Source organism: Pongo pygmaeus, chromosome 11 (assembly GCF_028885625.2).
Source record: "Pongo pygmaeus isolate AG05252 chromosome 11, NHGRI_mPonPyg2-v2.0_pri, whole genome shotgun sequence".
NCBI lineage: Eukaryota > Metazoa > Chordata > Mammalia > Primates > Hominidae > Pongo > Pongo pygmaeus.
In genome coordinates this window covers 137,761,451-137,905,629 of record NC_072384.2, presented here as the reverse complement: position 1 = coordinate 137,905,629, position 144,179 = coordinate 137,761,451, and the positions used below count along the sequence as shown (strand labels likewise).

Below are 144,179 nucleotides of genomic sequence, written 5' to 3'. Positions count from 1 at the left end.
TAAGTTTTCAGGGTTAGAAGCATCAACTGCTACTCAACCCAACCAACAAAATACAAAACCGAGAACACTTTTGAGTGGTAAATGTTGATTGAAATGTGACTGTGAATCAAGGACCAAGGATAACGCCATCACCCTCATTGTACCTTCACATATATGCAGATAAATGTGTATTAAAAGCAGGAAAGAAGAACTTATCACAGTAGTGCCCCCCACCACCTTATAGAAAAGTAGGTGATATTTTCTTCTTCCGTGTATCTTTTTGTTGCCAGATCCTGTTTTATTTTAATATTTTCAGATTTTGTTGTATTTACCTTGATTTTTAAAATATTGCATTAAAATATTACTCATCTTGATTGCTAAGTTTTTTTATGTCCCCTTAAATTTTATGCCTAAGGTGAGTAATTCACTTGCCTTACCCTAGTCCCACTGTCCCTCTGCCCATCACTGATATCCTCTCACAGCGTATACACCTTTGTGATGGCGTCGGTTCTTCACTCACTCTCATATAAGCTACCTAGCATGGCCCCTGGCATCTTGTAGGAACTCAAAGCATCCTGGTTGATAAATGGACATACAATTATTTAATAGTAATGATAACAGAACACAGGGGACGTGTCAGTGTCCTTGCCCATTGGCTTCTGGGCCCTGACTTGTACCTCTGCCAGATGTCCAGTTCCTGCCTCACCAACATCCAGTATGACCTACTCGATGTGACAGAGCACTTTTTGCCTGGTGCTGCCGTTCAACCTGAGACTCCAGCTCAGCCTGATCCCTAGTCTCCTGGCTGAGCCCTGATCCCTGCCTGACTCCTGCTCCCACTGGGAGTGCTGGGTCTGGTTCTTCTGCTGCTCCCGTCCCTGTCTGCAGATCTCCTGAGCCACATCATCTGAGGACATCAGCTCCTCCCATCCTGAGTGTGAGCTGATCTACTTCCAAGCTGACCCGATAGCTCTTCCTCAAGAGCTCATTTGTCTGGACCTGTCTGAATGTGATTTCCCCATTTGGACGCTTGGCTTGGGTCTTCCTGGCTTCCTTCAGTCTTGTCTGATTTCTCCCTGTAGCCTGTGTGATTTAGATCCTAGCCATGCTAGCCTAGTGTGCCTTGTGCCCAAGTCCTCTTGATAGTAACCAAAAAGGAAAACAGCAGTGGCGTGGGCCCAGAGAGGCATTTTCAGTAATACGGAAGAAAATGGCAAGAGATGAGTTTAGAAATTGGCAGCAACTTGGTGTGCTGCAAAAAGTCTGAATTTAGTGGGAAAAGGCAGGGGATTTTGAGTCAGACAGATTGGGTTTGAATCTCAACTTGGGCATTGAAAATCTGTGTAGCGCCGGGGAAACTGCTTAACCTAAGTTTCAGTTTTCTCATTTGAAAAGGGGTTCATTGAGCCAATGTATGAGAAATGTTCTTCATAAACTACATAGTTCAATATAAAATTTTAAATTTTAAATATCTACTGAATATTTACTTTTACTGCTGAAGAACACTATATTTCCTCATTATCAAAAGGTATTATATATATTAACATTAAAGCTAGAAGCTACTGTGGTTTTGTTATTTATAACTTCAGTTAAATGTGAGTGTTCTCACTGCACTCTGCTTTTTAATGACTTCTTATCTTAGGTTTGGGAACTTTGTTATTGCAAATCCAGATACAGTCAGTTCATTTTCATGGATATATATTATGTAAGTGCATATACATCATAAAGGGTTTTATTTTAAGAAGTAGATCTACTAGGGATTTAATGACTGGGATATCTGACCCATGACAAACGTTAAACTCAAGATCAAAGGCAGCTCCATCCATCCGCAGAAGCCGGTCTTGCATGAATTAGCCATGATTCATCTCAAGAACAACATCTGTTGCTGTAGTGTATCCTAGCAATTTCATATGTACATCCTGCGGTGTATCCTAGCAATTTCATATGTATTATTTCACTTAACTTTCTTAGGATACCTATGAAGAAAGTACAATGGTGAAGAGGGCACAATGGTGAACTGGTGAACTGGTACGACAAACCCACTTTACAGTTAAGGAAATTAAGCTCTGAGGCTTGGCGTGGCTAAGTCATTGGTGCGTGAGGAGTACTGGTCTTCTCCCATCACCATATTTTCAATATGTCCTATGACCTGTGTGTGTTCAGGTGGGAGGCTGAGAAGCGCAACCTCATCCTCTGTGTTGGTCATCTCTTTGGTTATAGGGTAGCACTGAGTAGTGGTGTGACTGGACATGTAGAAGTTCTCCTGACAGATCTTTCTGGGATCAGGGATGATGCTTTAGTGTATCCCTAGCCCTGAGAACAGGCACATGCAGGAGTTAAGTGATAAAAGCAGTCCCCACAGGCACACACAGGAATTAAGTGATAAAAGCCAGAAAAGAGCTGGCTAACTCTTTTCTTTGGAGGACCATTCCAAAGATGGTAGGGCTATGGCTTAAGCACTTTCATAAGTACAAATTGGCTTGTGGAGTATGAAACTTATTTTATTAAAATAAAGCAGGATTAACATTTTCTTGGGATTAGTATTGTTATTGTTTTTGGTCCTATGACTTGTCCTTAACCTCAAAACTGTCCATATGTGGTAGGTGCGTGGTGGTTTTTTTTGTTTGTTTTTTTTGATGGAGTTTCACTTTTGTTACCCAGGCTGCAGTGCAGTGGCAAAATCTTGGCTCACTGCAACCTCTGCCTCCTGGGTTCAAGCAATCCTCCTGCCTCAGCCTCTTGAATAACTGGGATTACAGGCACCTGCCACCACACCCAGCTAATTTTTTGCACTTTTGGTAAAGACGGGGTTTCACCGTGTTGGCCAGGCTGGTCTCGAACTCCTGACCTCAGGTAGGTGATTGACCTGCCTTGGCCTCCCAAAGTGCTGGGATTACAGACCTGAGCCACCATGCCCGGAGAGGTGGGTTTTTAAGGAATTTTTTGCAGCTAGAATTTCCCTGAGGTTTTCACCCAGATGCATGGAATTCCTGAGCCGGTTGAGGATTCTGAAGTGCCATAAAAAGTATTACTGGACCATGCCACGATTGCCTCACATTCATAGCACTGGAGGGTGTGTGTGTGTGGTTTTCAAGCACATGTGCATGACCTCAGCTAAACTGATACTCATCATGAGTCAGAGAGGCAGGTAGAGACAGGTTCATTTCATTGACAGGAAACCGAGGCAGCTTGAGGCCATATCCAAAAGCATATGAAGTGGACATGTTGCAGGACTCTACGCTTCTGGTTCTGTATTTCCCCCAGCACTGCGGGAGGACATTGTTGTTTGGGGTAAGATGCCTACTTTGAGATCATTCCTATCACTGTGTTCCGCTCAGCGGAGGATCTGAGGAAAATAAGTAGAGCTAAGTCTAGCTGCCACTACCCACCCATCTCACTCCTTTCTTTCACAGCAGAAGCCCTGGGAAATGCGGTGGACACAGCGCGTCTGTTCTTCATCAAGGCACTTGACAAGCTTTTTATGATCTACTTGTGGACACATTGCAGAAATGTGGGGTAGAGGCTGGGATAATTAGGAGGATTACTAACTGGCTAATGATGTCCAAAGGAATCATTGACTCAGTAACCCAAAGGCTTTTGATCTTGTTTTCTAGGACTCTGTCCCTAATTCTAGACTGTTCAGCATTTTTATTAGTGCCGTGAGCGGAAATACAGAAGTTGCCATTTCCTCAATTACAACAGTCATAGTAGTGGTAGGGGGAGTGGAGAGACCTTGACTGAAGAACTCTGAATCAATAAAAGTACCTTTTAATACGCGTAAGTATAAATGCTTTTATTTGCATCCACCCACCCCAAATCTCACAAACTACTTCTCAATATAGGACAAAGTAATAGGTCTTTAGTGGTAGCATGTTGCAAATATCTTAACAGTTTCAACCCATGTCAAATCAGTTAAATCTGAAATTAACTTGCACTATGATGCACCCACTGAGAAGCTAGTGTGATCCCACACGAGTTTATACAAATATGGTACTTAAGGCGAGGTTTTATTCGAGCATAACTGGGGAATTTCCACTCTTTAGGAGCCTGTGGGTAAACCGTAGGATGCACAGGGCGGTGTGCCGAGAGTGTGGAGGAAGTGCCAGTCCCTGGCCTGTGAAGATGGCTGAAGAACAAAGTTTTTCCTACCGGCAAAGAGAAGATGTGAGGGTGAGAGGTCACTGGTCATTTCCTTCGTATTTGTGAAAAGCTTTCCTAGAGAAGCAAGATGATTCTTGCTGAAAACCAGGTGGGTAGATGATAGAAAATGAGGTGGCTCTGTAGCACTGGGGGTGGTTCTCCATTCCAGATGCATTTGAGTCCAGACTGTGTAAGCACTGGGGAGGGAAGGCTCCACAGGGGCTGTTGACCACATGACTTTGATGTTCACGGGAGAGTTTACTCAGGAAATGCTCCATGGCAGAGATGAAAGTCACGCTGAGCTTTGAAGAATGAGGAGGCTTGGATGCAGGGATGCTTGAAGTGTCTCTAGAAGTCATTCAAGCGACAGAAAAAGCAGCCTGGTAATGACTTGAGAGGCAGGAGAATGTGAGGGCTATGCGTATGAATGTTCTAGTTAAAATTGTATTTGAATCCAAACTCTGCCACTGGCTAACTTGGCAACCTTGGTGCTGTAGCTAGAATAATGTCCCCATGAAGACATCCGTGTGCGGATCCCTGGAATCTGTGAATATGGTACATTACATAGCAAAAAGGAATTGAGGTTTAATGAAATCAAATTTGCTAAACAGCAGAGAGATTTTCTTGGATTATCTGGCAGTCCCCATGTAATAACATGGGCCCTTAAAGGTGGGAGAGGAGACAGATGAGAACAAGAGGGGCTCAGGGAGCAAGGTGTGAGGCTCAGAGAGAAGCAAACACAGAGAGAGGCTCTGTTGCTGGCTCTGAAGGTGGAGGAAGGGGCAGTGAGGGAAGGAATGTGTCAGCCTCTAGAAGGAAAAGACACGGAGGAAACTCTCTCCTAGAGTTTCCAGGAAGAAGAGCAGTCCTGCTCCACCCTGATCCCCACTCATTGAGGCCATTCCAGACTTCTGACTTCCAAAACTGTAAAGTAGTAAATCTGTGCTATTTTAAGCCACTAAGTTTGTGAGATTTGTTAACCGTCAAGAAAAAAAAAACTAATGCATTTGGGTTAGTTTGACCTTTGTGAGTCAGTTTTTTCATGTGTAAAGTAGAGATAGAAATAGTATTTACTTCCTAGGATTCTTGAAAGTAAAGAACCTAATACCCTATTTGACATATTATATATATTCAGTAAAAAGATAGTCATCATTATTACTATCAAGACAGTTTTATTTGTGAGGTTCCCCTCAGCATCATTTAGCTGCCATAAAAAAAACTGCAACAGCAATTAATAGATTCCTCCCCTACCTTGTGGGACCTCCTAATACTTTCCTTCCTTTCCTTGAATAAGGAAACATCACCACTAGGATAGAGATCCGCAGCTACCTGACTCCTTCATTCCAATTTCTGGGGAAACACTGATTAGCCTGGCTGCCCAGTGTGGGTCAAGTCCCGACTCACCCTAACCAGATTACTGCATGGATAACAGGAAAGGACAATTTCTAGAGAGGCGGTGCTGGTCAAGCTGTCTGGTCTAGTTTAGAGTCCACTGCTGGGCTGCCTAGTACACACATAGGTGTACACACTCGTACACACACACACATGCACATATAGACAGACACACACACATACTCGGAAACACACAAACACATACCAGTCATTGCATCTGGAGATAATATCACGGAAACACACACACACCCCAATCATTGCATCTGGAGGTAATATCACGGAGCGGCTGCAGCTGTCTACATACAGGATGGTACGTAGTACCAAAATGTGAAAACCAAAATGGTAAAAACCATTTCTCCCCAGACACAGTCTTGATACAGCCCAGATGTAGCTCCTTACAGTCTGCAACCTGGGCATAACTGTCCATCACATCTGGTGTGAACTGGTAGAGAAAAGCAAGGTGGAAATGTTACCCGCACTGTACATCGGTCGAAGGTCCCGAGCACAGGCTGTTTTCTTCTGGACAGAAAAAGTGACACACGCGTCCTTGTTGACATGTTGCCCTGGATGTGAACTGAACTCCTTAATAAGTCTGTCTGGTGGGCACAGCTTCTGCCTGATTGAATGACTTCTGTGTTCCAGTGTGCTTCTGGGCCAGGCTTAAGAGAGAAAAAGAAGTGTATGTATTTGTGCACTACTCATCTTGGAGAGTGATGGAAAAATCTCAAGACCCTCTTAGCTAAGCTTGGGAGTTTTCTGGTGACATAACTACCTTTAATATTACTAAAATTCTTTTCTCTTTTATGTGTGAGGCATACGTTTATAAGTTTTCAATGCCAGAATTGTTGGATAACTATGATTTTTATTCACCATGGCCCACTAAAGTAAACTGTCCAGAGCTTTGGGGCATTTTAATTTCTTTAGTTCTAAATTTAATAATCTGCAGGAGGTTTGTGTGGTAAAAAATAAACAGAAGTGAGAGTACAGTTGAATTTGTCCCTAATGTGCCCTGGACTGTAGTCCCAGCCTTCTCAGGCTACATTCAAATCAAATTTTCTTACGTCCATTTTTTCAACTTCATTTAACGTGAACTTATTGAATGTCTACTATGTTTCAGGCATTGCTGTAGGCATTGTAAATATAACAGAACAGACAAGTTTCTGCTTTCAAGTAGCTTACCTTTTAGTGGAAGGACACTGAATAGAGAGGGCAAGCTGTTCAGCAAAATCCAGTCTCCTCTACTTTGGACACACACCAAAACTCTATTTCCCAATATTTCTTAAAGTTATGTATGATCAAATTACCAAGCCCTTTCCAACCAAACGAGCAAAAATGATATGTTCTGGACCTGGACAATGAACACCTCCATGTATATCCCTTCATGACTATTAACTTCTGCTTACTGGATTCAGAAATGATGTAGCCACATAACGGAAGGAGCGTGGATCCCTGAATGACTGCATGGAGGAGAACCAACCTGCCAACTTCAGTATCTACCTAGGACTACTAGGTGAGCAGGAAACAAAGCTTACTGTATTGAGACATTACATGCTTGAATCTATTTGGTATAACATCAGTTTAACCTACTCTGATAATATACAGAGATGGGCAAAGAAATATATTCTATGTTAAGTGGTGATAAGTCTAAGAATAAAAATATAGCAGAGCAGGAGAAGTGAGAGTAATGTGCATGTTCATGTGTGTTTGTGTTTTATAAATGGTGCTGAGGAAGACCTTCCTGGAAATAAATCATTTGAACAGACAATTGAAGGAAGTGAAGATGTGAGTCAGCCCTGAATATCTTAGGCAGAGGGGAGAGGTGCTGAAGATGAAGAAAGAACCCAGGTAGGAGCCCCACAAACACTAAGGCTCTGAGATAGCTGTGTTTGATTGGGGCCCAGTGGAGCTATTAACAGCATCCTGAATTCCTCTGACTCTTCCTAGACAGCCTCATTCTAATGACAAGGATCTCTTATTTTACTTGTTGGTACTTCAACTTTAGCTTTAGAAATGGTTAAGTTTTGCAAATGGCCTATTTATCTGAAACTTAGCAGTATTATATTGCTGGAAATCAGGAGAAAGGACTTCCCTTAATAAATAATAAACTTGCCCTGCTGTTATTTCTCTCCTCCTCTCTCTTTTTCTTTCATTTTTGCTTCCAGGCAGTAACCTTGGATCAAAGCTTGTATTCTCATTTAGATTCTTACTAAAGGCAGTAAGAGGCAGTCAACACATCTTGATTCTATGACATTTGCCAAAAAATATTCTAAAGCATTGGCCTCAGTAGGCTCTTGGTTTAACAGGAATTACCAGCTTTCTTCCCAGGATGGAGGAATCTTGAGAACTATCATCACCCTCCTCCCTGCAAATTCAGCCAATTCCATATGTTTGGGTCAGCTACTTGCAATTAATTTCTGATTTTTCTTAGTTATAAATATTTTGCCTACAAGTAATAGAAACCACTAAGCAATAGAGGAATGTTTTTGACAATGACTGAGTTGGCTTATGAATTTAAACATGAGATGCATAGACTAAACACCATCTGGGGCTGTTTTCCTGTATAAATAGATAAATAGGTAAGTTTCTGTTTATTCTTCATGCACTTGCTTCACCATGATATATGCATCCACCTGGGACACAGTAAATGTGGCATAAATTATATTAAGGAAATCAAATCAATGAAAAGGATATTTGCAAACTAAGAGAAAGACTGAGGAAAGGAAGAGCAGGGTAGCAGGAACAACCAAGTTTTGAGGCATGTGTTGGAGATAAGGAGGGGGTAACATTGATGTCAATGATATATAAAAAACGCACAAAACCTTTTGCATCACTGTTTTCACACTGCATGGGTTAATCGTTGAGAGTATTGCATACAAGTTAATGCCACTGGCTTTGGGGTCCAATTGGCTAGTGTTCTAGTGCCAGATTTGCCACTTATGAGCTGTGCATCACTGAGCAAATCACTTCACTTCATAGGGTTGTTGTAAGGATTCAAAGTGCTTTAAAATACATGCCAAGGACTAGAATTTAGTAAGCTTCTGATAAGTAATATATTTTAATTACAATATAGTTCAGAATCAATATCTCTATCCAATTATCCCTCACTGAATATCTGACTTTTAACTGTCACTGTTCCTAAAGGCTTTGTATTCTCTTACTTCAACTCTAGGGAGTGGAGAGTTGATGAGGCTAGGAAGTAAGCTTGATATTTCCCTTTTTCTGAGCCTTAGTTTCATTTCTGTGAACCCACAGTGGGATTCACCAGCTCCCATGCATATTCCATTCATATTGCAGGTAGTGGGTCTGGACAATGAATTCTGGCCAAGGACAAAAGATGAGTGTTCTTTCCTGTTGAGTTCATAAAAAGCCATGCTATTTTCTTCAGTCTCTCTATGCAGGCCCCATGTTTTTGATGGTTTAGGTATAAAACTGTAGAGGCATAATCACCTTGATCCTTGAGTGACTGTGTGGAGTAGAGGCCTCTGCTGTCCTATATAGGACTGGTAATGTGAGTGAAAAAATAAATTTGGCTAGATTAACCTACTGAGATTTTGGAATTTTTGGTTACTGCAGCACAACCTAGCCCCCTTCTCCAACCCACCCTACTAACATACCAGTTGGAAAATGATGGTGACAGATCAGCTGATCCTTCACATTCAAAGAAACTGCATTTCTACAAAATGCTGTAATTGACAAGAATCTCATTCTAACCCTTAGGTACTACCACTGCAGTGTCACTCTTTGCAGGAAGATAAATTACCTAATGTGTCTCTTTTCTCCCAGCAGCTGGCATGGTGTTTAGCACTGAATAAACATGGAAAATGGTCACTGAGTATTCTTTATATTAATTATTTCCCAAAAATATGACTCATAAATTAGAACAGCACTCAGTGCCCTTTACCTTATTTTACATTTCCATTTTCATCTTTAAATTCCTCTGAAGTCATTGGCGTTATGACCATAGGAAAAATATCTGATTTACTCTGTTCTTAGGTAAAAACATTTTGACATTCATTTTATTTCTCTTATAAATCATTTAAGAGAAATCTATGCAAGTCACATGCTTCTGTGAAAAATGGAAAAATTAAAGTAGTTTTTGGAAACCTTAATGCCACATAGAGGAATTTTAAAACTTCTTGGGAGTTTACTGTAAACACATGCAGTACAGCACTAAAACACATTGGAAGTACTAAGGAAAGAGACAGTTTGGAAATATTTGAAAATAGCTGTTACGGCTTCATTTGCTTAACTTCTTGGTGCCTCAGTTTCCCCATCTGTGAAAGGGAAATGATTTTACAGTTGAAGAAACTAAGAAGCAGTTGAATCAGCTGCTTGAGAGAGCAGAAACTCTGGTGCCAGACTGGGTCCTTGTCACAGGATTGTCATTTACTAGCAGATGGGCAAGTTATTAGTAGTTATGTTTTCTGTGCCTCAGTTTTCTCATCTGTAAAATAAGGTTAATAGCACCTACAGTGTAGAGTTGCTGTGAGGATTCAATTAACATTTCCAGTGCTACCTAGCACATAGCTATGATTATGTGTTAACTCCCTCTACTTCTGCAAAGTTTACTTAAAATATCAAATATCATATGTTCTTACTACAATATGTATGTACTTCCGATTTTCTCGCCACTTTTATTGGAATAAACTCTTAGGTTTGACCCAGCTGTACGTTTGATACAGTTCATTTAAATGCCTTATCACAGTGAATTCCTCTCTTGTCTGCTTTTCAAAGATAAAAATGGGGAAAATTATCAACGTAGAAGATGGCAGCCAGACTTGAAACGACACAGAAGGGAAGCAGTTCTTCTGAAAAAGGAGACATGCTGAGTAAACAGTCCCTGAAGTGCTCCTGGCTGGGCTCCAGATGAGTAATGATTTATGAACGGGAAATCTGGGTCGGCCGGGCTTCAGTCCCGCGGCGCAGGGAGATGGAAACCAGATGCGGAGGCTTCATCCAGAGGCCCAGGAGCGGCAGCATGGAGGGGGTGAGGGTGCAGAGAGGGACGCAGACCCACGAAGGACGCATGTGGCGCGGGGAACACACAGAGAGGGGAGGAGGAGAAGACAGAAAAGAGGAGGGAGGGGAGAGAATCAACCAAGCCGTCACTCATGGAAATAAAGCACCCTTCAGAGTTAACTCAGAAAACGTTTCCTCAGCCGGAAAGCCTGGTGCTTCCTCAGAATATACGTTTTGTCTTCATCTATGTTCCCATGGAAACCAGCTAAAAAAGTTCAGACACATTTGTTGACTTCAGCTACTTGGAGTACAGAGACCGTGTCTGTGTGTGTGTCTCAATATACACAACGTGTTTCCAAATATGTTTCAATGAAATGCTGGTTCTCTTCCAATTAAATCTCTGCGAGAGTTCAGTTTCCTAAAAGCTAAAAAGAAGATTGATTTTTAATGCAATTCTGGCAAAGAGAAGAAAATTTAAGTGTGTATTCTTCCTATTGCCAAACTGTCCAATACAAAGCAAATCAGACATCTAGAACAGGGGTCAGCAAACTATGGCCAGTGGGCAAATTTTGGCCCACAAACTCTTTCTGTATAGTCCACAGGTTAAGAGTGGGGGTTTTTTTTGGGTAGTTGTTGCTTTGCATTTTTTAAAAGTTGTAACAAAAAACGAGAAGATTATAAAACAGGGTTGTGTGTAGCCCACAAAGCTGAAAATATTCACTCTCTGGTCCTTTACAAAAAAGTTTGCTAAGCCCCGATCTAGAATATGATGCTCTTGCCGGTGAAGCTGTTGTACATGATAACAGGTCAGCTGGGTAATAATTTCTATAAATGAAACGATTCTTAGAAATATTGATATAGACCCATAGAGTGCTTTGGTGTAAACACTCATTTGATCACTTCACGCTAAGCCACTGTGCTCCGCCCTCGAAGTGCGGAAAGCTGGCGAGTAGCACGCGGGGGTAGACGAACTCTCCCTGGCCGCGCCGAGGGGAAAGCACATGATGTTCTGGGTCTGTGCAGAGCTGCAGCGGCTCCCAAATACAGAGCTGGCACTCATCTCTCAAACCTCGTAAAGGAGCATGAGCAATGGATAGTGAAAAGTCACAGAAGAATGTATCTTGGGCTTTGGAGAGACCCAAAGGATAAGGCACTCATAGAGAAGCAACAGATTGTACCCTGGCTTTGATCAAGCAACAGATTGACCCTGACCAAATAATGATGAGAATAATAAACAAAAACAATAACTCAGCTAATGGTGGCTAAAATTTACCGGGTGTTTATGGTGTGCCAGGCATCATGCTGAGCACTTTCCTTGGATTACCTTATTTAATCCCCATAATGACCTTCTGAAAACGAAGGAACAGACTCAGAGGTAAAGCAACGCTTTAGGAGTGAAATGGCTATTAAGAGGCAGAGCCATGGTCTGAGAACAGATTCTTTTTTTTAATAAAAATCTTTTATTAAACTCCCATAATCTAGAAAAATATAGAATTCTTCTTCTTTTTTTATAATTAATAGACTTTATTCAGAACTCAGCATGTCCTTTTCCTATCTTATCATCAAATGCACTGTACCACAATATATTTAATCTTTGTCTCTTTATTTAATCCCTATGGCAATTCCCCCCCCCACACTCATTTGTTTATTTATTTATTTATTGTATTATTATTATACTTCTTAAGCACTGCCTTGATGGCTTCTTAAGTGTAGAAAGACTCAGGGGGAAGTGTTATCAATATAAATATGTAGGGTACAAATGGAATTGAAAAACAGGTCGTTACGACCCATATTTATCTCCTCTTTACTTTCAAACCCCACAATAATAAAACTCCACGCACTGAGGTATCACAACATTTCATTCTCAATGTTATTTTCCGTAGAGTCTGAACTGTGTGGTATGAGGCTGACCTCGGCATTTGGAGCTCTTTGGAGGCCTAGTCTTCCTGGGTGCTCTGATTTTGATATTTTCTGGCTTGTTCCTTGGTCCCTAGGTCAGCTGACTCTATAATATATCTTCACTTGACTCAGCTTGGAAATCAAATTGATGTATCAATATGTGCATTTTTCTTCTGAAACGGCTTCAGCACGATCAATGGTTCCTTATCAAATAAGGGTAACAAAGTCCAAATGTGCAGAGGCACCGCAGGGGAGATTCACACTGTGCTTGAGTTGGGGGAGGTGTGGTCCCTTGGCCACAGCTATGAGACAGCTTGACATGCCAAGCTTTGCTCAAACAAGGAGGATGGTAGTCAGCTGGGGCAGTCAGGAGTCACGCTCTCTCTCTCTGAAATTTAGTTTGCACAGTTATTCATAAGGAGTCTCCTATAAATTCTTACCGTTGTGCTTATCTTGGTAATGTGCTGGGGTACTTTCAGGATCTTTGTCTTTGTTTTTAAGAAGTTCGTGCATAACGTATTGAGGGGTGTTTTTCTTCCCCTCAGTGTTCATCTGTCTCATTTCTGGTTCTGCAAGTTTCACAGATCTGTGATCTAACATCTTTCACTGTTTTGATAAACTCTTGTCCATTATCTCTTCAAATATTTCTGTTTCTTCTCTCTCTCTCTTTCCTTTCGGGGACCTCGATTACACTTATGTTTGACTTTTTGCTAATGTCCCATGGCTTTTCATTTCCTGCTCTATTTTTCCCTCTCTTTTATTCTCTTTGTGTTTTATTTTGGTGATTTCCATTGAGTCACCTGTAAGTTCAATGATTCATTGCCTGTGTTGAGTCTAGTGATAAGCCTGATAAAGGCTTTCTAATTTTTAATTTAAATTTTATTTATTTACTCCAATAAGTAAATAAATATTTGTGGGTACAAGTGGTTTTTGGTTACATGGATGAATTGCATAGTGGTGAAGTCTGGGCTTTTAACATACCCATCACCCAAATAGTGTACATTGTACCCTACAGGTGACTTTTCACCTCTTGCCTCCCTCCCATCCTCTCCCTTCTGAGTCTTCAATGTCCATTTCACCACTCTGCCTGCCTTTGTGTGCCCATAGCTTAGCCCTGCCTTATGAATGAAAGCATGCAGCATTTGGCTTTCTGTTCCTGAGTTACTTCAGTTAAGATAATGGCCTCCAGTTCTATTCAAGTTGATGCAAAAGACATTCTTTCATTCTTTTTTATGGTTAAGTAGTATTCCGTGGTGCATATATATATACCACATTTGTTTTCTTCATAATTATTTTATTTCCAGCATTTCCATTGGATGCTTTTTTATAGTTTCCCTCTCTCTGCTGAAAGTTGTCATCGGCTCATGCATGTTGTCCACCTTTTCCACTAGTCTTTAATATATTAATCACTATTATTTTTAATTTTTTGTCTGATAGTATGGACATCTGGCTATCTGTGAGTCTGGTTCTATTTCTGCCTCTTGGCAGTGGGTTATTTTTGTCTTGGTTTTTTTTTTCCTGCCTCATAATTTTTGATCTAATGCCAGACATCATGTATAGAACAGAAAAGTCTGAGGTCAATAGAATTTATTCCTGGAAATGAAAAGGCTTTTTCTTTTGATAAACTGTTAGTGTGAAGGTTGAGTCAGTCTTGTCAGGAGTTAACCTACAAACTGATGTTGCTGTTGCTAGGGTTACCACCACCAGCTGTGCACTACCAACTTCAAATTCTTCTAATGTCCCCCTGTGCTTTGACTGGGTTCTAGAGGGTGTTTCTCAATATTCTGCTCTGCTTTTACCTTCTCTGTAAGATTGATCCTTAGACGGGCTCTCTAACCATGGTTTTGGCCCTCTCTAAACTGCAATTGCTTATTTCTCAGTGCTTTCTAGCTTAATGGAGGAGGGGATGGGGGGGGGTTCTCTGTCCTCTGTTGTGCCTCACTCTTAGGCAGACCCTGTGTGCTTGGGTCTGGAGGAAGGGTCTCTTTCAGTGATCCTTCCCCTCCTCCTCATGGCAGCCAAGCCACCTTGTACCCTTTTCCAGCAGCAGGCAGCACCAACCAACATTGCTATAGAATCCTGGGCCCAGGACTCTTTTTTTTGTTTGTTTTTGCAATGGAGTCTCACTCTGTCACCCAGGCTGGAGTGCCATGGTGCAATCTCGGCTCACTGCAAGCTCTGCCTCCCAGGTTCAAGAGATTGTCCTGCCTTAGCCTCCTGAGTAGCTGGGATTACAGGCACCTGCCATCATGCCCAGCTAATTTTTTGTATTTTTAGTAGAGATGGGGTTTCACCATGTTTGCCAGGCTGATCTTGAACTCCCAACCTCAGGTGATCCACCTGCCTCGGCCTCCCAAAGTGCTGGGATTACACCAGGTGTGGACTCTTTCTTGACCTTCCCCCATGGATAGATGAGTTTTCCTCTCACTCTTCCCAGATGTACAATGTGGTTTCACTTATGCCCTGGGGGAGTGACAGGGCTTTCTGCCCTTCCCAAAGGAGCCTGAGGCTTTTGTTCCATATGCCAGACCTTCCTGTGTCCCCACCCAAATCTCATCTTGAATTGTAGTCCCCATGTGTCATGGGAGGGACCCAGTGGGAAGTGATTGGATCATAGATTGGTTTCCCTCATGCTGTTCTCATGATAGTGAGTGAGTTCTTATGAGATATGATGGTTTTATAAGTGTCTAGCATTTTCCCTGCTCTCACTCACTCTCTCTCCTGCTGCCTTGTGAAGAAGGTGCGCCTGCTTCACTTTCCACCGTGATTGTAAGTTTCCTGAGGCCTCCCCAGCCATGCAGAACTGTGAGTCAATTAAACCTTTTTTCTTTATAAATTACCCAGTCTCAGGTATTTCTTTATAGCAGTGTGAGAACAGACTAATACAGTCCTGTACTATCCACGAAGCTCTCTCTCTGATCTTCAACCCCACCCCCAATCCACTAATGAGCACCAGATGGGGGTCCATGGAGAAGAGTTCTCAAGTGGGTGCAACCTCCCTTTGTATCTGGGAATCCAGGTACTGCCATGCTAGCCAACACTAGGCCCTCAGAAGGTTATTACAAGATTTAGCTTAATTTCTCTCAACTGCTTGTATGATGTCTGGAATGTCTTTCTCCTGTGTTCACATTATCTCTCAAGAGGATTTATAGCAAGAGAACCTCTCATTAATTGCTGGTGGGAATACAAAATGGCACAGCTACATTGAAGACAGTTGGTCAGTTTCTTAAAAAAACGAAACATGGGTACCATATTGTACCAGTCAGGGTTCTCCAGAGGGACAGAACCAACAGGATATATGTATATATAAAAGGGAGTTTATTAGGGAGAACTGGCTCACACGGTTACAAGGTTAAGTTCCACGATAGGCCATCAGCAAGCTGGGGATAGAGAGAAGCCGGTAGTGGCTCAGTCCAAGTCTGAAAGCATTAAAACCAGGGAAGCCAACAGTGCAGCCTTCAGTCTAAAGCCAAAGGCTCAAGAGTTCTCGGAAAGCTGCTGGTGCAAGTCCCAGAGTCCAAAGGCCGAAAAACTTGGAGTCAGATGTCCAAGAGCAGGAGGAATGGAAGCAAGTGTCCAACACAGGAAGAAGAAAAAGACCCAGGACTCAGCAACCCACTTATCCCACCTTTTTCCACCAGCTTCGTTCTAGCTGCGCTGGCAGCAGATTGAATGGTGCCCACCCACATTGAGGGTGGGTCTTCCTTTCCTAGTCCACCAATTCACATGCCAGTCTTCTCTGGCAACAACCTCACAGACACTCCTAGAAATAATTCTTTACCAGCCATTTAGGCATCCTGCAATCCAATTCAGCTGACACCTAATATTAACCATCACACTTATGATTGCATAATGGGCTCCTTGTTTTTTACCCAAAAGAGTTAAAAACTTATGACCACACAAAAACCTACACACAAATGTTTATAGCAGCTTTATTCAAAATTGCCAAAATTTGGAACCCACCAAGATGTCCTTCAGTAGGTGAGTGGATAAATAAATGCAGTATATCTACACAAACGAATATTAGTCAGCAATAAAAATAAATTCATTTTCAAGCCATTGAAAAGACATGGAGGGAACCTAAATGTATATTACTACGCATTATAAGATTGAAAGAAGCCAATCTGAAAAGGCTACATGTTACATAATTTCAACTATATGACAGTCTGGAAATAGCAGAACCATAGAGACGGGAACAAGATCAGTGGTTGCCAAGGGTGAGGGGGATGGAGGGATGGATAAGTGGAGCACAGAGAACCTTTACAGCAGTAAGACTACTCTCTGTATGACACTGTAGTAGTGGATACGTGTCCTTATACATTTGTCTAAATCCTTAGAATGCACAACACCAAGAGTGAACCCTAAAGTAAACTATGGACTTCAGAAGATAATGATGTATCCATCTAGGTTCATCAATTGTAATACATATGCTTTCTGTTGGAGGATGTTGATAATGAGGAGGACTATGTGGAGAAAGGAGGTATATGACAAATCTCTGTATCTTCTGTTCCATTTTGCTGTGAACCTAAAACTAATATAAAAAAGTCAATAAAAAAGGATTGAGAGCAACCTAGAATGTCTGGAGTGGAGAGAGTGGTGGTGGGAGCTGATGGAGAAAGCTGGGCCTGGGGGTGAACTTATGTACCATACTGAGAATTTTGGTCTCTATCCTGAGAGTGGAGTAGAACCCACTGAGATTTCATGTTGGAAAGTGACGTGGATTGATTTGCATTTCATAAAGATGATTATGGATGTGATGGGTAGAATGGATTGACAAGGGGACAAACATAGCTGCATGGGGACCAGTGAGGAGGCAATCAGAGAAGTTTCACAGCACAGACAATGATGAGTATAGGGGAGAGAATGCGCAATATTGAAGAAATTCATAAAAGTGATGCTATATTGGACATGGAGAGAAAAGTCACAGATACCTTCAGATTTGAGTCTTAAGCAAGAGGCTGTATGATGATCGCATTCACCAACATGGTGCCACAGGAGAGAAGCAGGGTTTCTCTGGGAACTGGGGTGGAAGATGAGCTCATGCTTTAAGCACATTGAGTTTGAGGTACCACTTCTTTACCTATGTGGAGCTGTCAATAAGATAGTGGGATTTTATGTGTCTGGCTCTCAGAAAGAGGTGTGGACTAGCGATGGAGATTTTAGGATATTCAGTTCATAGATGGTCTCTAAAGTCATGACACAGATGGGATTGCACAGGCAGAGTTTAGTGTGAAGAACAGGGTGAGGTGGTCCTCAGGGACCACATTTAGGGTTAGGAGAGGTGGAGGTGGAAAAGGAGACAGGGGCTATCGAGGAGCTGAGAAGACAATGTTGGGAGTGTGTGTCCTGCAAGCTGAGGTGTCTTGAGAGAGCAGACGGGGGCTCTGTTAACCTGTCTTGTGGGTGGGGAGAAGAAATCGGCTTAAAGGAAATGAGGGAGTTGCACCAGCGAAGAAGCATGACCGAGGCAGGGGCAATAGCAGGTATGACGCAAAGACATAAGAATGAGCAGGGATTGATACTGGCAATTGCAGATTAGTAAGAACCATGGGGGAGTAGGGTGCTGCATGAGGAGAGGCAAGAGTTGAGGCTACAAAATAGGGGTGCAGGGCAGATCCTAAACAGCTCTCTGCTCTATTTTGGTTAAGTGTGGATTCTGCTGAAATCTGCTGTGCCACATTTGCGTAGGGACACAGCAGATCCCATTTGCAGGGACAGGAATTACAGAGATGTTTAAGAAACAGCACTGACAGTAATTGCAGTTAGATATCTAGTACCTTAAAAAGTTTAAAATTTTAAATTTCCATCAGGAAAGCATTATTCTTAGAGAAATAGATTATTAAAACTCATTGGTGATAGTCCAGATATGATTCATCAAAGTGGAAATGTCATTCCTTTAAAGATGTGAGTCATAGATATTGTTATAAGTTGGTGCCACTGTAGCTGTTTTTGGAAACCACCATGTGTCTATATCCATTTTATGCATTTCACATACTAAAGTATATCCAAAATTATTGGATGTTTTTCCTCAGCCACTGGGCACACACTACCTTATCTGTCATAATACCATTAGAAGTGGGTCATCATTGAATACAAATGCCTTTGTGATATAAAAATTTACTAAAAAAAAATTGTCTTTCCAAATGGAAAACACCAATCATAATTACAAAAAAAAAAAGGAAAAAAGAAAAAAGTACAAGCCATCAATGCATCTAGATGGGTCATCTTAATACAGCCCAATTCCATTTCAAAAATGTAAATATCCAGCCTGATTGCACAAGTAGCTCACTGCTTGGCTATAATGAAGTTGTTCCCACTGCATGGTGGAATTTGCTAAGGTAGTATAGCAAAAATGTGATCACCTGCCAGCATTTGCTACAATTAATTCTGAAATTTCCTGATATAAGAGCAAATACTATTGGATTAGTTCAAACACTAAACAGGATCACTTTTAGGTTGAGTAAAAAAAAGTGAAATGAGAATGGTGGGGCGTTGGTTGTGACTGTCAATCTCATCCCAGCCTGGATCGTTATAAAAGGGCCAGACAGAAAGCCTTTCCTTTCTGAGGCCTTCACCTAGGATCCAGACAGACAGGGGAGGCTTTGGGCTGAAACTAAAAACCTAGGAACACCCAGTCATCATCAGAGGCTCTACCACTCATCCCAACTCTGCTCCGGGGTAGACAGACAGACACTGTCTCCTCCACCTACACAACTCAGTCACAGCTGTGGAGTTAATGCAGTGCTTCCCAAATGAATAAAGCTCTTGGCATTTCTGCTCCTCCATATAGATGCACATGAGTAAATGGGACATTTCCCTCCTTCCCTTCCCCTCCCCTCCCCTCCCTTCCCTTCCCTTCCCACCCCTCCCCTCACCTCCTCTCCCTTCCCCTCCTCTCCCCTTCCCTTTCTCTTCTCCTTCCCCTTCCCCTTCCCCTTCCCCTTCTCCTTCCCCTTCCCTCCCCTCCCTCTCCCCCTCCCCTCCCCCTTCTCCCCCCTCCTCTCCCCTCCCCTCCCTCCCCTCTCCTTCCTTTCTTCTTCCCTTCCTTCCTTTTTTTCTTCCTCCTTATCTCCCTCCCTCTCTACCTCCCTCTCCTATCCTTCCTTCATCTTCTTTCTTCTCTCCTTTCCTTTTTTCCTGCTACAAATATTTGAACATCCTATTGTGTCCCAAGTGCTGGGGATACACCAGTAAGCAAATGGACAAAAATCCCTATCCTCATGGAATTCATCTTCTAGTATGGGAGGTAATTTAACATGATTATCAGGCAGATTACATTTGCTCTGAAGTAAAGCCTGAAGACTTGAGTTGTAATCTTTTCCGTGGTCACTTGCCGTAGGATTTAAGTCATTTCATGTGTCCAAGCCTTCGTTTACAAAATACCTAGGAGGATTAAGTGTTTGTCAGTTACTCAGTGCTCCATAAGTGCTCCATAAGTCAGTGTGATGAAACGTGCAGACATAACTGAAGCTGCAGATCTAGTAAGCTTTATGGCATTTAAACAATGGTTGGATTTATAAATCCTATAATCCAATATTCTGTGTGTGGGGTCCTTTATCCTTAAGATGAGACATGATTTCCAAATTGAGGTTGAAGAACTTTGAAATTCATTTCCTGGGATTATGCCCAAACCAGCCTGTCTTTGAGAAATCCTACCATCTAGAAGTGGCCGAGTTTCTGACTAGGCTGTGGTCACTGCGGCCTCCAGTTCTGTTCAATTTGCCCTCTTGGGAAATGTGCCAAAGACTCCATCAGAGGCTCATCATTTCCATTATTGCTGATGTTCTCAATGCCACAGATCATTTTGGACACAAAATGACACTGCATTTTACAGCAAATCCTTATTAGCAAAAAGGAATAAAGTACGAAGCTAAGGCAGGACTCATTTTACGTGCACATTAGGGCAAGGGTTTTGTCCTTTGTTTCCGGTTGCTTCCAAGTTACAATAATTTCCCTAATTTGACAGTATGTTAGAAGATGCAGATAATTTCCTTTAGGCCTCTAAAATTTGCTCACCTAGGAATCCCTCCCTGTCCTGAACTTTTCTGTACTTCATCCTAAACCCGACCTTTCTCTTGCCTAGACAAACCTTGGTGTCCAGTCCCCTGCCCAATCTTGCCAACAGCACCCAAGTCCTGCTGAAAGCCAGTGAGAGCCTCTGAGTTTTCCCACTGTGGTGTGGGATGTTTGGATTTGTCAATTTTAAAATATTTTAATTCACTTTGTGCTTTGATTTTATGTAGACAGGGAGATGGTCATTCTCTGAATGTTCTGATTTTCCATTTGAATATAATTACTATTGTGCAAAGATGGTAAAGCTAAATTATTTCAACCAACCAATTGGAATATCCATTTTATGAACTGTTCTCTATTTTGGAAGAAAAATGAAATAAAACAAGACTAACATCAGGAAATTTTTCACATAACACATATTTATTACACACCCTCTGAACAAAGATGTTGTATTGGGCCCTAAGGCTCCTGGCCACTGAGCCCATCGTGGCCTGTGGGGGCTGATTTGTCACCCAAGCCAAGACAGATATGGCTCCTGTCATCATGGAGCTTGTCTCAGAGGAGAGGCATTGATCAGAAATGAAGTGGATTCATTAAGGGGGCCAATATTCGTTCAGGGTTAGCTCCACTCATTCCTGCCTGACCCCTGAGCCAGAAGGGGCTGAGAGATGCCCCAGATGGTGTTACCGAAGTGAAAAGGTGAACAAACATTTTAGGAAGCTTTTAACATGGGTTGAAACAAATTCAGTTAACCAGAAACCCATTCCCAATTTAATCCAGTTAATTGAGGTGTTATATGAATCCAAATATGCTTTTTGGCGAACGTCCGTATTTGCGAAGATGTCAGTGGTATATTTTCTTTGACCTGAAAACCTGGTGAGGTTGGTAACACAAGAATTGTTGGTCCTTATTTTACCATTAAGTAGAAACATGGCTTTTGAGTATTTCCTGTGTGCAGAGCCCTGTTCTCCCTGAGATGGGGTTTTTAAAAAATTGACATGAAAATGATTGGCCTTGATTATGAAGTTAAAATGAAGAAGTTTCAGTAAATTCAAGTGCACAGGATGTAGATTTTCCAGAGGGAGGTCCTCAGAGCCGAGGCAGATCTAAGCAGCCTCAACTGGCCATTGGGCTCTGTGTGGCCTGTGGGGGCTGATTTGTCATCCAAGCCATTGGTGTGGGTGGCTGAAGAAATTCCCACAAGCTACAGACCACGGTTGACTCTCATGGTTTGTATTCGGTACTATGGAAGGCATTTCCTCCAAGATGATTCACTGGGGGAATTTGATATACTGTGGGGTGACGGGGCTGGTCTCTGACATTTTCATTACTGTATTAATTTTGTGTCTTCCCGACTCCTATCAGCTCCCACACATACACAGCTGGCTATCGTTTCCCTTCATTCCAAACATGTATAACATTTATTTAAAAAAAAACTCCAGAGCAGAAATTTACATCAATCCCTTTAAAAATCCATTCCATTAGTTTTGGCCCACTCTTCCAGTTTCCCACTCTGTGAATGAGTGACTTTGAGGGTGAAGGCCTTTGCAGTCCAGACTCTGCAGCTCTGTATCGCTGGGGTCCCACCATGTCAGGAGCTTCTTTGCAGATGCCCACGCGAAATGCAGACAAGACTCTGCCCAAGGTTCCCACAGACCGTCAATGAGTGGGGACAGCAGAAATCACAGGGACAAAGTTCACTTCTTATTTTTTACTGCAATGCGTAGTGAAGTTTTTGTCTCAGAACAAATGACCGTGTGGACAGCCGGCCCTGTACGGACTCCAAAGCTGGTGTTTGGAATGAGGGGCTTTGGCTTGCTGGCTTCCATTGTGTCCTCTGTCCCCACCAAGCCACAGATCTTTTGTCTCTTTCCATGGATCCCCTTTCACCTGGCAGTGGCGTCCCTGCTGCCACCAAATGCAGACCCCCAACCTGTGTTCTGCGTCTCCCTCTCTCTCCTAAGCACCTTGACTCTACAAGTGTCTCCATCTTTTGTAGCATCAGCATCTGTCTTCTGCGTCCTTCCCATCAGCCACATACTCCTTCATAGCTTTCGTCCTAAAACAAACAACACCACCAGCAAGCTTCTTGAACTCCACAGATTACCCAGCTCCCTCTCGTTTCTCAGCTCTATGTCTCAGCCAAACCCCTCCTTCTAGCTTCTCTTTAAACTGCGCTCATCAGGCTCTGACTCCATGGAAATGTCCTTTTGTCCCACCATCAGTACGCTCCATGCCGTGACTCTGTCCTCATCTTACCTAAGCTACCGGTGGACTTTAGTACCCTTGGCTTCCTCTAAAACCTTTCTTCTCCCAGCTTCCATGACTCCACGCTCTCCGGGTTTTCCCCAGAGTGGGAAGCCTTCCATCCCATTCACAGCAAAGCCCTACCAGCTCTAGCCCAGGTCCATCTCTGCTCTCACCTCCCTCTCCCCATCCTGCCTGGTGTCCCCTGACTTGGAGGGAGCATTTGTGCTTGTTGCTGTGGTGCAGGGTGGACTGCGGGGGGAGGTAATGGTGGAGCCCAAACAGCCTTCACATCTGAGATGCAGCAGGAGATAAAATGAGTGTTCCCCAGCTCCAATCTAAAGTAAAAATGTTCCAGCAAAGGGCCTGGGACTTAGGTATGCAAATACAGGTTACAAATGTAATATGTGCTATGAAGCGAAGGCTCCTTCCATATTTAAATACACTACAAAACAATTCTGAAACAATGTGACTGGTTATATTCAAAACGATAGTGCAGGAGGCATCCCTCTTTCTTTAAAATTGCTTGCTTGAAGGTAGGTCATCAAATGAATCACTGGTCAGCATTTTGGCAGCCATGCTGGGGCTATGCTCCCGGGCACTGGCCTCATTTGCCTCCTTTGGAAACGAGTTGCAACTTAACTCAAGCCGAGCCAGGCAGCCTGTTAGCAATTACAATGCAATACTACAAGATTAATATCCTGTTAAGGGACTTTAAAAATCAGATCATCACTCAGAAAGCCTAGTAGTCAAATGAGAGTTGTTAGAGCAAAATGGAATGATCAAAAACCCAGAGTGAAGCTTTGTAATTTGGTAGTAGGACAAACTGCAGACAAATCTCCTCAGACACCGCATTAAAGAAGGAAGGGGTTCATTCGGCCGGGAGCTTCGGCAAAACTCACGTCTCCAAAAACCGGGCTCCCCAAGTGAGCAATTCCTGTCCCTTTTAAGGGCTTACAACTCTAAGGGGGTCCACGTGAGAGGGTTGTGATTGATTGAGCAAGCAATGGGTATGTGACTGGGGGCTGCATGCACCAGTAATCAGAACGGAACAGAACAGGACAGGGATTTTCACAGTGCTTTTCCATACAATGTCTGGAATCTATAGATAACATAACCGGTTAGGTCAGGGGTCGATCTTTAACCAGGCCCAGGGCGCGGCGCCGGGCTGTCTGCCTGTGGATCATTTCTGCCTTTTAGTTTTTACTTCTTCTTTCTTTGGAGGCAGAAATTGGGCATAAGATAATATGAGGGATGGTCTCCTCCCTTAATTTAGTTCACTGAACAAACTGGAAAAAGTGAGCCCATTTCAACAGATACGATAAATTTGTAAAGTTTGTATTACTGTCACCTTTAACAATAAAAATCTTCAGCTTTTTACTAAAAATGTATGGAGAGAATATTCTAGATTCTATCACATGTTAGGACTGACAGATGAGAGATCTACAGCACCACACGGTTATTAAAATGATGAATGTGAGTAGAAAGCCACCATTACCCTAAACACAGCACAATAGTGGCAGTTTTCCTCTTGCTTAGGCATTTGGTAGCTGGAGAAAATGAGAAGCTGGGTCAAAGTGTACATTTTTTTTTTCTGTCAACATACATGCTTTTTATTGTGGCAAAGAATGTTATACATAGCATAAAATTTACCACTTTAACCACTTTTGAGTGTACAATTCAATGCATTAAGTATTCATATATTTTCTTGAAATTTTTATTTTAGGTTCAGGGGTACATGTGCAGGTTTTTTATATAGGTAAACTCATGTAATGGGAGTTGTTGTAGAGATTATTTGGATACCCTGGTACTAAGCCTAATACCCAAATTTTTAAAAATTCTCTCCCTCTTCCCACTCTCCACCCTCAAGTAGGCTCCAGTGTCTGTTGTTCCCCTCTTTGTGTCCATGTGTTCTCATCATCCCACTTATAAGTGAGAACATGCAGTATTTGGTCTTCTGTTCCTGTGGTATAGTTTGCTACAGATAATGGCCTCCAAAAGACATGATCTCATTCTTTTTTATGGCTGCATAGCATTCCGTGGTGTGTATGTACCACATTTTCTTTATTCAGTCTGTCACTGGTGGGCGTTTAGGTTGATTCCATGCCTTTGCTATTGTGAACAGTGCTGCATTGAACATTTGTGTGCATGTGTCTTTGTGGTAGAATGATTTATAATCCTTTGGATATATACCTAGTGATGGAATTGCTGGGTTGAATGGTAGTTCTGTTTTTGGCAATTTGAGGAATTGCCACATTGCTTTCCACAATGGCTGAACTAATTTACACCCCCACCAACAGTGTATAACTGTTCCCTTTTCTCTGTAACCTTGCAAGCATCTGTTATTTTTCGACATTTTATTAATAGCCATTCTGACTGGTGTCATATGGTATCTCATTGTGGTTTTGATTTGCATTTCTTTAATGATCAGTGATATGGTTTTAATTTGGGTTCCCACCCAAATCTCATGTTCAATTGTAATCCCCCATGTTGGAGATACGGCCTGGTGGGAGATGACTGGATCATGGGGGTGGATCCTTCATAAACGGTTTAGCACCATCCCCTTGGTGCTATTCTTGTAATGGTGAGTGAGTTCTCATGAGATCTGGTTGTTTAAAAGTGTGTTGCACTATCCCTCTCTTTCTCTTGCTCCTACTCTGGCTGTTTGATGTGCTCACTCCCCCTGTACCTTCCACCATGATTATAAGTTTCCTGAGGCCTCCCCAGAAACTGAGCAGATGCCAGTATCATGTTTCCTGCACAAACTTCAGGACCATGAGCCAATTAAACCTCTATTCTTTACAGATTACTCAGTCTTAGATATTTCTTTATAGCTATGCAAGAATGGACTAATACAATCTGTGATATTGAGATTTTTTTCATATGCTTGTTGGCTGAATGTATTTTTTCTTTTGAAAAGTGGCTGTTCATGTCCTTTGCTCACTTTTTAATGGTTTTTTTTTTCTTGTAAATCTGTTTAAGTACCTTATAGATGCTGGATATTAGACCTTTGTCAGTTGCATCATTTGCAAATATTTTCTCCCATTCTGTAGGTTGTCTGTTTACTCTCTTGATAGTTTCTTTTGCCGTGCAGAAGCTCTTAAATTTAATTAGATCCCATTTGCCAACTTTTGCTTTTGTTGTGATTGCTTTTGGTGTCTTCATCATGAAATCTTTACCTGCTCCTATGTCCAGGATGGTATTGCCTAGGTTGTCTTCCAGGGCTTTTATAGCTTTGGGTTTTACATTTAAGCCTTTAATTCATCTTGAGTTGATCTCCGTATATAATGTAAGGAAGGGATCCAGTTTTAATTTTCTGCATTTGGCTAGCCTGTTATCCAATCACCATTTATTAAATAGGGAGTTCTTTCCCCATCACTTGTTTTTGTCAGCTTTGTCAAAGGTCAGATGGTTGTAGGTCTGTGGCCTTATTTCTGGGCTTTCTACTCTGTTCCATTTGTCTGTATGTCTGTTCTTGTGTCAGTGCCATGCTGTCTTGGTTATGGTAGCCCTGTAGTATAGTCTGAAGTTGGCTAGTGTGATGCCTCCAGCTTTGTTCTTTTTATTTAGGATTGCCTTGACTATTCACGCTCTTTTTTGGTTCCATATGATTTTAAAGTAGTTTTTTTCTAGTTCTGTGAAGTATGTCATTGGTAGTTTCATAGCAATAGCATTGAATCTGTAAATAGCTTTTGGCAGTATGGCTATTTTAATGATATTGATTATTTCTATCCATGAGCATGGGATGTTTTCCATTTGTTTGTGTCATCTCTGATTTCTTTGAGCAGTGTTTTGTAAGTCTCATTGTAGAGATCTTTCACCTCCCTAGTTAGCTGTATTTCTAGGTATTTTATTCTTTTTGTGGCAATTGTGAATGGATTGCATTTCTGATTTGGCTCTCAACTTGGCTATTGTTGGTATATAGGAATGCTAGTGATTTTTGTACATTGATTTTTGTACCCTGAAACTCTGCTGAAGTTGTTTATCAGTTGAAGGAGCTTTTGGGCTGAGATTGTGGGGTTTTCTAGATATAGAATCATGTGATCTGCAAATAGGGATTTTTAAATAGGAGTGGTAAGAGAGGGCATCCTTGCCTTGTGCTGGTTTTTAAGGGAAATGCTTCCAGCTTTTCCCCATTCAGTATGATGTTGGCTGTGGGTTTGTCATAGATAGGCTCTTATTATTTTGAGGTGTGTTCCTTCAATCCCTAGTTTATTGAGAATTTTTAACATGAAGGGATGTTGATTTTTATCAAAAGCCTTTTCTGCATCTATTGAGATTATCATGTGGTTTTTGTCATTAGTTCTGTTTATGTGCTCAATCACATATCTTGATTTGCACATGTTGAACCAACCTTGCATCCCAGGATGAGGCCTTGTTTGATTACGGTGGATTACCTTTTTTTATGTGCTGCTGGATTCAGTTTGCAAGTATTTTATTGAGGACTTTTGCATCAATCTTCTTCAAGCATACTGGACTGAAGTATTCCTTTTTTGTTGTGTCTCTGCCAGGTTTTGGTATCAGGATGACGCTGGTCTCACAGAATGAGTTGAAGAGGAGTCCTCAATTTTTTGGAATAGTTTCAGTAGGAATGGTACCAGCTTTTCTTTGTACGTCTGGTAGAATTTGGCTGTGAATCCATCTGGTCCTGGACTTTCTTGTTTGGTAGGCTATTTATTACCAATTCAATTTCAGAGCTCATTATTGGTCTGTTCAGGGAATCAATTTCTTCCTGTTTCAGTCTTGGGATGGTGTATGTGTCCAGGAATTTATCCATCTCTTCTAGATTTTCTAGTTTGTGTGCACAGAGGTGTTCATCATAGCTTCTGATGGTTATTTTTAATTATTTGGGGTCAGTGGTAATATCCCCTTTGTCATTTCTAATGGTGTTTATTTGGATTGCCTCTCTTTTCTTCTTCATTAGTCTAATTAGTGGCCTATCTTATTAATTTTTTCAAAAAACCAACTCCTGTATTTATTCTCTTTTGAGTGGTTTTTCATGTCTCAATTTCCTTTAGTTCAGCTCTGATTTTGGTTATTTCTTGCCTTCTGTTGGCTTTGAGGTGGTTTGCTTTTGCTTCTCTAATTCTTTCAGTTGTGATGTTAGGTTGTTAATTTGAGATCTTTCTAACTTTTTAATGTGGGTGTTTAGTACTATAAATTTCCCACTTAACACTGCCTTAGCTTTGTCCCAGAGATTCTGGTATGTTGTATTTTTGTTCTCATTAGTTTCAAAGAACTTCTTGATTTCTGCCTTTATTTTATTATTTTTGCAAAAGTCATTCAGGACCAGGTTGTTTAATTTCCATGTAACTGCATGGTTTTGAGAGATTTTTTTTTTAGTATTGACTTCTATTTTTATTGCACTGTGGTCTGAGAGTGTGTTTAGTATGATTTCAGTCCTTTTGCATTTGCTGAGGATTGTTTTCTGTCTGATTGTGTGGTTGATTTTAGAGTATGTGTGCTATGTGGCGATGAGAAGAATGTATATTCTGTTGTTTTTGAGTGGAGAGTTCTGTAGAGGGCTATCACATCCATTAGGTACAATGTTGAGTTCAGGTCCCGAATATCTTTGTTAATTTTCTGCCTCAGTGATCTGTCTAATATTGTCAATGGAGTGTTGAAGTTTCCCACTATTATTGTGTGAGAAGCTAAGCCTCTTTGAAGTGAGAGGCTAAGTCTAAGTCTACACTGTGAGAGGCTAAGTCTCTAAGAACTTGCTTTATAAATCTGAGTGCTCCTGTGTTGGGTAAATATATATTTAGGATACTTAGATTTTCTTGTTAAATTGAAACTTTTACCATTACGTAATGCCCTTCTTTGTCTTTTTTGATCCTTGTTGGTTTAAAGTCTGTTTTGTCTGAAATTAAAGTTGCAACCCCTGCTTTTTTTCTGATTTCCATTTGCTTGGTATATTTTCCTCAATCCTTTTATTTTGAGCCTATGGGTGTCACTGCATGTGAGATGGGTCTCTGGAAGATAGAATACCATTGAGCCTTACTTTTTTATCCAGACTGTCTCTCTGTGCCTTTTAAATGGGGGTATTTGGCTCATTTACCTTCAGGGTTAGTATTGATATGTGTGGATTTGATCCTGTTATTGTGTTGTTAACTGGTTGTTATGCTGGCTTGTTTGTGCGGTTGCTTTATAGTGTCACTGGTCTGTGTACTTAAGTGTGTTTTTGCATTGGCTGGTAATGGTCTTTGCTTTCCATATTTAGTACTCCTTTCAAGATTTCTTGTAAGGCAGGTCTGGCGGTAATGAAATTGCTCAGCATTTGTTTATCTGAAAAGGATCTTATTTCTTCTTTTCAGAGGAAGCTTAGTTTGATTGGATGTAAAGTTATTGGTTGAAGATTTCTTTTCTTTAAGAATGTTGAGGCTGGGCGCGGTGGCTCACGCCTGTAATCCCAGCATTTTGGGAGGCCAAGGCAGGCGGATCACGAGGTCAGGAGTTCGAGACCAGCCTGACCAACGTGATAAAACCCCATCTCTACTAAAAATACAAAAAAAATTAATCGGGCATGGTGGCACGTGCCTTTAATCCCAGCTACTCAGGAGGTTGAGGCAGGAGAATCGCTTCAACCCCAGAGGTGGAGGTTGCAGTGAGCCGAGATCGTGCCACTGCACTCCAGCCTGGGAAACAAAGCAAGACTCCATCTCAGAAAAAAAAAAAAAAAAAAAAAAAAGGAATGTTGAATATAGATCCACAATCTCTTCTGGCTTATAGGGTTTCTGCTGAGAGGTCCACTGTTAGCCTGATGGGGTTCCCTTTGTAGGTGACCTGCCCTTTCTCTCTAGCTGCCTTTAACATTCTTTCTTTCATCCTGACCTTGGAAAATCTGATGATTTTGTGTCTTGGGGATGATCTTCTTGGGTAGAATCTTACAATGGTTCTCTGTATTTCCTGAATTTGACTGTTGGGCTCTCTGGCAAGGTTGAGGAAGTTTTCATGGACGATATTTTGAAATATGATTTCTAAGTTGTTTGCTTTCTCCCCGTTCCTTTCAGGGATCCCAGTGATTTGTAGATTTGGCTTCTTTTCATAATCCTATATTCCTTAGAGGTTTTGTTCATTCCTTTTAATTTTTTTTTCTTTATTTTTGTCTGACTCTCTTATTTCAGAGATCCAGTCTTCAACTTGTGAGATTCTTTCCTCAGCTTGGCAAAGTGTACATTTTCACATATTTATCTAACCTATGGAATTCTTGTGGGCATTTTTATACTGCAACACAAGTTCTTGAAACAAAATAGGTCATTATTTTATGTATTCAGTTTAACTTAAATATAAGGATTTATAACCGTAAACTAATCACTCTATCTGAACAATTTTAAAACCATATAATTTTGAGCTGTAATTTAAGAAAACACGCGTGCATGCAGTCCTGTCTTCTAAACAAATACAGGTTCCCTCCCTTAAGTCCTGTCGTGTTTGAGTCTAAAGCCATAGATACAGGTTACTATCATCATTCCTGCGGTAGAGGGTTGAGCTGGTATTTTTGTGCTCCAGGTCACAGCTCTGTTCACAGCTATTAAATTTCGCAACTTGAAAGTATGTTAAGTGTAGGAGTTTCTGGATATTAAATATGATCCAACATCTCCTGTGAAAATAGAGTATGATAGATGGATAATCAGGAGATCTACATAGATAGATGATAGATCCATAGACAGATGATTAATGGATGGATATATGGAGGGATGAAAAGATAGACAGATAGAGATAGATAGATAGACAGATAGATAGATAGATAGATAGACAGATGGATAACTTAGGACTAACTGCAGGAGGAAAACCAGGTATACTTGCATTTCTGTGAAAGTGACTTGTTTGTTTATTTTCTCCTGAGGGATCTTCTAATTCGTGCACCTGATCAAGTATCTCCCTTCTGCTAATAGAAAGCACAGAACCATATCTAATCTCATTTCTATCAAGTGTAAGCTTATAGGCTGCATTTTGGGTGCTGACTTCACTCCTGGATGACATTATTTTATTATTTGTTCACATCTTATATGTGATTTTTCATTTTATTTAGCCCGGTGTTTATGTTTGTAAACTGTAATTTTAAAAAAGGGAAAGGGATTGGGAGGAGAAAGCAGAAAAGCTGGAAAATGAAGGGAGGCCACCACCAGCCAGACACAGGACTTCTCTGGGTCCTCGTCCTTCTTTCCCAAGGCCTCCATTTTGCAAATGAGGTAACCAAGGCATGCAGAGGATGACGAACTGCCCAAGGGCATGCAGCCTACTATATGTTGAATTTGGATTTCACCCAGGCTGGCTGACACTAGTATACGTTGAATTTGGATTTCGCCCAGGCTGGCTAACACTAGCAGTCACGATCAGGTTGCAGTCACCATGTCTTTGTCTCTCCCCAGACATCAGGGTCATCTCAGGACCCTGCTCAGGCAGCTGCCTCATTCTCAGTATCATCTCTCACCATGCCCTTTGTACCTGTTGGCTGTGGTGAGACATGCCGGGCCCACTGGCCGTTTCTGGACCTCCTTACCTTCATTCAGTCACTTCCTCTCTGCAAATGCTCTTCCTTTGACAAACTTTTTCACCCTTCAAACCCCAGCTGAAGAACTGCCTTCTCAAGTCTTCTCTGGGACTTGGTAGGTTTTCTCGTCTTTGCTGAGTCAGTGAGTGGGAGGACAGATGTTTTCAACAGGAGGCTGCGTGCTGTGTTCTGGGAACAACCTCTCCCAGGCTGCAAAGCTCTAAAGATGCACCGAAGACAAAGTGCTCAGCTCCCAGGGCACCCGGGAAGCTGGGGTACGGGGTCCCTTGGGGTGTATGAGAAGCTGCATTCACATGTCAGGAGACCTTTCACTGTCAGCAAGTAGCAGGTCCCGGGTGTTGAAGTTTGCACGGAGACAGGGTCCAGTGGACTTGTATTTCCCTGTGTCTCAGAGGCGTTTTCTCCCTGGTTGGCCGGCATAGCAGGGGCCCACCCTGGAATGGCTGCAGGAGCTGGCCCTTGTGCTGCACCTTCATCTGCTCTGCTGCTTCAGCCGTATGCCATTTTTCATGGCGAAAAAGTCCCATTTCCCCTCTATCTACAGAACTGCTGGGCTTAGGGGTAGATCCCCCAGTTGTGATAATTCTCTGCCCCAGAGGCCTGAACAGACACAGACTTCCCCATCCTTTCTGCTGCTCAGTTTCTGCTGAAGATGGGCTCAGACCCTCCCCTCCAATGCCGCCGAGGGCTGAACAGAATCTCCTCAGCTCTCCTAGACAATAAGGTTCAGGTCTCACTTGCTAGAGAGCAGGGGAGGTGGGTGGGGGGCACAGGTGGGACCCACCTACTCTGCACAATACAGCACTAAGCACAGACCCCGCTGACCACTGGAGCTGGCGGCAGTATTTGCCATTGGAGGAATAATGGTAGATGGCAGGCTGGGTGAGGAATGGATATGCAGTTGTCAACTCTGCAGAGCACATGCACTGAAAGTCTTAATAGGACATTGGAATAGTTACGGACATCCATGAAGATAGGATGGCAGCTACTTTGCAGGTGAGTTGTTGAGGTGAGAAGAGGTGGAGAGGAGAGGAGAAGAGGTGGAGGGGCCCAGGGTCAAACGCAAGTCAGGGAGAGTCGGAGCCTGCTCCTGGGAGTGACAAGATACCTGTGCCTTCACCCTTAGGACACGTTTGCAGGCATGTCCCCATCTTTCCAGAGAAGGCAATGGTGAGACAGAAGAATGACCTTTTCTGGGATAGGGGCTGTGGAGCCCTAGCCTCCTCTCCCCAGGCAGAATGCACGACTACAAAGGATTCTGCCAGTAGGCGCCACAACAGAGACTTCCAGGCCAGTTTCTTTCCCACTTGTCAGGGAACCACCCAGAATGGAAAAAGAATTCAAACTTCAATTTAGAGTGTTGTGACTAGCATTTTACAGATGAAAGCGCAATGAAAAAGTCCTAGGAAACTGAGTAGCCCCTTTGCCTATGTTTGTAGGGAAAAACGCTAATATTTACTAAATCCTTTCAAACATAGGACTGTGGTGTTTGTCTTCAGTGGCTTCATTTACATATTCATTAATTGGGATTTCTTTTCACAGAACTGAGATTATTTATTACCCAAGTGAATAAACATTACAGCTCAAAGCATTTAATCACATAGTAATTGCATCTGGCTGACTGATGGTTGTTTTCTTTGTGTAAACCCAATGCTGTGCTTGGGGCAGGCGTTATGTTTAGGAAGCCTCTTTATTGTTTGAATTGAAGGACATGGAAAGCAGGGAAAAGAGCAGAGGTGTGGGGCGAGGCATGCCTGGGATCCATGAGCTCCTGCCTTTGGGAATGCCGACACACCAGAGAACTTTTCTCGGCCTCACATCACACATAATACATCAGTAATCTCAGTCTCAGAGGGTTGTTGTAAGAGCTACCTCAGGATGCATACAGAATGTCAGGGTAGGGCCCAGTGGCTCACGCCTGTAATCCCAGCACTTTGGGAGGCCAAGGTGGGTGGATCACCTGAGGCCAGGAGTTCCAGACCAGCCTGGCCAACATGGTGAAACCCCATCTCTTTTAAAAATACAAAAATTAGCCGGGTGTGGTGGCGGGTGCCTGTTGTCCCAGCTACTCAGGAGGCTGAGGCAGGAGAATCACTTGAATCCAGGAGGCGGAGGTTGCAGTGAGCTGATATCACACCACGGCACTCCAGCCTGGGCAACAGAGTGAGAGTCCATCTCAAAAAAAAAAAAAAAAGTCAGTAGCTACCCTGCAAATGAGGATGCTTAGCTTTTCTAACTAGGGTAGGATTCCGCATATGCAGGTTGTGGGCTCAGTGTGTTCGTGGCCTAGCTCTGTTATTCCCAACACTGCTATTGTGGAGCAGGGTCCAGTCACGATCCCCTTTTACCGAGACGGCGACTGACTTTCCCTAAGATCCCACAACCAGCTTTGGGCTCAGCTGGGAGTTGAACCTGGCAATGTGGACCCAGAGTCTGAGCTCTTTGCCTCTCCAGGATCACATGCAAATAAGGGGTCTGGACAAGTGTGAGGCTGTCCCCTGCAGCCTGCCCAAGAGGACACAGTAGGAGGCAGGGTCAGAGAACGAGGGTGGACCCAAGTCTCTGGGCACCGGGGAAAGAGGGTCCCAGAGGGGTAGAGGAAAGTGAGGAGGGGGAAGCAGAGGTGAGGGAGGGAAGGCAGGGTCTTCTCAGGGTCCCCCAAGACCCCACTGAAGGAGCTTCTGGGATCTCCTTGGGCTCTGTGAAGAGGCCCCTCCTTCCAAATCCCTGCTCACCAGCACTGACTGCTCGGCCAACGCTGGATCCAGGGTGTCCAATTGGAAGCTATTTCAAGAGTTGTCCTTGATACATTAGAGACGAGGTCTGGAAACTTCCAGAAGAGGCAAAGGCCTTACCCAACGTGACAGGTTCTGAGATATTTTCTTTGGCATACAGTACTTAGTAGTTGATCCAAACTTATCATCATTCATTCCTAACAATTCCAAAAAGTCCACCAAGTATAGAGATGACATTGAACCTGGGCAGCCAGAGGGCTCTATGAAAACACTATTTCCATAGAAATAGGCTCTTTACTGTAGAAACTGCATGAGGTCACTTGGAACAGAAATAGACTGTTTTCACCTTATTTGTTCCAGAATAAAGTGTCTTTTAGGCATTTCTGTCAATTTTTAGATGAATAAAAAAAGCTGTGCTGTTATGTATAAAGATAAAAAGCATAGACAGTCCTAACTATGCTTATGTACCTTACTGGTCTTCCCAAAGAAAATTGTTCATCATTTTTTTTTTGCAGATGAAGTATAATTGACTAAATATCAAGGAAAAATAAGATTCATGATTTACAGCCTGAAAAACAATATATTTGGTGAAAAGAAAATCTATAAACCTATAAGCCAAATAATTGTTTCACATGATTATGGATATCTTGTCTGTGTCTTTTCCCAAGGATATTTCATTTTTTCATAAAGAATTGGAGAGAAAAACTATTTTTAACAATATGTTTATCATAAAAGTAATAACTATTCCTTTAAGGAAGACTGGAGGAATAGAGTATAAAAGACAAATTAAGGGCCAGGTGCAGTGGCTCATACCTGGGAGGCCGAGACGGGCGGATCACCTGAGGTTGGGAGTTCAAGACCAACATGGAGAAACCCCATCTCTACTAAAAAATACAAAATTAGCTGGGTGTGGTGGCACTCGCCTGTAATCCCAGCTATTCAGGAGGCTGAGGCAGGAGAATCACTTGAACCCGGGAGGTGGAGGTTGCAGTGAGCTGAGATTGCATCACTGCACTCCAGCCTGGGTGACAGAGTGAGACTCTGTCTCAAAAAAAAAAAAAAAGAAAGAAAAGACAAATTAAAAACCAGCCCAAACTCTACAATGTATTGTTGACTCCAGGTGTGATTTTGATATCTTCTACTCTTCATTCTATGTTTCTAACAAAGTGTAACAATGTAGCTAATATTTTGCTTTTTTTCTTAAGTTTATATTCTCAATATTGATATTCTCTTTATTCTGTTTTTAAGCAAAATTATAATAATTGTATGCAAAACAAAATTAAAATATTATTATATTGAAATAATTTGTAAATTTTGTGCTTTTCTCCACATAACATTAACATATATATTCATTTCCATGTCATCAAATTGGCTGTAACTCATCACTTCCATCATTAATATTTGGTGTAAAATCTTCAAGTGTCTGTCCATATATGGATGTACCACTTGACTCTTGAACATCACAGGGGTTAGGGGTGCTGATTCTGTGCAGTTGAACATTTGAGTATAACTTTTGACCCCCCAAAAAGCCTAATTACTAATAGTCTATTGCTAACTAGAATTCTTACCAATAACATACAAGGTCAATTAACACATATTTTGTATGTTTTATATATTATATAGTGTATTCTTAAAGTAAGCTAGAGAAAAGAAAATGTGATTAAGACAATCATAAGGAAGAGAAAATACACTTACAATTTATTAAGTGGAAGCGGATCATCCTAAATGTCTTCATTCTCATCGTCTGCACGTGGAGTAGGCTGGGGAGGAGGAGATGGAGGAGGGGTAGTTCTTGCTTTCTCAGGGTGGCAGAGACAGAAGAAAATCCATGCATGAACCTACCTGCACAGTTCAAACCCTTGTTGTTCAAGGGTCAGCTGCACAGGGAAATGCATTGCTATTTTACTTAATGTTGGAGGGGAACTGTTTCCTCAACTGACTCCCCATCAGCACAATTCCTGTAACGTTTGCACGGAATCCCATTACTGGGACTTCTTTCAGTTTTTCGCTATTTTAATAGTGAGGTGGTAACCAGTTTCATCTCCATGACTGACTTTCTTTTAGAATAATTTTCTAGAAGCCTTTCAGCTGGGCCAGAGGACATGTGGCCATATTGCTCTCTAAAAGGCTTAAACCAAATTGCCTTCTCCCAGTTAGAGAATAGTGAAGTCCACTTCTCTGTTTTGCCAACCAAAAGATTCATTCATCTTTTTTCATTTTTTACCTAGTATTTTGGAAATGATTATCTTAATTGCTTTAAATTTCAATTGTTTGATAAATGAAACATTTTTCATGTGTTTATTTTTCCCTCGTATTTCACCTTTGTCATCAAATAGTTTGCCTTTTAAAGAATTTGTATACGGGGGAGGAGCCAAGATGGCCGAATAGGAACAGCTCCAGTCTACAGCTCCCAGCGTGAGCAACGCAGAAGACGGGTGATTTCTGCATTTCCATCTGAGGTACCGTGTTCATCTCACTAGGGAGTGCCAGACAGTGGGCCCAGGTCAGTGGATGAGTGCACCGTGCGCCAGCCGAAGCAGGGGCGAGGCATTGCCTCACTCGGGAAGCGCAAGGGGTCAGGGAGTTCCCTTTCCAGGGGTGACAGATGGCACCTGGAAAATTGGGCCACTCCCACCCGAATACTGTGCTTTTCCGACGGGCTTAGGAAACGGTGCCCCAGGAGATTATAGCCCACACCTGGCTCAGAGGGTCCTACGCCCACGGAGTCTCACTGATTGCTAGCACAGCAGTCTGAGATCAAACAGCAAGTCGGCAGTGAGGCTGGGGGAAGGGCGCCGGCCATTGCCCAGGCTCGCTTAGGTAAACAAAGCTGCCGGGAAGCTTGGACTGGGTGGAGCCCACCACAGCTCAAGGAGGCCTGCCTGCCTCTGTAGGCTCCACCTCTGGGGGCAGGGCGCAGACAAACAAAAAGACAGCAGTAACCTCTGTAGACTTAAATGTCCCTGTCTGACAGCTTTGAGGAGAGCAGTGGTTCTCCCAGCACGCAGCTGGAGATCTGAGAACGGGCAGACTGCCTCCTCAAATGGGTCCCTGACCACTGACCCCTGAGCAGCCTAACTGGGAGGCACCCCCCAGCAGAGGCAGACTGACACCTCACACGGCTGGCCAGGTACTCCAACAGACCTGCAGCTGAGGGTCCTGTCTGTTAGAAGGAAAACTAACAGAAAGGACATCCACACCAAAAACCCATCTGTACATCACCATCATCAAAGACCAAAAGTAGATAAAACCACAAAGACGGGGAAAAAACAGAGCAGAAAAACTGGAAACTCTAAAAAGCAGAGTACCTCTCCTCCTCCAAAGGAACGCAGTTCCTCACCAGCAACAGAACAAAGCTGGACGGAGAATGACTTTGACGAGCTGAGAGAAGAAGGGTTCAGATGATCAAATTACTCTGAGCTACGGGAGGATATTCAAACCAAAGGCAAAGAAGTTGAAAACTTTGAAAAAAATTTAGAAGAATGTATAACTAGAATAACCAATACAGAGAAGTGCTTAAAGGAGCTGATGGAGCTGAAAACCAAGGCTCGAGAACTACGTGAAGAATGCAGAAGCCTCAGGAGCCGATGCGATCAAATGGAAGAAAGGGTATCAGCCCTGGAAGATGAAATGAATGAAATGAAGTGAGAAGGGAAGTTTAGAGAAAAAAGAATAAAAAGAAACGAGCAAAGCCTCCAAGAAATGTGGGACTATGTGAAAAGACCAAATCTACATCTGATTGGTGTACCTGAAAGTGATGGGGAGAATGGAAACAAGTTGGAAAACACTCTGCAGGATATTATCCAGGAGAACTTCCCCAATCTAGCAAGGCAGGCCAACATTCAGATTCAGGAAATACAGAGAATGCCACAAAGATACTCCTCGAGAAGAGCAACTCCAAGACACATAATTGTCAGATTCACCAAAGTTGAAATGAAGGAAAAAATGTTAAGGGCAGCCAGAGAGAAAGGTCGGGTTACCATCAAAGGGAAGCCCATCAGACTAACAGCGGATCTCTCGGCAGAAACCCTACAAGCCAGAAGAGAGTGGGGGCCAATATTCAACATTCTTAAAGAAAAGAATTTTCAACCCAGAATTTCATATCCAGCCAAACTAAGCTTCATAAGTGAAGGAGAAATAAAATACTTTACAGACAAGCAAATGCTGAGAGATTTTGTCACCACCAGGCCTGCCCTAAAAGAGCTCCTGAAGGAAGTGCTAAACATGGAAAGGCACAACCGGTACCAGCCACTGCAAAATCATGCCAAAATGTAAAGACCATTGAGACTAGGAAGAGACTGCATCAACTAACGAGCAAAATAACCAGCTAACATCATAATGACAGGACCAAATTCACACATAACAATATTAACTTTAAATGTAAATGGACTAAATGCTCCAATTAAAAGACACAGACTGGCAAATTGGATAAAGACTCAAGACCCATCAGTGTGCTGTATTCAGGAAACCCATCTCACATGCAGAGACACACATAGGCTCAAAATAAAAGGATGGAGGAAGATCTACCAAGCAAATGGAAAACAAAAAAAGGCAGGGGTTGCAATCCTAGTTTCTGATAAAACAGACTTTAAACCAACAAAGATCAAAAGAGACAAAGAAGGCCATTACATAATGGTAAAGGGATTAATTCAACAAGAAGAGCTAACTATCCTAAATATATATGCACCCAATACAGGAGCACCCAGATTCATAAAGCAAGTCCTGAGTGACCTACAAAGAGACTTAGACTCCCACACATTAATAATGGGAGACTTTAACACCCCACTGTCAACATTAGACAGATCAACGAGACAGAAAGTCAACAAGGATACCCAGGAATTGAACTCAGCTCTGCACCAAGCAGACCTAATAGACATCTACAGAACTCTCCACCCCAAATCAACAGAATATACATTTTTTTCAGCACCACACCACACCTATTCCAAAATTGACCACATACTTGGAAGTAAAGCTCTCCTCAATGAATGTAAAAGAACAGAAATTATAACAAACTATCTCTCAGATCACAGTGCAATCAAGCTAGAACTCAGCATTAAGAATCTCACTCAAACCCGCTCAACTACATGGAAACTGAACAACTTGCTCCTGAATGACTACTGGGTACATAACGAAATGAAGGCAGAAATAAAGATGTTCTTTGAAACCAGCGAGAACCAAGACACAACATGCCAGAATCTCTGGGATGCATTCAAAGCAGTGTGTAGAGGGAAATTTATAGCACTAAATGCCCACAAGAGAAAGCAGGAAAGATCCAAAATTGACACCCTAACATCACAATTAAAAGAACTAGAAAAGCAAGAGCAAACACATTCAAAAGCTAGCAGAAGGCAAGAAATAACTAAAATCAGAGCAGAATTGAAGGAAATAGAGACACAAAAAACCCTTCAAAAAATTAATGAATCCAGGAGCTGGTTTTTTGAAAGGATCAACAAAATTGATAGACCGCTAGCAAGATTAATAAAGAAAAAAAGAGAGAAGAATCAAATAGATGCAATAAAAAATGATAAAGGGGATATCACCACCGATCCCACAGAAATACAAACTACCATCAGAGAATATTACAAACACCTGTACGCAAATAAACTAGAAAATCTAGAAGAAATGGATAAATTCCTCAACACATACACCCTCCCAAGACTAAACCAGGAAGAAGTTGAATCTCTGAATAGACCAATAACAGGAGCTGAAATTGTGGCAATAATCAATAGCTTACCAACCAAAAAAAGTCCAGGACCAGATGGGTTCACAGCCGAATTCTACCAGAGGTACAAGGAGAAGCTGGTACCATTCCTTCTGAAACTATTCCAATCAATAGAAAAAGAGGGAATCCTCCCTAACTCATTTTATGAGGCCAGCATCATCCTGATACCAAAGCCTGGCAGAGACACAACAAAAAAAGAGAATTTTAGACCAATATCCTTGATGAACATTGATGCAAAAATCCTCAATAAAATACTGGCAAACAGAATCCAGCAGCACATCAAAAAGCTTATCTACCATGATCAAGTGGGCTTCATCCCTGGGATGCAAGGCTGGTTCAATATAGGCAAATCAATAAATGTAATCCAACATATAAACAGAACCAAAGACAAAAACCACATGATTATCTCAATAGATGCAGAAAAGGCCTTTGACAAAATTCAACAACCCTTCATGCTAAAAACTCTCAATAAATTAGGTATTGATGGGACGTATCTCAAAATAATAAGAGCTATCTATGACAAACCCACAGCCAATATCATACTGAATGGGCAAAAACTGGAAGCATTCCCTTTGAAAACTGGCACAAGACAGGGATGCCCTCTCTCACCACTTCCATTCAACATAGTGTTGGAAGTTCTGGCCAGGGCAATTAGGCAGGAGAAGGAAATAAAGGGTATTCAATTAGGAAAAGAGGAAGTCAAATTGTCCCTGTTTGCAGATGACATGATTGTATATCTAGAAAACCCCATTGTCTCAGCCCAAAATCTCCTTAAGCTGATAAGCAACTTCAGCAAAGTCTCAGGATACAAAATCAATGTACAAAAATCACAAGCATTCTTATACATCAATAACAGACAAACAGAGAGCCAAATCATGAGTGAACTCCCATTCACAATTGCTTCAAAGAGAATAAAATACCTAGGAATCCAACTTACAAGGGATGTGAAGGACCTCTTCAAGGAGAACTACAAACCACTGCTCAAGGAAATAAAAGAGGATACAAACAAATGGAAGAACATTCCATGCTCATGGGTAGGAAGAATCAATATCGTGAAAATGGCCATCCTTCCCAAGGTAATTTACAGATTCAATGCCATCCCCATCAAGCTACCAATGACTTTCTTCACAGAATTGGAAAAAACTACTTTAAAGTTCATATGGAACCAAAAAAGAGCCCGCATCGCCAAGTCAATCCTAAGCCAAAAGAACAAAGCTGGAGGCACCACACTACCTGACTTCAAACTATACTACAAGGCTACAGTAACCAAAACAGCATGGTACTGGTACCAAAACAGAGATATAGATCAATGGAACTGAACAGAGCCGTCAGAAGTAATGCCACATATCTACAACTATCTGATCTTTGACAAACCTGAGAAAAACAAGAAATGGGGAAATGATTCCCTATTTAATAAATGGTGCTGGGAAAACTGGCTAGCCATATGTAGAAAGCTGAAACTGGATCCCTTCCTTACACCTTATACAAAAATCAATTCAAGATGGATTAAAGACTTAAATGTTAGACCTAAAACCATAAAAACCCTAGAAGAAAACCTAGGCATTACCATTCAGGACATAGGCATGGGCAAGGACTTCATGTCTAAAACACCAAAAGCAATGGCAACAAAAGCCAAAATTGACAAATGAGATCTAATTAAACTAAAGAGCTTCTGCACAGTGAAGGAAACTACCATCAGAGTGAACAGGCAACCTACAAAATGGGAGAAAATTTTCGCAACCTACTCATCTGACAAAGGGCTAATATCCAGAATCTACAATGAACTCCAACAAATTTACAAGAAAAAAACAAACAACCCCATCAAAAAGTGGGCGAAGGACATGAACAGACACTTCTCAAAAGAAGACATTTATGCAGCCAAAAAACACAGGAAAAAATGCTCATCATCACTGGCCATCAGAGAAATGCAAATCAAAACCACAATGAGATACCATCTCACACCAGTTAGAATGGCAATCATTAAAAAGTCAGGAAACAACAGGTGCTGGAGAGGATGTGGAGAAATAGGAACACTTTTACACTGTTGGTGGGACTGTAAACTAGTTCAACCCTTGTGGAAGTCAGTGTGGCGATTCCTCAGGGATCTAGAACTAGAAATTCCATTCGACCCAGCCATCCCATTACTGGGTATATACCTAAAGGACTATAAATCATGCTGCTATAAAGACACATGCACACGTATGTTTATTGCAGCATTATTCACAATAGCAAAGACTTGGAACCAACCCAAATGTCCAACAATGATAGACTGGATTAAGAAAATGTGGCACATATACACCATGGAATACTATGCAGCCATAAAAAATGATGAGTTCACGTCCTTTGTAGGGACATGGATGAAATTGGAAATCATCATTCTCAGTAAACTATCGCAAGAACAAAAAACCAAACACCGCATATTCTCACTCATAGGTGGGAATTGAACAATGAGAACACATGGACACAGGAAGGGGAACATCACACTTCCGGGAGTGTTGTGGGGTGGGGGGAGGGGGGAGGGATAGCATTGGGAGATATACCTAATGCTAGATGACGAGTTAGTGGGTGCAGTGCACCAGCATGGCACATGTATACATATGTAACTTACCCGCACATTGCGCACATGTACCATAAAACCTAAAGTATAATAATAATAATAATAAAAAATAAATAAAAAAAATAATTTGTATATATATATCTTTGCCTTCATGATTCATAAATGATTTTGATATAAGAATATCAAACCTTTGCCATTTATTTTTGTGCAATTCTTCCTACTTAGTTATTTGCCTTTAAACTTGATTATAGTGTTTCTAGATATGCAAAAAATTTATAATTTATGTAGAAAATCATTTTTTCTACGGTTTTTGCCTGAGGTTTTGTTTTGAGAGGTTTTTGTCACCCTTGGATATCATAAAGTCAGCTAAGTCTTCTGTAGTTTTGTATTAATACCTTTAATTATTTAAGATCTATTTAATGTATTTTAAGTTGGAGAAACAAAGACATAGTTTGTAGGTCTAGTGTGACACTAGAACATTTTTTGGGAAATAGTTTTCCTGGTAGCCTCCTTTACCTGTTCATTTCAAGTATCACATTTCTCCACTATTTATGTGGGAAATGAATTCCTGAAAGTGTCACAAAGCTGATGTGAACCCATGGGCACTGAGACATGCTTTCTGGTCACGTGTGACCCTGCACGCTCCTCTTTTCTAGGAGAGGAGTTAAAGAAGGTCAGGGAATCTGGGCAGATCTGATTTTTCCTTTGCCCCTGATATGCTGGGTGGCTGTGAGTGAGTGCTCTAGCTTTTCTTAGGTCCAGTCTCCTCATCTACAACAATGAGAGGCAGGACATGAGATAGTTCTGTTACCTTTGGCTTGAAAGACCCAGGATGCTGGACCCAAGAGGCGAGAGGAGCCCAGGAGCGGGCTGGAGGCCTTGGAGAGCTGGTGGAGGGATCGTCAGCTCCGTGAGTCAGTGCTGTGGCGGGTACCCAAACCAGTAGCTGCAAAGGCTGGTGTGAACTTCTGTTCAGAGGATGCGTTGACGGAGGAGCCTGGGTGACTCACTGTGCGCAGCTTGCACCCACCTGAGTGTTTGCATGCTTCCCGCCATCGTTTTTCTATGAAAGGGTCTCAAACACAGGGTCTGCTGGCCACATTCTGCCAGCACATTCTTGGGGCACATTCTGCCCCAAGAAGTTTTATTTGTTCTGCAGATAAAAAAGTTGGTCCACATGGTGGGGATTTTTTGGGTTCAGTTTATCATGAAATTTGTTGCAAGGTTAAAAATCACAAAAATCTCGATTTTGTGTTTCTCTTTAAAACTGGCAAAGTTCAGTAGACACAGAGCCACATTCCCCCACAGCCACAGTTGTTGATGAGCGAGACATGAGCTGTTCGTTCCCTGCAGTCCCCACCACCCTCTACTGTTTCCTAGCATTGCGTGTTCAGTTGCCAAGGATCATCATTTATGGGCCGTTTCTCTTGCAGTAAAGGGGGAAGAAAATATTTCTTGTATCCTTCTTGTGCCCTATAAAAATGCAAACATAAAAAGCTAGAAGACTATAGGTTCCAAGAAGAACAGTAAGAGTAAACCAATTGATGTGTAAAAGTGAAAAAGAATTTGGTATGTTTACTTTACAAACAAAGCATATCTTTGTAGAAGGAATTCAGTTAAGACATTGTCATTAATAGAACACAAATACAGCAATAAGGTCTATGATCCATATAAGGAAGAGATGCATGGTGGAAAATTTAACAAACTATAAAAAAGAACACTTCCATAGATTTTGTTTTTTAAAAAGAAAATTCAATAACTAATGTGACTGAGAAATACACTTATGATTGAAATGTAAAACAATTGCCCAGACATAAGGGCAAGTTCATAAAAGAGAGTCTTATGAGTGCAGTAGAAATAGTGTGCTCTGAATAGAGAGAAGTATTTGGAAATGTAAACCTAACTAGAAACCCTGCTGTTCCGTCTGTGTAGACACAGCTAAGAATGCATAGGACAAGTTATAAGAAAAAGTGAATCATTTGTAGCATTATTTTTTGTAATGATGAGAGTCCAGATGTAAATAATGCCCTATGTGTTCAGGTGTCAGTGAGAATATTTGTAAATACTTTTGAATCTGTTGTGCAAGGAAGACCAGATCTTCAAGCAGTGACTTAGTTTGAAATATTGGGATAAGGCTCAAAGTTTAACACAGACTAGTCAAAATTTACATATGTGACCACACGTTAGGCTCCTCCAATAGTTGCTTTAAACGCTGGGTAACTAGCCAATCCAACAAGTTCAATACAAAATGACAATACTTTCTCCAACAAGGGACTTGGGTTGTCCATCGTGGCATGTCCTAGAAAATGCTTTGTGCTAAACAGAGAAAGCAGACATGTGCCATGGACATGTAGTTAACTCGGCAAATTTCACACATGCCTGTGCTGAGCCCACTGGCCACTCGACATCAGGATTGTGGAATTAGATGTGCAATGTCCCTGTTGGCTGTGCTACAGCGAAGTCAGGTGCTTTCGCCTTGGCATGGTGCCAAAAAGATGTTTTAAATTTAAAAGGTAACATTTTTCAGTGAAAAATTTCTGTCCTTAATAGATAATTTGGGATCAAGACTTAGCTTTTTCATAAATCCAACAATCCATCTCACACTTGGAATCTTTTTCCTCTGCTCAGGCATTAGCCACTTGTTACAAAATTTTGTGATTCAGTTCATGTCTTGCAAAATTGTCTTTGAAAAACTCACTTAGAATAATATGGCTCATGTATTAGTCCATTCTTGCACTGCTATAAAAAAATACCTAAGACTGGGTAATTTACAAAGAAAAGAGGTTTAATTGGCTCACGATTCTGCAGGCTGTACAGGGAGAGTGGCTGGGGAGGCCTCAGGAAACTTACAATCATGGAAGAAGGTGAAGAGGAAGCAGGTATGTCCTCACATGGCCAAAACAAGAGGAAAAAGTGAGAGGCGGGAGGTGCCACACACTTTTAAACAACCAAATCTTACAAGCACTCACTCACTATCATAAGAGCAGCACTGAGGGAAAAATCCGCCCCATGATCTAATCACCTCTGAGCAGGCTCCACCTCCAACACTGGGAAGTACAACTGGACATGAGATTTGGGAACTCTGTCCACCCGTTTTCCTTTGCTCTGCCTGAATGATAGCCTCCAAATTGTAGCATCAAAAGCTGAAGTCCAAAAAAGATTTTCTGATTTAAAACTTTATGAAAACAATCTGACATTGTTCAGTTTGGCTTCTTCTTTATACGGCAGTGGGAATGAAAAGCTATGAATAGAAGTGATTGAAATATTAGTCCATTTTAGCATAGAAAACTAAAGGATACCTTAGAGTCCTAAAGGATGACCTTGAAATACCAGAGTTCTGCCATTATATTGGCAGAAAGCCATCCTGCAAAGGTTACCCCTGTGTTCGGAAGGCCCACATTTGTGATCAGCAGTGCTGAACACAAGGCCTGTTGTTGATAATTCAGAATAGTAGATACCCTGCACCCCATTTCCCCTAATGGTAAAATCTCACCTTAGAATAGTACAATTGTTAAAATTAATGAACCACATTATTATTAACTAAAGTTCACACTTTATTCAGAGTTCCCCAGTCTTTGCCTAATGTCCTTTTTCTGTTCTAGGATCCTGCATGACATTGAGTTATCATGCTTCCATGAGATCTTCTGAGCTATGGCAACACCTCACCTTCCTTGTCTGTTTTCTTTTTATTCCTTTTGATGGCTTTGCCAGTTTTGAGGAGTATTGGTTAGGTATTTTGTAGAGTGTCCTTTAATTGGGGTTTGTCTGGAGTTTTTCTCTTGATTAGATTGGGATTATGTGTTTTTGGGAGGAAGGCCACAGACATAAGGGGCCATCCTCATCACATCATGTCAAAGGTACATACTATCCACATGACTTACCACTGCTGACCTTGATCATCTGGCTGAGGTCGTGTTTGTCTACTGTAAAGTGACTCTTCCCCATCCCTGACCCCCCTGCCATTCTGTCCCCTTTGGAAAGAAGTCACTATCTGCAGCCAGCACTTTTAGAGTGGGGATGTAGGCTTCACCTTCCGGAGGATGAAGCATCTACTGAAATTGTTTGGAATTCTTTATATAGGAGATTTGCCTCTCCTGTCTCATTTATTTTGATTCAATGATTTATTTGCGTCAGTATGGACACATGATATTTATTTTGCACTTTGGGTTATAATCCCATATTATGTGATTTTTGTTGCTCAGATTCTTCAGCTTGTACAGTTGGGAGCTCTTACAGTTGGCTCTTGTTCTTTTTGACAGAACCCCATTTTTCATTTGTTTTTACTTTTTAAAATTTTTTGAGCACTACCTTACTTTAGGCCACTACAAGATGTTCCAGGCTTATTTTGTGTGTTTTTGTCAAATTGGCCGGACATGGTTAGGCTTTGTGTCCCCAACCAAATCTCATCTTGAATTTTAATCCCCAGGCGTTGAAGTAGAGACCTGGTGGGAGGTGATTGGATCATAGAGGTGGTTTCTCCCATGCTGTTCTTGTGATAGTGAATGAGTTCTTATGAGAGCTGATGGTTTTATAAGGCAGTTTACCCTGCTTTTGCTAGCTGTCTCTTTCCTGCCGCCATGTGAAGAAGATCTTTGCTTCCCCTTTGCCTTCTGCCATGAATGTAAGTTTCCTGAGGCCTGCTCAGCCATGTAGAACTGCAAGTCAACTAAACCTCTTTCCTTTATAAATTACCCAGTCTTGGGTATTTCTTTATAGCAATGTGAGAATGGACTAATACACAGCCATTTCTCTAAGGAGTCCTAGTTCCTTTTATTGGAAAGTGATATTAGAAACCAAGATTTGGGCACTAGGTGTATGGGTTACACTTTAAAATTATGATTTTAAATTTCTATCTAATGTTCTTTACCAGGTATCATAATTATTTAAACATGTTGAGTCTTTTCCATTTTTTACTATTATGAACTATGACCAATGCATCCCATAAGCAGGTGTAATGGAGAAATTTTAGAAGGATCGACTCTAATCCTTTATTTCACAATAATAACCTCTAAAAGGTGTTGTTTAGTTCACCTTCAGTCATAGAAATCAGTGTGTGAAAATGGACATTGGATCCTCCTGGCTATAAATGAGCTCTGCAGCTCCACCCGTTGCTCTCCACCATAAGCAGAATGGCCACCCACTATGGGGTGGGAGGGAGATTACAAGCAGGCTATCAGCTGTGCTCTGGTCTGCAGCTCCTGCAGGGCACCTCACCACCTTTGTGTTTTCTCCCTTGATCATAGGATAGAGTCGTATTTCCTCATTTGGAAGCAAGGAACTCATTAGTTATCCTCGAGGTCTCTGGGCACCCAGAGCTTTCCTCCCAACTTTGCCTCACGTTCACTTTTAAGTATTTTATTTAAAGCTGTCCTGAAAGATCCAACTATGTAGACCTCCATTTATAGAGTCCCATGTATGGTACCAGTGGCAGGATTGTGGGGTGGGAAAACCAACCAACAAACCAACCAACCAACCGGCAACCAAACAACCATCAGATTAAACTGAGTTTTGGTCTCTGACAGACTTGAGGTGGAAGTTACAGTTTTATAGCTCTATCTTTCTTGGAAGTGATCCATTCTTGCAGAGCTGGGAATATTTAGTAATGCATATGAAAATAATTTATATGTTACAAACATGACTTTTTTTGCTTTCCTTTTTACTTTTACTCCTTTTTTTTTTTTTTTTTTTAACTTTCTCTTCCTTAGCTTATCAGAGGACATAGAATGAGAAGCATGTTTCTCTAGGGAATTCTCAGGCTTTGGAGATAAGATGTCTCAAAGGTCTGTTATGGCTGTGGCAAGTATGGCTCAAGTCTCTTCTATCTAAATCCCTGCAAATAAAATCACCCCTAGCAGAGGCAACTCTGAGACCTGGTTATAAGGAATACCTGCAAGAATCATTAAAAAAAAGCTTCTAGAAATCTGGAGTTATTATACCAGACATTAAAATTTGACCCCATTTTTCCTTTTTTCTTTCTTTCTTTTCAGGTTGTGACATTAATGATGCTTATAGAAATAATAAGTTAATCTTTTAACCTTTTGGTTTTCTACAAGATATGGAGATTCACAGTTGTCTGCTAGGTGGGCTTATGATGATAAACAAGACAATAAATGCAGTGCCAACACATGGCCTGGCATATAGATTTTTTCAACTTTTCTTTTTATAGGCAATAGTGTTTTTAAAAGAATTTTAAAATTTTAATTTCTTAGTACCCCCATGAATAATTGTGCATATTCATGGGGGTACATCATGATTTTTAGGTGCATGTAATGTGTAGTGATCAAATCAGGGTAATTAGCATATACATCATATCAAACATTTGTAAACTCATTGTGTTGATAACATTTGATATCTTCCTTCTAGCTATTTGAAACTGTATATTTTATTGTTAACTATAGCCATCCTATAGTGGTATAGAACACTAGAACTTATTCCTCCTGTCTAGCTTTACTTTTTCATCCTTTAACAACTCAAAAAATACAAGTTGGAAAGTTTGAAAAATCAACATTGAGTAGACAACATTCTGCTTGCATGATTACAATCTGAAACATTCTTCGTTGATTTACATATTTGGTTGCTGGGTGTCTTTTGCTCTGCTTGCATTCCTAAAATAGCCTCATAAAATAGTACTCCAAAGCAAGACTCCGTCTTACAGGATGCATTACATACTTTGAATCAGAGACCATGATAGCCAGAGTCCATGGGTCCAAGAATTAATCGCCATCCTAGCAACCTGGGATTCTGAGGGCTTGGGGATCTTAGACAGCTGCGCAGGAGCACTTGCCCCCCCATCAAGGGACACAGCAATGACTCTACTGAACTAGCAGCAGAGACTCCACAAGGCCATTATGGGGTCCTAGAGGCCACTGGACAAAGAGTCACAAAAGGAATGAGTCTATACCTAGGGTGGTTGATCCTGGTGACCAAGGGGAAACTTGGTTTCTGCTGCACAGCAGAGGGAGAGAGGAGCCTGTCAGGAGCAATGAGTGCCCCTTAGTACTTGCATGTAAGAACTAACCAACAGTGAAGTTTAGTAGAAAACTAGAGAAACTAAAGAAAAGGCAGGATGATCAAGGACGTAACCTCCTTGTAAAGAATTGGAGCAGCCAAGGTCTGGCTTAGGGCAAGGGGAATATGGAAGAGCAAGAGAAGGAAGCCATAGATCCTAACATGGCTCCACGCCAAATTACAGAAACAAGGATTATAGAAGCTCTGCAAATGTTCTATTTGCTTATGACAGATAACTATTTTTTTCTATATGGTAACCATGTTCATCACTTTTCCTATTTTTATTTCATGTACATGTTGTTAGAAATTCATTTTATAATGTATGCAAAAAACATGAGTGAGACTACAATTGAATTTGAGGAGTGATTAATACAGCCCATCACCAGTATAATGACCTTGAGAACTATGTGGCTTCTCATTTGAGGGAAAGGCTAAGAATTTCTTCATTTTTGTCCTCTTCAGTTTGGGGAAATGTCTCTCCTTCAATTTGAAGAAAAGAGGTCCATTTCTAGCAAGTTCTGCTGTTGTAACACCACAGCACTTGCAGAAATTCCCTGCCACCCACTGAGCTATGGCTCTGCCCTCTCAGCATGTCTGAATCTTCTCAGCCCTGGAAGCAAGGGCCCTTCCATGAGCATCCATCTCAGCTCCAGGGACGGAGAGTGGCGGTTCCCTCTATCTGCTGCTCTGTATTCTTTAGAGTCCACTTCTCACTAGCAATTCCTTGTTACTCCATTTCTACATTTTACTTATTAATTCTTTATACTCAACTTTCCCTGTTTAAGTTACTGTGTGGTTTCTGCTTCCTGCTTGAACTGCAACTGATACAGACCACAATCATCTGAGGAGAAAAACATACATACAAGCTTAAAAATTATAAAAATTAACACTGCCTTGAATAAACAACACTACTCACAATATTGCAAGTTGAAACACAATCTTCACTGCTTTATACACTTGATTCCTGGGTGTATTTTGTTCTGCTGCTAATTCTAAAAGAGCTTCATAAGATATTACTTAAAGGCAGTTAGGGTGCCCCATTCTCCCCAGTGTTGATCAGCTTAATGCGTAAAATACCTCTGTTTCAGGAAAACGTAGTCAACCAGATCCCTGAAATGCTTGCCAGCCCAAGCTGGCTCAAGCTGTAAACCATCTGGGCCACAGGACAGTTTAAAATGGGGATGTGGAGGGTGGAATATTTCTGAATCGAATGCGTGCATGTTTGTGAATTCCTTATGTCTCATTTTCTGACCTCAAAGTGTAATCTTAAATGAAAAAAACAAAAAACAAAAAAACCCCAGAACTTCAAAAGAAAATTGCTTTTTAATTTCATGGTGGAATGGCAGGAAGAGCAGAGTCCGCACAGCTGTACCGGATGCAGGATCGGAAAATCACTTCTCTTCATGATATCAGACTGGTCAGCACAGCAGCTGGCCCTGCCAAGGTTCGGGTCTTCCCGCTCCGGGGCAGCCAGACCGGGTATAGCTGTCCAATTTTGATTTCTGAGGGTTGTTGTTGTTTTTTTTTTCTCAGTAAGCCTGGCTTCACTTTCCTCAATCTGTTGAATAAAATATTATCTGGATTACTTAAAAAAATTTTTTTAAGGTAACTGCATTTCTTGTTGAAGAAACAGATTTTGAATTTATGTGCCTGAATCACCCTCAAGACCTTTCCACACCCTCGTGATCAGCTGAAAGCCCCTTCTACATCAGCGCATGTGGATCTGGGGCCAGAAAGCACTTAGATGTGTGCATCCTGTGTCTGTTCAGGAGTTTGTGTACCTGGGGAACTCACTGAGAGTAAAGAGCTGTCACCCTCACAGGTGATGTCCATGAAGCTGCAAATCCATGTGCTTTTCTGTAGCATTGTCATTCTTCCAAAGGAGCCTGGAATTTGCCTGGAAAAAAAAGAGGGTGTGGTGTGCAAGGAGGAAAATATTATTTTCACTGGTGACTAACTCACCGTGTGATCTTGGGACGCTGCCTCCCTGCTCTGGGCCCAGCTTCCCAACAGTGAAGGGCTGGAGTTCCTTCCAGCTAAAGAATGGTACTGCCTGAAGCTTCCTCCTACATTTCTCTTGAAGAACCCACTCTAGAGAGGCTGTGGTAGCAGCAAGCTGTGGGTTTCCCCTGCCTAGCATTTGCATAGCTACTCCGTATATAAAAACACTGCTTTCCATCTGGCCGTTAGAATAACGATAACCAAGTTTTTCAAAGGATGATCCACAGAATGCAAGTCCCACAAAACAGGCTGAAAAAAATGGAGGGTTTTGTGATCAAGGCTTGGGAGGTGAAGCTGGCAGGAGGTACCAGCCGGTCTGGGAAAGGAGGGCAGTTGGCTGCTCAGAAGTGAATCTAGCCTGGGCTGGGAGGAAGAATGGTGGAAGTGGGTCACTGCCATCCCCACGTGTCCACTGGGCACTCAGGGTGTTTGCCAGAAGACCCTCCTGTGCTTCATCCCTCAGCCTCTAAGTGGACATCTTGGAAGGGCACCAGCCTTGTAAGGAGATGGCAAGACCAAACCCCTGGGGAACCCCTCACAATCTGGCTTGATCCTGCCATTTTCCAAAAAAGAAACAGGTTACACAAGGTTGTTGAGGGAGTTGTGTCCTGATTCCTGGTCACGTGGGGCAAGGCTTCCTCTCCAACCCCTCACCTTAGTCTTACTCCCACTTGCTCTGCCTCTGGTCACAGCTTCTTGCAAGCTCTAGATCCAAACAAATGGGGAAAACCAAAGGTGCTTGGAGACGTGTGGTCCAGTGGGGATGGTTTGGTTCATGTCATCAAAGCACCTGTCACGTGGAGGCTCCATGCCTGGGCTTTGGGCTTGTTAGCTGAGTGATCAGGGGCCATCACTTGCCTTCTCAAATCTTAGCCTTGCCTTGTAAAATGGTGATCATACTCCCTTTCTCATTGTCTTATGAAGATTAACGAAGACAATGCACATGGGACTGAATGAATGACCTTAAAAAGCTGTTTTATAACTGATAATAACACTTGAACGTTGATTGATAGACTTAACCACTGTGTACTGAGCACTCACTTAAGACAAGGGGGACAGAGCAGTGAACAAGGAGGATGGAAAACTCACCCATAAAACTCGCACATCCTAGTGACACAAGTCACAAAATGAAGATATTCAAGATCCATGAACGATGGGCATGATTTCTAAAGGTTTTTCAGAGGCTACAAATTTAGAACTGGCTCTAGAACTAAAATTGAGGATCACAGGATGCTGGAACCCTCACTATCCATTTGTGACTGTATGGGCATCTTTCCTAGTGGGTTATATGCTTACCTCTTAAAATTCATAAGGATGGGTAGAGAGGTTTTTTTAGATGGAAAAACATTCTGAACTCCTTTGTGTGCAGTCTACTCAGTATTATATTTTATCATACAAGAACCTGCTGGGTTTTTTGTTTGGACATTTAGAAACATAAACCGACATTTAAGGCCAATTTAGATTTAAACTAAATCTAAGAATTTTATTCTTATACTCTCTGGTGCTCCTGGTCTAATGAAGAGTTTTGGATGTGGGAGGAAAAGACATCCCTGCATTGTTAACAAAAGGGACACAACAGACAAATACCAAAGTGACTCACCAGCACACCGCAAATGTGAGTGGCCAGCTTCCCCCACTCCATCTGGGATTGTCAGGGGCTTTGACAACATTCAGCACTTTATGATAACTTCATATATGGGCTAATCTTTCCATTAAAAAAATGGACTCAAGAATGCAATTGGTTTGAAATTTCTTTGGGAGAAAAAAGCCTACGCATCTTGTTTGGTGTTTGGACCTTAGAACTAAGAGCTATTTTCTGGCCTTAGTGATTCCTGGAAATCTTTTTGTAAAAATGACATGGCAACTCCTGCTTAAACACATAACATTTATACATTATTCATCCCGAACCAAGTCATAGCTGAGTTGCTTTAAAAAAATAATAAATGTAATGGTGGATACCTTGGAAACAAATAAACAAGATATCTATCCATTAAAAAAAACTAAATTAGGATAACAGAATAAATTGTTTCCAGTACATTTAGTTCTTGAGAAGCAGAGTACTAGCACTTGACATTTGATTGTTAACCATCAATGAGCTGTTGAAATGACTATTTAAGACAGTATATTCCCGAAGATTACCTTTCATTCAAGGGAGTCTATTTTTGGTGTGAGTTTCCAGTGTAGTAGGCTCAAGGATTGTTTACTCTCTTCTGGTGGTTTGTGCCCAGTGAGAACTTCGGTAATGTCTGTGGGTTTCATTTCCTAGAAGGAACACCCCTAAGGAATTCTGCCTAGTCCCACGTAGATTTTTTTTTTCTTGAACAATTTAATCATCCCAGTCAATTTGTAATTTGGAGAAAAATAAAGGAATTTGAGCTATTATTCAGAATTGTGTTGCTTAATTTTTGGTTTGCTGGTAATTTAAATGTGATTTAGATAAACAGAATTCCATGATGAAACTTATCCAGAGGACAGGGAAATAATGATTACAGCTAACATCTGTGGATCACTTAACAAGTAGCAAGCTTGTTCTGTACTTTCCCACTAAATTCTCATGACAACCCTATGACTTGGAGACCCAACTTTTCTCTGGTTACAGTGCCCTTAGGATCTCAGGAAATTTTCCCTGTGGCCCCAGGTCAAAAGAAATGCCAGTTTTCAGTAGTTAGGTCCAACCAACCCAAGAGTTGCAGTATTGCAATAGACATCATGATTATGTCAAAGCTTCATGCAGTATCTGATAGACATCTCCACGTTTCCTCCTGGAGATTTAAAATGTGCATTGGTGCCCTTGTGAGTTTGTTGTGGCATCCTGGGGTGCCTTGGCACACAGCTTGGGAACCATGGCCTCATGAGGTAAGTCTTATCAATATCCCAGTTTGACATTTAGGAAAACTGAGTATAAGAAGGTCTAGGTACTCAGTCAAGATTACCTAGCTGGTAAGAAGGGGTGGAGCAGGGAGTCAAACCTCCAGTGGGTGACTCCAGAATGCACCCTTCAGCCTCTGTGCTCCTCACTCCCCAAGCCTGTTACTATGGGGAGAATTTCAGGATTCCAAAGCCTGAATGGCATAAGTAGAAAGAAGAATTTGGGATGCATATCAAGGGGGTCTGATGCAAAAAGATGATCTAGATCTAATTCATTCATTTTTCTTTCTCTTTTTCTACTCATTTATTCATTTCATTCATTCAAAAAGCACATGTTGCCAGGCACTGAGCCATGCCCCATGGAGCTCAGTCTACTGGGGAAGATGGAGAGAGATGACGGATCAGAGCTGGGATGGAGTGTTCCCCAGGTGTGCAGAACACAAAGCAGCCTCTGTCTTGGGGCAGGGGGCAGAGGGGCATGCAGGTTTATGAGCAGCAAGGACAGAACCAGTCATACCAGGCAAAGCCAGAAGGGAACAGACTATCTGCCTGGAAACTGTGACGCAGCCCTGCGAAGGCTGTACTTGTATTTCACGACCAAACTACCCGTGCCCTGCTGACTCATTCACATTGTCTCACCTTCATCAGACGGCTACAATTACACACTCATTAAATTCAAACTTGCATGATATGCACAGTCTGCAAGAGATACAATTCCTTTAATACGATGGTGATGGAATTCATACTTGACTTCATATGATATTTAAAAATAGAAATTCAATGCCTTAGCAACTTTTACTTATGTTTATATATGTGTATTTTTCCCTTTTAAAACCAGTAAGTCACGTACAGCTCCACCCTTTGATCAAATAATGCATGACTTTTCCTTGTTGCCAGAATCACATTTTCCTCCTCCAAGGCTATATTTCACAAATGCAGCATTCAGCTGGCATTCATTGAGCACCTACTTGTAAGGTGACTCAGAAACTCATTTCTCCACTGAAGTCTCAGTCTGGTGAAGGAGAACGAAAAAGACCTACAGATTCAGGGCACCTGCTGGAGGGTATGGACCTGAGCAGCGTCTTTAGGAATAAATTAGGGCAGGAAGCAGAAGAGGGAGCAGGATCCAGCCAAGAGGAGCACCGCGTGCAAGTTCTAGGGCCTGAGATAGCACAATCCTCAAGCAAGCCATAGCCACCAGGTCATGGAGCAGCAAGCAGCTGGGGATGGCTGGACTGGAGGAGCCAGCTAGGGAGTGTTTGGAGATGAGGCTGAGGCAGGCAGGGATGCAATTATCAGGAGCTGGGTTCCTTTGGTGGGAAACTGGCATTTTTTTGAAGCCACTGAAGGATTTCAGCAAACGAGGGTGGTAATCTTGGTGACCGAGTCCATCAAATGAGCCAGATATGCAAAGTCAGACCTGAGTATAAATTGTACCATTTAAACTAATTTTTTATACCCCTTGCTATTCTCCATTTTCAATAAGCAAATATTGACTAGGCTTTGATTGTATGTCAGGTGCCATGTTGGGAGCTATGTCTGAGGACAGCCTTCTTTCTGGTCAGCAAGGCTCGAGGGTCGCTAATGATAATCAAAAGAGTCCCATTTGTCCTGCTCTCCCTCTGCATCCACTTCTACCACACTGACAAGTAGAAAGAAAGAAAAGTCAACAACTTCAGGATACTGGCGACGTCATGCAACCCCTTGATGAGTTTTTCCAAGCTGAAGACAGTGAGTTCTGTTTACCTCAGTTGACAGGAATGGAGCCGTCATCTCACATAACTACACGTCCCCGTCCTTTGGCTTAAAAGAAAGTTAGTCTGTTGTGTGTATTTTCAAACATTTAACAGGGCATAAGAAGGTTTTCCTGTTTCCTAAGAAAGGCCCAGAGACTATCTCTTCATGCTGCCAGACTCAGGTGGATATGCACTTCTGCTCTCTGACACAGTGCTGACCTGCCCTTTTTCCTTGATATTATCCCATTCAAAGTCCAGGTGAGATAGGTAACTGTGTGCGTGTGTGTACGTGTGTGTGTGTGTTTGTGTGCATTAGAGAGTCTGTGTTAGAGAGAAAAAACATTCTAGGGATATTTATTTCCTACTTTCGGTATACACCACACTGCTTCATTTCTTGCTCTAATTGCTCCGGTTCTGGGCATTGGGAATTCTTTAGGTTGACTCCCGTGCTCTTTTGACATATTCCCATCAATATGATTCTTCCTTATTTTTGAGCATTTTCTTATTTCTGGCACTACAAGATGCTCCAGGCTTGTCTTGTATATTTTCTTGCCAGTCCTGGAATTATCCACTTCTCTAAGGAGTCTTAGTACCTTTCACTAGAGAATGGTATTATACAGAAAGATCTGAGTAATAGGTGTGCTGATTGCTACCCTAGGTGTCATTTCTTTTAGGTCCTCTCAGCTGACACTGCAAGGACATATATGTGTGCCTGCTAATCTATGTAAGTATACCTATCAATAAATAGTTCTATATGTAAATATCTATACTAAGATAACATGTGTTCATATTGATGTCTCCAACTCTAGTCTGCTACCACAGGCATCACTGTTGCCTCTCTCCCTTGCTTAACTGTGCATTCCCACTCCAACAGTGAGATACCTTGTTCCTGCCATTTGCCATCCATTTACTTAATTGTTCAGTTTTAATATACATGTATTGCAGTATTAGAATTGTTAACTTGTGTTTCTTGGGAAACAACTTTATCAACTACAGCAGTGGTCCCCAACCTTTTTGGCACCTGGGACCAGTTTAATGGAAGATAACTTTTCCACGAACCAGGGGAGAGGGGATCATTTCAGGATCATTCGAGTGCATTACATGTATTTTTATTATTATTACAGCGTAATATGTAATGAAATAATTATACAACACACCGTAACGTGGAATTAATGGAAGGCCTGAGCTTGTTTTCCTGCAACTAACGGTCCCATCTGGGGGAGAAAGTGACAGATAATCAGGCATTAGATTCTCATAGAGTGCACAACCTAGAACTCTTGCATGGACAGTTCGTGGTAGGGTTCCTGTTTCTACAAGAATCTAATGCACTGCTGATCTGACCAGAGGCAGAGCTTAGGCAGTAATGTGAGCAATGGAGAGCAGCTGTAAATACAGATGAAACTTCACTTGCTCACCTGCTGCTCACCTTCTGCTGTGAATTCCGGTTCCTAACAGGCCATGGACCATTACTGGTCCGGGGCCTGGGGTTTGGGGACCCTTGAAGTAGAGTACAGTCTTATATAAGGTTACTTTTACCTTTAGTCTTATGTACTCTACTCATTTCCAGAGTTACTTAGGTCAGCACCTTTCGACCTACCACCTTCAATGAGGTTGTTTCATACATTAGCAATGCATTTAGATTTTTTGGTCTGTCAGCATTTCTTTCTGAGATTTCTCAACCTCCTAAATACTTTTTAAAAATTTATGTTCATTAAGACTCACTTTTTGTGCTGTAAAATTTATGGATTTTTACAAATGCATCATACTGTAAAATCACCACTACTGTATTATACATAATAGTATTACTGCCCTAAACATTCCCTGTGCTTCACTTATTCATTCTTTCCTCCTCCTCCTTCTCCTCCCTTGGAAATTACTAATCATTTTACTGTGTTGTAGTTTTGTCTTTTCCATAATGTCCATCATGATGGTTAATGTTATGTGTCAACTTAACTGGACCACAGAGTTCCCAGACATTTAGTCCAACATTATTCTCGGTGTGTCTTTGAGGGTGTTTCAGGATGAGATTATCTTCTTTTTTATTTTTTGGGTGGTGGGGGAACGGAGTCTCACTCTGTCACCCAGGCTGGAGTGCAGTAGTGCAATCTCAGCTCACTGCAACCTCTGCTGCCAGGGTTCAAGTGATTTTCCTGCCTCAGCCTCCCAAGTAGCTGGGATTACAGGCGCCTGCCACCGTAGCTGGCTAGTTTTTGTAGTTTTAGTAGAGACAGTTTGACCATCTTGGCCAGGCTGGTCTTGAACTCCTGACTTCATGATCCATCCACCTCAGCCTCTCAAAGTGCTGGGATTACAGGCGTGAGCCACCGCACCCAGCCGAGATTATCTTTTGAATCTCTAGACAGTAAAGCAGATTGCCCTCCCTATTGTGGGCCTCATCCAATCAATGAATCCTAAGTAGAACAACAGGATGTGTGAGAAAAAGACTCCTTCTGCCTGACTGTTGAGCTGAGACATCAGTCTTCTCAGGTCTTTGGACTAGGATTGGAACCACACCACTGGCTCTCCTGGGTCTCCAGTTTACCTAATGCAGATCTTGGGACTTCTCAGCCTCCATAATCACATGAGTCAGTTCCTTACAATAAATCTACTCTAATGTCTACATACCCATGCATCCTGGATAATACAGATCTTTGTCCTGAGAGTGATTCTAGAGAAACAGAACTTTAAGGATGAGTTTTCTAAAGCTGTAAATAACTTTTTTTTTTTTTACAGTAGTAAAGAGAACATTGACTGTCCATGGTAAAATCTGGCAACACAGATACACAAAATATCACTATAGCATACTCCTAATCAACTACTTATATAAAGCAAGGATACTGATGACCAAGAATATGATACACTGGAAACTTTTTGGCAAACTGACAAAAATAATGAGATTAGCTGGTTGCTTCTAATGTCATTGGACTCAAGGTGGGAAAAAAGAAAGAGATCAGATCAGGTATTTGAATTCCCAGAAAAATGGTCTAAAATCTTCTGTGTGTGCCCTAAAGGAGACCCTTATCTCCTGTAGCTGCAGGGCTGATATTGCTGAAAATTAAACCCAGAACCTCATATTGTGATGGGCTGAATTATTTAATACAATGCAAGTTGAACTCCCAGTCTTGTAGATGTCCACTGTCAAAGTGAAGGTATTGATTGGGAAGGAATAGTGCTCTGAAAGTTGGAATGGGGATGTGTAGGAGGACCGTGATAAGGCTGGAGACATTGTGCCTCTAAGTTCAGATGAGTTTTTTTTTTTTTTGCCCGTGGAAGAGGCCTCCCCCCACCTAGTGGGAGCAGCTTTTCCACTCCCATCTGAGAGGCTTAACATTGCTTTGCCTGAGGAAACTGTAATGACCTCCCCTGAGGCAATTGCCATACAAGACTGAGTCCCCTCAGGACCCACCCCCACCACCCCTCTTTGCTCCTAGACTTCTAACTAGACTCAAGTCCCAGCAAGCCCCTGAAGGTGGGAACAAAGTATGCACACTTTGTAGCATAGGTGTGCTACATTAAAAACAAAACAAAACAAAACAAAACAACAACAACAAAAAACCCTTGAATTTTCTAATTTATACAGACAGAAATCCAAAAAAATATGTATAGGAAAGAATACTAAGAGTGTGAGATAATGGTGGAAGGAACATAAGGTTTGACAAGGCCTAATATATTGATGTGGGGTCACTACACACAGATTCTGCATTTAATGTTGGAGCTATGGGAGCTAGAGTTCAAACAGTTTGCTTTCAGCAGGCAAGGCTAGCAATATACGTTTACTGTTTTATCTCAGGGGTCTATCAACTCTTTAGCCCTATGTCATAGTTCACAGGGATCCTGATTGTCTTTCCCTTCCACAAGATGAGTCACACTGGTCCATTACATAGATGACATTATGCTGATTGGACCTAGTGAGAGAGAAGCACCAATAACTCTATGACGTTTGTGTGTCAGAGGTTGGGAAACGTGTCTGACAAAAGTTCAGGGGCCTTCCACCTCAGTGAAATTTCTAGGAGTTCAGTGGTGTGGAACATGTGACAATATCTCCTCTAAAGCGAAAGACAAGTTGTTGCATCTGGCCCCCCTTACAACAAAGAAAGAGACACAACACCTGGTAGACCATTTTGGATTTTGGAGGTAATGTAGACCTCATTTGGGTGGGTTACTGTAGCCCATTTACCAAGTCACTGAAAAAGGCCCAGAACAAGAGAAAGCTCTGCAACAAGTCCAGGCTGCCATGCAAGTTGCTGTGCCATTTGGGCCTTATGATCCAGCAGATCCAATGGTGCTTGAAGTGTCAGTGGCAGATAGGGATGCTGTGTGGAGGCTTTGGCAACCTCTAGAGGTGAATCACAGCACAGGACCTTAGGGTTTAGAGCAAAACCTTGCCATCCTCCATGGATAACTCTTCTCCTTTTAAGAAATAGTTCTTCGCTGCTACTGGGCCTTTGTAGAGACTAAATGCTTAACCATAGGCTACCAAGTTACCGTAAGACCTGAGCTGCCCATCATGAATTGGGTGTTATCTGAGCCACCAAGCAATAAAATTGAATGTTCACAGAAGCAGTCATCAAATGGAAGTGTTATACACAAGACCAGACCTGAGAAGGCTCTGAAGGCATAAGTAAGTTGCATGAAGAAGTGGTCCAAATGCTCATAGTCCCTCTCTTATTTCACCATCTTCTGTTTCCTAGCCAACACCTATAGCCTCATGGGGAATTTTCTACACTCAGTTGATAGAGGAAGAGAAGACTACAGCCTGGTTTACAGATGGTTCTTCATCTGAAAGTGGACAACTCCAAGACTACAGCCCCTTTCTGGAGAATTCTTAAAGAACAATGGTGAAGGGAAATCCTCCCAGGGGGCAGAACTATGAGCAGTGGACTGGTCTATCAGTTTGCTTGGAAGGAGAAGTGGCCAGATGTGCAATTATATATCAATTAATGGGCTACAGCCAATTGTTTGGCTGTATGGTTAAGGACTTAGTAGGAAGATGATTGAAAAATTGAGGGCAAGAAAATTTGGGAACAGTGGTATGGATAGAACTCTCTGAATTGACAAGGAAGATATTTGTGTTTTATATGAAAACTCACCATAGGGTAACCTCAGCAGGGGGGAATTTTAATAATCAAATGGGTATGATAACCCATTCTGTGGATGCCAGTCTGCCTCTTTCCCCAACCGCTCTTGTCATCACCCAATGGGCTCATGAACAAACTGGCCATGGTGGCAGGGATGGAGGGGATGCATGGGCTCAGTGACATGGACTTCCGTTCACCAAGACCGACCTTGCTATGGCCACTGCTGAGTGCCCAACCTTCCAGCAGTAAGGACCAATACTGAGTTCCTTATATGGCACCATCCTTCAGGATGATCAGCAGCTACCTGGTGGCAGGTTGCTTACATTCCAGCATGTAAGGGACAGAATTTTGCTCTTACTGGAATAGATAATTACTATGGATATGGATTTGTTTTTCCTGCATGCAGTGCTTCTGCCAAAACTACCATCTGTGTTCTTACATAATTCCTTACCCACAATGATGATATTCCACACAGCATTGATTTGATTAGGAAATTCACTTTACAGCAAATGAAGTGCAGAAATGGGACCATGCTTATGAAATTCACTGGTCTTACAATGTTCCCCACCACCCTGAAGAAGCTGGCTTGATATAATGATAGAATGGCATTTTGAAGACTCAATTACAACACCAGCTAGGTGGCAATATGTCATGGGGCTGGGGGAAGGTTCCTCAGAAGGCTTTATATGCTCTGAATTCATGGCCAATATATGGTGCTATTTCTTCCACAGCTGGAATTCATGGGTCCAGGAATCAAACAGTGGAAATGGGAGTGGTGGCACTCACTATTATCCATCACTACTCACCAGCAAAATTTTTCCTTCCTGTTCTCATGACCTTATTCTTTGCTAGCCCAGAGATCTTAGCTCCAAAAGGAGTATGCTTCCACCAGGAGTCACAACAATGAATCCACTGAACTGGAAGTTAAGACAGCTGCCCCACCGCTTTGGGCTCCTGGCGTCTCTGAATCAGCAGGCAAAGAAAGGAGATACTGTGCTGGCTGGGGTAATTGATCTTGAATGCTAAGGGGAAATCAGACTCCTCTACAACAGAGGTTAAGGAAGAGTATGTCTGGAATACAGGAGATCTGTTAGGGCATCTCTTAGTATTACCATGCCCCAAGATTAGGATCAATGGAAAACGACAACAACCCAATCTAGGCAGGTCTACTAATGGCCCAGACCCTTCAGAAGAGAACGTTTATATTATCCCACCAGGCAAAGAACCAAAACCAGCTGAGGTGCTTGCTGAAAGCAAAGGGAATACAGAACAGTTAGTAGAAGAAGGTGTTTAAAAAAGCCAGCTGTGACTATATGACCAGTTACAGAAACAAAGACTGAAATTGTCATGAGTATTTCCTTATTTTGTTATAAATATGTTTCTCTGTATGTGTATATAACAAATAGCCTGGTTTTCTTTTTCTCTCTTATTCTGTTATCATGTAACATAAATTGTATTGACTTTATATCATAGTATTCAAGCATTATTAAGTATGCATCATATGAGATATCAAGGAGAAAAGTAAACATCACTCAAGGACTTAACCTCCTCTTCTGGGGAAGAGGTTAGTGTGATTTTAGTTGAATGCAGGATAATTGTACCATGTCAGGCAGAATTATGACCTTGTTATTGTCTTTATTTGGAGATTAAGTATGATTTAGGAAGATGTGTATGGGTGTCAAGTTGACAACAGTGGACCTGTGATGGTTCATTTTATGTGTCAACTTGACTGGATCACTGGGTGCCCAGATATTTGGACAAACATTATTTTGTTATATCTGTGAGGGTGTTTCCAGATGAGAATAATATTTGAATTGATAGACTGAGTAATACATAATGCTTCCCTAATGTGGGTACTCCTTATCCTATCAAGTGAAGACTTGAATAAGAACAAAAAGGTACAGAAAGAGGTAACTCTTGCCTGACTTCTGGACTGGTATATCAAATTTGTCTTTTCAGCTCAAAATGAAACCTCAGCTTTTTTTGTTTTCAGATCTTGCCAGCTCTTGGACTGGAACTTACACCATCAATTCTCCTGTTTCTCTAGTTTGTCAACTGCAGATCTTGGCACTTAGCATCCACGATTGCATAAGCCAATTCATTATAATAAATATCTGTCTCTGTTGGTCTGTCTTTGCCTCTCTCTCTCTCTCTCATACATGTACATTTACACACACACACACATATCCATACATATCCATCCATCCTGTTGATTCTGTTTCTCTGGAGAACCCTGACTGATACAGCCATATAATTGGAATAATACAGTATGTAGTATTTTCAGGCTGGCTTCTTTTAATTAGCAATATGCATTTAAGTTTTCTCCATGTGTTTTCATGGCTTAACAGCTTGATTCTTTTTACCATTGAATAATATTTTATGTGTGCATGCACAATGTTTGTTTATAGATGCACCATTTTTAGTAATCAGAATTCTTTGGAATGTTCTATGTAGGCCAGCACATCATCTGTGAATAAACTAGAAAACTAAAGATGTTTTTATACCTTCCTTTTTGACCAGATGCGTTTTGTTTCTTTTACCTGTCATAGTTCACTGGCTAGAACCTCTAGAATGATGTTGATTCCAGAGGGGAAGACTTGATAGAAAATTATAGGATATAACTGTAGCCATGATGTAGGCTCTTTCCCATGTTATGACACCTCCTCTTCAATTAAAGACCTTCAGTTTTAGAACTGGTGAGAAGTGAGGACTTCCCATTAGATAACTCAGTCATATTTTTCTCACTGGCTGCAGAATTTTTCTAGTTGCAGATACCATCTATTTTATCCACAGGAAACACTTGATAACTTAGCCATGGCTGTTAATTCTCTGCTGTACAAAACATATCACCACCCTGATCCTACAGCCTATTATGGTAATTATTATGGTAACTGCTGCCCTTGATCTTGAGGGTTTAGTGTTGCTATCTGGCCTCAGTCATGCTGGGATTCTCTCATTCCTATGGAAATCAGGTCAGGGAGTCTATTATGTCAATGGAAGGCTCACCTTTCATCGTCTCTTGCAGAGGATGCTGTGACAGAGGCTTCAAGGATGCTGATGCTCAATTCCTTGTTGAGTGTCCTTTGAGTCCAAGAGGAAATAGTTAATATGGGTGGCTTCTACATAACACCACCTACTTGTTTACCCCCATCTCTCTAAGCATTTGGATCCCTTCACACTAAGCTGCAGAAGTTCTGACATTCTGACCTCATTGAATGTAGGTCACCATTAAAACCAAGTTTCAGTCAGTGAACAAAGCCAACTAATAAAGCCATTCTTGTAAAAGTGTTCCCATATTGGCAAGTTCAGCTTGATCCAGTCATATTTCATCCTTGTTCTGATACCCTTTAAATCTTCATGTTCCTTGGGGTTCTGCCAATACAAATTATTGCGATGATTTTGGTGCCCAAGTCATTTTCTCCTACTGAAGACCTTGTAATTGTCCCTGGGCTATGCTGGTTATGAGTCATAGGCCTGAAGGCAATGAGAGGTAATGAGGATGGGCCCTGAGGAGCGTGGGTGTTTCAACAACCGCCACAAGTGACACGATCACAGATTCTTTAAATAAGGGAAGGATAATCTTCTCAGACATGAGGAAAGGTCTCATTCTCGTGAGAAGGAAAACTCAAGGGCATTTGGGAGTTCAAGGCCCCATATTAATCTAAGTCTATCCAGTAGCCCCATGCCCAACTTCTTTCAAATATTAGTAAGTGCCTTTTCCTTAATACAGGAAACTTACCACTTCTGTGCTACCAGCTTGGTTGGAATTCTGCAACTGGATTATATTTTACAACTAAATTTCAGCTCTATCTGTCATATGGACACATAAGAATAAGTACTTCTCTTAAGTCTACCAGAGAATACTGACTCTCTGTACCTGCTTGAGCTGAGAGTTGAAAGCCCTGAGCATATCATTTTCTTCTTCAAAGATCTTTAGCTCAGTGAGAAGCACCATTCTATCTCCTCATCGAAGGCTGCAAGTACCTGGAGAACCTAGAGCCTCTACGTTTCTAGAATTGGAAATATGTCCTCTGGCATTTCAGGGAGTTAGTAATCCATGCCTTACACCCAACTACAGCAGGCATCAGGGCGACCACTTAAATGGAGAGGCAACCTCATTATCCCCTCAGAATATTGTCAAGGCAATGCTGATAGATTAGCTTGCAAATATCGGGGAAACCCACCCCCAATATTTCAACGTAGGTTGTTCTATTTTCCAAAAGTGTCGACCAGCTGAGAAATAAAGAGAAAGAGTACAAAGAGAGGAATTTTACACCTGGGCCGCCGGGGGTGACATCACATATCAGTAGGACTGTGATGCCCACCTGAGCCTCAAACCAGCAAGTTTTTTATTAAGGGTTTTAAAAGGGGAGGGGGCGTAAGAACAGGGAGTAGATCATAGGCTTCAAAGGACAAAAAGGAGTACTACTGATAAGGGTCTATGTTCAGCGGTGCACTTATTGTCTTGATAAACATCTTAAACAGAAAACAGGGTTCAAGAGCAGAGAACCGGTCTGACCACAAATTTACCAGGGAGGAGTTTTTCGCCACCCTAATAAGCCTGAGGGTACTGCAGGAAACCAGGGCATATCTCAGTCCTTATTTCAACTGCATAAGACAGACACTCCCAAAGTGGCCATTCCTTTCCCAGGGTATTAATATTAATATTCTTTGCTAGGAAGAGAATTTAGTGATATCTTCCCTACTTGCACATCCATTTATAGGCTCTCTGCAAGAAGAAAAATATGGCTCTTTTTGCCCGACCCTGCAGGCAGTCAGACCTTATGGTTGTCTTCCCTTGTTCCCTAAAAATCGCTGCTATTCTGTTCTTTTTCAAGGTGCACTGATGTCATATTGTTCAAACGCACGTGTTTGACAATCAATTTGTACAGTTAACACAATTATCACAGTGGTCCTGAGGTGACGTACATCCTCAGCTTGCAAAGGTAACAGGATTAAGAGATTAAAGTAAAGACAGCCATAAGAAATTATAAAAGTATTATTTGGGAACTGATAAATGTCCATATTAAAATGAAATCTTCACAATTTATGTTCCTCTGCTGCAGCTCCAGCCAGTTCCTCCATTTGGGGTCCCTGACTTCCCGCAACAGGTAAAGAAACAATGAGACATTTTAGGTTCAGATAGTTTATTGCTTACATAGACAGAAAAAAAAAAAAAGCCAGAGTAGCAAAGACTAGCCACCTTTCTGGTCTCACAGGATGACACCAAAATGTCGGAGAGTCATTGGCGCCCTGTTGCTGAGGGCCTTATTCCTCACTGCAGCTAAGTGTTTTATAGGCTATGACTGTTCCCTAAAGGTGGGGGTTGGGAATGGAGTGGGGCAGGGGGTAGAGGCAGACAGCCTCAAACTTCATCAGAACAAGAGAGGCAATGAGAGGCCATCTCATGAGTCAGGAATGGTCTGGTAGCAGCTCCTCCTCAGCCTCCCATAGTTGTGCTCTAGTAGGATCACAGGATGCTCTGCTAAGCCTCATGTCAACTCTGAAGTCTTGCCTTCACGGCTGATGTGGAGATGTCCAAGGTCACCAGGACCACACTGGAGCCATTGGCCTGTACATATTTGTCAATCCATTTCTGCTGAAAGCTTTTCTACTGATTGCCCTTTGGAACCAAATATGTCCATTCGTATAATTCTACAATCTTCTGCCTTCTAGCCCAGCAACAGGCTCCTTTATTGCTGCATCCAGGACAATTTGAAGCAACCAAACCCAGGACACTGAGTGCATGGTGGAAGAATTGCTGGGCTCCTCTTGCTATGAGAAATACTTGTATGCTTTTCCAGTCAGGCTTCTTATATTATAGAAACTCATACTTAGTCATCTAGGTGGCTACTTTTAGAGCTAAGCTTGCCTGTTACGAACAAGCTTTCTTGCTAAGGATGTAGAACCCCTCCTGAACTCTCTCATCCATCCTTGGCTACTGGCTTGGTAGCGGCCTTACCTGTGGGGACGTTTTGCTAAACTATGAGTTCCCATATAGCTACCCCATCTTTTAGGTAGGGAACAGTTCTCCCATCTTTTCAGAGGATAGTGGCAAGGAGTGCTGTAAATTATCTGTATGACATTACCAATTCACCCACCGTACACACTCGTGACAGCTCACGGAAGTGAGTAGTGAGCATGAAAGTTATTACAGGCTATTGCCTTGACTTCTGCTGTATTACTCAGAGTTCTGCCGCGTGTGATGTTTCATCCTGGTCCTAGGCTCCTGGCTCTACACTTGAAAGCTGGTGCCCAATTCTTGAAGATTCCCTGTGTCTTTCCAGATCTCCTATTTCCTGCATAATTATTCTTGATCCACTCATTTTGAGGCCTTCCTTCCATCAGTGAGTCTTAACCGACAGAGTCCCCAACACCTGGGACCATCACGCCTGTTGGGCATGGCTTTGTTACAGGCAGGCAAGGAAAAAGTTATATAAAAAGTATCTCTGATGGAGAAGTAGTGGAAAGCAGGTGGAAAATTAAGCAGAATCCCTAATTCTGATGAAAATGTTTAGGCAGATGACCCCTTACTCTAGTCCACACTGGTCTTCTGCAGAACCAGCGGTTAACCAGCCCATCTTTTGAGGAGGGGAGTAGGATGGAGGTCCTCTTTTAGCATCAGTTTTACCTTCAGTTATTTGACAGTCACTTTTTACACTTGATATCCTCATTACCTTGTTGGCCATTAATTTCTCAAACACTGAAAACTAGATTCACTCCACCAAAACTGTTCCTTTCAAGACTACTGAAGATCCACTTGGGTAAGTTCAATGGACTTCTCCATCTTCATCCTATCAGAACTTTTCACTATATTTGACTCTGTTGCTATTCCTTCCTCTGGGAACTTTTCTCAGACCTAAGTATCCAGCATATCATACCTTTTTGTCATCTGATTCCTTTCTCCTTATGAACAATGCTAAGCAAATGCAGGGTTGACCCACATACATAAAAAGGGGTGCTGGCGTGGGGAAGCCCAATCTATTATCTTGATGCTTGGAGTAGAGAATGAAGTGTGGGAGCCATGATTCAGAGGAGGAGCTGAATGAAGGAGGAAAAACAGTTATCAAACTAGAGGTATACAGCTAGGAGGAGGTGGTAAGGCATGAGAAAATGTGAATGGGGATGGCTGGGTGTGGTCAGTGAGATGTGCTCTCTGGGTAGTTCCAGTGATATCATACCATGTGCCTCTAATTCTACATCCCCTGACCACTCCCCTTACACTGCTTTGGGCAGAAAGGGAATGACCCAGTCCTCGCTATATCATTTTGTGCTTGGATGGGAGAGGTTTATGTTCATCTTCCTGGTCTTAGGGGTGTCGATATCTTTGTAAAAATCTAGGTTATTATAACCTCTGAGATTCTGGGCTGCTTTGGTCTCATACATCCTGCTCCCTACTTGAACTAAAGCCTTATAATCTGGGAAACTGGGGCACACAGAGCACGTCCTGGGCCACCAGCACAGGCAGCAGAGCCATTTTATGCACCAGGTGGGGTGTGGGTGACCTGAAAGTCCAGATGCTCAATTTCTATAGAAGGATGTTTCCCTTCCTCCTAGAGTAGGAATTCCTCAGGCAATTCATTCTGCAGCTTCCTTCTGATAACTTCTGAGCACAGAAGGCAAGGTATTTCCTTCTAGCTTCTGCATGAAGGAGCCAAGTCCATGGGTGTGATGGGCTGCCAACTTCTTCCCCTGCCCATCATCCACACTGCAGTTTCGTTGTTGCTGTTGTTGCTGTTGTTGTTGTTGTTGTTTGAGACGGAGTCTTGCTCTGTCGCCCAGGCTGGAGTGCAGTGGTGCAATCTCGGTTCACTGCAAGCTCTTCCTCCCAGGTTCATGCCATTCTCCTGCCTCAGCCTCCTGAGTAGCTGGGACTACAGGCACCCACCACCCCACCCGGCTAATTTTTTTTTGTTTTTAGTAGAGACAGGGTTTCACTGTTAGCCAAGATGGTCTTGACCTCCTGACCTCGTGATCCGCCTGCCTCCGCCTCCCAAAGTGCTGGGATTACAGGCCTAAGCCACCACGCCCGGCCCACACTGCAGTTTTTAAGTGTTTGGCCACCTCCGGGAGGAAGGCACAGGCAAACGAGCTACTAATTCAGAAGTCTTGTGGGGAGTCCAAGAACGAGGTTACTGGCTTGCAGGAAGGGGGTCCTGCCACATTGCTCCTCTGCCAGCCTTGAAACCAAAAATGCTGCTCATTTGGGTTGCTCAAAGACCTACAACTTAGCATCTCCATGAAAAGCCATGAGAGTAGGAGTTAGGACTGTTCTTTTCCCTGCCAGGGCTATAGTGGCGGCAACTGGGGAAAATTGTTTTCCTGATAGTTGGAGGAATAGGTGCTGATGTCGGGGCAGTGGAAGACTTGCCTGGGCTTCCAAAGGACTCAGCACCATGGTGGGCCACACCCTGCAAGGTTCACAGCTTGATCCTCATGCAATAAGAGTTCAGCTTCGGAACTCTGGTTGATATTTTTAGACAATGCAAAAAGCTTGTTTCTCTTCAAACTTTGAAATACTAATTTCAGCATTCATCAGTGGATCTTGCGTGCAACACATCCTATCATGTTGTTCTAATGGGGATTATATATTTCCTTCATTCCTTATACATTTACCAACTGGAATTCTTTAAGAGTGGTCCCCAATTAATTAATTTATTTATTTATTAATTAAATTATTTATATCAGCATAGACCCATGGATATAATTATTGCTATTACTCTTAATATTTGCTCAAATTGTTCCAGTTTCGCCCGTTGGGGGTTCTTTCAGGTCGGCATCTGTGCCCTATTGACCTGCCCCTGTCCCTTTTTGATCCGTTTCTTATGTCTGTCATCTTATCAGCTCTAGGCTCATCAACCAGTCCTGGAATCAACCACTTTCCCGGGATTATTTTGTTGGAGAACGGTATTTAGAACTCAAGATCTGGGTGCTAGATATGCTCATTGGCCCTGTGGTGCCACTGATTTTAGTTTCTTCCCATTCAGTTCAAAGTTAGGGAATGTATGTTTGTGCACACATTCATGCATAAACACACATCTATATTTATTTTGCCTATCTTCGTCAGCACCATTGTCCCTCTATACTTATCTATCTATTAAAAATCCATGAGTTCATACTGATGTCTCCAATTCCAATAGAATAGCCGAAAGATGATTCTAGCTGTCACCTCTTTGTATTTGTAACTAATTTCTCTGACAGTAAGACATGTGGCTCCCTTTTTCTGTACTATATTTATATATTTGTTCCCTACACATAAAATGGTTTCAGAGTGGTGACCCATTCTCTTGTGAAAAACGAATGTACTAACTAGAGTACTCTATTTGTGTGTAGTTTTTTGTTCTTAGTCTTAATAAATTTTTTTGGCGTTATCTAGGTTAGTTCTTTTCTTCCCCATCCCTTCCAGTGTAGTTATACTATTTATTTATAATAAAGTTAGGTACATTTACTTTTTCTCTGTGTGTATTCCATTTTTGGTTCCCCGAACATTGTAGCTGATTTTAGAAAAATGTATATACATTAAAATTCACTTTGTGGTGTCCATTTTTATAGGTTTTGACAAATGCATGGAGTCATGTATTCACTATGCTAGCCCTTTATCCCAGGGCTATATTAACTCTCCTGCTTTCTGTGACAAAAAAGTAAGCAGGGGCTTTGATCATCTTGGCAACCCATAGTATGATACACTAGTCCCTTATATGAGCCATAATGTTAATTCCAATTGGTGGGCAGAAAATGACAAGTACTCTGGATGCCTTCGTAAGACACATTTGTACCAGATAGTGGAAGATAAAACCTACAAAGAGTCAAGAGTCTGTCACATTGATGACATTTTAAGGGGGTCACTAGTCTAGGACATGCTGTGATCTCTTCCCAATAAAAAATTATTGTATCTCACACCCCCTACCACCATCAAAGAGGCAAAAAGCTGTGTTGTTCTCTTTGGAATTGAAAGCCATTTACACTTTACTGAACACCGCCTTGACCTATGTACTGAGTGACCTGCAAGGCTGCCAGTTTGGAGTAAAGCCCAGAACTAGAGTGGGCTCTGCAGCATGTTCACAGGTCAGGCTGCCCTACCCTTCAGGCTGTCTGACCCTGCAGATCCAAAGCTTGTGGTGGAAAAGAATGTGGAGTTGTGGTTGTTACAAGCCCAATAGGTGAGTTGCAGTGTCGACCACTGGAGTCCTGGAACAAAGCTGTGCCTTCTGTGGCTCACAGGTATTCCCCATTTGAAGAGAAGTTCCTTGCATGCTACTGGGCCTTAGTAGGGCCAGAGCATCTGGTCTTGGGGTATTAAGTGACTGTGGACAAACCATCCATTATGAAGTGGGAAGTGTCAGACTCACCAAGTCATCAGTTTCAGTGAATGCTGTAGCAATCCATTGGATGATGGCAAGGGTACGTATGGGAGCAGGTCCAGAAGGCACCAAAATGCAAGAAGTGGTCCAGATGCTTCTCAGTTAACTTTCATCCACCTCCCTGTGCTGGGACCTAACTTTCATCAGGTCCTAATCACCTGATGCATAAAAAAAAAAACAAAAAACTCAGACTTGCTTCTCAGATGGGTTGACTAGAAATGTCGGGGGAGCCCAAAATGGACTGTTTTCACATGGTGGCCACAATCAGGGTGCCCCTAAAGAATAACGGTTGAAGGAAATCATCCCAGTGGGTGAACTGCAGTAGACTTGGTCTGTCACTTGTCCTCTGACAACTCTGCCATTCTAGAGTTTACTGAATGCCTGTTTACTGACATGCAATTCTACAAACCATGGCTTTGGACCAGAAGATCTATTTTATGAATCTGCTGGTCTTACCATATATCACATCACCAGGGAACATCTGGCATACCAGAATTATGCACCTATTAAAGGACCAAGTCTTCTACTTATCTAGGGGTGTTTTACCCCGGAATGCAACGTATGGAGTAAGCTAACAGCTGATGCATGGGTTCCCCATTTGCTACAATATTTAGGCTTGTGCAACAAGGAATTGAAGTAGAATTGCCTCTGGTCCTGTAGCTTCCAGTAATCCACTGTGGAGTTTGTGCTTCTCATTCTTATAACATCAGACCCTGCTGAAGCACAGGCCCCAGTTCCCTGGGATAGAATTTCCTCCAGGGACATGGTGTTCACTGATTCACAGCCTACGAGTACAGCTTGTTCATTTCGGTCTTGCCATGCCTGCAGATTCACAGTCAAGTAAGGAGGAGTAACTGAGTCTGTCATCAGGATCTAGAGGTGTTCCTGGGGTGGAGCCTACAGAATTCCCTGGAATATCTCTTAGTGATTCTAAAACAGTGGTGACAGTAACAGGCAATTGCAGCAATCATGGCCTGAAAAAAGAAAGATAGCCAAGCACTGAGACCCATCAAGGGGGAAGGTTTAGGTCATCTAAGGTTTAGGTCTAGGCAAGCAACCTAGACCAGCTGAAATGTTAGCTGAAATAGAGGGGTGGATCTGGAAAGGATGGTGAAGGAACAAGGTGAAGAGTAACAACAGAGGCCTCTGGGTCCATTGCAGCAGTGGGGACCGTGCCTTCTTCCACTAACCCAGTGTGTTGAGTCTTTGGAAGACTTTGGCTCAGCTACCATCTTGAAGCTTTTGTCTTGGTGGAATTGGATGTAGTGTGAGGCAGGAATGGATCTGAGGAGTGCAAAGGGTCCATGTATCATATACCTCCAGGCCCCCTCCCTGCACCTTCCTGCCTTCCCTTAGATTGTAGTTCTGATGATGGGAAGCTCTGTGGGGGCTTCCAGTCACTTTTGCTGACATCTCCAGCCTCAGGCATGAGCTTGCCTCCTTCACTGTCTGCCCTGGAGCCTCTCCGTTGCTGTGGACCTGGCAGGTCCCCACTTGACAAATATATAGGGGCATCTAGAAGTGTGGGGGTGGTAATGCCCCTGGGGGCACCCAATGTAGTATGGGGGCTCATAGTAAATGTGTTCCCTTTGGGTCCTCAGGAGGCCAATTCTGGAGGCGTTCTGCAGGCTCCTCCTAGGTCCGGGTGGGACTGAGCCCCTGTTGCCCACAACAACTTTATAGTGCACTTTTCAAAACGGACTGTTGGTCCATTATGGGCTTTTCCTCCTTCCTTTACTCTCCCTGATCCCTTACTTCTATTCTCTGGGATTATATTTTAAATAAAATACCTGCACACAAGTCCTTGGCTAAAACTCTGCTTTCATGGCAGTGGGATGGAGAGAAATCCAGGCTCAGACAACCTCTTTTCCAAGATAGGTTAATAAGCCACCCATGTAATGTTGCCAGAAAGGACAGTAGCAATGGTGCAGCCAAGGTTGCATTGGAGATGGATTAATAGGACCAGGCATTGGGAATGCTTTCTCAAGTTTCTTGCTCACTTCTATCCAATGTGTCCTCTGGTGAACATATCAGTCCCGCAACTAGTATCAATCAAGTGACTCCTGGCACACTAGACTCAATCTCTCTCTTGATCTCCAGCACACACTCCCCGCCTAACTGACATATGCATTTAGGCATGTTAACGGCCAAAAACTAATGTGTTGCCTTCCACACTTGTCTCTCCCTACGTGTCTCCATTGCTGTTGGTGTTGCCACACTTAGCCTCATGATGTGGGGAGATCCTTGATTTCTTCTTCTCCTTCCTGACAACCAATAATCAATTCTAGCTCTTAAAGGTCTCTAAAACCCCTCCCCGTCTTTGATTCCACTTGTGCTTGTCCCAGTTCAGACCTGCCCCATCTTTCTTTTTTTTTTTTGAGATGGAATCTCACTCTGTCACCCAGGTTGGAGTGCAGTGGCGCGATCTGGGCTCACTGAAACCTCCACCTCCTGGGTTCTAGCAATTCTCCTGCCTCTGCCTCCTGAGCAACTGGGATTACAGGTGCACACCATCATGCCTGGATAATTTCTGTATTTTTAGTAGAGACGGGGTTTCAACATTTTGATCAGGCTGGTCTCGAACTCCTGACCTCATGATCCCCACTCCTTGGCCCATGTTTCTTAGTGTGTAACAGTTATTTCAGCAATGTGCCTGCCTGGGGCATCCTCTCCTTCCTTCTCTTGTCACACTCACTCTCCATTATTACCTAAATTATTGTTCTAAAACATTTCATTCATTCATTCATTCATTCATTCATTCATTCAACAAATATGTGTTGGTTTTCCATCTCCTCCAACAGCAGCGAAAAGAGACAAAATCTAAACTCCTTGGCTTAGTTTTCCAGAAGGTTCCAAAGCTGACTCATGTCTGTTCCTTTGGCACTTGTTTCCAACCTTCCATGCTGTGACTCCCTTGAGCCATGTGGTGACAACTGGGCCTTTTCTGTTTTTCTAGTGCCAGTATTTGGGTCAGTAACCCCAAGTGAGAGAGAAGGAAGATGTTTTCTGACACAGTGCTATTCTTAGACACAGAATGAAAGGCTTCAGTGGCATTGAAATTTGGTAGACACTTGAAAAAAAAAAAAAACTTTGACTCGAATGGAGAGTTGAGACTGAGCCTTGCAACTTAAAATAAAAGTATCTGGAGAGGGAGAGGGGAGCGAGGTGTCCTCCGGCTCTCCGGGACAGTTTGTAATGGTGTTACCCTGTGGCTGGCAGAAAGCGTCTGGGCTGTCACAAAACCCCAAGCCCACAACCCTCTGGCAAGGGAGGCATTCTGGAAGACTCACATCATGGTCCTTCCTCCATCTGTTGACTTCTTTAGGATTTGAACCCTGGAGCACTCGGCGGTCTGTCCCATCATCTTGTTCCAACATTGCCATTGTGTTTGCTGTCCTGGAGTCAGGACTCTGGCCGCCTTCCTGGCTGTGCCCCCCACTTGGTTGGAGTTTCAGTCATTTGCTCATCCGTGCTGCTCTGGTGTCTGGCTCCACATCTGCTCCCTGCTCTTGCTCCCAGTTTTCCCAGCGTATGTGTTGATAGCCCAGATAGACCCACCCTGTAACAGGGCCAGAAATGGCAGCCTTGGCAACCCATAGTATGATACATTAGTGCCTTATATGAGTCATAACGTTAATTCCAATTGGTGGGCAGAAAATGACAAGTACTCTGGATGCCTTCATAAGACACATTCGTACCAGATAGTGGAAGATAAAACCTACAAAGAGTCAGGAGTCTGTCACATTGATGACATTTTAAGGGGGTTACTCGTCTAGGGCATGCTGTTATCTCTTCCCAGTAAAAAATTGTTGTATCTCACACCCCCTACCACTATCAAAGAGGCAAAAGCTGTGTTTTTCTCTTTGGAATCTGAAAGCCATTTACACTGTGCTGAACACTGCCTTGATCTATGTACTGAGTGGTGGCACTACGGACAAGAGAAGTGTCTTCTCAGCTGAGACAGCCTGAGCAGGGGAAGAGCTGTGACGGGCTGGGGGTATGGAGTGGGGGTTGGAGCACCCAGAGGAAGATAACAACATGAACCTGAGTGAAGGGCAGAGAACGGTCAAGGCTGTAGAAGACCCAAGAGCAGGTCACATGGCCAAGGTCAGAGCTGAAAGCTCCATGGGTCTTGGCCAGGACAGCTTGTGACACCTGACTGCTAAATGACCTGAGTGTTACCCATGAGACTGCAACATTGTGGGGGCAGACAGCAATGGACTGGGGACAAAAAGCTGGGGTTTTATTGTGATCATGTTAGCAATAAGTCCAGTAACTTCCCTCCCCCAAACACTAGGGCATCCTATAGTGGACAGCTGGTGTTTGGTCACCTAAGAACCTTTGGGGTTTCATTTTGGGGCATCACTTCTTCCACTAGGACCTGATTCATCTCTGAGTGGACCCCCAGGTGACTCTACTGATTATCTCCTACTATCTAAGCCATTGGAACTTCCCCAATTACCCCTCTAAGCCTGATTTTTCAGCTATTTTCCAATTCTGTGAGCCACCTCTATTTTTCCAATAAACTCCTTTGGGGTTGAGATAGTCAGAGTCTATTTCTGTTGCTTGTAACCAAAGAATACAAAATGATGAAGGCTCCTCTGCCTCTGATCCTCTGGAATCACAATTATCAGGGTGGCATGAGTTTGGAAGGGAGACGGGACAGAAAGGCTCTTTGCCTGGAAGATGCTCCTGGAGATAGAGGCTGATGAGGCAGAGCTCCACCTTCCCTGTGTCCCATCCCGCACTACACCTGGCTGTCACCTGTCTCTAGTTAGGTTCATGCTTCCATGCCTTTTAGGGAGACTGCTGTATCTCCAGAGTGATGGTTTTAGGTGTTGTTGGGCCATTTGATTCCTTGGTGGTACCTGTGGGGTTATTTGGGGAGAGGGGCTGGGGACTGATTAGGTTACCATGCCTCTCTGCCACGTAATCAAAATTGTTCCTCCTCTATCTGTTTTATATATTTTCTTTATAAAATTTTATTTGAAAAATTATATTTTCTCACTAAAAGTTTAAAAGTCACTACTTTGAAGAACTCTTGAGAGTTTTCCCAGATGGAAACTCACAGGATGTCTAGTTCTACTTTGTCACCATCACTGGCTCTCCAGGGCTGATGACTCTCCATTGGCATCTTCTGTGGGCATGGATATTATTTTCTGAAAAATTGGATCCAAAATCTCAACTATACTGGCCATGTACCACCGTATGTTCAAGCATGACTCAACTAATGGATAAAGTTAATAAAGATAAAGTGTGTGCAAAGTTACTGCCAAGGGAGTCAATGAAAAGGAATCACTTCGGAAGGACATGCAGAGCAAGCTTGGGGAAGTCCAGCACCCAAAGCTGCTGGGGGGTGCATGTCGCCCAGAACAACTCACGTGAGCCCAGGGTGCCCGAACTCCCACCAATGACAGCAACACAGTGGGGCTGCCCTAGCCTCTGCAGTTGCAGCAGCAGAGGCACAAAAATGGGAGTGATTCTGGAGAGGCCAAGATGGGGTGGCAGAGGGAGGAGATGAGCAGGCTTTTCAGGCATGTTGAGGCTGCAGGGATCGAGAACCTGAATGATAACCAGAGGAAATGGGGAGTAGAGAAGTTGATTTTGGAATTGCCAGTGCAAGGCGAGATGAGAACAGGTGAGCCATGTAGGACCAACCAATGCAAAAAATGAGAAAGAAGGTTAAACCATAGTTTAAAGAAAGGATGGCTTTGGGATAGTGATTAAGCAAGGTTCCAGATTAGTGATCTGTAAACACTACAAATAATAGATGTCTTTTTTTTTTCACTTATCTTTTTATACCAGGCACTACATCTGACACCTTACAGCCGTGATCTTATTCCATTCTTGAAAAAATAACGACTGCCACACACACAAAATACAGGTGACATTAACTCTATCTGCAGATTTATTAAAAAAAAAAAATACAGGCCGGGCGGCGTGGCTCACGCCGGTAATCCCAGCACTTTGGGAGGCCAAGGTGGGCGGATCACGAGGCCAGGAGATCGAGACCATCCTAGCTAACACGGTGCAACACTGTCTCTACTAAAAAATACAAAAAAAAATTAGCCGGGTGTGGTGGCAGGCGCCTGTAGTTCCAGCTACTCGGGAGGCTGAGGCAGGAGAATGGCATGAACCCGGGAGGCGGAGCTTGCAGTGAGCTGAGATCACACCATTGCACTCCAGCCTGGGCAACAGAGCGAGACTCCGTCTCAAAAAACAACAAAAAAATACAACCTGGCAACATTCAGTGACTTGCCAAAGGTCACCTTGCTAGTAAGTGGCAAAATCTGATTAGATTCTGATCTTGCTGATTCAAAGGCTCTTACATTTTTACCTTCATGATGAAAAGGAAAATTTTAACATTATATAGTGTATTAAAAATTGTTTTTAAGTACTTTTAAAATGTATTAAAAATCCTTCTCATCTAAAGAAAATTACAAATAGCTGTAAATACTAGGCAAGCAAGTGAAGTTTCTGCAAAAATTATACAAATATGTAAAACTTCTGACAAATTGTATTCATCTCATATATTAACTTCCAAAAAATTGAAAAATCCCTGTTTTAGCAGCTCTCAACTCTTCTACCTTCTCTTCCTCCTATCTGCCACCACTGTATTTGGTACCATCTTCATCTTTGGCTTAGATCACTTGAATGGCCCTCTAATTAGCCTTCCTGCATGATCCTGACCCCTAATACTCCTCACATCCATAGACAAAGTCATTTTTGAGGAATACTCTACTCAGAGCCCTCCAGAGGTTTCCCCTGGCTCACTGGATAAGTGCTCAAGGTTCTTCACACTTGGGTTCTTGTTCACTCCGCCAGTCTTTTTCCTCATACTCCTCTCCAATCTCTCTGTTCTCTCCGCTTAGCCATTAGCCCACTAGGGCTGGGCTACTTTGAATTCTTAAAAACACCTACCTTCACTTGCCTCCAGCCCTTGGAATCTGCTGTCTCACTTCCCATCATACTCCCTCCTTTTCTCCTGCCTCTTCCCAGGAGTGGTCCTATTCATCCTTCAGGTCTCAGTGGAGAAGCCCCTTTTTAGTTCCCTAGATTAGGATATTACAAAATCTGAAAGCACTCTGTGCTTCTCCTTCATAGCATTTATACTTGTAATGATTTATTTGATTATTTTCCCAGTTGTCTCCAAGCCTACCATGATGCTTTGCACATAGGAGGACTTAATAAATACTTGGAAGGAATGCATACTAGCTGGTTACAACACTGTATTGATCTGTTTTAGCCTAAATTCTTTAGAAAAGAAAACCTGAGACAATCACTATTGATCAACGCTTTCATTGGGAATTATGATCCCAAGAGCAAAGCTAAGGAACAGGGAAAGCATTTCAGCAAAGAAGAGTGAGTCAATGAAAGCTATGCTGGCCACTGAGATGGGAGATTGTGTGTTTAACACCACGATGTCTTTCGAGAAGCCACAGAAAATGTGACTCAGAGTCAGTGCTGTGGCGTGGGGTGGTAGGAAACGTTTATTAATTGGCTCCTCTCTCCCATTGTTAAAGAGCTTTCAAGTGGAGCGTTAACTATCCTGCACAGCTGAGTCATGTATATGTGGGCACCAAGGGGTTCCTGTGGCATCCCATGCCCTGGCATTATCAGAAGCCACAGGCTGGTAGCCAAGAGATGTGTGAGCAGATCTGAACAAGGCACTGTCAGGGTGCACTCAGATGAAGGCTGCACTTGGATGAAGCTGATTAGCCCCACACAAAGCTGCCATCACTTGGTTTCTGGAATTGGAGATGGGTGTGTAAGTGGTGTCTGAGAGTCCACTATCTAGATCACTCATATCATCTGATGCCCTATATTATATCTGGTTCCAGTTCTAAAAATGTTATCTCATTGATTATGAGAACAATATGCCCTCACTCCTCCTTGGAGAGGGGGAGAACTAGTGCAATCTGAGACATAGTGCACTCAAATATGCTGGCCACACCCAATCTCTGTTGACATAATCCAAGAGGGTTACTGGTATAATGTATGGTGACTGAAGCTGCAGATGAGTAAGACCGAATTGATATTCATATCTCCTTTTTCTTTTCCTCAATTTACATTTTCCTACCTTTCAAACACACTTTGATGGGTCTGGGTTGCTTGCCTGGTTGAGGGACTTAAACTTGTAACCCTGAGGGGTCTGAGCCCTTGTCAAGCAATGGTGGCTGCAATGATCCTTCCACAGTGATTTCTAGGGAATCCTGGAAGCATCAAGGTACAGGCAAGTATAGTGCCCAGTTTCCAGACACATCCACCCCTGCCTCCATTGCATGGAATGGTGCTTCTCTAAGTATGGTCTACAAACTTGTGGGGGTTTTCCCGAACAGCCTTTCATGGTTCTGCAAGGTCAAAATTATTTTCACAATAACATCAAGAAAATATCCCATGCAAAAGAATTTCAAATAATTTATGTAGATAGTTCATCCTCCAGGAGGTGGGGTATAACTCTCCACTCATTAAATGTAGGCTGCACATGGTGACTTCTTTTCAAAGGGTGCAGCATGGAAAAGAGAGAAGATAAGTTTGCACTGTAGAAACCTGACAAGCACATTGATCACCTGGCAAACCTCTGTCAGTTGATCAAAGTCAGCATCAACAATAACAAGTCAGGTTGAGGCTGGGCACAGTGGCTCAGGCCTATAATCCCAGCACTTTGGGAGGCCGAGCAGGTGGATCACCTGAGGTCAGGAGTTTGTGGCCAGTCTGGCCAACATGGTGAAACCCCATCTCTAATAAACATACAAAAATTAACTGGGTGTGGTGGTGCACACCTATAATCCCAGCTCTCGGGAGGCTGAGACAGGAGAATCATGTGAACCCAGGAGGTGGAGGTTGCAGTGAGCTAAGATCGCACCACTGCACTCCAGCTAGGGCAACAAGAACAAAACTCCATGTCAAAAAAAAAAAAGAAGTTAGGTTGATAGTATCTACCCTTAATATGATGCAGTTAGAATGGCGCTTCTCTTCTGTGGTGTTTCTTCTCCCAAAACCCACAAACCCAGTCTAATTCAGAGAAAACATCAACAAGCCCCAATGAAAGAACATTCTACAAGATACCTGACCAGTGTTCCTCAACATTGTCAAGGTCACCAAAATCAAGGAAGGTCTGAGAAACGGACAGTCAGGAAGAGCCTAAGGAAACGTGACAAGGAAGTATCATATGATATCCTTGACGGGATCCTGAAACAGAAAAAGGACATTGGGTGAAACTAAGCAAATCTGAATAAAGCATGGATTTCAGCTAACGCTAATGGTTGTGACCAAAGTACCATACTAATAAAAGATGTTAATCATCAGGGAAATGGAGTGTGAGGTTCATGAAAACTCTGTATAACCTTTGCAATGTTTCTGTAAATCTAGGCTGCAGTTAATACTACTGTAGTGCACACTTGAAATTTGTTAAGAAAAGGGTGGGCGGTGGCAAGGGACAAAAGACTACACAACGGGTACAGTGTCCATTGCTTGGGTGATGGGTGCACCAAAATCCCAGAAATCACCACTAAAGAACTTATCCATGTAACCAAACACCACCTGTTCTCCAAAAACCTATTGAAATAAAAAAATTAAAAAGTGATTTAAAAAGTGGATCTTCAATGTACTCAGCAAGCACACACAAATGGTAGCTACGTGAGGTGATGTGTGTGTCAATTAGCTTGATTGTAGTGATTGTATCACAAAGTGTACACATATCAAATCATCACATTATACATCTACTTATATAATTTTTGTCAATTATACATTAAAAAATAACAAATATTCCAGAATAAAAAACTTATTTAAAAACTCCACTAAGACATTTTTGCCTTCTCTACTGTGTTGACATTTTCCCTAAGGGTGCAAAAACCATGGTTCCAGCACCTTGGCAGGAACCCAGGCAGTGACATCAAATTCTACCAGGACACCTGAGCTCTCCATTGCCACAGCAGTATTTTATAAATAAATTTTATTCATAAAATCAATAAAATTATTGATTTTATTAAATTTTAACTTTTGAGGACCTGTCCTTTGAATATTTTGAGTGCCAAGATGGGGAGAACACATATGAGACCTCCGTACGCAAACTACAAGGGTTATCCCAAAGAAGAGCTCTCATGCATTGTTTGTGTTGTGAGCTGAGCTAGTCTCTTTTTTCATAGAACACCAATTTTCCTTTTTTTTTTTTTTTTTAGATGGAGTCTCCCTCTGTCGCCCAGGCTGGAGTGCATTGGTGCGATCTTGACTCACTGCAACCTCCGCCTCCCAGGTTCAAGTGATTCTGCTGCCTCAGCCTCCCGAGTAGCTGGGATTACAGGCGTGTGCCACCATGCCTGGCTACCTTTTGCATTTTTAGTAGAGATAGGTTTTTGCTGTGTTGGCCAGGCTGGCCTTGACCTCAAATGATCGCCCGCCTCTGCCTCCCAAAGTACTGGGATTACATGCATGAGCCACTGTGCCAAGCCTAGAACGCCATTTTTACTTGAAAGAATAACTGAAAGACAAATTATGGTTGTTTGGACTTAGGTATTTGGCAGAGAGTTGCTAAAAGAATTAATGGTGTGGGCCTGTCACTTCAAGGAAAACAATTGACCATGAAAATTTGAACTTTCAAGCACAAATTAGAACTTTATACAATGGTCACTAACTCAACACCCTGGAACCCTGAATGAATCTTTGTTGACTGGCACATTTACTTGTAGAACTTATTTTCAACGTCTTAATGTTCCATGTTTTCCTAATAGTTATCATCATATTATTCATATCTAAGTGAATTTTTAAAACCACAATTTATGTACATTTTCTATTCCTAGTCTCCAGGTCTAGTGGAGTCTGTTTGCCTGGGTTTGGTGAAAGTGGAAAATAATTTTGTTGTAGGGCAGGGTGAAAAAAAGAGAGTCTGCCCCAATAGCCTGGAGGGTGTGGAGACTGTCACTGTCCTTCCTGACTGAGGAGAGTTTGATGCCTAAATGAAAGATGCCATGAACATGAACATACGCATGCATGTACCTTTGTAATCCAATGATTTATTTTCCTTTGGGTATATACCCAGTAATGGGATTGCTGGGTCAAATGGTATTTCTGGTTCTAGATAAGTGGGAGCTGAGCAATGAGAACATATGGACACAGGGAGGGGAGCAACACAGTGGGGCCTGCTGGTGGGTGGGTTGTGGGGAGGGAGAGCAGTAGGAAAAATAGCTAATGTATGCTGTGCTTAATACCTAGGTGATGGGTTAACAGGTGCAGCAAAACACCTTGGCACACGTTTACCTATGTAACAAACCTGCACATCCTGCACATGTACCCAGGAACTTAAAATAAAAATAGAAATTTTTTATAAAAGAAAGATGCCAGATGGGCTCAGTGATTAAGATGAGGGATTTCTTAGGCAGAGTCTGAGATGGGGGGTCTTACGGAAAGATCTATTTTTTTATTATACTTTAAGTTTTAGGGTACATGTGCACAACGTGCTGGTTTGTTACCTGTGTATACATGTGCCATGTTGGTGTGCTGCACCCATTAACTCATTATTTAACACTAGGTATATCTCCTAATGCTATCCCTCCTCCCTCCCCCCACCCCACAACAGGCCCTGGTGTGTGATGTTCCCCTTCCTGTGTCCATGTGTTTTCATTGTTCAATTCCCACCTATGAGTGAGAACATGCGGTGTTTTGTTTTTTTGGACTTGCGATGGAGGTGATCTATTGTAGGACTTCTGGGCAGAAAGGGAGTGAAGGAAGCCAGGAAGGCTGGAGAAGGGTGGAGCCAGGCAGGTTCTTGGCTGGGGTCCAGTTTCTGCCTGATCCCCGGGGGAAGCTGGGGAGTGTGAATTGCACCACGGAGTTGGTCCCACTGTGAGGGAGGGGGCCTGGGCTTTTGTCCTAGTCAGGCTTGGCCCTTGGCTGCCTTGTGTGTGGGAGGGTAATCTTCTGGGCCCAGAAGCTGTTACTGTCCCAAGGGAACTTCTCTGGAAATGGGCAGCTGTGAGCCCTTGGCAGCCAATGCTCACAGACCTAGTGGATGGGGCACCAGCCCAGAGATCTGGGCAGGGAACAGAGAGTATCCACTACAAGGTTTCAGCAGTCCCTGTTTTCTCTGAACAAAAGCCCACAACCCCAGAAGCCAGGATGACTTGGGGCAACCCATGACACATAAGACCAACAGATTCTTTTTAGGGGAATTCCTGCAGGGACTAGTTGAGGTCCTGGCTGCAATTCAAGAATGAGTTGCATCTTGGAGCTCCTTCATGAGGCCAGCCCTTGGGACCAAGAGTTCCTTTCTACCCTCGCCACTTCAAAGCCATCCTGGAAGAGTGCATGTGCATGTGTGTGTGGGTGCAAGGTGCGTGGATGCATGTGTGCACATGCATCAGATAGGCACACGGGTGGCTTCTAGTCAAATAAAAAAATCCACACAACTCTATGGAGCTTCTCTGCTCCATTTTGGCTGGCTAGATGTGATCATGGATTTTTATGTAAAATACAGTTAGTTTTATATATTCTTGCACAGTTTGGACCTATTAGAAAAGACCGTAAAGGCTAAAAATAGAACCAGAGGAAAAAGGGGACTGACAGCACACAAATCCCCTAACATAATTCCCTCCGTGTAAGGTAATCTGGAAGGGTATGGAGGGAAATGTTAGGCAGGGGCCACTAGAAGGCAAAGGGATTTGTCTGCCTGGACATCTAAGTTTAGGAAAGCATTGCTTGGGGGTGTGCTGGTGACAGCAGCTGCTGTACAAATGCAGCCATCCACCCGGGTCAGTTTGCTTTTTGATTGATAACTTGAGAGCAGACTCAACACATCTGGACCATACACATCTGGAAAAAGAGTTGTCAAATTAAACATGCACTAACTTCACACTGTCTCCCAGATGTTTAATTCTGGGGAAACTGAGGAAGCAGTGGGAAATGGTGGCCCCAGCAGCTTTGTCTGAGCAATTTGTTTTCCACTGAAAATCCAAGTCCCCAAAGAGGTTTCCAGGTATTTCAGTTTTGAGAACCGTAATATTGGAATACGATTGTTTTGGTGAAACCAACCTGACCGTAAATGAACTTTGCTTTCAAAGTTATTTTATGCCAAGATTCTTATTGTCTAGAGAGTAACGAAATGTAGAATGTTTAATCAATATGTAGTCAAGCCAATCGGTTTCTCATCAGACAAAAATGCTGTGGTAATATTGTGTCTCTGTGGTCTATTATTTTTCTTTACCCAATAAGATAAAAAATCTTTTTTCTTCATGAGCAAAATGGTCATTTCCCCAAGCACGTTATAAACAGGAAATGCACCATCTGCAGTCACTTTTTCTCCCTTCGGTCCGCAAACCACCTGCATTCTAAACTCACCAGGCTGCACTCTGGGACGCTGCCACGCTTGCTAAGGGAAAGTTTGGCTTTCTGTGGGGATGTTTTGTGAAGAGATGACAGCGAACTCCCAAAGATGCCAATTTGAATACTAAAGAGAAAAAAAAACCATGATCTTTTAAAAGAAACAATACAAATTTCACTAGGTACCAACCCTTCAACTGAATAAAATTAGTAAAATTGATCTCCGTAGCTAACATTTGCAATCACTGTGCTAAGCAAGTTACTCAAGTTAACTAAGTTCACCTTTACAAGCTCCTATGAGTTAAGTCTGCTTGTTATTCTCCTTTTTGAGATGAGAACCAGAGGCACAGAAGAGGTCATTCAAGCCAGAAGTGGCAGAGCTGAGATTTGAACCCAGACAGGCTGAGTCCAGCAATGACCTATGTTCCTATTAGGCTCCTAGAGTCAGGGGCACTGGCCTTTATGTGCAGAGAAGGGTGTGGGTCCGGGTTCTCCAGCTAGGTAGACCGTCTCCCCAGCCACTCTCTGGCTGTGTGTTGTGTAGGGCAGCACATTTGGAGCCTCACGGAACACAGAGACTCCCAGAACAGAGCCTGGGAAGTGGAACAGCCTTCAGACACAACGAGAGAGAGTGCCACCGCCTGCGGGAGGGTCACCACTTCCCCTTCTGAGCAGAGCTTGGGTGGATCAGGTGGGGAAGGGTAGGGTCGTTATTCCCCATGTACTAGGAAGCCTGGTTGAGAGGACATGTAGCCTAGGGAAAGCCTGTGCTGGAGGAACTGGGGTGGGCAAGGGCCCCCACCCAGGTTCCGCCCTGCTACCAGCTGTGTGACTTGGGACAAAGCAGTTATCTTCTCTGGTCTTTGTTTTATTCCTCTATAACAGGAGAGGTTTGGCGGACAGAATCAGATATAGATATAAGTACAGGTGAAGATAGGCCAACATGCAAAGACTCATCTAGACTAGATGATAAAACACACTTTGTTACGGATTTGAGAAGGAAGGATTGCACCATGTATAGTGCTGGCAACTAATGAAGTATTTGGAAATGAGTTAATTCGGTCCTCGCCTTATATCAAACACTACCATCAACTCTAAATGTGTTAAAGAGCTACATGTTAAACAAAGAAAGAAAATAAATCCCTAAGAAAGAAACAAGAAGAATTATAAGTAAATGTTAATTTCAGAATGGGAAAGGACTTTATTCATAAAAGCAAAAAAAAAAAAAAAAAAAGAAATTACAAAAGGGAAAGATTTAAGTAATGCCTAAATGAAAAATTTAACCCAATAGAAATTTAGGGGAGATATTTATTAAAAAGGGTTTTAATGTCTCTTGACTATCTTTTAAATGGTTGCTAAGTTGATAGTAGCTTCATCTATCTTCTTATTAATTTTATTTGTAGCTCTTTGCTAAAGCATGAGGTTAAACCTCTTCAAGTGTTTGTTCATGCCCTTTACCTATTTTTTAATTGGTATGTTTATCTTTTTTAATTTAAAAATTCTTTGTATATTAAGGAAATTAATCATTTATCTATTATATACTGCAAAGAATTTTCCATTAGTATATTGCTGTTGATTTAAAGTGTGAAAGTGTAGTTTAAAAAAATGTTCTTTTTTGCTAAATAATATGTATTTGAATCCACCTTTTTTCCTTTATACTTTTTGGTTTTGAAATCGCTCTACTTCAGTATTATTAAAGGTTTCACCAGAAATGATTCCTCATAATTTTATGATTTTGTATTTTGCTTTTAAATATTTTACCCATCTGGAATTAATTTTGATTCTAAGAGTGAGCCAAAGATCTGGCTTTATTTTTTTTTACAAAAGTCCCCAAAATATTTATTGAATAATTTTTCTCTCCTCATTTGAAAAGATACTTTTTATCATAAATTACATCGTGACATACGTATTTCTATTTCTCGACTGTCATTCTATTACATTGCTCTGCCCATCTATTTCAGGGTCAGTTTTATACTCCTTTACTATCATTTGATAATGCACTTGAGTATTGGATAGGATAAATCTGATTTAAATGAGTCTCCTTTTTCCCCACCCCAGAGTTTTCTTCACTCTTCTATGTCTCTTCTTGTCATTCTAATGTGCTAAATTCCTACTGGAATTTTTATTGCATTACTTGGAATTTGTGGATATATTTAGAGATTGCTAATATTCATAATAGAGACTTCTCTGCAAAAACAAGGGACACATTTTATTTTACACTTTACAGAATTAAAAAAATTAAAATGGTACATGCACATGAGTTAAAAAGTCAAACACCACTACAATATTTAGCAGTCCTCGAATGTACTTACGTACATATTTCTCGATGGTATTCATACTAGCACGTCTATTGTCTTCTTACTTGTGGTGAGTGAATGAGGAGTGAATTATTTCAATAGATTCAGGGAAAACTTTTTAAACCTTTTTTTTTTTTTTTTTTTTTTTTTGAGATGGAGTCTTGCTCTGTCGCCTAGGCTGGAGTGCAGTGGCGGGATCTCAGCTCACTGCAAGCTCCGCCTCCGGGGTTCACGCCATTCTCCTGCCTCAGCTTCCTGAGTAGCTGGGACTACAAGGCGCCTGCCACCACGCCTGGCTAATTTTTTGTATTTTTAGTAGAGACGGGGTTTCACCGTGTTAGCCAGGATGGTCTTGATCTCCTGACCTCGTGATCCGCCCACCTCGGCCTCCCAAAGTTCTGGGATTACAGGCGTGAGCCACTGCACCCGGCCTGGGAAAACTTTTAATAAAATTCAGCACTCACTTACGAGAAAAACTCAGCAAGTGAGCAACAGAAGGAGACTTTTGCAATCTCTTAAAGGGCATCTAAGAGAAATCTAGTTTAGCTAGACTGACCCCCTATCATCCAAAAACGAGAGACAGACGACTCAAATTACTAAAATCAATGCTGAAGTGGGGGAACATTACTACTGACCTCACAGAAATTTAAAAAGTATATAAGGGAATCCTATACAAAATAGTATGCCAACACATTAAATGACCTAGATGAAATGAACTGATTCCTCAAAAGATACAAACTGCCAAAACTAAATGGAGAAGAAATTTTAAAAACCTGAATATATCTATAACAAGTAAAGAGATTGAATTGGCAATCCAAAATTTTCCCACAAAGAAAGTCCCAAGACTAGGTGGCCTTACTGGTGAATCCTCTCAAACGTTTAAAGAATTAACACCAATTCTTCACAAACTCTTCCAAAAAAATAGAATGTAACGGGTCATTACCCAATTCCTTCTACAAAGTCTGTGTTAATTGAAACCAGATGCAAATATCACAAGAAAACTACAGACGAATATTCCTTCTAAATATTGATGCTAATGTCTTAAAACCTAAAGCCAACAGATATAGGAAGTGTTCTACACCATGACCAAGTGGGATTTATTCCAGAAATAGAATGCTGGCTTAACATGTAGCATGTCCATGTGGGCCAGTTTTACATCTCTATTTCTTTGCTGAGACTTTGAGTTTCTTTGGTGAGACCTTGGAGTTTCACATTTGTTTCACATTATGTTTGTAATCTCTCTTTGAGACATTTTACTGATGGCTGCTTTAAAATCTTTGTCAGATAATTCTAGTCTCTGCTATTTTGGTGTTGGAACCTATTGTTGTTTTTTAATCTGTTTAAGATCTTCCTGGTTCTCTGAGAAATTTTTGATTGAAACCTAAACATTTTGGGCATTTTCTTTGAGATGGTAAATCTTATTTAAATTTTCTGTTTGAGCAAGTTCCTCTGACACTGCTCTGGCAGAGGCAGTGGGTGGGGGCACCTCATTCCTGCCAGGTGGGGGGGTAGAAGGACAGGTTCCCCACTGAGCCTCCTTTCATTCCTGAGGGTGGGAGTCTTCTTTTCTGATAGGCGGAGGTGGGAGTTCTAGCTTCCTGTTGTATCTCCACTAAAACCTCCCTGACTGGGAGAAGTCAGAATGCTGACTTCTGCTGGTTACTGCTTGAGTGCATGTGGCCTCCACTGACAAAGGGATGTGAGGGGTGGCCCCATTACCTCTGGGTGGGGTTGAAAGCTCTGCCTCTCCACCAGGCCTCCCTGGACAGCACTCCAGCAGGGGAGGGAATGGGCACTGCATTATTGCTGGTGGTGGCAGGAAACCCAGTTCCCTGTTTGGCCTTCTCTGCCAGCACAGCATGGGAGACCAAGCTGCCTCCTTACAGCCTGGCAAGCCAGGGTAGAAGCCTAGGTTCCTGACTCAGATTTTGCTGGCGCCATTGGAAGAAGGACCACAGGTCTTTGTTCTTGATATTTGGCTACTGAAGAGCAGTTATTTACTACAAGTTTTCAGTTTTTCCCCCTTTCCTTTGGCTAGAGAAAGCAGGCTGTTTGGAGGGCTCTTTCTGCCTGTGCCCATTAGAGTTTCTAGCTTGCAGCTTCTCCGGCACCAAGTTGGATATGTGAAGCAAAAAGAAAAACCCAGGGAACTCAGTGCCATACAGCTCTAAAGTCCCTGGCCAATCTGCAGTCTTCTCTCCACTGTTTGAAGTCTTCTTATATTCAGTTTACATCCAACACCCAGGGATTTAGTTGGACTTAGAGGAACAGAGAGAAGCACGAAGGGAGAAAAGTCTTCCCCTCTCGGGTTTTAATTGAGCATTTCATATGATTGCATTTTATCTCCTCTTGTGATTTATCATTTTTACTTATTTTTACAACTTTTTAGTAGTTGCTCTTGGGTTTACTATATATATATATTTAAATAATCCATGGCCACCTTTAAGTAACACCGTACCACTTCATGTGAATGCAGGTAACTTGTAGCCAAGCATCTCCAATTTTGACTATTGTTGTCATTCCTTTCTCTTACCCACTGACATGGTTTGGCTGTGCCCCAGCCCAAATCTCACCTTGAATTGTAATAATCCCCACACGTTGTGGGAGGGACCTGGTGGGAGGTAATTGAATAATGGGGGTGGGTCTTTCCTGTGCTGTTCTCATGATAGTGAATAAGTCTCAAGAGATCTGACGGTTTCATAAAGGGAAGTTCCCCTGTGCAAGCTCTCTTGCCTGCCACCATGTAAAACATGACTTTGTTCCTCCTTCACCTTCTGCCATGATTGCGAGGCCTTCCCAGCCATGGGGAACTGTGAGTCAATTAAACGTCTTTCCTTTATAAATTACCCAGTCTCGCGTATGTGTTTATTAGCAGCATGAGAACAGACTAATACCCCCACATTATAAAAACCAGATACATTGCTATAATTATAACTTTAAACAAATAATTATCTTTTTAATCAATTAAGACTAAGAAGAGGAAAGCTCAAGATTTTATTTTAGATTCACTTATTTTTTTCTCCAACACTCTTCCCTTCCTTATATAGTTCCAACTTTCTGATCAAGGTTTAACATTTCTTGCAGGGCAGGTCTGCAGGCCATTAATTTTCTCTGTTTTTGTTTGTCTGAGAAAGTCTTTATTTCTCCTTAATTTTTGAAGGATAATTTTGCTGGGCATAAAGTTCTAGGTTGGGCTATTTCTTTCTTTCAATACTTTCAAGATTTCCTAAGTATAGTGTCCCAGATGGACCAGAAGTAGAATTGCCAAGTCATAAGGTCTGCCCATCTTCAACACTGACCTGCTTTGCCAAATTGCACACGAAAAGGTTTTATCAATCTACACTTCAGCCAACAATATACAGTCATGCCTCACTCAATGATGAGAATATGTTCTGCAAAATGTGTTGTTAGGCGATTTTGTCATTGTGTGAACATTATAGAGTGTACTTACACAAACCTAGAAGGTACAGTCTATTACACACCTCGGCTCTATGGTATAGCCTCTTGCTCCTAGGCTACAAAAGTGCATGGCATGTTAGCATGCTGAACACTGTAGGCAACTGTGATACAATGATGAGTATATGTGTATCTAAACATAACTAAATGTAGAAAATGTACAGTAAAAATATAGTATAAAAGATAAAAAATGGTACACCTATATAGGGCACTTACCATGAATGGAGCTTGTAGGACTGGAGGTTGTTCTGGGTGAGTCAGTGAGTCCTAGGACACAACTGTTACCTACACTACTGTAGACTTTATAGGCACTGTATCCTTAGGCTACACTCAGTTTATTAAAATTTTTTTCTTTCTTCAATAATAAATTAACCTTAGCTTTCTGTAACTTTTGGCTTCATAAACTTTTTTGTTTTTTGTTTTTGTTTTTGTTTTTGAGATGGAGTCTTGCTCTGTTACCCAGGTTAGAGTGGGACAATCTCGGCTCACTGCAACCTCCGTCTCCCAGGTTCAAGTGATTCTCTTGTCTCAGCCTCGCGAGTAGCCGGGATTATAAGCGTCTGCCACCACACCCGGCTAATTTTTATATTTTTAGTAGAGATGGGGTTTCACCATGTTGGCCAGGCTGGTCTCGAACTCCTGACCTTGTGATCTGCCCACTTTGGCCTCCCAAAGTTCTGGGATTACATGCGTGAGTCACCACACCTGGCATTCACAAACTTTTTAACTTTGTTTTAAGATTTTTGGCTCTTTTCTAATAACACCTAGTTTAAAACATAAACAAGTTGTATAGCCATGTAAAAATATTTTTTCTTTATGCTCCTATTCTATAACTTTATTTCTATTTAAATATTTTTATTTTATTTTTACTTTTAAAATTGTTTTTTGTCAAAAACGAAGCCACAAACACACACATTAGCCTAGGCTTACACAGGGTCAGGGTCATCCATATCACTGTCTTCCACCTCCACCTCTTGTTCCATTGGAAGGTCTTCAGGGCAATAACACACATGGAGCTGTCACCTCCTATGATGACAATGCCTTCTTCTGGATACCTCCTGAAGGGCCCGTTGAGGCTGTTTTACAGTAACTTTTTTTTATAAGTAGAAAAAGAACACTCTAAAACAACAATAAAACATATAGTATAGTAAATACTGGGCTGTAGGATTTTTGAGCTCCATTATAATCCTATAAGACCACCATTGTATATGTGGCCTGTTGTTGAGCAAAATTGTGTCATTTGGTGCAAGACTGTGCATAAGTTCTACTCCCGCACACATCACAAAACCTTGTTCAGGACTATTAGTTTTTGCCATCTGATGGGGTGCAATTGTGTCTTATTGATGTCATTAGCGTTTCCTCAATTAGTAGGAAGTTAATCCAAATTTTCTTTTCTCATGAATCACCTACTCACCTCCTGAGGTCATTTTGGATTGCTTAACTTTTTCTGGTTGATTTGTAAGAATTTTTATACATTTTTGCATATCAATCTTTTGTCAATTATTTACACTACAAATACCTTTTTTCCAATCTGTAACTTGCCTTTTCTCTTCGTTTTGGTACAATGTTGTACCAATAGCATATTGTACTATTGTTATACAATGTTTTGCATTTTCATGAAGTCTAATTTTTCATGTTTTTCCCTAATGGTTCGTGTTTTATATCTCATTTAAGAAATTATTTTCTTTTTTGTGTTATTCATTATGTCTTTTTGTCATTACTAATTTAATCAGCTTTGGGGTGGTAATTTAATTATCATTTTGCTAAATCTTGAGTTTAATGTTTATTTTATTTTATTATTATTATTTTTTTACTTTTAGCAAAAGTTGTTTAGGATAATTTTATTTTTTGTTTCCATGTAACAGGACTTTCTTTCTTTTTCTACTTAGATTACTACATTGATTTTATTGCTTTATAGTCAGCAAATTTGGTCTGTGTTTTTCATATCTTTCTCCAAGCCCTCATCTAAATCATGGGATCTCAGCATTTTCTACCGCCCACATGGTAGAAGAGGCAAAGTTATAAAAGCACATGTGTGTGTGCTTGCATGGAGGGAGAGAACGGTGAATGCCAGACCCTAAGGGGAGTCACACGCAACTTACAGTTTCTGCTGTGTGCTGCAGAAGAGGCTCACGCAGGCGTTCACAGTGACCCTGCTCACTCCAGAAGCAACTCAATCTGTGCCTGGAATTCAACTGACTGGTTAGCAAGTCACCCCTCAACATTCTCTCCCCATGTATTTATGTTTTGTTTTCCCAGCCCAGTACAATCCAGCTCTGCCCCTGAGAGGCTCCGCACGGGAGAAAACAGGACATTAATTGATGGCCATGTCTACTCTCTTCAGCAGGGAGCCCACTCTCAATTTCCCTCCACAGCTGGTTTGTTGGTCAGTCTTGCTGGTGATAAGCACTGCCCTATGGTAAAGTCGAAATAACCATAAGGCCTGAAATAGAAAATGGCCCACATTTCCATCATGCGGATCTTCCTTAATTATTAAATTTCCCTAGAGACATTATAGTCTCAATCTTCCCTCCCCACTGGGAAATGAATGTCCTCCAAGAAAATCTCCCCTGCTCACAACCTCAGAGGAATTAACATCCCCCCGCCCCAACCAATGGCCTCTCCTGGATCACAACCCGCTGTGGCCTGTGCAGTGCCTCTTGCTCCTCCGCAGGCCAGGAGGCTCCGAGTCAGCCGTGCAGAGCGGGAGGGGTGTAGATGACAGGAGCGGCCTTGAGTCATGCCTTGTGTTAATGCTGTCTCTAGGATACTGTATTTTTCCATGGTCCTGAACCTCACAGAGTGATCTATATCCTGTTGCTTAATACATATTTATTGAAAATTAATGATGATAAGCAGCTGCTTTCTACGTCTGCCAAGTGATACATTTTCATAAGTCTCTTCTATTTTGAAAAGCAGTTGATTCATCCGTGAGAGACCTCCAAGTGTAAGATAATGGAGCTAAGCTTTCTTGGTGCTGTAAAACCCTTAAGTTCAAACCTCCCCTGCTCCTCCGGTGTCACTCTGCCATGGCACAGCCCCAGGCTGCACTTCCAGCTCACACAGACCCTTGGTCAACCGTGAAGCCTCTCTGAAGACTTTATTTTCTTGAAAGTAGAAGACAGGAGAGGGTTACACTGCAGCCCTCAAAGCAAAAATATCAGCAAATATCTCCCTGCAGCATCGCTGTCCTTTCCCCAAGTGCCACATTGCACTCTTCTTTACTCCTCTTCCAAACACACACACACCATACATACCTTACACAAACGTATCACATACACATCACACACAAGACACACATACCTTACACACATGCCACACACGTATCACACATGCATCTCACACACCATACATACCTTAAACACATGCCACACATGTATCATGCACACATCACACATACCACACATACCTTACACACACATCACACACACCACACATAACTTACACACACATCACACACCACACATACCTTACACACATGTATCACACGCACATCACACACAAGATACACATACCTTACACACATGCCACATGCATATCACACATACATCACACACACCATATACACCTTACACACATGCCACACATGTATCACACACATTACACACACCACACATACCCTACATACGTGTATCACACACACATCACACACACCACACATACCTTACACACACGTATTACACACACATCACACATACCACACATACCTTACACACAGGCCACACACATATCACACATACATCACACACAACACACATACCTTACACACATGCCACACACATATCACACACACCACACACACACCACACATACCTTACACATATGCCACACATGTATCACACACACCACACATACCTTACACACATGTCACACACATCACACATACATCACACACCACACATACCTTACACACATGCCACATACATATTATACACACATCACACACACCATCCATACCTTACACACATGCCACATACGTATTACACACACATCACACCACACATACATTACACACATGCCACACACGTATCACACGCACATCACACACACCACACATACCTCACACACATGCCACACACGTATCACACACACATCACAGACACCACACATACCTCACACACATGTATCACACACACAAGACACACATACCTTACACACATGCCACATATGTGTTACACACCCCACACATACCTTACACACATGCCACATATATATTACACACATATCACACACACCACCCATACCTTACATGCAAGCCACATACGTATTACACACACACCACACACACCACCCATACCTTACACACATGCCACATGTATTACACACACATCACACACATCACACATACCTTACACACATGCCATATACACATTACACACATGACAGACACACGGCACACAGACTACACATACCGCACATAACATACACACACACCACACACATGCCACACATGCAGCACACAACACACATGCACACGTGCGTATGCACACAGGTTCTCCTAGCATTTGAGGTATCTAGTCCAAGACTTCCCCCAACTCCCGAACCCCATCCTCTCTGCTTCAACCTCACTCAGGAGAACAAAATGTCGGTAGCCATTAGGTCTGTGATCAATGCAATGAAATCACACTTGGTTGAGAACCAGGTCCTAATTATCTCACAAAAATCCATGAGTAGAGTATATTGTATCTGTTAGCCTCGACGTGTCATTAAACATGGAAATCACACACACAGTGCAGTGAGATGTCACATGGGGATTGAGCCCGAATGAGGGAACAACAGTTTGGTGGCTCCTGTTCCACTCTTGGGAGTATAAAACCAAACCGTGCTCTGACCACCTGGGGCACATGTCGTCAGGACCTCCTGAGGCTGTGTCACAGGCACATGTCCTCAACCTTGGCACAATAAACTTTCAAAATTAACTGAGACCTGTCTCAGATTTTCGGGGTTCATAGTAGCAAGGAAGTGGGGTCTGAGAGATGCCCCCATTAGACATAAAGACCTAAGGATTTGTCCTGGGAAGGGGCGTTGCCCAGAGCTGGCAGCCCCATGTCCCTGCTGCTACATCACAATGGCAGTGCTCCCATGCCCAAAGCTGAATGTGAGTGTGAACGACAAAAACAATCCCCATGACCTTCCTGGCTCCCTAATGAGCCATGCTCCTCTTCTTGGATGCAACCAGGCTCGCTCCAGCTCAGCAGATTTGTACTGTCTGTTCTCTCTACCAACAGTGCTCTTCCCTCAGCTGTATTTGCAGGACAAGCTCCCTCCCTTCCTCCATGTCCTTACCCTTTCCCTCCAGCCCTTTGTATCTCCCTTCCCTACCTTACTATCCTTCCTTTTTACTTAGGATGTAATTAAAAGTAAATTAATGACTTCTTCCATTCCTTGTCTGTCTCAATCCCTTGAATGGGGAAGCAAGAGTTTTTGTCTGTTTTGTTCACAGCTATAACCCCAGAACCAAGAACAGTGCCTGACACACAGTCAGCACTCGGTAAATGCTGAATGAATGAATGAGTAACAACTCTGGAGCCTAATCATGGACAGAGTGTGAACCAGAGAGAGGGTCATGCTGGTGGCAGTGGACACTCAATTCGAGCTGTCAGTGGATAGCATCTTCTCACAGTGATCATACTTGCGTGATGATGGATGACTAGATGCCATGTATCTTTCCCACTGGGTGTTGGGGCTCACGCTTGAAGCCTCTTTGACTGTGTTCCAGGATAATTAGAGGAGGGACGGGCATGGCAAGTAGGCAGTAGGAAAGATAATGTTCTAAGCAATTACTTGGACACACAAAGGAAATAAGATCATGTCTGTATTTTGAGAAAGTGGAGTGGGTTACGCTAGTTTATTACTCTCTCCTTATGTAATATTATGCTCAGCTCAATACCTTATACATGGAACTCCTTCCTAATGGAGAATGACTGATTCAGAATGTTCAGTGTGGAAATAATTCCTTGGTTTTACCATGCGTGAAAACGAATAGCCTTGTATTTCCTTTACTCATCAGAATTTGGATCTGATTTCACTGACATGCTACAGATTTTAATCAGCACACGATTCAAATTGCATCTACTGTGCCCACAGATCAAGATCCTGACTTGGGGGTGTTGTTGACTAACTCCCACGGTTGACCCTGAACCAGATGTCAATGTTTCCTAGAATGTAGGTCATCGTTCTCCTTTCTTAACTTGGTCTTAGGTGCTATCCCTGCAAAGAAGCTCTCTTTTCACTGCTCTTCTGTGTCCAGGTCAGGACTACCTGCCTTTTAATTGTTATCCTATTCTATACATATGTTCTCCCCTACCCAGAGGTTATAGGTGTATTGCTTCTTCTAAAAGAAAATGGACTGTTTTTAACGATATAGTCTAGGTCAGAGGAAAGAGGGTCAGAAGTGCTGGTGAGGATGATTTACCTTTTTCTGGAAGGAATCATCTTAAAAACCTTCCTGGCATTAGGAAAAATAGCTAATGGATGCTGGGCTAAATACCTAGGTGATGGGTTGATAGGCGCAGCAAACCACCACGGCACACGTTTACCTGTGTAACAAACCTGCACATCCTGCACATGTACCCTAGAACTTAAAACAAAAATTAAAAAAGAAATTCCTGAGGCTCACTCTCCTGTGTGCCCCATCAAAGAGCGCCCCCACCCAGCTCCGTGTTTCTCCTGAGGGGTGCACTGAGAAATCCCCTCCAGGTCAGCACCAACCTTGGGGCAAACGATTCTGGCATCTATGATCTGTCTTTAGGGATTCCTTCCTTTGCCTGGAGTGTCTCCCCCACATTAGGCCCAGTCCCTCCTGGGCTGTCTATGCTTCGAGTACACTGATTCCTCAATTGCTCCCACGGGAGGTGTCCGTGAGTTTCCTGCGTAAAGGGCACAGAACACTCTGGAGGAGGCAGGTGAGGGCCTTCACTAGGGGAGATGGGGACACGAGAGAGGCTGGGGCTGGGGCCAGCCCACCGTCCTGGGAACCTGTAGGCGGAAGACTCTGCTCCCTTCCCTCCTCCTTGCCAGCTCAGCCACAGGGCCTCCAGAATAACGAGAGACAGACCATCCCCAGGCTGGAGACTAAGATTTTTCCAGTCCCATAAAAGGGAAAATACAATCAAAAGCCACAGATGACATTAGGTTTGGCGCATGTGTGTGACCACTAATCAAAGCCATGTACAGTGCGAATACAACTTAAAAAAGCAAAACAATCTCCAATTTGTTTGCAAAGATGCAAGGCAATGTTGATGCTTACTGAGATGGCTAAGGGGACCAGGGACCTTCAGAGTCTGTGGTGGAGAGAACCCTGCTGCGTGCATACACGTATTTTATTGGCCTTGTCGGCATATGTTTGCAATTTTCAGAGATCATTTCCTCTTTCTTTCAGGGGGATTTTTTTTTCATAAGAACTGCCTGTGATGTTTCTCTGCCGTGAATCATGTCTATATCCTAGCAAAGGATAAAAACCAAAGCCACTAGAGCAGAGTCTTTGGATTTTTCTGAATATGGAAAGCAGCCATGCATTACATTGAAGCATATTCCAACGTCAGGGAACAGAGTACTGCTTCCTGTCCATGTCACCGCAAATTCCGTGCTGAGTGTTACTGGGCCAAAGGACATGTTAGGATGCCACAACGGTTCTCATCTGGTCCATGATACTCATAGGCTGATGTAGTAACACTAGAAAAGGAGGGCTCCTTCCAAGTTACAGAACTTATTTTGCAATATTTCCTGAGAAAGAATTCTGCTACAAGTTTTAATCAACGTAAGAAATGCTGTAACTACATTAAAGCAAACTGTACATGAAGCAGTGTGTGTCTGTGTGGTAGGGAAGAATTCTGTCAAAAATAAGATATGTTCCATGTAGTACTGTGAAAATCCAAAATGCGCCAGCAGCTCCTGAACCAAGTGTTTCCTGGGAATGTCAGTGCAGTGGGGGAAACCCTGCTGTCCAAATCTCTGCTTCTTCCTGCCTCCTCTTCCACAGTCTCATGAAGAGTGTCTCTAACTGAGCGTGCACATGGTGCCTCATGTGACAATACATTATTAGAATGGTTAATGGAATAATACATATCGGTTGCATGCAACAGGGTAGATGAAACATCTCCTTTTGTGTCAAAAAACAGTCCAGAAAAGAGGGATTATTTGCAGCTTTATAAGGAGCAGTTTCACAATCAATTTGCATGGATTTTTATGTCAGTTTTATCTGGACTGAGGGGCCGGTGACTCCAGCCACATGGTGAGCACTGGTCTGGTTCATGCATCATAATCACAACACCACGAAGCTAATCGGTGACAGTGACACTGTTTGGCAGAGACCCTGCCCATTTCGCAACCTCGTTCCTCCGCTTGAGTTCCCAGGCTCAGAGGAAACCATCATTCCATTGTACTCTTGGACTACAAAAAGCACACTTTAATATGAGTGTGCATACAACTCTTGACAAAAAAGAAACAGGATTTGACATGCTGTTTTGTAGCCCTTTCAATTCAGTGGAATATTCTGCAGACAGCTCTCCAGGTTCAAGGTGTGCCTCCACATCAGCATGCGCGTCGCCTGCCTGCCATCCCATTGCCCGGCTGCACTCTCATTTGATGGAAGCTGAAGGTTCAGTACTCCCCCTCCATGGACCTCCCAAGGCTCTCTTGCTACTTTGTATTCCTAATTTTATGTTGTTTTCTTAAATAGGGGCTTCCTAACATGTATCCACCTCATGCCCCACAAAAGATGTTTTCAGAGCCATTTTCCATTTGTTTATCTGCACCATGTAATTCCCTTCCACTCCTTACCCTTTTTTTCTTCCCTGTTTTCAGGAAGCAACACACCAGGTCCTGTCACCTGTCAATCACACTGGGAGAGTGCAACTTTTCTCTCTCAGTGTGGGGAAACAAGCAGTGCCCACCCACATGCAACAGGGGGGTCCCTGGATGGGTTCAGCCGTGCTGATGATGTGGCTCCCAGGATGACATGGAGATCCTGTGTGCCCTCATTGGGGTAGGTAAAATAAAACAACATCTCTAATAGGAAAAACCCCTACTTGGAGGCTATATAGGTAGAGTCCCAGAATCAATGGTTCTTGACCCTGGCTCCACTGAAGCATGGGAAGCTTTTAAAAACACCATACCCTGGTCATGCCCCAGAGCAAGCAAATCAGAATCCCCAGGCAGGGCCCAGGCATCAGCATTTTTAAACTCTCCAAGTAACTCCAGTGGGGAACCCAAAGTGAGAACCGTTTCTACACAGAGACTCCACCTGCTGCAGAGGAGCTGGTGGTGTTCATAGCAGCCATGAGACACTGTCGCAGGATAGTGGAAGAAGGGACAAAGGTCAGTGCAGAAGGCTCCCAGACCTGGTTCTCCACCCGCCAACTGAAGGTCCCCTTCTGAGCCTTCCCCAAGTTTTCTAGAAAGAAACCAAGAAAGAGGCTTTGCCGCTGGGAAGAAGAGAATGGACTGAAGATTTCTCGTTTGGATATTCATGTACATGGACCACAGCCTCCTATGTGTTGTTACAAAGCTTATGATTTTCTTAGGTGTTCTCTCTAGTTCTTAACAATGAGGACACCTGCATTCCAGCCTTTGGAGTTGTGAGGTCTAGCCAACCTCAGAAAGCTCAGCCAATTCAAACAGATTTCATTCTAAAGTAGCATGGAACATTCTTCCTCCCCACCCAGAATTAGAGCTGTCTTCCCTTTGGTACAACCAATTATCAAAGCAGCTTCTGATTTGTTTCAATCACCAGCGGGTTTGAAGCTTCTTAATCGGTCACCGCTCTAGGCCTTTCCCCTGAGGACGATCCTGAAACCATCAAGCTGGGCAAATCCAGGGGCCATCCCCTTCCTTTTCCAATTACCTCCTCTGTGCAATTGCCTGTGTGAACACTAACTGGCACTGGCTGGTGGAGAATCCGTTCTCTAGACATTTGATATGTTACTCAATCCTTTGATTCATCTTGATTTTTTAGGACCATTAATAAAATAAAATAAAATAAAATTCCCCCAGAAAGAATGGAAACCCTCCTGGTGTGCTCTTTGATTTTTAAAGTAGGACGCAGAATCACATTTCCAGTCCATGGGGAACAGCCTCGGGTCTCTAGGCAATGCTGCTAAGCAGAGAAAAGGCTTTGAATTACAAAGGTTTTAGTGCTGGTTTCAGAAAAATGTGGAAGCAGAGAGGCCAACTCGAGAACGGGCATGTTTCACTCAAAGCCCCATCTGAATCAAAAGCGTACGTGATAATGACTCCTTTTCAGCACTGTGGGTTTGGTGACTTTTCCAGTGAGGAGCTAGCTAGTTCATGGTGGGTTCTGTTCACAATGAATTAGGGTTTAGAAACCAGGAGGAGGTGAGGTTTGACAGCAAGCATTTGGTCACATTCATGCAAAATTACAGGAGTAATCAAAACGAGGCTTCATGGTAAGAATTTTCCATTTCCTTTAGAGGCAACATTAGATTCTTGCTAAAGAAAAGAGAAAGCACCCTTAATGACACCAGTGGGGTAATATGTGGCTTTGTTTGCCTTCCTTTCCTCATAGAAATTCAGATAATTTCCTAACGTTATCCAAGACAGCTGCAGTTTCCTACTGCACAGCTCCCAGAAGCCACAAAGAGTAGCAAGTCTCACAATGCACGACTTTCTCTGCAGCTCAAGGATCTCTCCCACGCCCTGTGCACAGGCGCAAACCCCTTCTTTGCAGGAATACTTCATTTCCTGGCATGTGGCTGAGCCAACAGAGCCAAAAGCCCAGATGTCACCCAACACTTACAAAAGCCGACCCGCATTCACAGCACCTGTGCTGGGTGCCGCCAGCCAGGGCCCCGCCGCTCCAGACAGATGCATCTTCACCATGTGCATGAAAGTCCAGGCTGGCTAGGGACTGGGGCAAAGGACTCCTTCATGCTTCCCTCCTGACACACCGACTCCATGCTGGGAATAAATTACTTTTTATTGCTGTCTGGGATCTTTTGCTTCCCCTCTGCCTTTTGTTGTTTCTTATATCAAGAGTGTCATGCATGGTGAGAGGGCCTCCCTCCCTCTACTTTTGGTGAGAGCAAGAAAATTATTATGCATGAGATGCCCAGGACACAATAGAGCCTGCAGACAGTTCCAGCCCCAGAGGAGGTCTGTGATACAAATGAAAGAACAAAGCAAGGAAACAGACTCTGCAGATCCAGCCAAGAGGCTGAATGCCCCATACACCTGCAATCCTGACCCGAACTTCCCCGGGGGATGTCAGTGCCTCCTCACGGAGCAGCACCTTGCACCTGTCCTCCAGTGTCACTGCGACACCAAGGCTTGGGGTTATACATGGAGTCCAAGCAAATGCAGAGGGTGTGGACTGTGGCAGGTCCAGACCTTCCCTCCTGACCCGGGGTAGCTGGTGGGCTGGGAGAATTCAGCTCTCCAGTTCAGTGTGAAGGCCAAGAGTGAAGCTACAGATTTGGGGATTGAGGTAGACTCAAAAAATGCTCCCCACGGCCAGGTGCGGTGACTCACACCTGTAATCCCAGCACTTTGGGAGGCTGGAAGGCTGAGACAGCAGGCAGATCACCTGAGGTCATGAGTTCGAGACCAGCCTGGCCAGCATGGTGAAACACCATCTCTACTAAAAATACAAAAATTAGCCGGGGGTGGTGGCACGTACCTGTAGTCCCAGCTACTCAGGAGGCTGAGATGGGAGAATCGCTTGAACCTGGGAGGTGGGGGTTGCAGTGAGCCGAGATTGTGCCATTACACTCCAGCCTGGGACACAGAGCGAGACTCAGTAAAACACACACACACACACACACACACACATATATATATATAGTTCCTCCCAAAATTCCACATCCTAATCCGTGGAACCTGTGAGGGTTACTTTGTGTGCTTCCCCTCACCCCCAAAATAAGGCTCTTTGCCGATGTGATAAAATTAAGAATCTTGAGATGGGGGGATTCTCCTGGATTCACCAGGTGGGGTCTGAATGCAAACACAAGGATCCTTATAAGAGGGAGACACAGGGATACTTGACACAAGAGAGAGAAGGCGGCCACGTGAGCATGGAGGCAGAGGGTGGAGTGACGCAGGCGTGAGCCAAGGAGCACTTGAAGTCAACAGAAGCTGTCAGAGGCAGAGAGGAATCCTTCCCGTGACCCTCCTGGGGAGAACAATTCTAACACCTTGGGTTTAGCCCGCTGATCCTCATCACAGGCTTCTGGCTTCCACTATGATAGGAGAATAAACGTGTGTCATTTTAAGCCACCAAGTGTGTGGAAATTTGTTATGGAAGCTGCAGGATGCTAAGGAGGATCACACAGGATAGGTACCAGCATGGAGCATGGGGAGCTCACTTGCATTTGAGTGGACGATGGTGAGGATGCTACGGGAAAAAGCCAGTGTCCGAAACTGAGAGGTCACAGAAAGACAGAAAACAGGAGCAGGATTACAATCTCCCTCCTCGAGGGATCCAGCCCAATCCAGGTCTCCCCCTGATATTCTCAGGAGCCTGGTGATGGGCTCTGCAACCGACTGCCATGGCCCAAATCCTAGTTTCATCTCAACCCAGATGGGTGCATTCTAGGAAGCTGCATGGCCTCCTGGCCTCAGTCTGCCCTCGAGAGGAAGCTGGTGATACTAACAGCTCTTGTGAGCACTTACGCAGCTGCTGAATGGCTAAACGCTGAAGGGAAAAGCAGCTCTTGTGAGATGGGAATAGTAAAGTGATCTGCAGATGATAGAAGCAGCTGGTAGTGCCAAGGGATTGACTTTCAAGGGGCAGGAGTGATGGCTGGGAGGTGGCCTTGTGGAGAGAAGAAGCTACCGGTGCCACTTCATTTACAGCTCTGTCCAGAAAATTCTCTCCCTTCTCTCTCATGTCTCATGCCTTGGAGTTAGGAATTGGAGACTTCCACTGACCCCTCAAGGACTTCTATGGACCCTGCTTCCCCAAGATTCCACCTGGCTGGGCTAGCATTCCCCCCGCAAGCTGCTAAACATGCCCCTGCCTGGTGCTGCCCACAAGAGGAACAGTTCTAGGGTTGGCCTCTGTTTTTTGAACTCCCAGGCTTCGTACAGTGAGATGCAGTTAGCCACGCTGCTTCGTCCCAACAGCACGGTAAGGGTTAAGACCCAGCTGAGAATTTCAGGCAACCCATGGAAAGGGCATCACTGACCTTTGGGTATCTTAGATGTGGGCAAGGTGTGGACCCCGAGAAATGGAATGGGACAGGGCTGATGGGTCTGTAAGTGTAAGCTTCCTGTCTGAGGCTTGCGAGCCACAGGTCACCGCTCCACGTCCCCTGTCTGGGGAATGCTATCATCGCAGACTCATGGAACATTGCTTTTCCTTGACTGAAAGCAAAGCCATCTGAGCTCACTGCCCGTTCGCTTTCCCCCTTCCTTGGAACTTGGACAACTGCTCTTTGTCCCTTCGTTCTCTGGTGTTGAATTGCCTGGAAGCCTTTGGCAAAGGAGCTGAGGAAATATCATTTGATTCCCAGAGATAATGGAATACCCATAATGTCTGCAGAAGGCTGCTCAGCTCTTAATTCAAATGCCAACAACATAAACACTTCCATTCTCTATGTTGAAGTCTTCAAAAGCAAAAACAGTTCTTCCTTAGGTCAGCAGTCCTTAGCTTGTGGTTGCACCCCCAGTGGGAAGTTCCAGTCACTTACAGAGTGGGAGGTAGGTGAAAGATTAGGAACAAATGTCCGGACCCTGTGGACTGGGAGAAATTCAGCTCCGCAGAGCCCCAGAGGCACTAAGGCTCAGTGTGACTCATCCCAGGGGCAGTGACAATAGCCAAAGGTCTGTGACCGCAAGGCAGCAAACCGGGTGACTCACCCTCAGGGCCTCCCGCTATCCACCCACAGCTTCTTGGTTATGGGGTCTCCCCCACCCTACTCCTAGAAGGGCCAGCCAGACAGGGGACCACCACATGCTATTTCCCACAGTTCCAAGACGGTACCCACGGCTCAGAGCCAGAGCCCGGCACGTGCATGAATGTTTTCAGATGACTTTTTTTTTTTCCACTAAAGAGTTAAATGCTTGAAAGTAGAGCTCAGGCTTGGCCAACTCAGTTTAGAGCAGCAAGAAATGGAAATGTTGTGGTTGTGTTTAAAGGGTAATTTTATTTCCCTCAGCGAAATAAGCCTGAGTATACCAGCCTTGGGAGGCCTGTGCAGGCCATAGAACTTTCTAGAAACTTTAACAATCACCCTCGAAGGGCAATATTTTCTCTCCAGCCAGCCGGACTGGTCCTCCTAGGGCACTCCCAGGGTCCAGCTGCCTTACTGGTGGTGTGTGTCCTCCCGGAGGGAGGGAGACGGGGCCCAGCTCCTCTGCAAAGACGGCCGAGGAATGCCTCAGGGTCCCTGTGGAGTCAGTTCAGTTCTCCGAGTTTTCTCACCCTGAGTCCTACCCGCACATTTGTATTTGTGAAAAGAGAAAAAAGGAAAGTCACCAACAAGGAAGAAGGCAGGTTCAATCCCTGCTTCCCTCCCCCTCCCCTCTTGTCTCCAGGCACCACCACAGCTTGGAGGTGAAGCTTCCCAACAACCAGTGAGCAGAAGCCAGTGCTAACGAGGTAGGCAAGATGGGGACTAGGACCCTGGAAACATCACCTGGAAAAAGGGGCTTCTGAGGGGACCTGGGTGAGGTGCACACGGTGTCTGCTTCAGATTCTGAAGCTGCTCTGGGCTCAGGTGAAAGACAATGTGGATGGTGGAGTGGGCAGTGGGATGCAGAGAGCCTGGTGTTCAGCATCCTAGCTCCAGGGTAAGTCTTGCTCCAGTAGCACAGGCCTCCCGGCCAGCAGTGTTTGGTTGGTGAATGCTCTCAGACTTCCTTCTAAATCCTTGGAGACTTAAGACAGTGGGGGCTTTGGTATTTGTGACTTTTTTCCAATGTTCCCCAACATTTGTGAAATACCTATTATATGCCAGGTGTCGTTCTAGACGCTGGGGAAACAATGGCCACAACCAGAGTCCTACCATTATCGAGCTTATATTCTAGTCAGAAAAAACCATAGTAAGAAACAGCATGGTGGGTCAGTAAATTTCAGCATGTCTTTGTCAAAACTCACACAGCTCCTTTGGAACTCTCTTGTCTTGCTCTCAGGGGCCCAGGAAGCCCTCCTCTCACAGGCTCAGAAGTGCCTGCTCTCACTGCCTGGCCTCTCACCGCTCTCGGCACTTGGCAAGCAAAGTTGTGGCCAAGCCGGGGTGTTGTCACAACCTGGCCAGGTGTGCACACACTCAGGGCAGTGCTGACACACCGGACCCCTGCCACCTCGGCCCCCTCCAGACTTTGGGCACCGATGATCATGGGAGAGAGGCCTAGGGGGCACCAAGGTGGCTAGACATGGGTCTGCAGATGCCCTTGGCATGAGCACCCTGGGCGCTGTGGACAACAAGATTGATGGTGGCAAGAGGCAGACAGGGTCCTGGGTGGAAAGGGGCTGGTTCCTGGTGAAGCCCCACCTTCAAACCAGGGATGGCCTGAAGCATGGAGGGTCAGGCTGTCAGTTCCAGGTAGAGTCTGCAGACAGGAGTGAGAACTGATGGTGCTTTTTCCGGGCCTACCCCTAGCCACCCATGGACCAATCAGCATGCACTTCCTCCCTTCTGAGCCTGTTTTTTACAGGAACATGAACTCAGCCAGACTAGAACAGAGGTCAGGACTACCAGCTGTGGAAAGGAGCTACCTACTGTGAGTCTCCTGTCCATTGAGAGCTGGACACTCATCGGGAGGACCTGCCTGCAGAAAAGAGCTACCCACTTAGGGTCTCCTGAGAGCTGTTCTGTCACACAGTGAAGCTCCTCTCCACCTTGCTCACACTCCAGTTATCCATGTACCTTATTCTTCCTAGACATGGGACAAGGACTTGGAACCCACCAGATGGCAGGACTGAAAGAGCTGTAACACAAACAGGGCTGAAACATGCCCCCCCTGCTTGTCACATTGAGCAGGTGATGAGGAGAGAAGAGGTGTAACCCTTTGGGGAGCCCAGACCTAGGGGCTCCCCAAGCCAGGGCTGCGACACCCTCTTTGGGGCTCTGCAGTTCCTGGCATCTCCAAGCTTCCAAGCACCACCATGTTCCCCTTGTCTAGATGCAGGTGCTCACAGCAGAAGCCACATACAGCACATCCAGTCCAGCTGCAGCCTCACACATAGCTGACACCTGTGCTGTCACTTTGTGCCCCGTCACAGCAGCCAGTGTGCCTGGCTGTGTGCAGTGGCTGGACCCCAAGTTTGCTCACACGCCCCTTGCCACTCTGTGCCCAGCTTGCCCTAGGCAGGTGTGGAATCTGGGCCAGTAGCTTGGGCCGAGTGCAGCCTGCCAGGCTGAGTGGGCAGAACAAGCCCAGTGGGCATGAGCAATACTGAGGCAGAAGGTGCCGCCGGCCACAGAGGTTTCTGGCTGGCAAAGCAACACCCTAAGGATCCTGTGACAACATCAAGGATAGAGAGAAAAGAATAACCAAGAATAATTCCCCAGGTTTTTGGCTTGAGCAACTGTAAATTATAATTACATGAATAACAAAAAGTAGTGCCTGAAGTTGTTAGAGAAAAATGTTAATTTCCCCTTTGTTAATTTTTAGGTTTGATCGTTAGTCTTTACCAAGTCATTGATGACTCAGCATAGCTGGCATTGACACTGGGATCCTGTTGGGAAAAATGTGTTCTAAGAAAGATCAGATTCCCTCCTCTAAGTCAAAGCAGTTAAGGTTAATTTGTAAAACACATCTCTGTGATAATGCAGCTAAATTATGAGTAACTCTTTTAATGAAAGCAAGCCTGGAAGGAAGAGATCAATCCTCCAACCTCCAGGAGCTGTTGCTTAACTTCTTTACCCATCTGCTTTCCCTCTCTAAAACCAAAGGTTTAGTTTGATTTCTAACTAAAAGGCAAATTGAGTTAGTGTCTCACACACCCCTCCACTAGATAAGCTAATAAATAGTAAAAGAGCCCTAATTTAAAAACAGAAAGGACAGAGACAAGCTGGATAAAGTCCAGAATGAGTGATGGAGAGTTGACCCAAGTGCTGAGGTCCTTCTTATCCTTATAAACCTGTCCCCAACCCAGAGAACAAGGCCCTTCTTGTTGGAGGGTTAGAAATATTTCTGCTCACTCCTGGACTTGATGAGGAGGAAATAGCATGGGAGGAGGCAGTCTGCAGTTGTGGAAAATGCATGGAATTTGGAGCCAGACATAATTGGGTTCAATCCTGAGCTCTGCCTCTTATCAGTGATATTTCTGAGAAAGTAACTCAACTTCTCTGAGCCTCATCTGCAAATCCAAATTATACAACAGACCTTATGGGCTGTTATCATGACTCATGGGTGTGTATACAAAGTACTTAGCATAGTGCCTGTCATGTTTGAATATCTAATAAATACTCCAATTCCACTCCAGACCCCCCAAAGAACTGCAAATTAATGACAGAAATCTAGAGATTATGGAACACAGGAGTAATTTTAAATTTCTTTTTCAGATGGGAAAACCTCTTTGTAGAAATTCATGAGGTGTCTAAAAATATGTACACATAACATTTATTGTCCAATGGAATTTTAAAAATCAAAGTAGAGATCAAGAGACATCTGTTTTTCTACCATGGAAATACCATAAATATTTCCTTAATGTAAGTCATGAGCATAAGAAAGAGAAGTTCACAGCAAATGGATGGAAATGTAGATACAAGCAAATTAACCCTGAACCTCAGCTTAATAAGTGCTCTAGTCCTCAGCAGTCCTTCTATTTGTCCTAAATTCCTCCTCCACACCATTGTCTCCACATGGTGAGATGAAAAGGGTATGGGTCAAACAGGACTCCTAGTAGGAGAATGGATAGTTTTTATGTGAGAACCACCTTTTGTAATTTTCTTATTTCTGTAAAATATTACTATTTTTACACTGAGGCATGTGGATTTTATCTACAATGTTGAAAACAGAAATTTCAGCCAAGTTTAAACACAAAGATAACTGCCTATCAAAATGTTTTAGGTTCACAAATAAAACACATGAATTAACTGGGCAGAAGGAGCCAGAAAGTTCATGTGGAACATCCTCTGGAAACCTAAATCTAGGGAGATTCATCAACAAACCCTTCTACTGCATAATCTCCTGTACAATGTTCCTCTTTTGCCTTAGACCACCTGTACACTTCAGTACCCAGCTGCATGGCAGAGATGACTGTTCCCCAAACTTGTAACCTCCAGCCTGTTTGTTCTACATGGGAAAATTAAAAGAGCATGGGATTTGGAGCTAGGCAAATCTGAATGCTCAGAATCAGACTTCTCCTTGACTTTGGTTAATTATACAACGTTTCTGTAACAACTGCTACTGCTGTGTAAGATAATACGTTAATCTTCCGTGGTTTGTTACAAGTATCATTTCCCTTATGCTCATGAATCTACATGTTGACTGAAGCTTAGCTGATAGCCTGGCACTCAGTGGGCAGCCCTGCTTCATGCTGTGGTTCAGCTGGGCATGGCTCTGGGCTTTGATCAGACTCAGGTCTGTGACACGTGTTTTATTCTAAGGTCGAGACTTCAGGGCAGTGGCCACTCAGGGGAAGCTCTTCTAATGGCAGGTCTCAGTGCATAAGAGCCGAGCAGACTGCTCAAGCATTGAAGGCTCATTCCATATCTGTCCACGTTCCCTTGGCCAAAGCATGTCCCATGGCCAAGCCCAACATCAATGCGGAGAGGAAATATACTCCTCCCAAGGAGCCAGATGGCGGCAAAGTAGGTAAATATTTGAGAACAATAATGCAAACTATCAGACTGCTTAAAGCCCTTCTGTGAAAATCAGAGACAGCACTTCCCACCTGCTAGGGCTGCTGTGTGAGTGTTGGATAGATATTGTGTCTGTCCAGTGGGTGAGGTCAGCATTGTACTGGTCTAGTTGTCCAAACACAGGAATAATGAATCAGCTTCACTTACACACAGAGCTTTTGCGATCTAACTTCCCTGGGGCCTTTTAAAGACATGCATCTGCTGCAGCGCCTGGGGGTGCTCATCGGGCTGAGGTCCACCCTTCCCCTACCAGCTCTTTCACTTTGTTTATATCTCCTTACCTCCCCACCTGACCCTCTGTTATTAGAGGGATTTGATAGCTGAAGTTGCTTTTTTACTTTTACTTCCTAGGAGCTAAAAAAAGCCCGGGGTAGATATTACTTCCTTTGGTCACTTTCTTCTCTGAAATCTACCCCAAGAACAATGTTCATCCAAAGCACATCTTTGATAATTTGATGTAAATTTGGCACACGAATGGGTTTCTTAGAGAATTTATATTATCGTTTTAATAATGGAACATTCCACAGTGACCTCTTTAAAACTTGTCTTATTTAATTCAGAGTGGTTTAGAAATCAAGCTGCTTTAGAAATAGACCAGCCTGTAGTTAGCAGCCATGAACATGACTATGAGCTCTTTAGCTGGGGACCATGTGAAGCCTGGTTTGTGAGGATGATTGGCTCATTTAAGGGCAACAAACAAATGGTTGTAGAATTGCTGGGGAGCCAGTTAGGAAGCATCTTTCCAGTGCTCTGTGATTGTCAGCAGTTCTGATGCAATGAGGCACAGACTGTGCTTTTGACGCTGCTCCTGTTACACCAGAGTCCATAGCTTTCAATCCATCCTGATGTGGAGGCACTAAGGTCTTTAGCTTGAAGCTTTGGTTGGACAACTGTTTGGAAAGTCTAAAATCAGGAATAGACACAGCGCATGAAGAGCACAGTCACAGTGGAGATTCTCCTCTACCCAAGCCTGGAGGATGGGGTCTGCTCGCCCCAGCGAGGAGTGAAGGTTTGGATGCTGCAATGGTCATATGGAAAAGAATGAGGCTCTTGAACCTTCGGGGGTCAAATCTTGTCTCTCCCAGGTAATGTTGTGCAGTCTCAGATATGCCACTTACTTGCTCCGAACTTCAATTTCCTCCTCTCTAAATGAACATACTAAACTTGTGGGAATTTGAGGTTATGCAGTGAAGCAACCACACAAGCCGCCATCCCAAGAGGCCATAAATCAAAGGTGTAAAGGCCCAGCTGTTGGGATCGTCCAGCTGGATCCATCTCTTACCAACTGTGTGGCCTCAGGAATGTGGCTTCACCTGTCTGAGCCTCGGCCCCTGAGTCTGTAGAATGGAGATAATTACATCATCTGCCTTACAGGTGTTTGTGGAGGTCAGCTAAGATGATGAGGAACAGAAGGTGCATGGCAGGTGCACAGCACGTAGTCAGTAAAGGGGAATCTTATGACGTGGACCACTGCCTGGAGGAGGAAGGGCACAGACAACATATCAGAGCTTGGACCAGGGCTTGGACTAGACTTCACTGAGAATCATGGGATCCCAGGGGGAAGGCAAGCTTGACTCAGGTGGCCAAACAGCTGTCTCAAGAAAGGCCTCACCAGGTTGCACTGCTGACAGAAGACAGAGCTAGCCAGTTTGCTCTACCCGCTAAAGTAGGCTCGTCTCCTGCACAGTCTTTTCATATGCCTCAGGGCCACATGACACTGAAGACGGCCCCTGAGTGCAATGTCTTTAGGACATCAGCACAAAGCTGCCCTGAACATGCATCTGGAAGACCATCTGGGAGCCTGCCAGAGGTTGGGCAAAAACCTGTAGAGAGTGCCCACGTGCTAGTAAGGCAGAGGAACTGTTTTTCCATGGAGATGGAGTCTGGCTGTGTCTCACTAAACCCTGATGCCTTGTTCTGGAAAAGCATTCCTGGTCTTTTGTTTCTCCACTTTCCTTGCAGGGAGGTTGCTGTCATTTCCCTCTATTTTTTTCCCCAACATTTATCCTCAGGCAGAACACAGTCACATGCCAGTGGCTGCAGCCCCACACTGGGGGTTTCAGTTTCAGGTGGGAGGTGGGGAGCATGCCAAGAAATGCCAGCCCCAGGGCGAACGAGGGAGGGCTAGCTGGGGAACACCCCCTCCCCACCCATAGCCACAGCTGGAGCCCCTGAAGCCCATCTCCAGGGCTAGAGCAGGGACTTTTCCAGGCAGCTGAACCCTACAGGCATTTTCATACTGCGACCTGATGCCTTTCAAGGGTTGTGCTCCTGGGTGACTCTAGCTCAGCTACACCTAGACTGTCTGTTGCTGGCAGACTCACTCCTTCAACTGATACTTTCTAAATTTCTATCAGGTGCCAGGCAAGACCCACTTAGTCCCTGCCCTCATGGAACACACGGGCTGGGGGAAACAGACATTAGTAAAAAGTCATACAAATAACAGAGCAATCAGTGCAGGGAAGAAAAATACAGGGAGCCACGAAACCATCTAACAGGGGCCCGGATTTATTGTAGGGAGATGGAGAAAACTTTTCTAAGAAGGTGGAATTTTAGCTGAGGCCTGGAGCATTCGTGTGTTCATTCATACAGTGTGTGTGCTTGGGTTTTCTGGAACAGAACCAAAGGTGGGAAGCTGCCTGAAGAAGGTTTACTGAGAAGTGCACCCAGGAGACCCCCACGTACGGGAAGGGGGAGGCAGGAATGGACACAGTGGGAGCTGGCCCATGATGAGGCTGCAAATAAAGCCCAACAAAACCTGCGGGTAGCTCTGCAGTTGGGAGAGTCTCTCAAGGTTGTCCCAGCTGGGGCCAGGGATTGTGCCTCCATGTCCTGTGTCCCCAGGCTGCCAGGCATTGGCTGTGGAACACCTTTGGGGGCAGGAGAACTCTGAGTCAGGTAGCTCCTCAGGGTAGTCCCCGGCAGGGGATGTGGCCAGGAGCCATCAGCAGCCCATGCTCCCAACAGCCCATGCTCCCAGCAGCTGGGGCAGCTGAGTCCCTCCAGGTGACGGAGGCTGGGCCCAGCCCCACGGCACCACTGCATCAAACAAATCCTCACTGAGACCTGCCATGGGTGGAATGCTCTTCTTCATGTCTTACACCAGCTGTGAATAGAGAGAAGGTTTTCTGTCCTCACACCACCCACATTCTGGGGGCTGAGCTGGAGTGAAGTGGGCTGCAGAGGGAGAAAGCACCTGTGAGGTAAAGCCAAATGCGTGCAGGCGGAGCTGGGTAGCCAGAGGAACCGTGAAGCCGGCAGAGCCAGTCATGACCCCTGTAGGCCTGGTACATGTCCCCAGTCTATGATCGCTGGAGTGGCCCAGGGCAGTGTCCTGAGACTGCTTCTCTGTCCCCTCTCCCCTAAAACCCAGATGATCTCATCCAGCCTCAGGACTTGGAATATCCTCAAGGGCTGATGGTTCTCAAGTCTTAGCCCCCCGCTCCTCTCCCCTGAACCCTGCCTGTGTCTGCACCTACCTGTGTCTGCACCTACCTGTGTCCGCACCTGCCTGTGCCTGCACCTGCCTATGTAATGCCCCCTCTCTGATGGGCTTACACACACAGCACACTTAACACGTGTAAAACTGAGCTCCTCATCACCCGTCCCTGCAAACCTGCTCATCCTGTAGCCTTCTGCTTCTCAGCTGAGGGAAAATCCATTCTTCCAGGGGATCCGGCCAGAAAGCCTCACTTCCACCCTGTCATCTCTGCCCTCACATCAAATCCAGAATCTGACCACCTTGCCATCTCCACCACCTCCACCACAGCCCAAGCCTCCATCAGCGTTGGCTCTGGCCTGGATTCTTACGACAAGCTTCATACTGAGTTCCCATTTCTGCCTCTGCCCCCATCAGTCTGTTCTCAACGAGCTCTCACTGCGATTCTGCTACACACATTTCAGGTGATGCCATTTTTCTCCTCAAAACCCAGCAATGTCTTCCATTGCATTCAGGAAATAGCCAAAGCCCCTGCAATGCCCCGCACTATCCTGCTGCCAACACCGATGATGCTCACCTTGCCTCCTGCAACTTTCCCTCACTCGCCCACTAAGGCCGGGAGCTCGCCATGCAGCTGCTCATACATGACAGGCACGGTCCTACCTCAGGGCCCTTGCATGGGTGGCTCCCCCAGAGCATCCTTTCCCAGCCGGCAGCTTGCCCCATCCTGTGAGCAGATGGAGCAGCTCGGCCTACAGTGGCAGTGGAGCCACCGTGAGGGCTGTGACTGCTCCAGCCCTTGGCGTAGATTGAGGCCAGACACTGCCTTCATTCTGTTTTATACAGTCAGAAAAACAGATTCCATTTTTACAGCAGAATATATATAAATTTCTAGTTATGAGTATTCTGAAAAATAGACTATTTCCTCTAGTGAAATAAAAAAGTGGAATTTGTCAGCCTTTAGCTGAACTTCTCTGAAAACAGCTTGGTTTGTGAGCTTGGATATACGTCCAAGAACAGATATCTATGAGGTCCAGCCAGCTGGCCTTGAAAGAAATCCTCGGGGCTAGATTTACAGAAGCTTCCTTCTCCTCCTGTTAACAAGATAAGTCAGCAACTGGACTTTTGCGTTTCCTGAAGATGGAGAGCGACTTCCAAACTATTTATTTTCCGGGATTCTGTCGTAACACACATTTTATTCTCAAAACCTATGAAATTAATTTTTCCAACTTGTCTGACACCCTGAAAAATAGAACTGAAATTAGATATTGAGGCAATACCAAAGGCACTTGGAGAGCTGTAAGGGTGCTGCTATCTCTGCCTGGCTGAGAGCAGAGAAGATCGTTTGTTGGGGAAGGCTCTCACGTGGATGGGCCCTGCGGGAGCAGAGCACAGCCTGCTGCTCAGGGGTTGGGCTGCCTCTCCCACTGGTCTTCTAGCCTGGAATATTCGCTCCAATTCTCAGGAAGCAAGGTTCCATCAACGTGATCCAAGAACACAAGAGTCTTCCTAGCCAGGGCAACACCCCACTGACTTACAATCTGGTCTTGCTATTAAGGGATGAGATGTTTTCCTTATGATCCCAGAATCTTGGCCATTTCTCCAATTAAGTGCCAAGAGCTGAGAAGACTTTCTATTCAGATGTTGAGAAAAGTAAAAGCACAGGACTCTGGCCTAGGCACATGGCTCACACCTGTAATTCCAGAAATTTGGAAGGCTGAGGTGGGAGGACTGCTTGAGCCCAGGAATTTGAGACCAGCCTGGGCAACATAGCAAGACCCCATCTCTACCAAAAACCAGAAAAATTAGCTGAGTGTGGTGGTGCCAACCTGTGATCCCAGCTATTTGGGAGGCTGAGGCTGGTGGATTGCTAGAGCCCAGGAGGTCAAGGCTGCAGTGAGCTGTGATGGTACCACTGCACTCCAGCCCAAGTGACAGAGCAAGACCCTGTCTCAAAACAACAACAACAACAACAACACAACAACAACAAAAAAAACATGGGACTCCATACCTACAGGAAGAAGGCCCTGGACATGGCTGAGGACACAAATCCTTCGGTCCACCCTGATGAGGTAGCTTCAGGCAGATAACTAGGGGGCTTCAGCCTCCAGCCATGCTTGGGAGGCCCAGGAGAGCTGCCTGTGGCTTTTCTCCATCACCCTCACTCCAACCATCCATGCCCATAAATTATTGCAAATAACATCTCGATATTCCAGGACCAAGGACTGTTGTCAGTAAGTGCCTACAGAGAAGCAAATGCACCTCCCTGACCTCAGAGATGATTTTCCTCCACTCAGGGAGAGCCTTTCCATCCCCCAGGCTCCAAGATGCAGCCAACAGTAAGGGGAAAATTTGTACCCTCCCTCAGTCACCTTGGGGAGCCACAGGGGACTCCATGACAGAATTCCAGCCCTCTAGGCATTCAAGACCTGACTTCCAATGGGAGGAAAAGCTCAGGCCTGAAGTTCATCTTCTGTATTCATAAGTATGACTGCTAGATTTTCTCAACCTCTGTGGGGAGATGATCCTTAAAAGTGTGATTTGACTTCTTTAAAAAGGCGAGATAGTGAAGCCCCAGACGGTGCAACTTGCCTAAAATAATATGGTGAATCGCAGAGGGAATAAGAAGGAAAACATCATCCCCAGACTTGCCGCCCAGTTTTTAGCCCAGGAGAATATTTTTCTTTTCTTATTAAAAGAAAGGCACGAATTAAAAGGAATCCACGTAATCCTATGAAATGTACTTCACTGAGAATATTGTTCTATTTAAAAAGCATGAAGTGGTGGCTCTAGGAGAGAACTTGCCCATCTTAAATGCATTTATATGGAATAAAATTAGATGGATTTTACAGGTGGAAAAAGATTTTGTGCACTTACAGACTAGTTAATTTTTTGTTTATTCAGATAGAAATATTTCAACTTCTTATCATACACAAAACATCATATGTGTAAATAATTTCTTTACCAAATTGTTAACATTAACCTTATAAAAGGTACTCAGATATGTCAGCCAGAAATGGAAGAGAGAATACACACAAACAAAACTGGAAATAAAAGAGAAAAATCATTAAGTAAAACTTTTGGGTCAGAAGATCATTTTGCACAACTCCCTGCAAGTAAATTAGGGTTAATATGAGGTTTTTGACTTGAGGAATTTTTTTACCCTCATGATATTTTGAATAGAAACATTTAAATCAGAGTCACAAGAGCACTGATGGATTTATTGTGAAATAGTTATTTCCTAGAGTGAATTCCGTTACAAATATAATTCTTTGTTCAATTTCCTATACATCTAAATTAAATGCTTTTCCTTTTTTTCTATTCTCATTTTACTGAAACAATTTTTCTCAAGGCCAATTTTCTTCATTTATGTGGAAGGGTTTATCATGAAGATCACTATCTGAATCCTCAACTAATGATAAGTTCACCTGTCATTGTTTCTGATATTATAAATTTGCCTTTTGTGGCCATTATCCATTGTTTCTATCCAGTCTTATTTTTCTACCAAATTTTGAATGTCTAAATTTAGGAAGGAAGATTTGCTTTTAGCAAATCTTAAAATTAAAAAAAAAAGCATAAAGTGGTGCCTCCAGGAGAGAACTTGCCAATTTTAAATGCATTTATATGGATTCACCATACTATTTTAGGTAAGTTGCACTGTCTAGGTCTTTACTGTCTCACCTTTTTAAAGAAGCCAAATCATACTTTTTTTTAAGGATCATCTCCCACAGAATGATATGCTTTACATGTTTCTATTCAATGTTTCAGTCAATAACAACTTTTACACTGTATGGTTTTAGTTGTCAGTTTAATTTTGTATTAATTTTTCTGCAAATGTTATGACTATAAATTAGATAAAGGACTTCTGTGAATTTGAAGATCTATAACAACATTTCACGCAAGGTTTTTTTTTGAGAGAGAGAAAAGATTAAGATTAAAAGATGAAGATAGAAGAGAAAGGGAGGGAGCTGGAGAAAAATCAGAGACATATATAGAATTTGAGTCAAAAGAGACAGAAAGTCTGCAGATAGAGTGAAAAATCTCTAGGGCTAAAAGTATACTCAAGGAGCAGGTTTGCATGTTGGGGTGAAAAGATAGAGTCAAAAGAATGCTTTCTGCTTCACTTTTGTCCACTCCATGATTCGGGAAGCACATTATTTCCTTAATGTTTGTGATAACATATTCTCCTGGCTTTCTGCCTGACTTTATTGACATTTCTCACTTTCTTGTAGGCTCATCTTCTTCTGCCTAGATATTTAATATTGATTGCTGAATCCTTCGTTCTAGTTTCTCTCCTACTCAGAATATACAGTTCACCGTGGCTGAGCTCATTCACACCCATGACTACAAAAGCCATGAGTTTGCCTTACAAATATCGCTCAAATCAGCTGAATTCTCTTCATCTCTGTTGGCATTGCCCTGGTCAGTGTCACCCTGCTCATTGCTCACCTAAACTCCTGCAACAGTGTTCTAATGTATAATACCCACCAGTATCTATCTGATTCCCTGCTTACCCATGGCTGCCAATTCTTCACCATAGGGAAGCAAAATGAGCTTTCAAAACCCCCTTTGGAGACCCCAATTACACATATATTGGAAGAATATTTGAAGAAATATATTTGAAGCATAATATTGAAGGAATGGACAGAAATTATCAAAACCAATGAAAATTGAGACCCAAGAAGCTCAACAAATTCAAGAACAAAAGCCATAAAAAGTACTACACCCCAAAATAAGCTCAAATTGTTTTAAACCAGGGATTTAAAGTGTTGAAAGGCAGCCAGCTTTTCTCATCAGCCAGAATGATCTTATTCATTTTTACCACTTTCCCAGGACCTCAGTGAAAATTTACCCAACATAAAGAGCACCTTTGTCCCTAACATTACTTATAATTGCTTCTTAAAATAGATAACAATATGTCTTGGAAAATTGGAAAGTAAGTGTTGGCTTTCAAACAACTCTCTCTAAGATGTTCCTAGAGGGGATTAAGGGTGAAAGAGAGAAGTAACAGTGAAATACTGAGGGTGCGAGTCCTGTGAGACAAACAGGAACCATCCAGCTATTGTGCTTATTCGCCCATCTCAACATGAGAAACAATAGATAAGTTCCTTTTCTTTCCTCATTTCCTCACAGTCAGAGAAGATACACATAAGAGATGTTGAGTTTCATCAACAACATGGTTTGAAATTGAATGTCTTAAGTATCAGGGGACGTGTCAGGCTCTGTACATGAATTATCAGATAAATTTCAAAAATAACTCTTTGGGGAGGACATAGTTACCACCTCCGTTTGCAGGTGAAAAAAATAAAATCTCAGGAAACTTACACAACTGGTTAAAGATAACACATCTGAAAGTTTGCATGAAAACCCTGGTCTGTCTGACATCAGAGCCTCAACTCTGCTCCGGATGCAGTCAGCTTTGAGATCTGCGGCTACAGGTGTGCTAACTGGTGCTCTCGTGTCTTGTATTTATAGACTTTTCTAGGATATATGAAAATACAAAGTACTACTCTGGAATATTTGGCTAAATTCCACTTGGATAACAAAATTTTAAAAGCAGACATCCAAGTTCAGCTCCTAAGAAGGAAGGCTGAACACTCCCCAAATTAACCTGTGTAACTCCCTTTTCAAAGCCATACTCCTTCTCCTTCCCTACATTCCAGACGGATCTCAAATGTGGAAGATGGAACCGAAGCCCTGCTCACTGCTGGGCTGAGCATCAGGCTGCATTCTTGAGGAGTGGCCAATTTATTTCCTGACCTGAAGCAAGGATATCTTTTAATTTTTTTTCTCTTCATTTCCTCAGTTTGAATACTCCCAAGAAGAAGAGCTAATCCACGTGTTGGTACAATCTCTTCTGGAACAAAGGAACTGGAGCAGATGGGAAGTGTTTGATAGGAAGTTGTTTATCCTTGCCGAATAGCCCCAAAACAAATCGATAATGGTGGGAGTTTTTCTCTGGCATGTTCAATAATGACTCCACATCCCAAGTTATCTGTGCCGCTCTCTCATCCACACCGCGGGTGCCACACCCTTCCATAGCTGAGGGTTTCATGCCCTCTCCCTCCTTGCTTCTGCCTTATCAAAATCTGGTCTCAGAAAAAGAAAGTCTGTTCCCAGTCAATTAGTATAATTTTTTTTAAATGTCATTGCCCCTTTTCCTCTTTGAATTAGGTAATTCAGTTTCCTCTTTGAGTTAGGTTTGGTAAAAAGTTTTGTCTCCTGTGTAAATAATTTAGCTGTATGCTAATTGGAGGAGCTACCAAGTGTACCAGCGGCGGCCACTTACTGCATTCAATAAGGGCCTCCTCTTTCCACTCCCTTCATGACTAAGAGTGAGGGAATCAGAGGTGACTCACATTAGGCCTTTACTGTATATCTCAGTATACTTAAGAATGTAGACCTTAACCTCGGCAAGGGCGGAGAGACGCATGGTCCACAGCAGCACATCTCCAGAGCCTGGACAGAGCTGAGAGCACACAGAGCCTCCATAACTGATCAGAGGAACTGAACTCCCGGCCCCAAAAAAACCCTATACACAGCAAAGGAGAGGCACGGATGGGAGGTAACCTCTTCTTAGAAACAGCAAAATGATGTGCAAAAGAGAAAGAGACATCCTACAAAACTCTATTTACTTTTTTCATATTTGAGGGGGAAAAAAACATTCAGAAACCCTTCCCTGAAAATTAAGGCCTGGACCCAAGTGGAGATGGAAACCTTTGATTCCAACTGACCCTACTGCTGTGTTCACAAGGACAGGACCGCGTGATTGCTCCGGGATCCCTGAACACACAGGTGGGGAAGTTGGAGAATTTGGGGGAAAGGAGGTGGAAGGTTATGAGGGGAATGGGATGGACTTCTTTGGAGGCTATTAACTCTGTGTCATTGGCAGAAGATGGGCTCAGTGCACACTGAGAAGTGGCTAGGGGATGGTGCTTGCACCCCAAACTGTGGAGAACCAGTCAAGTTATACTTACTGATGTATTTCTTTAGATATTATTTGGCCTCTTGGTCAGATTGCCAAGGGGGAAAGGTCGTGTACTGTAAGGGAAATTGGGGAAATGTCTGTCAGCTCACACAGGTTTCTCCTGAAGTTTTTCCTAAGGGCTGGACAAACACCTGGGTCCAAAATTTCTGGGCTTCTTGGGAAGTGGTGCATTCTTAGAGTCTCTGTCTTTTTTTGTTTGGATAATAAGCATTTAATCACAAGACACTACTCTAAATGCTTTCAAATATTAATTGACCTTCAGAACCTACTAGTATCACCTGCATTTTACTGATGAGGAAATCAAAGCCTAGAGACAAAAGCCGACCTCACAAGAACACAGCACTAGTAAGTGGAGAACCGGGATTCAAACCTGAGTCCACACTTGTAGCCGCCATGCTGTGCTGCCGTTCTCAGCATTGGATCGTAGATGCCCCTGCCCGCAAGGTGAAACTTCTACCCACTTTGTTCACCTCCACCAAGAAAAAACTTGTTCTTTTGTGCCCACTGGCAGGGAGATAGCCCATTTGAATTTATTTCCACACAGATCAGTCAGAATAGGCTAGTTATTCTACAGGTACGACCCCAAACTCCAGTGACTTACAACTCACTAGCTAGCCAACAAGCTAACCTAAGTAAGCAATAAGACAGAAAAGTCGCTACCTGGGGCATTGCTGGTCTTGGGCAGGATGTGGCGGAAGCAGTCAGTCCCCCACCTCTGTTCCCTCAGCCCTCACTGTTCCCTTCCACACAGACAGCCTTCTGTCACAGGGGCTCACAACCTTCCGCCTGCAGAGAGTCGTTAGCCAGAAGCATGTCCATCCATGGCACAAGGCAGGCCAGGATGCCATGGAGTTAACACCCTGCAAGCCACCCTAAGCCAATGGCGGGTAGGAGGTGGTGGTCCAGTCCCCAGGCTCCTTGCCCCCTCAGGCGAGCTGCATACAGCTTCCCCATGGGGCTGAGTTTCCATTGCCCATCATGGAAACTTGCTCACTAACATGCCCTGTAACTGCTTCTCCCGTGTCCACAGTGGACTGTGAAGTCCCACAGTCCCGTGACGTGCCCCTCTCTCCTGTGCCAGACTTCCCTGCCCGGTTGGTAGAGCTGAGGGATGTTGCTGAGGCACAGTCGTTCCCATGTAGATCATCCTGGACGTTCCAGCTGCTTGTGCAGTGCACATGTGGCTATGATTATGACACAGAGGGGGACATCCCCAACATGACTGACCTCAGAGCATGTTCTCCCTGAACCTGTAAACCTATGAGTTTGGATCTGGATGTTTTGTTCTGCAACGTTGCAGATCATTTCCCAGAAACTGGGAGACTTTTTTACATAACTCAAACTTCACTTCTGTGCTGGGGAGAGCTTAGTGATAAAGAAATAGCACATGCCACAGTTCTTCTCATACTCTACCTTTATCTGGCCTAGACCCAGTGGCTGTGGGGTGGCCACATTTCCCCAGGTGGAGGTGACAAGTTTTCCTAGCATTTGCTGTGGGCAGAGCTGGCAGTCAACTCACCATCTCTGTCCAGGACCGGAGGGTTTCTCGTATAAGCAGCACCAAGGTTTGGGCTTTTTCTCTCTTGGAAAAAATCATGATTAAAAATCTATTAACTCCAGGAATGATTGTAGATTTTTTTTCCCACAGCCCTTGGCCTGAGGAATGATCCAATTGTAGCTTCCCTGACCTGACCTCAAGAAAGATGCAATCCTCCTGTATGACACCAAAGCTTCATTTGCTCCCACAGCTCTCACCCGTGACTTCCCTAACTCCCAAGGCTTCCCCTAAGCTGTGGAGGACTCCAGCAGTGAGTCATCAGTGATCTGAACTCTCTGATCTCTTGCTATGTTTGGGGCCCTCCCTCTGTCTCTGAAGACTTTTAGTGACAACCCAGAAATTAAGAACTTTCCCCTATGCTTTATGTTTTCTAATATCACATAGCAAAGAGCTACACGGCAGCATTTGAGTCCAAATGCTACTTAATCTTAATGATCACTTGCCAATCTCTAAGTGTTATTTGGAGCATCACATAGAGCAACAACAAGTGCTCATTCTTTTCCACTAAGAGGGTCCCTTGCATAAGGACCCCTTTTCCTCAGTGTTCATTATGAAGGGTGTTCAAAAAAGTGTTTTCAGAAGTCCGTAAATGTTCTATGAAAATTTTTATTTGTGCATTTATTTATTTATTTTTTTTTTAGAGAGAAGAGGTCTTGCTATATTGTCCAGGATGGTCTTGAACTCCTAACCTTAAGGAATCCTTCTGCCTCTGCCTCCCAAAGTGCTGGGATTACAGGCACTAACCACTATGCCTAGCCTGAATATTTTTTTTTAATTTGAAGATTTTACTTTTATAACTTTGGCATACTGAAAAAATAATATGGTTGTAAAGTTTTGTTCTTTCTCCCATTGAGAGACAGAGTCTATTTCTCCCTGGAAGCTAAACTTGGTCACACCACTTGTTTTGGCCAATAAGTCACTAGCAAATACGGCATGAGCAGTAGCTTGAGAAAGGTTGTCCCCTTAGGGTTTGTCTTCTCTTGCTGACTTTGGAACCCAGCAGCCATGGGAAGAAGGCAGGGCTGGTCAGCTAGAAGCTGGACTTATGCCATCCCAGCCAACTGCCAAACACATGAGTGAGGCCATCTAGGATCCAGTGACCACAGCCGCATAAGAGGGCTATGGCAAGTCTAGTAGAAGAACTGCCCAAGTGTGCTCAGCTTGAATTGCCAATCCACAGAATTACAAGCTAATGAATAAGTGTTGCTTTAAATCACTAAGTATTTTGGGGTAGTTTCCTACTTAGTGAAACCTGAGATGATGATAACATAACAAAATGAGCATAAGCATCTCCTGGAGCATGTGTATAACCACCTTATGCTGACGCTGTCACACGCTTCCTATGTGCATGTTTGAGATTGTGTCTATGATCTTATTAATTGCATTCAATTTGCTTATAAACTAATGAGATAAGAGCAGCGCATGTAACACATTTGTTCCAAGTGAGGTAAATGAAGTCCCAGCCCTTTATACAAATGGGGTAAGAGGTGAAATGGGGAAACTGGGAGAATTGGTGAAGAAGTCAGTCATAACGAGGCACATGATTTTTCCACAAATCATAATTTTGTCCATGTGGTTTTGTAAAGGAACTTGAGCAATTAAGTATAAGGAATTTGTACCTATGCTTTTGTTTTCACATGTTCATGTGCTTAAATAACATGATAATAAATGCATATTTAAATAAAATTAAAATGCAAGTAATTTAATACATTTTGGGAGTCAGCAAGCATTTTTCCTTTGAGAACAGTTCATGCACGAGTCAAGACTGAAGAACACTGCTGTATTGTGTAAGATTAACTCAGGAAGAGACAGTGGCCAAGAGGCTCCCAGGGAAGGGAATAGGACCCGGGCTCGGGCAGCTGGGTTTCATGTTTATGTTGGGTCTTTCTTGGTTTTCTCAGTGGCTTGTAAAGTTTGAGATGCAAAATCTGTTACATATACCCTTCATTATCATCTACTGATGGACACATCTATTATAACTTTTAATATGACCAGTTATCCAATCTCTATTAGATTAAATAGTCCCCACAAATCCAGCATCTGCTCCCTTTGCCTCACAGCTTAAAACTGGATTTCCTCGTGTATGCGCCTTGGCCTGCAAGTTCCCACCTTCAAAGCTTCCATGACACACCAGTCCCTCAGCCATCCATGAAGGCTTCCCCACTGACTTGGCCCAGTTCACCCGGCCTCCAGCAGGCTTTCTTCCTTCCTCCCATAGTCAGCCTCTTGTCCTAGTCTCAGAAGTAGTAGGGTCTTCTCCAGTTGCGAAGGTTCTGCCTCTTCTTGAGGATGTGGTGTCCCCTCTGACAATCCTAGGTCCGTTTTGAGATCACTCCCTGATCCCATGCCCTTCTCTCTGATTAGGGGCTGCCTGTGGTTCACGTCTTCCTGACAGCTCACTTAGTTGGGCCCTCCCCGGAGAGCACAGGCCTCCTCTCCTTCCTTGGGCCCCTTCTAGTTTTCCAACTTCCATTGCTCACAACTCTGGACATGGGGCCATGTTGCTTGTGTGCCAATTTTACATCTCATTTTGGGCTAATACATTATTTTTTTTAACACATGCTTTAGATTTTTTTGAGTGAGGGCCCCGAAGCCATGGATATGAAACCAATGAGATCTGGGTCTCCCAATATTAATCACTGTTCAAACAAAGTTGAGTCCACCTTCCCTCCCAGAGTAGTGACATCTAATGTCCAAATTGGACCTAGACTTGACCTCTCCTGCTTCCAATGGGCACTGGAAGCATTTTACTTCCTCTGGGCCCTACTTAGTAACCAGCTCATCAGAGACAGAGTGAACATAGGTTTATTGTATAAATCAAGACACTTTTGGGTACGAAAGGGAATATAAAAAATTATGCTATAACAACAGGTACAAATGAAGATATAAGGTCAAATAGGTTATTTGTCAGCGTCTTAGTCAGCAAGGGCTCTAGAAGATGCCTTGGTTATTTTTGTAATCGAGGTGAAATTTATGTACAGTAAAATGCACATAACTTTAGTGTATACTTCATTGAGTTTTGACAGACATATATACCTGCAGAGCCAATACCCCATCAAGGCAAACCATCTCCATCCTCCAGAGGGTCCCTTTATGTCCCTTCCATTTAATCTCTCCCTGTGGCAACCACAGTTCTGAATTCTATCAGCCTCTTCTTGAGATATGCTAAGGCTTCCTAGATTTTCTATTTTCACTGACTTTTAATTCAATTCTGTTGTGATCATAAAACAGGCTCTATAATATTTCACTCAAAATTTTTATTTTGACTTAGTTCATGGCCCAGCATAGGGACTTTCTTGGAAAAAAAAAAACCCACATGCATTCAAAAGCAATGTGTTCTGCAGTGAATAGATGGAGTTTTCTATAAATGCCAACTGATTCAAGCGGTTTGAAAGTGTTGTTCAAAGAATCTATATCTTTTCTGATATGATGTCTATTTTTTCCAAACAGTCACACTTTGCTCATATGAAGAGAAGCTGTTTTGAAGTTCTGGGTTCCCGAGTGAGTCAACCAACAACCTTTCCATTCCCTGTCCTTATATTTATTTAGCTTAGGCTGTAGAATCATGCCAGATGTTAGTCATGTCTCTGTCTGGAATGTATACGGAGAGACATGCAGCACTCAGAACTCCTAAATTCTAGACCACCTGTTTACACAGGCAGTCCTGTAAAATGAGTGGTGATGCCCAAATCCCGCTGTTTACTCCTTCTCCCCACTGTGGCCCTTCCAAGGGAATGATTCACATGAGGATCCACAGCCAATGGGAACAGCACGGGGTCAGGAGAGCCAGAGATAGCAATCTTCCCCAGCCCCATGAGATGCCAGGATGCCCCCATCGACACTGAGTTAGAGGATGTGGCTTAGGAAAGGTGCCCCCACCTCACACCCATTGTCTGTAGAGGAGACTTGAGGTCCACCTGGCCAGCTGGGAGGCAGAACTGAGCAAGGGACCCTGATCTAAGCTGCCTAATGTTCTTGACTCCCAAGGCAGGAAGGCAGAGGAGGAGTGAGGCGAGGGGAGCCTGCCCACCTCTACTGACCCATATTGTCTGACTCAGTGTGGGCTTCTGTAACAAATACCATAGGCTGGGTGACTGAAACAACAGAAATTTGCTTCTCATGGTTCTGGAAGCTGGGTCAAGGTGCCAACAGTCAGTTCCTGGTGAGGGCCCTATACCTGGCCTCTTTCTGTATGCTCACAAGGCAAGAGAGGAAGAGGACGCATGCTCTCTCTTTCCATATGAGCACTAACCCCATCATGAAAATGTCACCCTCATGACCTAATTAACCCCCAAAGACCCCGTGTCCAAACACAATCATATTGAAGATGAGGTGTTCAACATGGAAATCTGGGGGGACACAAACATGCTATCCATAATACCTCATCATATGACAAATGTGTTCAAAGACAGCTGGGATCTGACCCAGTAGGTGATCCCTCTCCAGTTAAAGAGGAGCTAGTGAGGGAACAGAGAGGGAGAATACTTCCTTTCTCCCACTCCCAGCCCTCGACATTTCCAATGAGGAGACAGAGCCAGAATTTACTGCCTCCATGGATGAAGAGAGAAATGTGCGGAAAGGAAGAGAGAGGTTAACCTTTCCTGGTGGCCCCTATACTCCTCTGATTCTGGTCTCTTGCCACCCACTGGGCTCAACAACAGCTGGTCAGAAGGCTTACTGAACTTCCTTACAGGTAAGTCCACATCACCGTATCAGACCAGACCTGCTCCCACCTGAGGGGTAACTGTTTCACTGTCCTCAGAACCTTTTGAAATAAGTCAAAACAAGGTATTAATTAAGTCTATGTCCAAATCATACCCCATGTCAAAAGTTTATTCATTTTCTCTTTCTTTGCCATGTCCTTCAGCATACATTGGGCTAGGCAGTATACTGGATGCACTGTGCCCTGCTTCACACCCTCTCAGCCCACTTCTTAGTCACCCTCTGTGGCATCTCTCTCCCTCCACAGCTACATCACATTTATTTTATTTTATTTTATTTTTTTTGCCACAGGGCTAAGGTATGGGTGCCTGGCATTCACCTTTGCTTCAACCTGGAAGTGCAGATGAGTTAACATCCCCAGGAGGAAATCTTGGCCCATAGGGAATGAGAGCTGATGCATAATACCCCCTATCCATCTATTTAGCAGACAATCCTGAGGCCCATTCTAATGGCTTCTCAGAAGAATCTGGTTAGATCAAATCCTAATTACCCATAATGGTGACCAACTTAGTAATCTCACCTGTATTGGTTTTCCCTCCTTCTCTGGTTCACTCTACTCTGTTATCTATTATTGCTACCTGGGATCACATCTCTGATCTAACTATTTGCATACAAGCCTTGTCTTAGCTCTGTTTTCTGAGAGGGACTCAGGTTAAGATGTACAGTGATGTCAAATAATCATAATACAATAAAGAGTGTTCCAAATTTGAGTAATATGAACCTTCTCTTATTATTCTCCTCTGGGAAACAAAATCCAAATAAAATATTCTTCACTTTATAAATTAAAAAGCAAAGAAATGTCTGAAATTCTCTTTTCCCTGTTGTTGTTGCATAGAAGACTCATTTAGGGAAGAATGTGAATTTCTTCTTTAGCAAGTTTATTCTAAACCATCACCCAGTAGAACGGGTATGATTTTGTTAACAACTCCAGAGTTGAATTAATCCAACATTCTGCTTTAGTTACTTCATATTTCCTTTAAGTAGAAAAATAAAATATAACAGATATAGCCAGAGGACACTCATTCTTTCCTCTGCATTCCCTCCGTCTCCACAAGTAACCAGTTTCTGAAGTTGTTGTGAATTCTACCCATAAGTAAATAGTTTATATGTAAACGATAAGAAGAATATCAGTGAAAGGTTTCTGCAGGAAACAGGATGATGAGACATTATTATGTGTTTGCTTTTTCTAAGTTTCAAAGAGTCCAAAATAACAAACATGAAAACTATACTATGAATGTTGACTATTTCATTACTACCAATATTAAAATTCAGTATGAATACTGAATATTTCAAAATGTGAAACCATGGGACAAATACTAAACCCTCATGATTTATAACTAAATTTGTACTGTGCAGCAACACCATTTCTCCCAAGAAATGATAGTCCTTTATTGTTTTTCCAGCTATGAATACTAGCAGAGACCTATGATTATTAGAAGAAACACGATAGACGTGAAATGAAAGAATAAAAAGAATCTTGATTTGAGCCTCCCTTGGAGGTCAGTTGTTCACAATCAAACTCAGAGGGAAGAAATATACCATCAGGAGGTTGGTTTTGGATACTATGCCCCCTAGATCCTTCCAGAACAAGAAATTATGCCCTCTCTTTCAGATAGTGCCATGTGGAACAGAATTTGAGGCTACTTTCTACCAACTTTTTGATGTAGCCAAAATCTCATACATTAGCATTCTGTAGCTCTTTCAGAACTGAGGTTTGTTTTTGTTTTTGTTATTTAACACTGACTCTGTATTTTGGTAAAGAAATATTATAAATCAACCAACCAACCAAGATAAAACATGTCAGCAAGAACTATGTCAATCCAACAATGCCACATGAACTGTACATAAACTCTAAATTTTGTGAAATGAATCTTAACTAGAATGAAAAGTCTGCCTTCCTAAGACTCTCATACCAAGCTTGGCCAAGAAGATATAACTGATATACATTTACATACTTAATGATAGACCACTAAAGCATGTGAAGCAAAAACTGACAGAATTGAAAGAAGAAATAGACAGTTCTACAGTAATAGCTGGAAACTTCAAAATCACACTCTCAATAATGGATAGAATGACAAAAAAGATAAAGAAGGAAATAGAAGACTTGAATAACACAGTCAACTAGCTGTAACAGATAGACACAGAACAATCTATTCAACAACAACAGCATACACATTCTTCCCAAGTGCACATGGAACATTTTCCAGGACATGCCATATGTTAGGCCACAGATTAAGTATCAATAAATTTAAAAATTGGACAGTTTGATCCACTTACATTTAAAGTAATTACTGTTAAGTGGGGACTTCTGTCATTTTGAGATTTATTTGAGATATCATGCAAAATATATTCTCCGATGGCAAAAGGATGAAGTTAGAAACCAGTAACAGAAGTAAATTGGAAAATTCACAAATGATACAGCTGCTGTGGAAAACAGTGAGACAGTTCCTTAAAAATTAAAAATATAATTACCATATGGTTTAGCAATTCCACTTCTGGGGATACACCCAAAATAATTGAAAGCAGGGTATTTAAGAGGTATTTGTACACCCATGTTCATAGTAGCATGATTCACAATAACTGAAACATGGAAGCAACCCAAGTATCCAATTATGGATGAATGAATAAGCAAAATGTAGTATATGCACATGATTGATTATTATTTAGTCTTAAAGAGCAGGGGAATTATGACACGTGCTACAAAATGGATGAACAACATGTCCATGGTGGACATTCTGCTAAGTTAACTAAGCCAATCACAGAACGACAAATACTGTATAACTCCACTTATATGAGATACTCAGTCAAAATTAGACACAGAAAGTAGAATGGTTGTTTTCAGGGCTTGAGGGGATAAGAGAATGGAGAGTTATTGTTTAATGGGAATAGAGCTTTAGTTTTACAAGATGAAAAGAGTTATAATGATGAAAGGTGGTGATGATTGCACAGTTATTAATATATTTAATACCACTGAACTGTGAACTTAAAATTTTTTAAGATGCTAAATCTTATGTGTATTTTACCACAAAAACATGAAAAAAGGTAGACATGCTAAGGAAAAAGAAAAAAATAGTATAGTTATTTTGGAAAACAGCTTGGCAACTCTTAAAGTTAAAACACACTTACCAGATGACCCAGTAGTGAATAGCTATTCATCAAAGTTATATTCATAATTGCCCCAAACTGGAATCAATCGAAGTGTCCCTCAACTGGTAAATAAATTCTGATACATCCATATGACTGAATACTGGGTAACAATCAAAGCAATGAATTCTTGATACAAGCGGAAGAATCTTAAAGGCATTATGCTAAGTGCAAGAAGCCAGAATTGAAAGGCTACAAATCTGATTCCATTTATATGATATTCAGTAAAAGGCAAAACCATAAGGACAAAACAGATCAGCAGTTGCTGGCCCTGGGGATGGGGAGAGGGGATTGAGCAGAAATGCGCTTGAGAGAAATTGAAATATTTCTATGGTGGAATATTTCTATGGCAATAGAAATACTCCATATCTTGACCATTGGTAGTGGTTAGTCAACTGTACACATTTGTCAAAACACATAGATTTACTGTGTTTTTTTTTTTAAGTGGTAAAATGTACAAAAAAAGAGTAGTGATGAAAACAGTAACATAAATACTACAGTTCAGAAGAAAGTCATAAATGTAAACTGTGGGCAGAACTCATTGCTGGCTGCAAAATATGAAGCTATATATGGGCTGGATGAAGATAATTTAAATTGTGATAATGCTTTACAAGTGTAAACACGAATAAAAATGCTCAGTATGATTTTTATTAGACTTTCCAGAAAGTGGCCTATTGTAAAATATTTTCAACTACTGGCGTGAAGCCATTCAAGTTTGAGGTTGTTTTCCAACAAAGCACAGTGACTTTTCTTAAAAATTAATGACTTTTGAGGTTCTAGGAAACAAATAGTAAACAATTCTTTGGGGTGTAAAATACATTTTGAAGTTAAATACAGAGAAGAAACTAAAAGCAGAGGGGTATTATCCAAAGCTGCAGTCTTGTAGCAACACAGATGCTGTTTTCTCAATTCCTGAGATTCTTGCACAATCAGTCAGAAAGTCAAGGCATTTTGCTTAGAGAGAAATCTGAGATTTCTGTTAGCAAAATTCTTTGATCAAATGACACCATCTGGTGTTGCATGGTATCAGTGGTGGATACCAGTTAGAGTTTTGTTTTACAACTCGACAAAGCCTGTGATACACAGAGGATCAGTTGGCTCCTGGTTGCTGTGTAGGAGGGAGAAGTCCAGGAAGACCTGCTGGTTCTGTTCCCACTGAAAGCCAGAGGCTGTGCAAGTCCTGATGTGTCCTGAAAATCGTGCATGGCCACAGTACTGAGAGTAGAGTCTATATTGATCTGCAGCAAGGGAGGTACAGCCTTATTAATACAGGAGGGGAACCCTGGATGGCCAATCCATATGCTCCTGAGTTCATTCAGCCTCTGGCTCCTAATTCAGTGTTGGATAAACAAGGGTGAAAATGGAAAAAAAATCAAAGTCCAGCTACTGAATGTCATATCAGCACAACTGTCTGAAGAAATAAGCAGAGAGTGTCAGAATCTGCTTTCTTATGCTAAATTACAATGATCTTTCAAGAAGAAAATTGTCAACAGGAATTTTTGAAATGAGAGATATTTAAAACCCCATTTGCATTACCCTCATTGTGCCAGCTCAAATCATTCTAGGATTTCAAGTGGCTTGATCAGATAAAATGGTGGATTTAAGCAATATCTAATGTCTTGGATATCCAGAATCTAAAACTGTGGGTAGGGCCTTTTTTTTTTTTCTTTTTTTTTGAGATGGAGTTTCACTCTTGTTGCCCAGGCTGGAGTGCAATGGCGCGATCTCAGTTCACTGCAACTTCTGCCTCCTGGGCTCAAGCGATTCTCCTGCCTCAGCCTCCTGAGTAACTGGGATTACAGGTGCACGCCACCATGCCTGGCTACTTTTTTATATTTTTAGTAGAAACAGGGTTTCACCATGCTAGCCAGGCTGGTCTCGATCCCCTGACCTTCTCCGTTCACCTTAGCCTCCCAAAGTGCTGGGATTATAGGTGTGAGCCACCGTGCCCGGCCAGGGTAGGGCTATTTTTAAGATAAGATACCAAAGTTTGTTAAGGAAAGCCACCTGTGGGCAGATGGTTGGAATGCTGATAGTTTTACTCTTCTTTGCTTGGGTGCTTTACTGGTCAGAGACCAAAATTAGTGAATAATCATTAAACACTCAAAACGACGTCCAAATGCTGCAACCAAAATGAAGAGATACTTCCCAGAAATGAATGTATCTGTCGAGTGGATGTGAAATTATTGCAAAAGTAATACATGTTCTTTGGAAGTGTTTTAAGCAGAATATAAAATATAAATTAAATCCCTTCCCCAACCCCCCACCACTCTCCTGAGATAACCATTCTTCATAGTTTCAAATGTTCCATTCATGCTTTTCTTCCGTGCATATGCAGATACTCACACACACAAACTCTCACACACACACAGGCATGAAAACCAGATGTCAGATGAGGAAATTTTTCCTTTGGGATTCAAATAAAATTGGCTGGGGCCTCTTCCCACATGTGTTGGGAAGTCCATGTTCCTCCCAGCCAGTCTGGGAGTTTGGTGAGAAAGAGGGATGGACACCATGTTTCCTTCTGCTTCTAGGCTTCAGTTTTCACCTAATTAGTTCAGGGAATGACTGCTTTGTTATCCCAAATATTTTAATATTTCTCTTCATCCTCAGATGCAAAAGTTTGAGCTGATTACTGTTTAGTTTATGGACCACCATTATAAGTGGTCTATGCTGGGTCCTCTATCTATCTATCTATCTATCTATCTATCTATCTATCTATCTATCTATCTACCCACTTAATCTGTCTACCTGTCTACCCATTTTTTTCCTGTCTACCCATTTGTCCATCCATTCACCCATCCCCTTTTCCTCACTAAAAAATTTATCTTATTATCCTGCCCTGTTTGTTAAACTATTCTGTTTTCCCTAATCTGCATCCTCTAGTTTATGTGTGTTATTATACAATGTGTAATTTTGCATTGCAAGTGCATTTTTAATTTACACAAATGTTATTGTGTTAAATATCTCACAGCTCTTTCCCCTTGGTTTCCACTCACTCTTGTCACTGAAACAGCACCCAGATTAGCAGATGTGCTAATTATCAGACAACTGAGGAATCACATATCCTGTTGGTTAGCCCTCTCTCTTCTTCAAAGACTTTCACATCTCCTATTTTGAGGTCCCTTCCCCCTGAGTTCCCTACCAAAGTTCTGTACTCTCTCCTGCACTTGGACTCACATGTACTGCATAGTTTATAGTGTATATTTAAAGTCTCATCCATGCTGTTCTAAACAATGGCCTATACAGGCCCCTTTTTGACATTGGTAAGAAGTAGTGATGGGTGTCTGGAAGGTTTCCTATCCACTTACTGTCTGTCCCAATCTCTGCAAGTGGAAGGGGCACTGTCCAAATAACCAAGGCAATCCTAAGCAAAAAGAACAAAGCTGGAGGCATCATGTTACCTGACTTCAAACTATACTACAGGGCTACAGTAAATAAAACAGCATGGCACTGGTACAAAACAGACACATAGATCAATGGAACAGAGTAGAGAGTCCAGAAATAAGGCCACACACCTATGACTAACTGATCTTTGACAAAGCTGACAAAAACAAACAATGGGTAAAGGACTCCCTATTCAATAAATGGTGTAGGGATAGCTGGCCGTATGTGGAAGACTGAAGCTGGACCCCTTCCTTATACCATATACAAAAATCAACTCAAGGGGATTAAAGACTTAAACATAAAATCCAAAACTATAAAAACCCTCAAAGACAAACAAGGTAATAACATTCTGGACTTAGGAACAGGCAAAGATTTCATGATGAAAAACCATCAAAAGCAATTGCAACAAAAGCAAAAATGGACAAATGGGATCTAATCAAACTGAAGAGCTTCTACACAGCAAAAGAAACTATTATTAACAAAGTAAACAGAAAACCTAACGAATGAGAGAAAATATATGCAAGCAACCCATCTGACAAAGGTCTAATATCCAGCACCTATAAGGAACTTAAACAAATTTACAAGGAAACAAACAACCCTATAAAAAAGTAAGCAAAGGACATGAACAGACACTTTCAAAAGAAGACATACATGCAGCCAACAAGTATATGAAAAAAAGCTCAATATCACTGATCATTGATAAATACAAATCAAAACCACAATAAGATACCATCTCACATCACTCAGAATGGCTATTATTAAAAAGTCAAAAAATAACAGATGCTTGTGAGGTTGCAGAGAAAAAGTAACACTTTTTTTTTTCTTTTTTTCTTCTTCTTCTTCTTCTTCTTCTTCTTCTTCTTATTATTATTATTATACTTTAGGCTTTATGGTACATGTGCGCAATGTGCAGGTAAGTTACATATGTATACATGTGCCATGCTGGTGCGCTGCACCCACCAACTCGTCATCTAGCATTAGGTATATCTCCCAATGCTATCCCTCCCCCCTCCCCCCATCCCACAACACTCCCAGAAGTGTGATGTTCCCCTTCCTGTGTCCATGTGTTCTCATTGTTCAATTCCCACCTATGAGTGAGAATATGCGGTGTTTGGTTTTTTGTTCTTGCGATAGTTTACTGAGAATGATGATTTCCAATTTCATCCATGTCCCTACAAAGGACATGAACTCATCATTTTTTATGGCTGCATAGTATTCCATGGTGTATATGTGCCACATTTTCTTAATCCAGTCTATCATTGTTGGACATTTGGGTTGGTTCCAAGTCTTTGCTATTGTGAATAATGCTGCAATAAACATACGTGTGCATGTGTCTTTATAGCAGCATGATTTATAGTCCTTTGGGTATATACCCAGTAATGGGATGGCTGGGTCGAATGGAATTTCTAGTTCTAGATCCCTGAGGAATCGCCACACTGACTTCCACAAGGGTTGAACTAGTTTACAGTCCCACCAACAGTGTAAAAGTGTTCCTATTTCTCCACATCCTCTCCAGCACCTGTTGTTTCCTGACTTTTTAATGATTGCCATTCTAACTGGTGTGAGATGGTATCTCATTGTGGTTTTGATTTGCATTTCTCTGATGGCCAGTGATGGTGAGCATTTTTTCATGTGTCTTTTGGCTGCATAAATGTCTTCTTTTGAGAAGTGTCTGTTCATGTCCTTCGCCCACTTTTTGATGGGGTTGTTTGTTTTTTTCTTGTAAATTTGTTGGAGTTCATTGTAGATTCTGCATATTAGCCCTTTGTCAGATGAGTAGGTTGCGAAAATTTTCTCCCATTTTGTAGGTTGCCTGTTCACTCTGATGGTAGTTTCCTTTGCTGTGCAGAAGCTCTTTAGTTTAATTAGATCCCATTTGTCAATTTTGGCTTTTGTTGCCATTGCTTTTGGTGTTTTAGACATGAAGTCCTTGCCCATGCCTATGTCCTGAATGGTAATGCCTAGGTTTTCTTCTAGGGTTTTTATGGTTTTAGGTCTAACATTTAAGTCTTTAATCCATCTTGAATTGATTTTTGTATAAGGTGTAAGGAAGAGATCCAGTTTCAGCTTTCTCCATATGGCTAGCCAGTTTTCCCAGCACCATTTATTAAATAGGGAATCCTTTCCCCATTGCTTGTTTTTCTCAGGTTTGTCAAAGATCAGATAGTTGTAGATATGTGGCATTATTTCTGACAGCTCTGTTCTGTTCCATTGATCTATATCTCTGTTTTGGTACCAGTACCATGCTGTTTTGGTTACTGTAGGCTTGTAGTATAGTTTGAAGTCAGGTAGTGTGATGCCTCCAGCTTTGTTCTTTTGGCTTAGGATTGACTTGGCGATGCGGGCTCTTTTTTGGTTCCATATGAACTTTAAAGTAGTTTTTTCCAATTCTGTGAAGAAAGTCATTGGTAGCTTGATGGGGATGGCATTGAATCTGTAAATTACCTTGGGAAGGATGGCCATTTTCATGATATTGATTCTTCCTACCCATGAGCATGGAATGTTCTTCCATTTGTTTGTATCCTCTTTTATTTCCTTGAGCAGTGAAAAAGTAACACTTATACACTGTTAGTGAGAGTGTAAATTAGTTCAACCATTGTGAAAGGCAGTGCAATGACTCCTCAAAGAGTTAAAACAGAACCCCCATTCGACCCAGCAATCCCATTACTAAGTATATACTCAGAGGAATATAAATCATTTTACCATAAAAATACATGCACGTGGATATTCATTGCAGCACTATTCACAATAGCAAATACATGGAATCAACTGAAATGCCCATTAGTGACAGATTGGATAAAGAAAATGTGGTACGTATACACCATGGAACACTATGCAGCCTTGAAAAAGAATGAAATCAAGTCTTTTGCACGTACATGGATGGAGAAAGAGGCCATTATCCTTAGCAAACTAACACAGGAAGAGAAAACTAAATACTGGATGTTCTCACTTATAAGTGGGAGCTAAATGATGAGAACTCATGGACACAAAGAGGAGAACAACAGACACTGGAGCCTACTGGAGGGTGAAGGGTGGGAGGAAGAAGAGGAGCAGAAAATATAACTACTGGGTATTAGGCTTAGTACCTGGGTGATGAGATAATCTGTACAACAAACCCCTATGATGTGAGTTTACCTACATAACAAACCTGCACATGCACTCCTAAACCTAAAATAAAAGTTTTTTAAAAAAATGAAATTTATCTCCCTACAGATTTGGATATTGTTGCTGTTACTAAAAGGAATGAGTGGCTATAGACAAGTTTTCACATTAAATAACAATATCTCTCTCTGTTCCACCTACATATAGACATATACATTTTTTCACAAAAATCAAATCATATAGTTTATGTGCATTCTGTTTCTGAATATATTTAGAATTACAAAACCTTCAAACCCAGTAGGGAGTACTGATGGGAAGTAGGGAGAAATTAAGTGCTGAAAGTATCCTCTCATATGGAAATAATATCAATTACCAATAGCGCATCCTTAGAGGAAATGAAGAAGTAATCAGCAGACACCTGTGCAAAGATATTTGTGACACCATTATAGTGAATATTTGTTACTGAGGCTACTCAACATCTAAACACCACATATTTTGGGGAAAATCTTAAGATAGGTGGCAGGCAGGACCCCACCTTGCACCCAGGCAGCAAATGAATGCAGCAAATCAGGTGGCTTCACTTGGAACTTTGCATTGTGAGCCGTTCTGGCTGCAACAACAAAAGGTCGCCACAGCAATGCCAAGCCAAGCATGGTGGTGCCCACTGCCCCCAGCCCCATGCAAGTACATATCTCCTATTGAGATGCTGGCCATGGTAAACCTCTCCTGGTTTCTGCCTGAGTCTGGTTCTGCAGACCTTTATAGGATATCAGAGCTGCCTGATAGCCTTTCATTTTGCCAGAGTGGTTTTCTAATGTAACTCCTCCAAGCACAAATTTTGGAAAATTGGATTAAAAGAGCAAAAGGCATCTGACTAGCCAGGAGATAAATGATGAGAAGAGAAAAAAAACAGGAGTTAAAAGTCTCTAAAATCGAGACTCTGGTGCCTAGACCATGAGCAATCACTTGGTGAACGTCAGGACTTAACATAAGGAGGTAAAGATGAGACTGTAATCAGAAAGTGGCAACAGCAGGACACATTCAAGTCAGAAGAAAGAGACCTTCTGAGAGTGTAAAAGCAGATGGTGTGAAGAGTGTGTGCCTCCAAGGAGGTCAGAGCTCAGGAGAGAGCTTGGGCTGTGGGCAGAGAAAGGAGAGAGTCCTTAAATGCCATGTAGACATCCCCATGGCACAAGATAGAGGGCGTGGATGATTCAACTCTCACGTCAACCTCCGAACATCCAGATGGAGAGATAAACGTCCAGAGAGAGGCTGTAAGGGAGTGGAAATAGTACCCACCAGACATTTGCTGGAGCCTTGGAGATTTGTCAGGGAACTGCAGCTCTGCCTGAATTCTGACCAAAAAGTCCATTAAACAGGTTTACAAAACTTAGAGAAAGAACAAAATGAAAAATTATTGACCCATATACTCAACCTTTTTGTTTTCTTTTACCTTATTTTTTGTTAGGATGTAATTCTAGGAGCCATGTCTTTTTGCAGAGTTTATGTATCTGTAGATGGCTTCACAATGAAAATATTTCTTACAATTATTGGAAACATTTAGGTAGCTCTTGACTGTTTTTGTGCCATTTAGAAAAGAAAAGGAATCACTGGACTCTCTGATACTGTCAAGAGGTCAGGTATTAGATAACTGGTAGAGACGAATGAGCTCTCAAAGGAAACTAAGCAGGATCAGCCAGCAGGACTAGAGGAAAATGAGGGTGTGTTGTGGAAGTCCTGAGAAAAGTGTACTCAGAAGAATGGGAGCCACCGTCTGGAATGGTGCTGGAAGACCGGCCACCAGGAGGCTTAGCACAGGGCTGCTGAATTTAGTGGCTGGGAGTCATTGGTGTTTCGGGTCTGCAGCCACTTGGATAGAATGGTGCAGATGGATACAGGTTCTAGGATGTTAAGGAGTGAATGGAAGGATGTCTGGAAGCAAGGTAGCTCAGCCTGACGTGTTCTCCTCCATTATTGCACACAAGGATTTTGTATCAGGAGAAGAAAATGCTCATAATAAATGCACAGCCATGCTTAAAAGCAAGAAGGGGCAGTGTCTGATGCCCCAAATGTAAAGAGGGCTCAAAGCTAAGATGACACTCCACAGCCAATGCTGGGGCAGTGTGACTAAGTGGCTTGAGCACTGTGCTTGAGTTTTCGTGCCATTACAGGGCAGGAGACAGGACTGTGGGTGCATTCCACCTGGGGAGACGGGAGTGATATACCTGCATGAAGCAGGAGCCCTTGAATGGCTGTTCTTCTGTAAGAAGGGACCTAGAAAAACTTAGCTCCCTATGGAGAGGGCAAGGAAGACTGCTCTCCAGTGGAGGAAAAGCTGTCCCCCTGGGAAATCACCTCAAATCCTGAGCCTAGAAATGAACAAAATAATGGGTCTGAGTCCAGTGAATCCTCTTAGATCCCGAAGCTAACAACATCCTGTGCCAGGCTTCCTAGCTGGGGACTCAGAGATGCAGTCACATCCACTGACCATGAACTCACAATTAAAAATACGAAATACATAAGGAAATTCACCACCGAGGATGGATCAGTACCTGTGATGAATGGTTAAGAAATAAAAATCTCAGGACAACCTATTAAAGATGACCCAAAATGGCATATTTATAAACATTACAGAGATAAAAGAAGACACACAAATCATAAAGGAAAAGCTGGTAGATTATAAAAGAAGTCAAATAATAAACCTGCTGAAGTTGAAAAATATAGTCATTCAAGAGAAAATTCAATGAGAAGATTAAGCTATAGATTAGAAAAAAGGGGAGCAAACAAAGATTTAAGGAAATCATTCCAAATGTAGCACAGAGAGAGGGGGAGGTGGAGTCGATGAAAGTGTGAAAGTATAAGAGAAGCAAAGACTTAAATGAGAACAATCACACGCACACATGCTGTGCTCGATAAAGGCACGAAGGGAAGCACAAATGTGGAGGTGGAAAGGGGAAAGGCAGATCCCATCCATCCCACAGTAGTCAGGAAAGGGATGAGCGGAAGAGGGAAGTTAGGAACCCACAAACCAGACGGTAGGATTAAACAGGATCAGTGTCCATAAACATGGATCAAATTCGCTTTTAAAAGAGGCTCATCCTGATTTCGACATTAAAACACAGCATGAGAAAAGAAATACATGGGCCAATCTCACTTTCAACAATTTTACGGGAAGTTATCTCAAACAGAAAGAGAACAGACTATCCCTGTCTTCTGAACTGTTCCAGAAACCAGACGGAGTGGGAACATGTTCTAGCTCATTTTATAAGTTAGGTCACTGAAATCAGATGAGGATGATACAAAAGAAATTATCTCACTTATGAACATGAAAACAAAAACTCTAAATGACACATTAATAAACCAAATCCAGCAATGTGTTTAAAAGATTTTTTAAAGTATAATTGATATGTATACCAATAATACAAGGATAGTGAAACATTACAAAATTGTTAATATAATTCACTACATTATCAGATGAAACGAGAGGATCATATGATCAACTCAATATATATAGAAAATACATTTAGTAAAACTTATCACCAGGAATACAAGAAAATTTCCTCAACCTGGTCAAGGCTTTAGGAGATCACAAGAAACCCCACATTAAATGGTGAGGCTATGGAAATATTCTCTTCAATTTCCTTAAATGTCAGAGACAAAAAAATTTATCCTACTCTCTCAGTTTCTATTTATCATTTTACTGGAAGTTCCAGACATTGAAATAGCAAAAGAAAACTTAAATAAGAGGTAAAGAAATTGAAAAAGAAGAAACCAAATTGTCATTATTGGCAGAAGAAATAATCACTGACATGAAATTAAAAGATTCTACGTACTATTATTCTTAAAAGATGAATTCAGCAAGCTCTGGGATAGCAGATCAATATTCAAAAAGCAACAACATTCCTGCACACCAGAAAAGACAAATCACAAAATGTAACAAAGTTAAATACTGATTGCACTCATGGCAACATAAAGTTCAAAAGCTTCAAGGAATAAGTAAAAATAAAAGCTGTTTGGTGAGAAGATAATAAAATTGCACTGGAGGATATAAAACATGCCTTAAATAAATGGAAAGAGGGAGAGAAAACCAGAGAAGGAGAAAAACTATATTCACGGATAGGAAGATTCAAATTATCTCCCAGATTAGTGTGTAAATTTAATGCTACGGCAATACAACTCTTAACAGGGTTTTTAATAAATGTGATAAGTTGATTCTAAAGTTTGCATGAAAAAGTAAATAGGCTGGGCGTGGTGGCTCATGCCTGTAATCCCAGCACTTTGGGAGGCCAAGGCAGGTGGATCACCTGAGGTCAGGAGTTCGAGACCAGCCTGGCCAACATGATGAAACCCGTCTCTACTAAAAATATAAAAAATTACCTGGGCATGGTGGCAGGTGCCCGTAATCCCAGCTACTTGGGAGACAGAGGCAGGAGAACCGCTTGAACCTGGGAGGCAGAGGCTGCAGTGAGCTGAGGTCATGCCATTGCACTCCAGCCTGGGCAACAAGAGCAAAATTCTGTCTCCTGCCTCGCCCCCCCACAAAAAGTAAATAGCCCCAAATGGCCAAGCTATTTAGAAAAGAACGCGAAGAAGGGATTCACCCAAATACTGAGACCTAGTATAAAGCTCTAACATTTAAAACAGTGAGTTTCTGACTTCGGTAAATATAAATATTGCTGATGGAGCAGAACCAAGAGCCAAGAAAGATACCCACACACATACAGGAACTTAGTTATGACCACGATGGTATTTGAAGATCAGTGAGAGAGGAACAGAAAGTTTAGAAAATAGAGCAAGGACAATTAGATCAAAGACTTAAATGTAAAATGTATAACTTGAAAACTTTTACAAGAGACTAAAAGAAAATATTGTAACTTTAGAGCAAAAGAACATTTCTTAAAGAAAACACACATGGAGAAAAAGAAAGATAAATCTGATTAACTAGAAATTGAAAACTTCTTCACAACAAGGAAATGCCAAAGTTAAGTCACTGTTTAAGGGAAGCTACATAAAACATTTATGATCTGATCAAAGACTAGTGTTTGGATTTTATAAAGAAATCCTTCAGGCCGGGTGCGGTGGCTCACACCTGTAATCCCAGCACTTTGGGAGGCTGAGGTGGGCAGATCACGAGGTCAGGAGATCGAGACCATCCTGGCTAACACAGTGAAACCCCATCTCTACTAAAAATACAAAAAATCAGCCAGGCATGGTGGCGGGCACCTGTAGTCCCAGCTACTCGGGAGGCTGAGGCAGGAGAATGGCGTGAACCTGGGAGGCGGAGCTTGCAGTGAGCTGAGATCACGCCATTGCACTCCAGCCCGGGCAACAGAGGGAGACTCCGTCAAAAAAAAAAAAAAAAAAAAAATCCTTCAAAATAGGTATAGATGGATGGATGGATAGATAGATAGAAATAGATATACTGAAAGATAAACACCCTAATAGAAAAACAGACAAAAAGCATCAGTAGTCAGTTCAGAGCAGAATATACCAACGTGGCTAACAATCTTTTGAAAAGATATGCAGCCTCACAAGTTGTCAATTAAAATAAGGTGAGATACTACTTCTCATCTTTCCAGATGGCCAAATTTTAAGATAAGGCACTAAAAAAAATAGAACAATCAAACAAAACTAGTTTTGCAAAGGTTTTCGACTAGTTCTCAAACATCAGACCCACAAATATTGTATGTGGCCTTAGTGTACCCGCCGCTGAAATTGTTGAATAGGATGCCCTGGATCTACCACTGCTCCTGTTTTCACTCCTTCCCTGACATGCTCTGTCCCTCCCTGAAGCCCCACAACTACCAGCCTAGGTTCTCAAAACTAAGCTTTTTAAAAAAATATCATGCCCTGTTGGGGGCACGGACTAACTTGGTCCATTCTGGGACAACCACCCTTCTCCAGATGAGGACAAATGACGTTCCAGGAGGCATGGTCACAGGCGGAAGGGCTCTCCAGTAACCTTATTCAAAGGAGTGTCTAGAGTGGGGGTTTCAGACCCTAGCACCACCCGTGAAGCAGATCTTTGAAAGACAGGAGATTCTTTGGGAAAACCTCTTAAATTGCACACCTAAGCTGAGGGCTGTCATAGAGCCTGGCCTCCCTCCTCTGGCAGCTGCTGTCCACGTCGCAGAGCCACAGAAGGTCCAGGCATCACCAGGCTCCCATCCCAGCCCCACTGTTCATTAGTAAGGGACTCCTGGGTGTCCTGCCCACCTTCCTTCCTAAAGCTCCCATTACAGAGGGAGAAGACGTTTTTGGCTTTTCAATCTAACTTTGCTTCTTTCCTGCTCCTGCCCTGCCAGATGCTCTCATCCCTCTGGACACATCACGCCTCTCCTCCAGATCCTAGCCTTTTGGGGGAGATCTTTCATCATTTGGACACACTGAGGAGGCTCCAGAGGGAAACAGTGTGCAGTATTTGGACCCTGCGGTGAAGCTGCTGGGTCAAAGCTGGATCTGCTGTTTCCTGATTCCTCCTGATGACTTCTCATGTGATGTTGGCTGGATATTCATCGTTTATTTGTTCCAAGTTTCTGTACTAAACTATATGGGCCAGTTTTCAATTAAAATGAGCCGTCATGCGGCATGTCTTTTTCCAGTTTTCACAGAACCTAGGGATGTGCCACCACAGGGGTATGGGAAAGGGGTACAAAGGTGTCTGTGATTAGTCTCCATCGGGAACCTCCCCCAGGAGCCCACACCCTTTCCTCCAAACCTCTCTCTTCACTCAACAAATGACTCTAACTTAGTCTTCATTTTGGTTGTTTACAACACAGTCCGATAGAAGAGAATATAAAATGAAGGAACTAATAATCAACCATAATTGAAAATAATCAAAGGAAAATGTTTTAAATCGTTTGGAGCATTTTTCTTTCTCTGTGGGATCTGTCCCACAGCGTGTGTGAGAACTGCACCTCCCATTTCTCTTTATGAGCCTGAAGTTCTCCTCTGCACCCCTAGGCTCCCCACACCACAGCCCCCTCCACATCACAGCTATTGGCTCAGCCTCTGGGCCTCACTGCTGGCCTTGGCCCATGGTGGCACTGGTCAGGACCTTGGATCTAGGCCCCACCAAGGCTTGACCAGGGGCCTCCCGCCAGCCTCAGCAACCCACGCCAGCCTTTCCCTGGTCAGCATGGAGTTCTTTATTTTGTCTCCTGAAGGGGAAGCCATGTCTCTCCATCTCCTTCCAGCCCACACTCTGAGGGAACCTTGCCAAGGCTGCACAGAAGTGGTCTGGAGGATCTTGAGGGCCTGTGGATAATCAGGATTGGGCCCAAACACCTGGACTCTGCTCTCAGGAGGAGTTCTCTGGCCACTCCCAAGGAGCCCGGGTGGCCAGCCCTGGCTGCTTGTATCTACTTCCTGTTCAAGCCATCTTTGCCTTGCCCCACCCTGGTCTTGGCCGTACCCCCTGAGTGCATGCAGACAGCATTTTCCTCCTCCCTCATTCCCCCGGGACTCCCCGGCACCTTGTAAGGCCTCTGTGACTTTCTTACACTGGTCGGGTCATCAAGAAACACCTGAGAATTTAGAATGAGGCTTTGTTAAATTTGGGCTTTTCTGGACAGGCACAGTGGCTCATGCCTGTAATCCCAGCACCTTGGGAAGCCAAGGCAGGACTGCTTGTGCCCAGGAATTCGAGACCAGCCTGGGCAATATGGTAAGAGCCTGTCTACAAAAAACACAAAAATATTGAGTGTAGTGGTGCACACCTCTAGTTCTAGCTACTTGGGAGGCTGAGGCAGGAGGATCACTTGAGCCTTGGAGGTCGAGGCTGCAGTGAACTGTAATGGTGCCACTGCACTCCAGCCTGGGCAACACAGTGAGATCCTGTCTCAAAAACAAAACAAAACAAATTGGGCTTTTCTCAAAACAACAAAAGCTGTAAAGAAGGGCACCTTGAAAGAACTCCAGTCCTATTATCTAGCATTTTTCTCTTTAAAAAAAAAAAAAAAAAAAAAAAGGCAGCCGTCTTGTACTCAGAAAGCCCCGGGGGCCTGGCCTCACTTCCTGCTCCCAGCTGCAAGTGCTGCTCTGTCCTCATTTATCTCTTTGCTCTTGCATTAGAGAAAATTGTCTTCATCGCCTTTTCCAAGTTGGCCACATACTTCTGTGTGCCCAGTTTCCACCAACTGGGTGAGTCTTATGACTAAAGCCCAGTGATGTCCAGAGTGGGGCAGGAAGCCCTTCAGGGTGGCCCCACAGAAAAATAATTTGTAATTCCCTCTGGAGCCTTTCAAAGCGACAACCCCAGAACCCGGTCCATTTTCTTGCTAATGAACACGATGTACCTCTGGTGTGATTCATCTGCGCTGAGGCAGTCTGAGCCCCTGAGAGGACGCTGCAGCCATACCCAATTTGGGGCTCACTCAAGGGCCCTTTGAGAGGGTAGATCTTGTTGACCTAAAAGGAAGAGGTTGAGGTATAAAATGTCATTGAGAGTTGACTTGAGCCGAAGCGGGGACAGTTGCCAGGGAAACTCAATCACAAATGACCTTGGATGTGAGCTTCACGAAGCCTTTGTTACAAGCAGGTTTCTAAAGACAAAAAAAAAAGGGGGGGGACAGGAAGTGGCCTGATGCAAAGTCATTTGTCTGGCATTATCATTGGCTTACAGAAATCACATCGATGAGTTGATTGGCTATCCACTGTTCAGCTACAGCGTGTGCGTTATAATGTCTGGTGCAGCATTATTAGGTTAATTTATAGCCACCTGTGGCAGTACCAAGCAGTTTCAAGAGGGGAAGACATAGCTCCAAGTGGGGAGTAGGACATGATTGCTGTCT

The 144,179-nt window shown here is 42.8% G+C and overlaps 3 long non-coding RNA genes across 4 annotated transcripts; 2 read left to right on the top strand and 1 right to left on the bottom strand.

Annotated features, from left to right (window-relative positions):
* The first annotated feature begins 3,095 nt into the window (after window positions 1-3,095).
* On the top strand, window positions 3,096-12,324 carry LOC134737720 (uncharacterized). Its single transcript, XR_010122908.1, has 6 exons — window positions 3,096-3,270; window positions 3,594-3,756; window positions 4,023-4,149; window positions 6,924-7,021; window positions 7,244-7,356; window positions 10,246-12,324. It is a non-coding gene; the product is annotated as an uncharacterized LOC134737720 (long non-coding RNA).
* Window positions 12,325-50,472: 38,148 nt separating this feature from the next.
* LOC134737723 (uncharacterized) lies at window positions 50,473-89,344 on the bottom strand. Its single transcript, XR_010122911.1, has 7 exons — window positions 86,841-89,344; window positions 84,543-84,651; window positions 80,280-80,402; window positions 71,199-71,368; window positions 63,856-63,930; window positions 50,948-51,063; window positions 50,473-50,724 (listed from the first exon to the last, which is right to left on the bottom strand). It is a non-coding gene; the product is annotated as an uncharacterized LOC134737723 (long non-coding RNA).
* A 29,533-nt stretch (window positions 89,345-118,877) lies between these two features.
* Window positions 118,878-122,742, top strand: LOC134737724 (uncharacterized). 2 transcript variants are annotated; one of them, XR_010122913.1, is made up of 4 exons: window positions 118,878-119,051; window positions 119,138-119,281; window positions 121,123-121,282; window positions 121,674-122,742. It is a non-coding gene; the product is annotated as an uncharacterized LOC134737724 (long non-coding RNA). The 2 variants fall into 2 exon arrangements; XR_010122912.1 differs by having other exon boundaries at window positions 118,884-119,051; window positions 121,123-122,742.
* Window positions 122,743-144,179: the final 21,437 nt, after the last annotated feature.